We start from the raw sequence: 144,179 nt of genomic DNA, 5'->3' as shown, positions 1-144,179 counted from the left end.
TGCATAGGGAGCACATGCAACTTAGCAATTTGTGCATTTCTTATCCATCCTGGCTTTGTTGTGCTCAGTGCAAGTTGGTAGGTTTAGACCTAATTTTCTCATTCATTCAACTAAGCTAGACCTATATTTGTGTGATCATGATCACCATAAATGAATTAATAAATAATAATATTGTCTTGTTTTAATGAGCTAGCTAGTTATGTTTTTTTTTTTTTTTTTTACTAATCAAACTGCATTAATTTATTTCTGTTTACATTATTAAGAGAATCCATCTTTAATTTTTTTTTTCTTTTATTATAAAAAAAATAAACTTAAAGAGAAAGTCTTCCCACGTAGCATTGCTTGCTGGCAGAAGAACAAGCCCATTAGATATGTCCTTCACCGCATTCCACTCCATGGCACTGACAGCCAATTTTCTCCGAGGAACAAATTTTGCAAAACGCATAGTTAAACCCTTTGTTGAGCTTTTTCCATTAAATTTTTATTAAATTTATTTAACTGACCAACAAAGGTATTGGTTAAGGTGATAAGTAATATCAACCCCCATAAGAGTGAGAATACAAGTTTGATTTCGGAAAGTGCATTTTGCTGAAAAAGTAAAAATCCATACGCTCTACGATCCAAAAGACTACTTAATTGACATTTAGGGATATATATATATATATATATTTGTTTAGAAGCAGACTGTGGTCTTACCCATGGAACAAATCAATTAAAATAAAAATTTTTAGAAAATTAGTTCCGTTTTATCCTTTTTTTTTACTAAATGAAAAAAAAATCTTTATTTCAAAAAAAAATATATTTTTTATTATTTTAGTTCATGAATGGACTCATAGACCGTATCTAGATAAATTAATTTCATTCAACACATCATCGACTGTGAATCGGAACAAATTAAATAATTAAGATGGATAGAAATTAGTACCATAAAATTTGCTTAAAAATCAAAGATGTTATAAAACAAACTTCAGCAAATACATTTTGTAGTTTTCTTAAGTTAAAAGAGAGTAGAAATGTCTAATACCTCCTTAATTATTTTATATTTTCTTGTCTCAAAATATAAGTCGTTTTTATTTGTTATTTTGTCCCAAAATATATAAATCGTTTTGTGTATTTTAAAAAATAATAAAAGATATTTTTTCAATGTTGCCCTTGTTTACACCAACTACAATAAATACTTCAGAAGCAACTATTGAGTTTAAAATAAAAGATAATTTGGTCAAATTACCTTTAAGTTTGTTATAATCTATGAGAATTAATTATTTCTTCAATCTTTGTGCAAAAACCTTAAATTACTTATATTTTGAGATAGATGGAGTAATTGAAAGTCTTAATCAATCTAATTACTCCTTCCATTCCATCTTAATAGCAACATTCGATCTTTTCATAAAGATAAAGAAAATGATTGGAATATATTGATTTTCTAAAAATATGTGATAGAATATTTAAATTGCCCTTCTTAAAATTAAAAATCCCTATTAATTTTCCTATAAAACACCTAATATGAGGTAAAATTGGAAAAATAATTAATACATCCTCATAATTCTAAACGAGCACTTAAAGTGAAATAAGATAAAATGTTCATATGTTGCTATAAAGTGAAACGGATGGAATAGTAATTATGATGAGCGCCACTTGTCATTATACAGATGGATTGGTCGAAGTATAACTTCTACCAATTTTAGTAAAATTACTTATTCCATTAATTTCCAATGAAGCATAAGAGACTCTCTCCGTCCCAAAATATAAACTGTTTTAAAGTGATAATTTTTTTTGAAAATATAAGTGGTATTGAATATTTTAAGAGTAATAAACGATTTTTTTTCAATTTTATCCTTATTTACAATAACCTGAGAAAAGAATAATGTTGTGAAATAAAAGGTAATTTGGTAGAATTACCTTTATTTTTGTTATAATTTAAATAAATTAATTCCTTCTTTAATTTCTATATAAAAATTTTAAACCATTTATATTTCAACAAAGAGAATAGAAAAATTGAGTTGAATCCCGTCAAATGAGCTGTATATAAATAAATTTTTATAGCTTTTATAATAAAAAATAAATATGAATTAATGTATATAGGCAAGTGTTACCTACGATGGGGACCATTTTACCAATTCACTCGGTGTTCTACAATTCCTCTTTTAGCTTTCACAGTCCCTAGCAGCTCGAAGAAGATTACCGTAAATGTGAAAAATACAGACCCCTAAAAAATGCTTATGGATATAAAATGGAAACCTATATTTATATATATGTCCCCTTCACATTTATGATTTTTACTAAAAGATCGATTATTATTTTAGGAGAATATTCCAACCCCGCGTTGTTGGTATTCGCGTAAAATTTTTTCAATAATAATGATTTGAAATTTTAAAATTTTAACCTCATAAGTAAAATTCATATGAAAATCGATCCATTTTCATTAATCAAACCATATCTTGTTATTTATATTTCTCTAATTGAGTATTTATTTGATAATAAACAATCATATTCATCAATTCTCTTGTTTTAAACGAACGAATGAATGGTAAAGTGATCTCATATATATAACAAAAGGAAAAAGAGAGATAAGGTGTTGTTCTAACATATGAATATATATATATATATATATATATATATATATATATATATAACGAATGAAAAGTACTAATTAATTAATGTACTAATTATCAAAAAATTAACATTGATTTATTTCTGATCGTGACCCTCCATTAACCCAATTATTAGATTTATATTCAAAGACTAAGCTGGATTTGAATCAATTGACATTCCCAAATTTATTTATTTTGTAATTTTTATAGATTTTAGGCTGCCATGTGGAGGAGATGGTTTCATTTTAGAATTCAAATATTTAAAAAAAAAAAAAGAAGAAGAATTGCTGCTAATTTTTATTCCTTAAAGAATGCCTAATGGCTTTGATCCCTCCATTTGGCTTCCATCGTCTGATTTTACTACTTGCTCACTTTCATATCTCCCATGACCAAAATGTGCACATTTCATATTTATAAAGAAAAATCTTTCTACACAGGATTTTAGTGTTCGATTACATTTAAATTATTAATATAAAAATATTGTTCGATAAAATATTAGTAAAATGGAAAGATGTTTGATATCAGGTTTCACCTGATAGTTTATGGAGCTATATACTTGTAATTAATGCTAATTTTACGAATTCAATTAATGAAGCACGATTATTGAATTTCATCATATATCATTAATCTCTATGAACGGCAAAATGCCTCGAAATCATGAAGATCTTAACTAATCCCATTTTTTAAACATTTTTATTAATTTCCTTTCAAAAAACATTTTTATCAATTTATTATAAATATATAAATATATAAAAATTATTATATATGCACATCGTATATTAATATACTTTATATTTTATACTTATAAATTTTTATAATCAGGTTCGGTCAAAACATGAATGGATATTTGGAAAAAATAAGAAATTAAAACGAGAATTATTAAAAATAAAATAAAACTTAATAAGCGCATAATAGATAATTTAAAAATTAATTATATAAAATGTAAAACAAATTAATAGACTATATTTGAAATAGATAAAAAAAGAAAAGATGAATTATCTATAAAACAGAGGTAGTTCCTCATCGGATTACCGGACAAGGATCGGGCAAGATTTATGGGAGGGGGGCTCCAAATCTTACAAGGTTGAAATCCTAGCTAACAAAGATAGAGAGAATATAGTACAAAATTTGTATTAATAAAAATGATAATTAATGAATTAAATAACAAATTCATGTGGAAATAATCTAATGTTCTTCCAAAAGAAAAATCTTCTCCAGTTTAGTAGAAGATTTGACAGAATCTATCAAAAATCTCAGCCATAATTATTTTAGATCTTGTCAATTGTTGGTTTTAGATTTTGCTTAGTATCAATGTTTACTAATCAAGAACACATGCCAACTCCAAAAAATAAAATAATATTTCTATTTCATTTTTAAAAAATTTCTAAAGAAAATAACAGGAAATTAGAATTTTTTTTTTTTTCCTAAATGGGGGCTAAATGGTCTGTTTGGGTTACAGAATTGCATGTTGGGGCCTTAGTTAGCACTCACTAAACACCAAAAAGAGAGAAAAAGGGTTTAAACTTTATACAGAAAGGTCTCTTTTGGATACATATGTAAGTTTTACTTTGCACCAAATGACCAAATAATGTTGTCTGCGCAAAAATTAAAATCTCATCTTTGTAACAAGAAGTTTTTTTAATCTTTCATTTTTTTTTTCTTAACATTCCATTTGGACAAAGTACTGATCTATTTCTTTATATAAATATTTTCTCATAAATGGAATATCTGACCGTCTAAAATTGGTATGAGCAATGCAAAATTAACTTACCAATTAAAAGTTTATTTTTAATTAAAAATTGCTTATTATATATACCCACATTGCATAACAATCCAAACAATAACAATAGCACCAAACAACTTTGTTGGATATTAAATATTAACATACAACATTCACAAAACTAAACCCTTCACTGTATATGTATCTCTTCAAAATTACAAATTTTTTTTCTTTTCTTGCTTCTTGGTCCTATGCTATATATTCTTTTGTCAATAGGGTCAAAAGAAAATAAAAAAATAAAAAAAGAAGTGATTCAAATTGTTCTGATAGACAGTGCCCAAACCAAAATGTGTCCTATGCTGCAAAACTGGTTGATGTTTGTTTTTTTTTCTTTTTTTAAATTTTTTTATGAAAATTGTTAATTAAAAAAGAGAAAGAGAGAGAGAGAGAGAGAGAGAGAAAATGATAGCTGGAAAAAGCTGGATGGATGGATGGATGGATGGAAGACCTACTCCTCCAAGAACCGGTTCACAATCTTCATGCTTGGCTCCAACACATCTCTCTCCCAAACTTCAATCCATCTCTTCTTCTTCTTCTTTCTTTTCTTTTTTTTCTTGTTATCAAATGACGGCGGCGCCACCTCCATCGCCACCCTGAACGCTTCCGTTGCATCTACTCTTTGTAGGTCCCACCCTGCTCCTTTTAATTTCATGATTTTCCCTAGCTGCCTCTTCGCTAGTTGACACGTGTTCTCCTTTATCTCCCTCACCGCTTCCTCGTATGCGCCTCTCCGTACTGAATCCCATGCCCCTCCTCCTCCTGTTCCTGGTGGATACTTTTTAAAATACTGGTCAAACTCCGGTACTCCGATTGCTTTTCCTATACCGGGTTGACTCGCCGAGTTTCCGGACCGGTAAAACTCCGATAATTCCTCAAACATACCCGAGTCGAGCATTTCGTCTACTCGTTCGCATAAGTAATCGCATAGAACTGGTAATGACACATCCACCCATAGAAAACAACAGTTGTACCTTAGCTGGGTCGAAACCGCGTTATTTAGTGACTCGTCGAAAACATCAATCCCCGGATTAAACCGGTCGACAACAAGAGCATGAATAAAAGAGTTGGACCCACCCACTATGAGAGGCAGCCTTTGTCTCGAAACAATATCCGATATAGCCAACCCAGCCGTTAAACGGAACTTAGAAGGACTTACCTCGCCGTCTTCCGGGTCAAAAACGCCAAGCAAATGGTGATCAACGCCGAGCCGCTCGTGAATCGAGATTTTGTTGGTTGTTACATCAAGCCCTTTGTAGACTTGCATTTTATCAGAGTTTATGATTTCGGAATATTGAAACCGGGTGGCAAGATCAATAGAAAGTTTTGATTTACCACACCCAGTTGCTCCCATAACAACGACGATCTTGTCTTTGTGGCGACGACTGGGCCTTTCCGATGAGTCCATGCGGACTACCCGGTTCGGTCGCCGGAAAACCGGTTTAACAATCAGTGAAGGTCTGTGCAGAGGTGCGATTTTGTGGCAAATGTAATGGGAGTGGAACTGAATATTAGAGAAAGGTAAAGTCATAGGCAAAGAAAGAAGAAGAGAGAGGAATAGGAAATAGGTGGGTACGTACGTATTTGGGTATTTGCTGAGCGGCACAGACATATACGGAATCAATGTGAAGACACTTTATGTGTGCGAGAGAGATGGAGAGAGGGGCAGTACCTGCTCTGTTTATGTGTGTGTAGGTGTGAATAAAAGCTGCAATAAGAGGAATGATCCATGAAAAGCAAAGCATATACGAGCGAGCCGAAGGTAGAAGATAGAAGATGGCCAGGCCAACAACTGAGGGAAAACTCTAATCAGATCATTATATATCTCCCTCTCTCTGTCCTCTACATGAGAATAAGATTAAGATTTTCATTTTTTAAAATTTATTTAACAAATATGGTGGGTTTTGTTTTATATAATATATGTTAGTAATTAAAACAATAAAGTTTATAACTAAATAATTTGATTAAACTTTAATGTGAAGTTAGAATCTTATTTTATATTTTTAAGCAAAATCATAGAGTAAAATTTAATTTAAAAATTTTTATTATTAAATAAAATTTTTAAAAACAATAGTGATATGTTATATATGAATATAGGTACCAAATATTGAGTCGATCCAATTAAATTAGTTGGAAGCACGGCGACGAGGTGCCTGTGGGCCGTACGCGGTGAATTTCAAAAAATTTTGGCTCCTGCTACCTATTGCTAGAAATCCCTTATCTTGGTCTTACCAAGGTTAATATATTTAGGGCTTTGCTTTACTTCTTTTCATGACTAATTTGTTTTTGGAAAATGAAGGAATGGATTAAAAAAATAGAAAAATGAAAATTCTATTCAAAGTTAAAAATTTAAAAATTGACTAATCAAATTGAATTCTTGATCTCTCCCACCCACAAAGAATATAGTCTATTTTGAATTTGAAGATGGAGAACAGAGAATGTATATGTGTTTAAGATTTTTAAACCACTTTGATTGAAGGTCATTGAGAATAGACTGGAGTTAAAGTTTAATAAATATTATATAAAATAGTTTAAATTAATAACTTCTATTGAAAAAAATTTTTGTGTTACAAAGTACTTTAAGATATTATTTATGGTATTTTACTCTTTTAAATTAGATATGGTTAAAAAAGTTCAAATAATAATAATTACTTCTATGTTAGTAATATTGGAGTGATTTTCAATTGATTCTGTATAAGATAAATTTAATAAATATATTTTTAACTTTATAAAAAGAAAAAAGATGAGTATTGACTATAATATTCTTCACCAATTTGACGAGTAAGGATTATCTCGTTTCATGTAGCTCATATTTTTCTAGCGAATTGGACTTCTCAAATAAATAAAAAAAAAAGAAAAAGAAAAATGCAAGAGTGTTGAATAAAATCATGTTCAATTATTTTATATAATTTTTTCATATTTCACCACATTATCTAAGATTTCTTGCAACTGAATTGTGTTGGAACTATTACTTAATAAATTTCTCATAAATCCATATATTAAAGTTTATATTTTGAATTTTGTTTGATTTGATTTGATTTGACAATCTTAACTATAACCATAATCAAATTAATATTGAGAGTTTTAAAATTTTCAAATCAAATCAAATCATTAACTTTTAAAATTTGCTATTGTTTAAATCGATTTGATTTGATATAAACGGTTTGAAATTCTTCATGAAGACTCCTAATAATAGACCTCACGGATTCAATATTCACAAAAAAACATTTTGAAAAAAAAAAAAAACAATTTCAATATTCACAAAAAAGCATTTTGAAAAGAAAAAAAAAACAATTTATCAACAAATCAAAATCGATTTAAACCAGCAAACCTGGCGAAACCCATCTGGTTTCGGTCAAACCAAGTAATTAATATTTGGCTTACATCCAAACTAAGCAATTGTTCAATATTTGCATATTATCCCTGTCAATACTCGTCATCCATGGTAGTGTTATAGATGCAAAATATAAGGAAAATTAATGTATTTTTAAAAAATATATAGATAAATTAGTATATTTAGTAAACTATAAGGACAAAATAGTGATTTTCCTATGATAATACTCTAGGCATTATACCTATTGGGTGTTATAATATTAGGTATAATTATAATACTAATAGGAATAGTACTAATTATATTATTAGGTAAAAAATTATAATTACAAAGACTCCAATAATTTTTTATAATATTATTTTTAACTAAAATATTAGATATGATTATACTAGTAGCTGTAATTAGAAAGTCTATAACTATGTTAGGGCAGTAAACGAGTCAAGCTCGATTTGTTAAATTATACCAAAGTTCGAAAAAATAGGCTTAAATTATGGTAATTTGACTTTTATCAAGCTTAAGCTCGGTTTGTTTATAGTTCATATTTACTTTTTTTTTTAGCTCATTTATTAAATTTTATTGTATAAATTTGAATGTATATTTTTGCAGTAGAACCTCGAGTAGCTCATCAACATCTAGTTTATTTATAGCTTTAATTATACAATATTAAAATATTAATGATAATTAGAATATTTATAAAATAATACTAGTTAGTTATTATAAGTATAATATAGATATTTCAATTATTTATGTTTAACTATAATTTTTATCTATAGTTAATTCATATAGAATATTTATATCCAAACATATATATTTCATAAATCTAAAATCTAAATCGTTTATTATGTACATAAAAATTCTTATCCTACGATAAGTCGTTATATAATTATAATCTAAATTATTTATATATGAGATAGTATTAAATATTTTTAAATATCTTTTATCAACTATCTAAAAATTTGCTGCTTTTACATGCAGTTTCACTCTATTTGATCTTTTTATCAATTTTATACTAATTTGGATGTTTTCCAGCAATAGGACCCTCAATTGTTATTGACAATAGAATTGCCAAAAAAAAAAAGTTGTGATTATTTAAAAAAAAAAAATCATTAACAATAAAATAAAAGATTAACTGTCATTTGAATCAAACCATATTCCTCCAATAGATGGCACATTTATAGATTTGAAAATATAATATCTGAAACATGTGTAATTAAAATAATCAATAAATTATTATTTTTTTATTAGGGCTTCGTTTGTTTCTAAAAAATAACTTGTAGAAAAATATTTTACAGGAAAATAAATTACTTTCCGACGTTTGGCTTTACATAAAATATTCTTGGAAAATATTTTTTAACATTTGATATAACATTAAAAAATTTAACTTTCCATCATATAAATAATGCACTTACACCTATTATATTATTCATAATCAATCTATATTAAAGATAAATTTAATAATTAGATTTTATATTTAAAATGTATTCTCATAGTATAAATACTATAATGATGAAATTTAGTCTAATAATGTGATTTAATTTTTTTAATTAAATTATTTAACATTACAGTGCATATCATGTTAAGATAATTTAACATATATATATATATATAGCTACTTCAAAATATATTACTAAAATTTATTCCTTCCGTCCCATTTTATTTGTTTGTTATTCCTTTTTAGGATGTCTCAAAATATTTGCAAGGTTTCTAAATTTATACATTTAAATAATTTTTTTTTCATAACAACCTTTATAATTGTTCATTAAATGAAGAACTTTTTTATTAATATCTTAATATCTTCATGAGTTAAGAGTAAAAAAAGAACAAATAATTTTTGATGTTTAAATTTATAATATTCGTATTTTGTCAAACTATGCAAACAAAATGGGACGGAAGGAGTATATTTTAAATGATATGAGCTTTCACATATTTTAACAAATATATTGTTAAAATAATCATGTTGCAAAAAGTATCATGTAAAATATATTTTAAATGATATGGACCTATCAATAAATTATTTTAAATATTTCTTCCAAAAAAAAAAAGCCACTTGTCACATTTTTAAAATTTTTAAATGAGTTATACAAGTAATGAATAACTAGACCTCTCTACTTTATTATATTTCATAAGTAGTGAAAATAGTACTTAAACTCACTAGCTCTAAGCTCATACACTAATCTTTAAACCGGTAATAATCGGGTCGAGCACTCGAAAATATCCATCCTAGAGGCAGTTGTTAAAATAATAAAATTAAACAGAGAACAAAAGTTTGAGGAATAAAAAAGATAAACACGTTAAAAATAAAAAGAGTGGAATACAACAAGGTCTCGGTTCATATGGTTTGCTGTTATAATGCCCCCTCCGACCTAGAACAAGCTATATATATAATGGTTTAGAAACAAAACATATGACATGAGAAAGAAAGAGTGGTTCCACCGGGCACCGGCAGATGAGTCAAGAGCCGACCGACGCTTGACCCAATTTCTAAGCCACTTGGTTGGGTGAGTTACTTATTGTTAGTGGCTGCAGTGTGACAGTAGGCGTGATGGAGTCTCCCACATGCATGCATGGTCTTCGGTACCGCGATAGCTTAAGGTGGAGTTTCCCACTTCAATGCTTAACTTTCTTTTAGTTTTATTATTATTATAAATTGTGCGTTACAACAAGGTTTCATTTCTTTAGTGTGCATGTTTCGTCTCTTCTCTTTTTTCCCTTTTATGCAGCATTTCTTCTATTTTTTTTTCTGTCTTCTCCACCCTCCATACATTGCCCTTCTTTACTTACTATTGTTCTCCAATAGTTTTTTATTTTTTTCCTCTAATAATAATATCATTGGTGATCATATATTAAAGTATAGAACTTGTCTTGTTGGGGACGAACATATTCAGTGGAGGAAGGTTAAATTGCTCCCCTCCTCTCAGAAGGATAAAAAACAAAAGTTTATATTTCCATAATTCGAACCCCAGTTTCTCCACTTTTTTTCGAAGCAGTTCAACAACTTTGACCCCCCCCCCCCCTTCACTTTTATGCCATATGGTTTGTCCCCTTTCTATTTACATTGTGATTTCGTCTCTGGATCCGATCTATAGGCCAATTCATGGACGACACAATTGACAATAGAGATTTTTTAAAACTTGTTCAAACTGTATTCTTTTATTTCCCAATGAATGAGAAAAATAGAGACGGTTTTGTTATTCTTCCATGAGTATCATGCAAAATATTCCATAACATGAAAAACACTAAAAATGTGTATCATGGCTAACAAGAAAAAAACAAAAAAAAAAAAAAAAAAAAAAAAAAAAAGCAGTCCATAGCATGAAAAACACTAAAAATGATTAGAATTTAATTAATAGAATGTATTAGAGTCATATTTAAAAACTATAAATTGATTAGTATTTAATTAATAGAATGTGTTAGAGTCATATTTAAACACTATAACTATATTAGAGTTTAAATTAGAGAGAAATTCATAAAAAATGCAAATAATTTTTATTATTTAACTATCAAATATTAATAATTAATAATAGACATGCAACAATAACAAAGTCAAAAAGCAAGTAGCAAATACAAAAGTCATCTATAATTAGTTCTACAACCATACAAGCCCATGACAAAATATAAATCTAGAATAAAAGCGAAATCTTGTATTTGATTTGCTCGTGCAACCATTTAATCCTTTGGCCTCCTTTAAAACAACTCTTTTTTCATTAATATATCTTGTTAGTTTCCTTTATCCTCAAAATAGAATCCAATTAATATATATAACATTTTAGTTGAATTAGATTAGGTTTTAAAAGATAAGGTTTTAGTTGGATTAGATTAGATTTTAAAAGTTATCAATTATCATTACTATATATTTAAATATTAAATTTAAAAAATAATTATATTAGCCAATTAAAACACAAAAAATAAGAAAAAAACTCAAAATTTTTTTAAAAAAGAAAAATGGGATGCTGGACAAAGAGAACATCTTAAAACTCTCTCTTTGTTTCAGCTTTCATATATATATATATATATATATATTTAAAATAATACTTTTTAATTTTAAAACCTAAAAGAAATTATAACTGTGATTTCCATAAACTTGTGAGACGAAATTCCAATGCAGTGGCGGGCCAAGATTTAAACTCAGAGGGAGCGAAAATATATACAGTGAGACATAAAACTAAAATCATAAAAAAAAAATCTAAAAAAAAATAAATAACATGCTTTAATCTTTTAACCGTTGCTTATTCTTAAATGCATTTCTAAGGAAATAGAATTTAAAATTTCCTGAACGAATCATTTATAATTGTTTTTATGAAGAAAACAACTCTAGTAATATTTTTACAAATTGAGGTTACTACAGTTAAAAGTCAAATCATTGAATTAAACGAGACTTTTAATTTTGTCTTAAATCCTAAATATTATTTATGAGTAATAAAAAAATTCGAGCAATATATGATTAGTTCAAACAATAATTAAAATTAAAGGAATTCAAATGGTAAGAATAGATTTTGATTTATTTAAATAACAGATAATGAATCAAATTTTATTTGCATAACAACGGTAAATGGAAAGTATTTGGACATAAATTTATTAATCATCATACTTTAAAATAAAAATATATTGTTACCAAGATTAAACTTTAAAAAAAAATATTAAATATGCTTTTACCAAGACTTGAGCCTTGGTTACAAAAAAAAACAATCAAGAGATTTTCCATCAAACTACATTATACATTAAACAAATTTTCAAATATGTATAAGATAACGTTTTTGAGTCGGAGCTATGGCTCTTGCTGGCCATCCCTAATTCCGCCACTGTTTCAATGTATGTATCAAATAAAGAGAATATCCGGAACAATAAAGCTAAATCACAATAGTTCAAGAGATTTGATAATAAATTGCGGTTCAATTATCCCTTCTTCAATTTCCAATGGCTTATTCAACCATGATAGCAGTAGCACCTTTTCTTTGAAAGTTCATACTTCCTTTCAATCACGAAGAAAACACCAATGGGAAACCCTCAGTATATAGGAAAGAAAAAAAGATGCAGAGCCCATTTTTGACGAGGAACAAGTCTGTTTACTATCGTTGATACTACACCACCATAGACTTGATCACCGACCATACGGGAATTTTCTTAATAATTAATCATAAATGATCTCTTTTTTGAATTCTATCATTATCAACCTGAGAACTATATCCAAATCAATCATATCCATCCGTCCATCAGTCAATCATCATCAAAGTAGGGTTAGATTATCAAAAAGAAACACTAGTTAAAATTGTACATCAACAAAGTTCCAGCTTCTTTAGAAAGTTATATCTCGATCTGGTCCCATCAATTACATTTTTGATGGTTTCCCCTCTTATCTTTTCTAATAATATAATTTTTAAGTAATTAGGGTGGGTCAAAGCTCTTTAAGACTTTAATGGTAATTAGCACAGTGCAATAGCAAAATATTTACAGAGTTAATTACCATAACTAAGACTATGAGTAAATCAGTTTTTGTATCTCTAAATACGAGTGATAATTAGTTGAGTTCACCGTGAACTGAGTAAAATATATATGATCTGAACATCTTGTAGAAATATGAAAAAAAAAAAACTCTCTAAGATACTGTTTTATTGTTCGATCCTCCAACCGCGACATAAAATTTAGTACATATAACCACAAAATGAAACATTTTTAAATAATTTATTCTTCTATATCATTCGATCCTCCAACCGCAGCATTAATTATATGTTGAGTATTTGTTAGTTTCTATTAGTTTTCATGTATTATAGTTAGGGTTTCAAATCGATTAAAAGCATTTTTGTCCGTACACGAATAATGGCATGCAAGCATAATATTTCTAATTAGGATAGAGATGTGCTTTTTATCATGTAGAAAATTTTGTGGAAAGGACATCTAAACGCCCATGGTTGTGAAATTCTATTCAAAGTGTTGAAAAGTGGGCAATTAGAGTTGAAAATTATTCATAATCATCATCATTGAGCTCCTTTCAACGGATTTTGTGTTCCCATTTATCAATCACGACATCTTTATTATTTCAAATTACACTTCCTATTTCATGGGGATTGCCACCAATTGTGTTAAAAATTTGTAATAAACTATCTAGGTTATAAAAAAAAAAGACTTGCATGCATTCAGTGTGCAATTATACGATAAAATTTTCAAAAACATTTAAAATTTATTATAAATAATTACTTTTAAAGTTGTATTGTAAAAGATATACACTATGTGTGTGTGTATATATATATATATGTGTGTGTGTGTGTGTGTGTGTGTGTGTCTGTGTGTGTGTGAATTGTGAGGAATAGAAAGTTTGATTTGCTTAACGCAAAATCTTATCTTAAAATGATTACCTTGAAAAATGATTTGGGTGGATTTGATAGTTAGTGGGCCACAAAACTGAGTCACAAAATCTGTTCTTTTCCCAAAAAGGCACAAACTCAAGACTACTAGGCATCTTGATCTTGCTTGCGCGTGCTTTTGCACATACAGCGCAGCCAGTAATCAAAATTACCATTTCCTTCTTTTTTCCATTTTTTTATATATTTGTGTCATTATAGCTTATATTTACTCTGATTTGATATAAAGCGTTGTTGATTAGATATATAGTAAGTACTTATCCTGTAGTTAATTAATTAATTGGTTCTAGACCCACCAAGGATTATACGTTGATTCATATATATTCAAATTTGAATATATATATATATATATATTATATATATATATATATAGTTTTTGTAGTTATATATTGTAAATTGTTTTTGTAGTTATATATTGTAAATTGAAGGCATGTAATATCTACTGTCGGGTTGGTATTTTCACTTTCTATAAACGTGCAAAAAACGAGAAGTTTTAATTAGAATCTTTTTGATTATAAGAGTTTTAATTAATTCGATAAATATTATTTAAAAAGGATCATCTTACCATATAGTCCATAATATTATTTTGACTAATTTATCATTTTGCTTATATATTCAAAATTAATTTCTATATATTAAGAAGAAAACTCTTTAATTAAGTTTATGATCAGCAATTTTTTTCAAAGGTATTTATGTTTTTTTTTTCTATCTTTTTGAGAATGAATCTAATCAATAAAGTTTGATACAGATTACTACAAAGAGTAAAGCTCTCCTCTTTATAAATTACTATCTCTGTTTCATAGTACTTATTACATTTGAAATTTCACGTTTCTTAAGAAAATCATTAAATTTGTCTAAGTTACAATAAATTATTGAGTAAAATGACTATATTATTCTTAATTTAATAATATTTCTCTAAGGAAACCATTAAATTGAAATAATAATTATTGGTCATATACAAAGAGTAAATCTGAAAACTAAATATTTATTACTCCTTGAAACTACAGATGTGACAAATATTTTGGAACAAACTATTTTCTCAAATGTAACAATTATTATGAAACAGAGGTAGTATCTTTTTTATGAATTGTCTTCCTCTACCAACTTAACAAGGTTCAGATTTTTATGTGTAATTGAATCGGCTTAAATCAATGTAAAGTATTTGAATTTGATTGGACTAAAAAATTAAAATATTAAACTCAAATTAAATTTGATTAAGCTTTACTTTTTCTCAATTAATCACGAAAATATTTTTACCGAAGGAAAAATGAATATAAAAATTACCATCACCTTCACCTACTTGGAAATAATATACATCAAGGGTGGCCCGGAATCGGAATCGAACCGAAAATAAACGGTTCCCGTTACAGTTTGGAATCGAATGGTTCCGATTCCTCAACGGTGGCGAGTTCTCGGACTGTTTTCTGACCGGTTTCGACCTGTTTTGGACAGTTCCGGCCGGTTTCGGACGGTTTGACTGAAACTAGAATCGTCGATTCCGATCGAAACTGGAATCGCCGGTTCACGATTCCAAAACTTGTGGAATCGAAACCGAACCGGTTCGGATGATTTCGGTTCCGGTTGTCACCGGTTCGGAATCAATAGTTCTGATTCTGAAAACCGGATTTTGGCCACCCTTAATATACATAAATACATTAAGCACACCTTCAATTTTTATTAGTGTTGCTATTAGAATAAGGATTAAGAAACTATTAACAACGTGTTGGTTGAACTGATAAGTAATAACGTGTTGGTTGAACTGAGAATACAATTTTGATCATTAAGAAGTCTTCTTATTAGGAAGGATAAAAAAATTTATATTTTACGGCCAAAGAGAGACTTTGATCCAAACTATCGTCAGACCTAAAAACTTTTATGTTATCCTACCGAAAAAACAGACAGAAAAAGGTTACAAGTCAACTACTTGACACCATCTCTTCGTAGAAGGATATTTAAGATGGGTAACTGGTTAGTAGAGTCTGTTAGGTCTTAATCTTCCATGTCCTTTCTCATAGATGACATCAATCTGTCATTTAAATTATTTTCATTACAACTTGCAGGTTGATTAATTTCATAAATATATGACGTTGACGCTCCTTAATTATTATAATTATACTAAGTAATTATGTCTACATAATACACACCAACTATCCTTTAATTAAATTCAAATACTTCGTTCTCAACGCTGGCTCGATTCGTACGTATGTGATAGAAGTGACTCAAAAAAAAAAGATTGAGAGATGTTTATATGTGACTCGTGTGGGGGTGACCTATAGATTTGCTTTTTATATATAATTAATCAAGAAATTTGTTATTAATAGTGTTATTATCATGTAATTATATGTAATCTTGAAGTTAAGTTTGATGTTTGATTACATCAAATCAATTTTTTTTTCATCACTACTCAATTAGCTATATAGCTCTCGGCATAGATGGGTTCAATTAATTAATTATTTTTGGATCTTAATTGTAATCTATTAATGAGTAATGATAGATCATAAACTAATGCAAGTTCATTGTATTAGTAGACTTTTTTTCATCACTTGTAGACAAATATATAATCACAGGTTTTTGGGTGTATTTTCCTGATTGACAATGTGTATTGTGCACTTATTTAGATATACAATAATATTTCATTTATTCTATAATTTTATCTTGATTTAACACGCACACGGATTAAAAAAAATTAATATTATTATATTACTACCTCTGTTTCATAATATTTTTCACAATCGAAAGTTCATGTCCCTTTAGAAAACCATTAAATTTGTCTAAATTATAATAAATGATGAAGTGAATTGATTATATTACCCTTAATTGACTATATCATGTGTAACACATTTGCGTTGAACTAGATTGCAATTGACCAGAGTTCAGTCAAGTTTGAGATTGGTATTATTGCACTTAATTAATATTGAAGTTACACTTTTTATTTAAGATTAGTTCATTAATTCTCTTTTCTTAAAAAAAAATGAAATTGTGGATGCTCGATTGTATTGAATGATAAAAATTAAGTAATTTTTAGAATCATTTTTATTTAAGAATTTCATATTTATGTAATAAGGAAAGCTCAAATGGTAAATCATGTTCATATGCAGCAGACGATTTCTGTAAAATCGTAGAAAAATGCCTGAAAAAGAAGATTTTGGTTTTAAATTTGCAAGGAAAATGTGTTTATACCTCTCGTGAGAAAGTGGGTCCAGCAATCGAAATAGATTGTACTTTGAAACTTAAGCATTGAAATTAACTTTATATAAGTTGTCAATTATCATCATTGACGGGGAAAAATAATTCAACCAACAACCCAAAGCTTTTTTTTTTTTCTTTTGAGATCATAAAAAAATTCTCAGGCTCACTTGCCGTCATCTAATATCAGAATATATTAATTTAAAATAATAACATTGGATAAAGTTTCATAAATATTTTTTTTTTTGGATTAAAAATGATTTCAATAATCTTAGTCAAATAAATACCCCTCCTTTAGCTAATTATTCCAAAGTAAAATGATTATTTCAATTCATTAATTGGATAGACTTTTTATATTGCTTAATTTTATTAAAAATTTGTAAAGAAAATCAAATCACAAGAATTTAAACTCTAGATTATTTTTTTATTTTAATCATCAGGTATCTACAATCCATTAGGTCGACTAATCTGAATTCACCTCGGACAGATTCACAAAGTGGGAGAAAATGCTCATCTTATTTATTTATTTATTTATTAGGTTACTAACTCATCTTACAAATTTGTATCTTAAGAGGACTTCCATATTAAATATGACCATATAGTCTTAGTCTATGTACTATACCTTCACAGTCTTAATAATGACTAGCCAGGGAAAAAAATAGTGATTGAAGTAGCATTTAAAGGCAAATGATACCTTGCCCTACTGGTAAGATTGATGCCTAACAGTTACATGTTGGATCTCTTTTAATTGACCCATTATAGTTTGTCATTTATGAAAATGTATTTAACAAATTATAGTTGTGTAAATCTTTTAAATCAAAGACTGACAATTCCGTCTAATATAGAGTAACAGCGAGGAACATTCCGTGTTAATCAAAATTGAACCAAATCGACTTATACTGGTTGTCATATAAAAAATCATTTCATTTTTTATTTTAGTTTGGTTATTATATAACTAATTAAATTTACGTTTATGCTCAAAATAATTAATTTAGTTTTAAATAATCGAATCCAAATCGAGTCAAATTAATTTAATTTGATTTGAATCAAATTTTATACCATTCGATTTCAGATTCAATTACTATAGAAATTAATGATCACTCTATTCTATTTAAATAGAAAAGTTTCTATTTTTAGTGTTCTGTTAAGATATGAAAAATTACCCTATTCAATAATTTTGGGAACAATCTAATTTGAAAAGACTATTTTGCCTTTATTTAGCTTTCAAAAAAGTTTTAATAATAGGAGAATAATAAGGTAGTGACAGACAAAGATTTAGAAGTGCATTTAATGAGATTATTTTACCAAAAACTATCTCTTAATAAATAAACGTGAGCGTTTTCATAAAATAAACACTAAAATGAATGAGATAACAATTGCGAACGTAGTATAATCAATTTATTTTTGGAACACAAGAAGCTCGTAGTTAGAAAAAAAGATTGAGCACTATTTTGTATATAAATAAAATAGAGAGAGTATGAATTTATATCGATTAAAATCGAATTAATTCAATTTAATTAATTGAATTGTTACCCTTCATGTAACGTAAAGAAGGGTCTACCTTGCATGATTGCATATTTCAGACTTAATTTGACATTTAACATCCTATTAGAAAATTGGACACAGGCGGGCCTCGATTTTGACAACCTCATCGAAACTCTTTTTCTTCTTTTGCTTATTTTTAGGCCAAACCAAGAAAAATAAATGCAAATCAATGATGGGATTTGGAAACATGAAAAAGTTCCCTAGCTACCCATTCAGTCGGTAATACCATTTCTTTCTACATAAACGATTTTCAAAAGGAAAGAAAATGTTATTTGAATTTCAATTTAGCAAATATTATTAATTAATACTTACTAACTAAAAATTAAATAAAATTGACTCATTTTGATATAATTTGAATAATTATTTTAAAAATTAGATTACCGATAGTTTGAATATAAAACTGCTTTGTTTTCGATTTTTGATTCAGTTGTTATATATAACAAATTGAATTTATTTTTAAACTCAAAATAGCTAATTTACTTTAAAATAATAAGAGTTCAAACCGTATCAAATCGATTTAATTCAGTTTTAATTAGTTACTATGCATTCAGATATATTCAGATACAAATCAAGCTAATTCATTTTTATTTGATTTGATTAACTAAATGCTTACATCTAGACCTGTTTGGTATAAATCCGAATTATTTATACATCCATTTTGTGTGAATCGAAATTTATTGAGCAGTAAAAAGTGGATACCGAATATTTCAGTGACTCATATCATAGGACTATCCCATCAATTTTGAAAATTTAACTATTGATAAAAGGGTAAACTACATTTTAGTTTATGAAATTTTATTCCATTAATGAAGCGGTCCTTTTTGTTTAAAAAAAAAATATGAATTGAGTGATTTTCTTATATTTATTTCTGTTAACAAAAAATATTAATAAAAAAATTCGGATATTATTTCATTCTTCATTTTAATTAGTTTGAAAAATATGAATAATATTTTATTTTAAATAGATAAGTTTTTTATTTAAATTAAAAAATTTTATATTTAAAATATGCAAAAAATTTTACTTCTAAACTAAAATTAAGTTTAATTTGACTCAAACATAACAAATTATTAATTTAAGCAATCTTGTTTCTAATTATAGATATTTAAAAAAGTAAGTAATTAATTCAAGATTTTTCCCATTGTAATTTTGTCTTTAAATCTTTGAATAATATATATTTAAAACAGAGGGATACTAAAACAAATGTAAGGAACTAATTATTTATTTTTCAAAAAAATCAAAAAGAGGAACAAAATTATTAATTAATCACTTTAAATTTCAGGTACTAAATAGTAATATATCCTTCATAAAATTCACTATTGGTAGTTATGCTGAACTTTGGATTTCTTTGAAGTCAGAGTTCCACAGCTCTCTCCTTCAAACCTGACGAAAATGAAGTTGAAGATACCAAAATATTCAAACTACAAAACGCTAGGCAGTACCGAGCATTATTCTAGCAACTTATTAGTTCCTTTCGAATACCCAAATAGAATTTGACCAGTGCCCAAGAAAATTCAAAGTCGGCCATGGAAATTTCAAGAAAAACTTGCAGGATGGTTGATGGGTAGCCGTGAAAGAAAGAATGTAGTGTAGGAGCTAGGGGAATTTTCGCTAGAAATAGGATGATGATAGGTACGTGCAATTAATATTCTTAGAATTTAGAAATGGGTTCGGCTGGAAATTAGGAAACCATACTGGATAGTGACTCTGCGACTGAATAGTCATCTTCGCGTCGATATCAATCAAGAAGAAAGAGAGCCAGAGGAGGTGGTTACTTAGTCCTTTCTCTCTTTCTTTCTTACGTTTTTGCTCTTTATATACGTCTTGCTGTTTTTAGCCACTCCTACTCCTTCAGTCTGTCGGCATTTTTGTACAGTCACTTCGTCTTCTGTCTTTTATCATAATGGGGTATTCAGATAGCTGTCTGAAGATTGAGGTTCGATGGTTGACGTTCAATCACTAATTCAAAGCATTCATAAATTTAATGAGAGAGGCATTTCATAATTCAATAATAGATGGCTAAAATGTTTATAGTTGACATTTCTCACTGTTAGTGTTTGATTTTCTAAGTATTAGTTTCCAGTCAAATTTTGGCAACTCATGATTCGCGACAATTAAATTGCCATACAATATAGAAATAATTGATGAAATTTAAATATTTCCATAAGATTAAGGGTCTACCTTGCCGACTATATATTAAAAGATCTTTATAAAAGTTATAATTTACCCCTTGTGAAAAACTATATTTCACTCTCCTAAGAGTTTAAAAATTTTAATTTTTCCCTTAAATTTATTTTTTAATGTTGTTTTACAATTGAAACAAATCTGCATAGATACACGATGAAAAAAAATCAATTTTTTTCATTCACAACGGACGTTGCTTAAGGGATCCAGCTTCTCATCCTATTGGATCAACTGGCAGTTGGTTATAATATATATATATATATATATATATATATATATATATATATATATTTAATAATTCAAGTTCAACCTTTATTTTTATCTATTTGAATTTTATTTTAACATTAATAAGCAAATTAATATTTTGTGGGAGAAGGGTTCTACTATAGTTTTATCATGATCCATTCATTTTTCTTTTTCTTTTTTTTTTTTTAAATGGAAAAAAAAGGGTGGCTAGAGTACATCAAGATACAAGTTGACTAAAAATGTTTAACAACTACCAGTAGAGCATGAGTTTCCTAGTTGATAACATTTCATAAGAAAGCTCATACGAAAGACACATGAAATGGATTAACTTGGAAATTAATTAATTAACATATATAATAACAAAATTAGTCCAATAATAGAACTTGCTTAGATTACACTCCCCTTGGCTTAATTACAACTCGACATCCCATTATAATTAGGGATCATCTTTTAAAGTCACTACACACGTCATCATAAAATATTTTAAGCTTAATTAATATAAATATTTAAAATTGGATTAGATAATTAAGAACCCATGTAGAGACAAAAATGAACATAATACGTACATAACATGTAGTATTAATTTATAGAGTTTGATGATGGAGAAAGTTATAATTATTATTTATATAAATTAGCAACAATCTAGATTTTTCAGTTCTAGGGAGCTGTTATAAAAAAATGGACCCGCAAACATACAAATGAAAATGGGCTTAACTAATTAATTAATTATAGTTTTGTTTTATCCAATTATTAAATAGGTTCCAGAGTTGATGTCAGTAAAATGGGACCAACATTATCAAATTTATATGCTTAAGAAGGTTACAAAAATATGATTATGTCTGCTAATACAAATAAATAAAACATGTAAAAAATACTTCCAAGTTGTACGTGCACATGACAGGCGTGCTACGGAGAGAGACAGATTAGAGTTTTTAATTAATTTTTTCCGGACTTAAGTATATTTTTAATTGTGTTTTCCCTCAATAAGAGTACATGTTTAATTTTTACTTGTAAGTAGCCAATTTCAGTGGTTTTAGATTTTGGGCCTTTATCATTGACTGAAGCCTATGGGGCTGTTATCTATTTTAAAATAGTATTGGACAAACTAGTACTGAAGCCCAATCGTTGGCTCTAACTACGTAAGGACGCAAGATGAGTATTTTAGAGCGTACATCTTACTTTAATCCGTTTAAAGGTATGATACAAGTAATTATAAATAAATTTAAAATAGATACCGATAATGAAATTTTCACCTTTGAAAAATAGGGATAGGGTATATTTAGTTCTTTGGATACTCATTATCCATTATACTAAACGGATTCATAAGTATTCATACCCTATTTATTGTTAGTAAAAAATGTATTTTTAAATAAGTTTAGATTTTGACGGTTTAAAATTTGTAATTCATATCCATTTAAGGGTTATTTTAAATGAGTTTATCACGAATACAACTAATAAAATTTTAAATGGGTTTAGATATAAGTACTTAAATAAATAATTAAGCGGATTTAAGATGGGTATCATAATAAAATTATAAACGGACATGGGTACATGTAATTCAAATTTCGCAAAAGGAACATTAGAAGATTTAAAATTTGATTGGAAACAATACAAGTGGAATTAATTGCTGAACTAAATTTTGGATATATAAGACTTCTTACATCTATATAAATATTTAATTTCTAAGGCTTAAATGCTTATGGCAATATATTAGAATATTAACTAATAACGTGACATTTTATTTTTTTCATTATAATTATTTTTTTCATTTAATACAAATTATTTTTTTATGAAATAATAGAGTTACAAACTAATAAACTTAATGGATGATTTCATTATAATTAATATTTTTTACATTTAATAAATATTGAGTTTTTTTATAAAATAGTTTTATCTATAAAAAAACAAGTGGAGCTACAATAGAGTCATAATTAATAAAATGAATTAAATAATTTAATTATATTAACAAATAGAATTAAAATATTAATTTCAATTCACTAAAACTTTATTTCATTAAAATTAAATATTCGTATACCTCATCTAATTTGAATATATGAGAATTGTAGCGAGAAAAATAATTAATTAACTATATCGATTGAATTAAAATAATTTACTTACAATGATTAACTGTGCAAATTAATACTTCAGTTCATTACTTGAGAATTTCAAAAAAAAAAAAAAAAAAAGCTTATACTAATAATTTTTATTTTTTAATTAAAAATAAATAAGTAAATTATTTAAACTAAAGCAACATAAATATAAGTTATAATAATTTTCTTGAAAATTACATTAAATTTAATTTAAAAAATATAAAAAATTATATAGTCCGCGCATCGCGTAGGTACAAACTAGTTTTATCTAAGATATGAAGATAGAGTGGTAAATATGTTGATATTATTTCTTGCTCTTTCTAGGTTGATAGTATTTCTTCAACTGGAGTATTAGATAAGAATTTTGTACTTTCCACCGAGTCTAAATTAATTAGCCGAGTAAATTATAGCTCAATGTGCATAAGGAAAGATTTCTGAAATTCACCTGTTTGCATGGAAGGGTCTAACCAGATCAATCATCATCCTATACTAAATCAGATTGGTTTTATATATTTTGTAACTGATAAATAGGAAAGATATGGCCATGGAAAGAATTGTTACCTGACCACTTGCGACTGAGATTTTTGAGTATATGAGATAGATTGGTGTGGAGCTAACAAGAAATGCCAAATGTTGTACCAGAGTTGCACATGCACATTGATAGAGTAAGGAAATAACCAAACAGAAGATCAAAGAATTCTAGAATGGATATGAGAAGGAGAAATTTATATTTCAATTCAGAACCAAGGATTACAGATTACAATCTTTAGATATTGAAAATAAAGAAGAAGAGAAATAGAAACTAGAACAAAAGGGAATTCTTGAATCCTAAGAATCAAGCTAAGAGCCTTCAGTAGCTCTCCATCAATACAAATGAAAAGGAATATTTTTTTCAGATGCCCTCCTCCTTGCCCTCTATTGTACTATATTCACGATCACCCCCTTAGTTGTAACTGAATTTGGACAGGCGTCCCAATCATTGGCATGACTGATGTGTCTCTTTTAATTCCCAAGGCAGCAATCCTTATGTTGATCTTGGGCCCTTCTTTGGACCTTCTGGAATATACCCTTAACGGCTCAGGCTGAGGTCCATCAATACCACCTGCTTGAGAATGTGCCTTGTCCTCAAGGCTGAATTAAGGAAACTGGCCCGTAATGTCGCTCACATCCATCCATGTGGCCTCTTCAATGGGTCGCCCTTTCCATTTAACGAGGACCTATCTAATAGCTGTATTATCTCTGGTGATGGTTTTGGACTGCACAATCTGCTCTAATTCAACCATGGGTTCTTCATCAATGGGTAAATTCACAGGAAGATCCATTATAGGCTTGTGCTCTCCTACAACCCTTTTCAGTTGTGACACATGGAGTACAGGGTGTATTCTAGATGTATCCGGCAGCAGGAGTTTATAGGTGACTTTCCCAATTCAACCTACAAATTCGAATGGCCCGTAGTAGCGTCCAGCAAGCTTGGCATGAGGCCGGTTTTGAACTAACTTCTGACGATATTGATGGAGTTTCGGAAAAACTCTATCTCCAACTTGATATTCAACATCTTTGCGGTGTTGATTAGCATATTTCACCATCATTTGCTGGGCGGGAAGAGGTTGATTTTTAACTTGCGAAGGATCTCATCTCTACTAAGCAAGTGAGTGGCTACTTCTTCCATTTTGGTTTCCCCGGGAAGAAATTGCTGCAATGTTGGAGGTGGTCTGCCATAGATTACTTCAAAAGGTGTGGTGCCAGCTGAGCTTTGAAAGCTTGTGTTGTATGAATACTCGGCCCAACTCACCCATTTGCTCTAAGTATGTGGCTGTTTAGAACAAAAACACCTCAGGCTACGGTTCAATACTTCCGTCTGACCATCGGTTTGCGGATGATATGCTAAACTGAACTTAAGTTTGGTTCCTTGTAGTCAAAATAGTTCACCCCAAAAGTTGCTAAGAAACAAGGGATCTCGATCACTAACTATGGAATGTGGCAGGCCATGCAGTATGATGATTTCATTGGTGAAGATGGTAGCCACCTTCTTGGCCGTGAAAGGATGCCGGAGTGAATGAAGTCTGCATACTTGGATAGTTGGTCCACTACCACCATGAGACAATCAAACCCATTGGACTTAGGCAATCCAGTTATGAAATCCAAGGAGATGTCTTCCCATATAAGATTTGGAATTGGAAGGGGTTGGAGGAGACTGGCTGAACTTTGAGCTTCATGCTTTTGCTATTGGCAAGTGAGACATTCAGCCACTTGTTTTTGAACGGTACGCATCAACCCCCTCCAATAGAAATTGGATGCAATGCGCCTGTATGTTCTATATGCTCCAGAATGACCATCGATTAGAGTAGAATGAAACTCAGAGATCGGCTTAAGAACTCACCGTGAAGTGGTTGGTAGAACCAGACGGCCTTTGAAGAACAACCGATCATGAACCAAACTGTATTGCCTTGGAGGATTTGTCCCTTGCATGGTTGTAAGGATCTCTGTGATGTACGGGTCAGCCACAATTTCCTTGTGGATTTCCTCCCAATCAACCCATTATGGAATGGAAAGTGAATGGAGTTAGACCTCCTCTTGACTATGAGATAAGGCATCAACTGCTCCATTCTGTTTGCTTGGTTTATATTCAATCGAGAAATCATTACCAGTAAGCTTGGAAATCCAATATTGTTGGGCTGGTGTAGTAATGGACTGATTGAGGAGGTGGCGAAGGCTTTGGTGATCTGTTCGAACCAAGAAATGCCTCCCTATGAGGTAGGGCCTCCAATGCCAGATGGCAAGTACCAGAGCCATTAGTTCACTGTCATAGGCTGATCATTTAGAGGAACAATCTGAGGTAACTTTACTGAAGTGGGCGATTGGCCTTGAGTTTTGCATTAACACAGCCCCTACGCCGCTTCCCGAAGCATCTAACTCTACAACAAATTGTTGGGAAAAATCGGGCATTGCCAAAATTAGGGAAGATGTGACAGCTAGCTTGAGGAAATCAAAAGATTGTTGGGCTGCCTCTGTCCATAAGAATTTATCTAAGACCTCCTTCTTGAGCAAAGCTATTAATGGTTGGGCGATTTGACTGTAATGTCGGATGAATTTTCAATAGTACCCTGTTAAACCAAGAAACCCCCAGACTGCTTTCACTGACTTTGGGATGGGCCAACGAAGAATACTGGATATCTTTGCAGGGTCCATAGCGACAATAGTACTTGAGATGATATGCCCAAGGTATTCTATTGAAGTTTGCCCAAATGAACATTTCTTCTGGTTGAGATGGAGTTGGTTTCAGTGCTTGCAAAACAGTTGAGAGTGCTATAAATGAGAGTCCCAGTCATTGCTGTAGATCAGAATGTCGTAAAAAAAAAACCTAGCACAAACCACTGCAAGTATGGATGAAAAATGTCATTCACAATCGCCTGAAAGGTCACTGGTGCATTTGTAAGACCAAAAGGCATGACCATGAACTCGTAATGTCCTAAATACGTCCGAAAGGCTGTTTTGTGGATATCAGGAACCGCAACCCGAATATGATGAAACCTAGTTTTAAATCCAATTTGGTGAAGATATAAGCCCCATGAATTTCATCCAAGAGTTCCTGAATCATTGGAATTGGATATTTGTTGGGTATTTTACCCTGTTGAGCTCACGATAGTCCACGCAAAAATGCCAACTCCCATCCTTTTTGCGAACCAATAATACTGGGCTAGAAAAGGGGCTGCTACTGTGCCTAATAATACTTGCCACTACCATCTCAGCCACTAACCTCTCAATTTCATCCTTCTGTACATGACCGTAACGGTAGGGTTTGACACATATAGGGCCTTGACCTGGTTTAAGAGGAATTTGGTGGTCTAAGGTGCGCTCTAGGGAAGGTTCTGGATAGCTTTGGAGTATTGTTGCAAAAGTTCTTGCAGTGTTGTAGGTATGGGATTTGCAGTGGCTTGTAATTGTGGTCGTGTTGGTTCCAATTGCCATAGCAGGACAGAATAAAGGATTTCTGTGGTTTTGTGGAGGGAGTATGGAGAAGCAAGCGTTTGGCACAAGGAAGGGTTACTGGAGAGGGTGATGGATTGATTTTGGTGGTGGAATGTCATGGTCATGGTTGCCCAATTGTGCCGAATATCCCCAAGTGTTTCAAGCTAAGCAATACCAAGAATAAAATCCACACCATTAAGGGGAAAGACATAGAAATCATCTTTGAGGGTTATGGTACTCACTTGAAGCTCAAGACCTATATAGACCCCAGTAGCAGCAATTCGGTACCCATCGCCTAACTTGACATAGTAAACTCAAGTTGGAGATACCTTCAAGTTCAATTGTTGGGCGAGCTCTGCTGAGACAAAATTATGGCTAGCTCTGCTATCAATCATTAGTATTACTGAATGTCTCGTAATTTCTCCTTGTAACTTCATTGTCTCGAGTCTTGTGATACCTCCAATTGAACACATAGGAAGTTCGATATTGGAGAAGTGAATCTTGTCCCACTCCACAGGGCTTAACAATGCTAAATTTTCTGATGATTCAATGTTCTCGTCATTGATAGGAAGAGTATCGTCATCTCCCACAATTAGGGCTCTTAGGGATTTATTTGGGCATTCATGAAGGCGGGGGGGTTGTAAGGGTTTTTACATTTGAAACAAAAGCCTTTAGCTCATAGCTCCTGGTACTCTTGATGGGAGTCTGTCTTGTGCCACGGCTACGGTGGTTTTGGGTGGTTGTGGCTGGTTTGTAGGGTGGTGTTGGAAGGGGGAGTGGAACGTTGATGGAATGAGGAGAACGGGTTTGTGATATGGAGCTGGTGGAGGTATTTTTGGGCTGGGGGCTGGTGATATGGGTTGTGGGTTTGTAAGAGGATGGACTTGTAATCTTTGGGCCAATGCCAAATTGGGTAAGTGGATGGGGTTGGGTGTTGAAGCTTGTAGAAGTCTTAGGCAGTGGAGATGATTGTATTTCTCTTTCAATTTCTCGCGAGACCTTCGTTGCATTGTATAGATCGACGGTATCATTGAAGCGGAGGCGGAGTCGGATGTCGTTACGTAACCCGTTCAGAAAATAGCCCAAATACAGGCAATCGGAGAGGGCTGGGACTTGTATGGCTCGAGCTATAAATTCATCAAGGAAATCAGCAACAGACCCATTTTGTTTACTGCTGCCAAATGTTCATAAAGATTGTTTGCGATGTCGCCACCATATTAATGGGTTAACTCCGATTTCAACATCTCCCAAGTGAGTTGAGGGTTGCATTGGCGAATCCAGAGAAACCAATGAAGGGGTGCGTCGACCATGGCGACTAGGGCTTCGAAGACACGTTGGTCCGGTTGGATATGGCGAATCTCAAAAAATTGTTCCACTCGTGCAAACCATGCTACGAGGTCTGTTCCACTGAACTGGGGAATGTCTGAGTTTTACTGGGTGAAAATCTGGTGGTAAGGTTGTGAATGAGTAGCTAGGTTAATGGTTTGTGGGTTATTGATGGTTATGGGTGGGGTAGTGATAGTGAGGTGTTGAGAGTATAGTGGGTTGGGTGTAGAGGATGAAGAAGGTGTGCACAGTTTTGGGTTTGTGGAGTCACCATATTGAGGAGTGATATTTCGTGAAGATAGGTTATGGAGTAGGGTTTCAATGGTGGTAAATTTCTGGTCAAATGAGGAGAGATGTTGTTCTAATGTGTTGAAGGTTTGGGATTGCGCTGTTTGTAAGGTTTGGAGGGATTTGTCGATGGAGTTAATACGGTTTTCTAAGGTTGAAACATTCATCTCTATCTGTTCTAAACGGCTATTAGATCGTGTGGTAGTTATTGGAATCCAGCGGCAGGTCGGACCAAATTGATAGAGTGAGGAAACAACCAAACAGAAGATCAAAGAATTCTAGAATGGATATGAGAAGAAGAAATCTGTATTTCAATTCAGAACGAAGTGTTACAGATTACAATCTTCAGATATTGAAAATGAAGAAGAAGAGAAATAGAAACTAGAACAAAAGGGAATTCTTGAATTCTAAGAATCAAGCCAAGAGCCTTCAGTAGCTCTCCATCAATACAAATGAAAAGGAATATTTTTTTCAGATGTCCTTCTCCTTGCCCTCTGCTGTATTATATTCACGATCACCCCCTTGGTTGTAACTGAATTTGGACAGGTGTCCCAATCATTGGTGTGGCTGATGTGTCTTCCTTAATTCCCAAGGCAGCAATCCCCATGTTGATCTCAGGCCCTTCTTTGGACCTTCTGGAATATACCCTTAACGGCTTAGACTGAGGTCCAGAATGTGGTCGATCACACATTCTGAACCAGCCATTCATTGCTAGCATCTTTGTAGTTTGTAGGAACACCAAAGTCTGAACCTTCTCCAACAAAAAAAATTACTTGCAAGTTCTGAAAGATTCACATTTCCCATTAGAATTGAAATTAAGTAAAGAATATAATTAGCCATCTAGGGATGACTTGTTTGCAATGGACCTGCATCAAACTCATATTAATCACTAAGTTTGAGCGAACTCGAGGTTCATAACAGCAGCATTAGGGGGTTAATGTGCAATTGACTCCCTTTTATTGTGATAAATGTTAACCATACAGATTTCAGATTGCATAAACAAAAACTGCCTCAGAATATTCTCAAAATACAGAGACATTGAACATATAAAATGGCTAAATGATTTAATGAGCAAACATTCAGCCTCTTAGCCATAATTCACTATTCAATTATCTTCAACAGAATATATAATCTAATGAGCATATTAAATAAATGTTGCACAAAAATAAAATGAAAGAAAAGATTGGCATACCTAGACAGTAATCTCTGCCTAATAAGGCCTGTTAGTCCCCCATATAATCAAGTAAAACACAGTAAATAAGATTATAAAAACTATTCAAAGCAATCAAGGCCTGAAACCGCTTAGTAAATGCTTTATCTTCCATGATTATGTTACATTCAGACTACCCTTTCTCATTCCACCCTTTCAACATTTCTTTTGTCCTCACCGAAGAGGACCCAAATGCACTTGAAAACCTACTAGCAGATGAGTTTCCTCAATGGTGTCGGAAATGGGTTGTAAAGGTGACTCCATTGGACTTGGTTGAATTGAAGAGGACTTGTCCCGATCATGTGAATCCTTCGAAGGGCTTTGCATATAATACACAGGGTGCTTTGGAGATCTTGAAGTTGATGATGGGGCTAAGCTTGTAAAATCAGATTCAGATTTTGTGGGCATTGTAAAGAATAGCTATTAATCCCCCAAAAATAAAGGTGCAAATTTGAAGCCTTAAGCTTCCATTCTGCTTCAGATTCAGATTTGTAGATAGCATTGTAAGGAATTGAAATTAACCCTCAGAAATAAAGGTGCAAACTTGAAGCCTTAAGCTTCCGTTCTGCTACGCAAAAACACAGACATTTGCTGATCAAAATTAATAACTAATTGATAGCCAACAATCTTTTTAGAGGCAAATGACAATATTGGCTTAAACCCAATAAAATTCAATATTAGAAACACATTAAAGTGAAGGAAAAGTAGAAGTTTATGGTCACCTGAAATTTTTGCTTAAAGAAAGGAAGACAAAGACACAGAAGTCTCAATAAAGTGTCCAACCAGAAAATAGAAAAACAGTAAGCAAATTATGAAAAACCAAGAAAGAAATTCGAGCCACCCAGAACCAAGAAATTATTATATACTCTAAGCTCAACAGAAAATCCAAAAAGAGTTCTTGAAAACAAAAAAGCCTCATTACATTAACAGCAAGCATATTAACTGTCTCAAATAATCAAAATATAGCAACAAAAGCCACAAATTCAGTTCTCTTAGTTTATGAACCAAGCAAGTGTCACTGAGACTAGTACTTTTCCTTATCAACATCATCAATTTGCTTGAAGGTCACAACGCGAAGGAAGTAAAACACCATCAATTATGCAAAGGGAAGCAGTTGTTTATTTCTCTTTCTTTGGGGGAAAAAAAACAAAAGCATTAACAAACAGAGAGAAACAAAGAGAGGTGAAGAGAATCTTTAATCCAACAACTCTGAGCATAGAGATTCAAACAGAGAGAAACATCAAGGGCTTTTCTTGCCAACTATGGGCAACATAATTACATTCCCATTTAGCAAATACAAATTGAACTAACAATGAAGAAAACTCTTGATGCAGGTTGAGTCTCATCCCTTGCTGCTTGAATAACAAGATGAGAATCGCTTTCCAAAAAAATATCTGCTAACAGCCCCATTTATATGCAAAGACAATGCCTCTCTTGGACTAATTGCTTCAAGACAAAGGATCAGTGACATGAGAAATTGGGTGAACCAGCAAAGCCACAACTTTCCCACAAAAGTCACGATCTACAGCTGCTATTCAGCCCCTATGCTCTCTCTTTTTTAACAACCGTATCAAAATTAACTTACACATACATTTATACAAATGGCAGAGTTTGACAATTTGAATATAATCCATGTATCTTTCAAACCAAAAGACCTGTCATACTAATATCATTTTATTTAAAAGTATTTTCCCTTTTATTCAAAGGATAATGATTTTAAATTTGACTTTTTTTGAACTATAAGATAAACATCAGACAATTGGCTTATTAATTTAATGCAGGATGTATTTTCATAAAATATAAATAAAGTATAAAATGCATGATATATTTTATATTTACATAAAATATAAAGAAATCGTTTAAGTCCACAAACATAAAAAGCTAGTAGTGTAATACATTAGGTGAAAATAACTCACAAATGCATAACATCCAGCTAAAATGTGGAGGGATGAATTCCATATAAATACAAGTTAAGGTACAAATCTCTCAAATGCAAAAGAGCTTTCGCTTGTTGAAAAGAAACATGAGTTTTCTTCTAATTAAATATGTTCCTAGCCAGGCTGTCGACCTCAATTTGTGAAGAAAATTACAAGTCAGGAGAGCTAAGCCTTCGAAAAATTTGACATTTTCTGGATTCAAATCTGACGAATGAACAGTTTACAGGTCATTATTTCATATTTCATACTTCATATCATCTCAGTTAAACTTTTATTAGCAAGAAAACTAGTCAAGCATCTCTAATAACTACATTGGAGGGACAGCAAAATGCAAGCATCCAGGTGAAGATTCTAATAAGACCATTTTTATGGTCTCTGATTTCGTTCCAATGAGAGTAACTATCACAATATAAACATATTCCAATGAAAAATTTGACATTTTCCAAACTCAAGTCTGAACATGAACTGGTCTACTTCCCAATATTATTTTATATTCATATCATCTCAGTTAAACTTTATCAGCAAGAAAACAGTTAAAGCAGTTTTGCTAACTATGTTAGATGGAGAGAAATTGCAAGCGTCCAGGTAAAGATTCTAATACAACCATCTCTCTGGTCTCCAATGGCATTTCAATGAGAATAATATAGAAATATTTAAATCAAAGTAATTTACATCATCAAAACATGTCAAGAGCCTTGATTCTAGGTTCTTAGTTGGCAGCCCAAGCATGGAGCATATAAAGAATTTTGTTTTTGTTAGTTCAGAAACAATATTACATAAAAAAATTATCTAAAAGTCTAAAGGCAAAGTTTATAAAATTCTAAGGACTTGAAGCATATGAAGACATTTTTTTAAGCATATCCTTAGATCCCAATTAATCTCAGATTAAGGCTCCTTTGCTTTTGTTTGCCTATGCTTGTTTATTTATTCCTAGCTATTTATCTATTCAATTTTACTTATATATATTTTTGATCCTTTGCTTATTTCATTATATTATGGACTCAAGCAGATAAAATGACAAATGATTCATATAGCCGACTCCAACTAGTTTGGAATTAAGGGTAGTAATTTTAGTTGTTGCATCCTCATAGACAAATTTAATTGGAAAATTTAACATGTTCCGAACGCGGTACCTCCTTTGAAATTTTCTCATATTGAACATGTTTTATGTGTCTTCAGTAAAAAAGAGAATGATTATGCTGCAAAGTAAGAACACTCCATCAATATATTATCCTGCAATAAGTTTAAGATAATAGATATGTTTAATTTAATGTGCTATCTTAATATGATTAAAATAATTTATTTAATGCCCTAAGCATATTCCAGGAAATGCATGGAAGTTGCATGGTCAGTAGAAATCAGCAAGGAAGATTACCAATACAGATCTTAAATAAGCTATAAGCTGTCCCATTCATTTTTTACCTCCATTTCACATCTTGTTTTTTTTGTTATTTGATAAACTATCAATCAAGTTACAGGGGTGAAATGAAAACTTGACAGTACGTACAGTACCTAGCGATGACACTTCTGTTCACAGTGATGCAAGGTGCTGTTCGTAACTTGCTAAGCCAAATAGAGTAAGGAATACCATTTTAGATGCATGGATGTGAATGGTTTGACCTTGACTTGAAAAGGGAGGTGCATTCACCGTGGTTCACAAAAGCTCACTACCTGACAACAACAACAATAATTCAAAAAAAAAATTAAGGAAAACAGAATATCAAAGAAATGAAATGAGCTATAGAAGATTTAGAATTCTAAAAAATTACTAGTATTTTATACAAGATAAAAATAACTATTTATAATAAATCTTCCAAGCATTTCTAAATAAGTTTTTAATTAATTTTTTATAACATGCATATTCGCATTTTAAATACCACCGAGGTTCACATGCACATGCATGCGTAGGCTAGTGCGCCATCCACACAATACAGACATAAAAGTACAGATTGAAGAGTTTTTTGCAGAATTGGTTTTTTACATATCTCTGAAGGTCATTTTGCAGTTCTGGTTTATTACATTAGTTGCTGCTGTATGCATAATGCTCTGTAAGGTATTAGAGGTTATTTTGATGTATAAAATCTGCAGAGGTTATTTCTCATGCATGGGTTGTTATCTAAAGCCTTTTAAGTTGCTGCCAGAATTGAGTGGATGTACTTTATGCTCACTGCTACTCCCTTTCTGCAGTTTGCACCCATCTTTAACTCTTCTTTTTTATTAATAAAATCATCCTTCAAAAAAACATATGGAAGAGGAAACGTTTGAAAAGAACAAAAACAGACAATTAAATATTTGTAGAATAATCAATTTTTCAACCAAAGATTAGGAGGAAAACGATAGTGCATAAAATGTCATTTGAAAACATCATAGATGAATTCTGAACATTTCTAGTAACTAGATACACAGTATCCCCATGCATTTGGTTCTAGATTTGAAATCTCAAATCCCAAACAGTCCATTCCATTCTTGACCCTTTTCTTTCATGAATTTTCAACAAGAAAAAAAGAAAAGACAACTTACAGTCAGGTTTGATGAAGGTGTCTCATAGGTAGCAGCTTCATCACGTTTCCAACACCTTTGACAGTATATACCTTCTATCTTCATCTTTTATTCCCAAGCTCCATAAGATCTGGTACATATCCGGATGATCTTAACAATTTTGTCAAGCCCTTTAAGGTTTCATATATTAACTCACTCTCAGGCAACCTCTCATCTAGAGAATAAAACTCAAAAACACCGTCATTGATCTCAATTAAGCTACAACCTGGTAATTTTTTGAACCCAGTATCCCTCATTGCAACTTTTAATCGTGCAACATCTTTCCATCTTCCAAGATCGCCATATATGTTTGAAAGCATCACATAGTTTGCAGGGTTCTTTGGCTCAAATTTAACGAGTTTTTCAAGTGCCAATTCAGCCAATTCAACATTTTTATAAACCCTACATGCCCCGAGCAAAGAAGCCCAAATAACAGCATCTGGTTCCATGGGCATCTTTTTGACAAAATCCATAGCCTGAGGTAAAAGGCCAGCTCTTGCAAGCAGATCAACCATACAACCATAATGCTCTATTTGAGGTGGAATTGAATAGTCATCAACCATTGATTGGAAATATGAAAAGCCATCCTCAATCAAACCCATGTGTGTGCAAGCACACAGAACACCTAAGAAGGTGATTCCGTCTGGCTTTTGTCCAGAATTTTTCATTTGAGAAAACAAACTTAAAGCATCAGCTCCACGCCCATGCACTGCTAACCCACCAACCATGGTGTTCCAGCTAATCAAATCTTTCTTAACCATGCTTTTAAAAACATCGATTGCATTTTCTACAACACCACATTTTGCATACATGTCCATCAAAGCATTCCCGACATATACATTTCCCTTATATCCATGACCCCAAGCATACACATGCACCCAATTGCCCAAATCAAGAGCACCCAATCTTGAACAGGCCGATAACACAGTCACAAACGTTGCATCATTAGGAATCACATTACCATCAATTAACATCCTCTTAAAAGAAATTAATACTTCAAAAAAATGCCCATTACGTGCATAACCTCCAATCAATCCGTTCCATGAAAAGATATTCCTTTCAGGCATCTCCTCAAACAGTCTCTGACAAGCGTCCACATCACCCTTGTTGGCGTAACCATTCAAAATTGTGTTCCAAGACATAATATCTTTATTTGGCATCTTATTGAAAAGCTCATGTGCTTTTTCCATATCCCCTATCTCAATGTAACCTGAAACCACAGTATTCCATAGCACAATATCACGTTCAGGGGCCAAATCAAAAAGGCGACGTGCAGTTTCTATATCATTGCAGAATATAAAACCACGAACCATTGAAGTCCAAGCAACCACATTTCTCTCCAGCATCTCACCAAACACTCTATAAGCCGCTCCTATCGCTCCTCCTCCAGAATACAAATCAATCAATGTAGTACCCACAAATGAGTTGGCTCTAAATCCACTCTTTGTCACAAAACAATGCAATTCTTCACCTTCTATCAATGCATTAATCTTTACACAAGATTTAAGAACCATTGGAAATGTGAAGCAGTTAGGCATTATATCCATACTCTTCATTTGACTAAACAAGACAATAACTTTCCTGTGAAATTCGTTTTGGGCATAGCCTTTAAACATTGCATTCCAGTTGGAGACATTTGGGTGAGGAATTTGATCGAACACTTTTTGGGCATATTGCATTTCCTTGAGCAATGCGCATGCAGTGATAAACTTTGGCATGATGTAGTCATTGTATTCAAAACCTTGAGTAATGATCTGGTAATGGATTTGCTGAAGATGATTGGTGGTCTTACATGACTGTAAGAGTGAGATAAACTTATCTTCAAGAATTCTATGAGGGAGCTTTGTAGCAAAACTAGGAGCAAATTTCGCCACCTTTTAGCACAAAATGTTGTTTAGGAAAGATGAGCGTGCAGCGTTTCACATGTCTAGGTGAAAATCCAAATTGCAAAGGTAGCTAAATTTACTGCTGGCGCATGTAGTCGGTAGACTTGATGAAAAAAAGAGGCAATGGAAATTGGGATATTTTGAAATAGAAGTTGTTTTACAAATGAAAATTTGAAAATGTAAGACGTGGTTCAAAATGTCCGAAACAGAAAAATGGGTGGCCTTGTAAAGAAAAAGGATCTGATGATTCAGTGTAAAATAAAAATAGGAATCAGTGTAACCAAAAAAACTAGAAAACAAAATTAATCCGCCGAGCGCCGGAGCATACAGTCCAATCCGGAATGTTAATAACGAGCAATTAACGTTCTGACAACTGATTTGTTTTAGTAAGCCCTTAATTCCTTGCGTAATTTAGAAATTGAAGTTGCACCGTGAATGAATAGTTATTAAAGCCAGCCTGGAAACTTATTCGGCTAAACTTAATTAGTTTAATTTGTACTGAATTATAAAAATATTAATTATTAATTTTGATTAGATAATTTAAAATAATAATAATAATAATTTTATTAAATAATTATAAATACCAATGATTTGATTCAAATTCGCATCCATCGATTCGTTTTGATTTAGTTCTTTAAATAACTTATAAACAAAATTGTTTCAATTCTAAGTTTTTTTTTTTTTAATTAACTGAATATTCAGTAATTAGCTATTCAATTAATTGGACATAAACTGTTTAATTAACTGAATTAATAGAATTCATGAAAAACATAATAAAAATATAATTGTTCAAAAAATTTAATTAATTTCTACAAATATTAGAGTGTTTGACATTGAATAAAAAGTTTCTTCAACCTTTAAAATTTATTATCAAAGTTATATTAAGAAACAATACAATTACAAAAAGATAGAATTTTTACTCTATCAAAATGCTAAAAATTGATTAAATGTTGTTGCTGGATTTGACTATTCTTCATCTTTTACTTTCTTAAAAAAAGATGAAAAAAGGGAAAAAAAATTGAACGTGTTATGTTGGGATGGGCTACCGTGCTTAGTATCCAGGCTCGACACCGGCCAAGTACTGTAGCACGCGAGGCGTGAGAGGCATGGCCCACGTTGCCACCTAATACAGAAGCCGCCGGATGTAGATCTATCAAATTCAAAGGATTTGGTGTTGACTAGAGGTCGGTGATTCATGTTAGAAGAAGTTAGTGGAAATTTAGAATCCAACAACACACTTCAAATGCCAATCTCTAGAATCTTACAAAAAAAAACCATGCGTGAAAAATCAAAGAAACTACGTATTTTATAACGTAAACATTAAAAAAAAAAAAAAACAAAATTTGCAATAGGACCATTGACAACGTACTCCATTACCTAACACGTGACCGCCCACAATTGAACTGGTAATTCAATTTGATTGTTACATGCATCATCACTTTAATAGGTAATACCACAATGAATTAGATTAATGCTTTGACGGGCTATGTAAATATCTATTACTTATTTTAATAGATAACACCACGGTTCAATTCTTGATGTTGTAACAATTAATTTTAATTTATATTACTTATTTTTAATGGGTTTTATTGCCTCTAACAGACTTTATAATGATTTGTGTTGTCTTTGATAGATTTGAATTATTGTAACTGTTGCTATGCAGATTCATTCTATATAATAACGAATGGCAAAAAAAATTTAAATTTAATTTATTTCTTATTATTCAACTTATTCCCAAATTGCAGAACCCACTAAATTTGTTATTGGACAACGATCCATCAGCTACCAATTTCTTCACCTTGCCAAGTGCTGACTCTTTTTTGTTTGTTTTCTTTTTAGTCCCTTTCCCATGGACTCTTCTCTCAAACTTGGATTCCATTCCTCGAGTTTTTCTCTAACTAGTCGGAAATTGCATTCTCCGATCAACCATCCACTAAAACAGCAACTACCCATTATTGATTCATCTAATATAAACCTAAAGTCCAAAACTATTTTAGCAGTATCCAGTAATCGCCACCTAACTGCTATGGCTAAGTTAAAGAAGAAGCCCATTGATGGTGTCAGTGAAGAACTGAATTTGATTGCTTCCCAGGATTTGGACCACGCGCCTGCTCGCCGTGGGGTTCGAGCGGCTTTTGCTGAAGTGCAACAGCAGCTTGATCATCCCCTTTTTAAGGTAATGGTCATGATCTGTTGGATATGATTGACTTTATTATTATTATTATTATTATTATGGAATTTGTGTGCTTTGTTTCTTGTGTTAGTCACTGATTTTGTGTTGTTTTTTGGGTTTTGAAATTTTTATGTAGTTGGCTCCTGCTGGGATTAGTACGCAGGAGGTAAGTTTTGATTTCTCTATATTTTCTTGGTATAATGAGAACGGAAAGGAAATTAAAAGAATTACTGAAACTTCCATTTTGTCTCAATTCAAGTCAGTTGACTTTTTCTTTTTAAGTACTTTTTAAAAATGTGTTTTTTAGGCTAATGAAGCTAATATCCAAAACTGTAATTGCATTCTGTAGTGGTATGGAAGGAATTCCAAAGGACTAGAAATATTTTTCAAAAAATGGATGCCACCGCCAGATGTTCAAATTAAAGGTGCTGTGTTCTTCTGCCATGGATATGGAGATACTTGCACCTTCTTTTTTGAAGGTATGTCATTTTGTCTGATCCAATTCTGTTTGGAAACAGAATTATAATCAACACAATGTCCTTGAAATAATGAGAGTTAAACAATCTCAGGTATAGCAAAGCGACTTGCTGTATGTGGATATATTATTTATGCTTTGGACCATCCTGGTTTTGGTCTGTCTGAAGGTTTGCATGGTTACATCCCAAGCTTTGATGACTTAGTTGACAATGTTATTGAACAATATACAAAAATTAAAGGTTTGTCTTGATTTGGCAATTCTTACTGTAGATGCTATTCTTTCTCATTGCAATTTGAAAAGCATGTAGAATTCCATTTCTGTGTTTGCTTTCTCTTATTATTCCCAGGTAGTCCTGAATTGAGAGGATTGCCTTGCTTCTTGTTTGGGCAGTCTATGGGTGGAGCTGTTGCTCTCAAAGTTCATCTAAAGGAACCCAATGCATGGGATGGCATAATCCTTGTAGCTCCTATGTGTAGAGTAAGCACATCCTTGCTCCTTTATCAGAAATTATTTAAGGCCTTATTTGGTGTTAATGAATTCCTCAAAATTTTGTGGAATTCATTTGAAATTTCATATTTTATATGAATGAAAATTTTCTCCCATGATTTAATTTTATTGAATTTAATATAACTAAACCAAATTCTATTATATTTATAAATGTTAACTTATGGGAATCCTTTATTTTAAATGAGCTTGTTGACACATTCATTTGCATTCCTACATGTGATCAAATATGTGCTTTATTTTAAAAGCTGCATTCCACTGAAGAACAAAATTGCAACTTCTTCTACTGTGCAAAATGCACAATCTACTAAACCTATTACCCAGCTGATGTAGTGTTTTGTTACCTCAGCAACTTTGAAAAACACATTACATCAACAGAGATTTGTTCTTCCAGTGAATTATCAGCTTAGATCAGTCTGTATAACAGTTTTGCTGCGATAGAATTTGTTAGCTATGCATGGAGCTCATGTAAAGCTCCTCACGTCTATTATGCTTCAAGACTAAATTGACACATTGATTGGTATTGCCTGTTTATTCTTGACCTAATTTCATTATTTGCTGTAAGTTTTCATTTGTTTTTTTCTCTAATCTGCAGAAATGCATACTCATTAACATGCTTAAAATTTTTTGCTAACCTTAATTTGTTGCCCAGATTGCAGACGATGTGAAGCCACCACTACTAGTTTTGAACGCGTTAACCCTTTTGGCCCGAGTCTTGCCAAAAGCAAAACTTGTTCCGCAGAAAGATCTATCAGAGGTGTTCATCAGAGACCTGAAGACAAGAAAAATGGTTTGTTATCCATTTTATTTCTGCTGAAAATACTTTTTGTGATATTATAGTTTAGACCAATTCCTTGCATCATAGCATGTGAAGAAATAGTCCTATATTAATGCATCAGTGTGTACTGTTTGGTCTTAAATAGATAGAACCATTAGAAACCCGAGTTCAGTCAAGGAATTTTCTTCAGCTAGTTCTTTTGTGCTCTTTTTTCTTTTTTTCTTTTTTTAGTATTATTCGTTTTAATTTATGCACAACTTCAACCCTGTAATAAGTAAGATTCTCCTTGAACTATTGTTGCATGTTTTTGCTTTACAGTGATTATAGCTTAAAGACTTGTATGTCTCTGTTTCTACCAATGTAAAATTGTTGTCTGACTGGAATTTATGAAGAAAAGTACATGTTGGCTGGGCTGGAATTTTGAAAAATTTGACATTGTCCAAATCCAGGCACAGCCCATGAACAGACCTTTGGTTATAATTGGAGCAGCCATATATCAAATTTAACAAGTGCGCTCATGCACACAAAATGAACACAGAGATATATGACGGAAATTTTTTGTTGATCTGATACATGTTTCTACATGTGAAAATTTTAGTTTTCCATTTTATATATTTACAGACAACAACTTTGCTTCTTTCTGGTTTAGGCCGACTACAATGTAATTTCTTACAATGATAAAACGAGACTGAGAACTGCTGTGGAACTCTTGAAGGCTACAGAGGATATTGAGGCACAACTTGAAAAGGTAAGATTTCATAATGCATTTTTTATCTATCATATCGCCTTACAAGCTAAAATTCCACCATTATTACATTACCTAAATCAAGGAACGGTTCATGCTATGTCAACCAAGTTAGCTGATGCCAGAGACGTTGCAGGTTTCGTCTCCATTATTGGTTCTTCATGGTGCTGCTGATAAGGTGACTGATCCTTTGGTGAGCCAATTTCTCTACGAAAGGGCCTCTAGTAAAGATAAAACCTTGAAGCTTTATGAAGAAGGTTATCACTGCATTCTTGAAGGGGAACCTGGTGACAGAATTTATGCTATCTTTGATGATATTACTTCATGGCTTGATTTACGGAGCTCGAATAAGTAACAGTTGTAATCAGGATCAGCCTTTTCACCTGTCGTCATTTCTATCTTCTACTTCCACCCTTCTGAGCTAGTTGCCATTCGCTCGAATAAGTAACGGTTGTAATCAGGATCAGCCTTTTCACCTGTTGTGATTTCTATCTTCTACACCCACCCTTTTGAGCTAGTTGCCATTCTATTTAGTTGATGATGCAATTTTTTCATCACCTTCAAATCATGACTGAAATTCAATAAATAGATTCCAATTAAACGTCTCTATTGTATGATATTGGACTATGTAGATGATAAATTCGTTTTGCTATTTTAGTACTTCTTATGAACAACAAAGAGTTTTAGTTCAATCCTATCGGAGTGTATTTAGAGTAAGTATTAAGTTGGCAATTGAAGGATTTAGGCTCCATTTGTTTGCGGGATATAGTTTATCTGGAAAATATCTTTTGAATTTTCTGAAGTTTGGATGGCTGGAAAAATCAGTTAATGGAATATATTTCCCTGGTTAAAATAAAAATCACTAAGTAGTCACTATCATCTATTACGCCCGTACAATGGAAACTAATGTAATACAATTAAATGTATTTTTAAAATAATATTATATGCAATTTGTTTACGTTTCCGCGGGCAGTATGTGATGCCTTTGATAGAAAGGTTCGTGATTTTATATGGGGGAAGCGCAATGGTCGGTCAATTATTCACCTTGTAAACTGGGGCACTTTGACTCGGGAAGGAGCTTGGAGGTTTGGGTGTGCATACTTGCCGTGAGATCAATGATGTTTTTCTTGCCAAACTGGGGTGGCGTATTCTCAATGGTTCTATTGGGCTTTGGTGTTCTATTCTTCGTGGGAAATACATGCGTAATAGAAATGGGTTAGATGCTTTGCAGTCGAGATCTTCAACTTCTGTTGTGTGGCGTGGTATCGTGCATCGTCTCCCTCTTCTGTCTAAAGGTCTCAGGCGGGTGGTATGTACTGGTTTTTATACTTTGTTTTGGAAGGATGTTTGGTTAACGGATAGGCCTCTGCTAGATTACTGCCATACAGTTGTGTCGGCCTCTTTACGGGATGTCTGTGTTGCTTCTTTTTGGGTCAACGACAGCTGGGATTGGGCGGTGATTCAGTTGTATCTCCATCCGGTTATATGTCATCTGCTGGAGTCTGTCTTTCTGAGCTCTTGTTCTCAGGACTTGGATGAGTTTTGTTCGTCGGAGACCTCTAGTGGCCTATTTTCTGTTGCGTCGGCTCATAATTTGCCTAAAAGTGAGCAATTCCTCGGATCGAACTTGGCTTTGGATTCATAGGATCCAGGTTCTGCAAAAGATTCGTCTCTTTTTATGGCTGCTTCACCATCAGAAGTTAATGACCAATCAGGAGAGAGGTATACGTGGTTTTACCATTTCTCTTTCTTGCCCGGTTTGTAATGCTCCTCTTGAGTCGTTAGAGCATTTGTTTCCCGATTGTTTTTATGCTAGACAGATATGGGAGATGGTCCTAACGACTTCTTCTCTGGTGGAGTTCTGCACCTGGCTGATTTCTGAGTGTTTGCTTCGTAGCAGTGTGCTTAAGACTCGTAGGCTGGAAGCTTTTGACTCTCAAGTAGTGTTGTGTTACGTGTTGTGGAACATTTGGGGTTGGCGGAATGCTTTTGTTTTCAGAAATATTTGGTTTGATGTGGTTTCTCGTAGGCATAGTCTCTTCTCTCAGTTGAGGGTCAACAAGGAGGCATGGCAATCTCACAATGGCTAGGGGCGCCGGTCTACTCAGGTTATGTCATGTTTCTTGGTCTCCTCCTTGTTATGGCTGGGCCAAGTTGAATGTTGATGGTGCGACTAAAGGTAATCTGGGTCCTAGTGGTTGTGGGGATGTCCTACGAGATTTCAAAGGTGGTTGGTTGTCTGGTTTTGCTGTCCGGCTTGGACATTGCTCTTCTATGACTGCTGAGTCCTCTGGTTTACTGCACGGGTTAAGCATGGCTTGGGACTTTGGTTGTCGACAGCTTGAGGTTGAATTAGATTCTGCAGTTGTTTTACAGATTGTTAATTTTGCTCCCTCTTCTTCTCGGCGGTTTGTGAGTTTCCTTAAAGCCATTCGTTTGCTGCTGTCTAGGGAGTGGTATGTCCGCCTTCTTCACTGTTATAGGGAGGCAAACCAGGTAGCTGACCGTTTAGCTAATCTCGTTGATTCTCTTAAAAGAATTTTTCATGATCCTCCTGCTCAAGTGTTGGAGCTGCTGCAATGGGATAGGCCGGGGTGTTTCTTGGCCTCACCTTGTAGCTGGTTGAGGTGTTTTGTTTTTGCCTTTTGTTTGTTCCTGGGGTTCATCCCTTCCTTCAGTATCCAAAAAAAAAATATATATATATATATATATTAGAAATATATTTAATTATTATATTCTATTACAGCTCAGAGCTGAATCATAGTGTCTTCATTCAAAGATAGATAAAATAGATAGAGAAATCTATTAAGACATAAGAAGGGCTGAATCAGCCATAATAATAAAGTTTATAGAGGAAGAGATCTCCTTTATCTCGAGGAGTATTTTTATCTACTAAAGTTTAAGTTAATTTAAAATTTTAAGTAAAAAAATTATAATGCTGTTATTGAAAATTGACATATAAAACTATAATTATAAATGAATATAAAAATTTATATTATTGTTTTAATCTAAAAATTTATGAGAATATAAAACTATAATTATAAATGAATACATTAATTATGACGTTTAGTAATTTTTATTTAATTTGATAAAAAAAATATTATCACTAAACAATGATATGGTATCTTATTTCTCAAATTTTTTTTAGCATAATAATAATAATAATAATCTCAAAATTAATAAACGTTAAATAGCAGTTAAGTCAAACCTTTATGATAAAAGTTAGTTAATTAAGTGTATAAAAAATAAAAGGGAAATGATTGATAAACAATTCGTTCCAAGGCACGACAATTGTTTATTGCAAAATATTTGAAAAATGGGCCCAGGTTGATTGGAGGTTATAAGAAGTACAAATGCTTGTGCAAATGGGCAAAAATGTAAAAGTAAAGTTTATGACAAGCAAAGTAACTCAGACTCTACCTTTGTAATTAGCTATAGATAGAAACATCATTGAACGGGGAAACTCGATTTGTTTGTTTTTTCAGAGGTAAATTTTTTCAAAGGTAAATAATATCAGACAATTTCATATTAAAAATTTTTTTTAATATAAACTATTCAGAACGAGATTAGGAAAATTTGAAAATGAAAAAGATATTTTATTTGTGATTTTACCTTAAAAAGCAAACTAAAATTAAACTTTCATTGATTAAAATTAAACTTTTTATATACTAATTATTTTTAATTATTTTTATTATATTCTTTTTTTTTTTTCAAATTGGAGAGATTAAAAATTTCATTCCTTCTAGACTTTTTTCACCATAACCAAAGAATGGAAATTTTGCTTTCTCTTAATATTCCCCTTAATTTGGTCAATTTCGTTTGAAACATTGCAATTTGAAAAAAAATCATGGATTGCTGCGACATGGGATGAAAACATTAAATATATTAATATTGTTTTCCTATGATAATTGCATCTCATTTTTTCTAAGTAGCAAGTAGAGATGATGAATTTGGATATTGATAAAAAGATTTGAAATAGGATTGTAATTTTACTACCAGAATTGATTTTGATTTAAGAACTTTGATACATGCTATGCAATTTACCTATTTAAGGTCTCAAATTTTAATTTTTATATAATAGAAATTTAAACTAACAACCTTTAAAAATACTAAAATTATTTTTTTAATTAAGCTACTCTAATAAATTTATTAATATTGATAGGTACAAAGTGATACTCAATTATTTTTAGGGCTAAAGTTGTATGAGTGATAAATTAAATGAAACTTCATATTTGTATAAATAGTTTTAAGTAAATAACTAAATTTGTATTATAATTACCGACAATATTTGAGGTAGAACTCATAAATTTAAATTAAATTTCTTTTTTTGAATGAAAAATTTGAGATGATTTTCAAGAATAGGTTGGAATCCTACAAACTTATACACACCTTTAATTATTGCTCAAAAAATATTTTTAATATATATTTTATGAATAAATAGAATTATAATATTTGAAAATTTATTTAAATAATTTATAAACTTGGAATCATCGTGCTTTTATTTTTCACTTAATTTTCACTACAATAAAATTATAAACAATAAAAAGAATATTTTATACTAAAATAATAAAATTACTTGATATGCTTAACATATATTTTATTGTAATTAATATAAATTATATAATTACTTTTTTATCATTATGATTTATCAAAAACTTCGTTATTATTTAAATAAATTTGTAACATGTTAAGCAGCATCCACTGTGCAACTTAAATCTCTCATGTTATGGTACTTTCTTTCTTTTTAAGTTAGCTTAGGAAGTAGCAAAACAAACTTGACGTCACTAGCAATAACTATGGGAATTGTCTGCTTTACCCCTAGCCAATTACACCTACAACCCTTTTCATTTTAACGCGCCTGATTCACTTAAGATAACCATGGCCCGCAAATATTTGTAAAATAGACTCCGTGCTTGGACCGATTCGTTCCATGTATCACTTCGCAAAATAAAAAACAGACAGACTAATGGAGGGTATCTAACAGACTTGTTTACAGCGACGATCGACCTTACAAATAGTTATTGGAATCATAACCAGAGACTGCATTCTCTCAGTTTAAGCATCAATGTCGCTTTTAAATCAACTTTTTAACAGAGGCGTCTTTGGTGCGAAATGGTATTTTCTTTTCTCTCTTTCTTTCCTCTTTCAATTTTCCCTATTGTTTTCTTTCTTTATCTATGCTTTTGTTGATAATTATTTGATTTTTCATTTCATAAATGTTTATTAAACTTTTATTTATTTAAACGGAAGTATTTGATTTATTATCACTAATTTATGTATATGGATTGCAGAAGATGAACTTTTATATCTGATTTAGTAAAAGTGAATTTTTCGACAACTTTTCTGAGTGTAATTGTGGATCCTCTGCTCAAATTGTCATCTTTTGGTGCTTGAAAATTGAATGAATGAATTGCGGGTTGCTCTAGTTCTCTTGAATTTTTTATGTAGTGAATTTTGTTTTCGATAATTGGCTTCTGCAGCAAAACATGCTTGACATTGTCAATCTCACGCATCAAATTGCTACAAAACAAAAGAGATTTGCAGCTCAAACATATGCGCAAGGAAATAGCACAATTTTTGCAGGCTGGCCAAGAAGGAATCGCTCGAATTCGGGTACCCTTTCAGTTTTGATAATTGCTAATGGTCTGCTTAATCAGAATTTTTGTTTCATTTTCTGTCTTTGGAACTACTTTTTATTTATTTATTTATTTTTTCTTTCTTCTGTGCATTTTTCTCTTCTTTTTTAGGTGGAGCATGTGATACGCGAACAAAATCTGTGGGCTGCTTATGAGATATTGGAGCTGTTTTGTGAGTTTGTTCTTGCTCGTGTTCCAATTCTTGAAAGTCAGAAGTAAGTCTATTGATCATATGGATTTGTTCCTTTATTGGAGTCTTTGTAGATAACTTTTATGGTACTCTTTCGCTTTTCTTGACAAAAGAAGCAGCATAGAATTAGTGCATCATATTTATTTTATACAGATATGCAGTTCAATTTCATACCTTTGAATAGTTTACATGTGAAAAATGCTGCTTCTGCCAATTTAAAGGCATTTGATATTGCGGTCTTACCAGCATTAATGGCTCCTGCTGTCTTATTAAAACTTTAAGAGACTGTTTTTGTGTAGAGCAAAAACAAATAAGTAATTTGTATATAGCAAGAACACATAAGTAATCTGCACAAATTGTACGTGTGCTTATGTGGCAATTACAAGTTAGAAATAACAAGATTAATGAAACTGTCACCTATGAAATCAGCACCCTGAGCAAAATTTATGCTGCAAAACTTGTTGAGTGTCCTTTCCTATTAGTTAGTTAACTATAAATTTTGGTGTCTTGAGAGTACAATCTTGTGGACTTCTTATTCTGTATTGATATAGTTATATGCCATAGGAGATAATTGCTTATGCAGTCTTCCAACATTTCTAACTAATTTTATCCACAGGCTTGAGGTTAGATTATTTGATTTTAAGCAATTAAAATATACTATCAGTTTGCAAATTTTTAGTTTTTGAAAATGTTGGTTGATAGAATTATATTTTGTTCGAGTTTTTGTTGAACTCTTTAGATTAGTTTGTGGTACGTCATCAGTGTAAAATGACAAGGTAATTGCTTCCTAGAGATTTCTTGATCTATTGATTTGTGACAGACTAGAGTTCTCTTAGGTGGGAGTTAAAACTATACCACAAAATCTTTATTCTTCTATTCAAACAAAAGGCTAAAATCATCTTCTGCCACTTTTGTTTTGTGGTTCAATATTGTTTGTTGTTGTTTCCAATTAGTTTGTGTCTTTGATTGTTCCTATTTTGGTGTTCAAAGAAATGATTGACGCAATGGCTACTATATATGATCTCTAAATATGTATATGTGCACTTATCTGTGTGCCTGTGGATGTGAATGCATGCATAGAATATTTCTTTTTGCTATTGATTTTCACATGCAGAAGAGACAAACTTATGCCCTTCCCTCTCTCCTTCTCTCTCTCTATCTATCTCCATCTATCTATCTATATCCTCTTATGGGGATGGGAGTTTGAATCTTGGCTGCCTGAACTTTGGGCCAGTATCTGACTACTAGCTTTTGGCTCAGCAAAAATTTTCTTTCTCAATTTGAAGACAGGTGTGCTAAGACCATTTTGAATATCCAAACCTTAATTTGTAACGATGAAAATCTTAATCAGGATAGGAGCTTACATAGGCCTCAGCTGCTTCTTCTAGTTTTAAATCTGTGTTCCTTTTCTTTCTAGGAAGCTGCCATTTTCATATTATTTGTTTGATTTTTGGAGCATATCAATTTGTTTTAGCTTGGTTGTGTTGGGCTAGCCTTTACTGCTTCTAGTCTATAATTTTATCTAGGAGTGAGCATTTGGCCAATTCGTGCAATTTGGATAACATTTTTAACCGAATTTTTTTTGAATGTAAGCAAACTTAACTGATAATTTTTTAACATAACTTAACCGAATCATTTTGGCCGAATCATTTTCAATTACTAACTGAGTTGAAGTTAAAGAAAATTGAAACCTAATTAACTGAATGGATTTAATCGAAATAAGTGATTAACAAACTTTAACAAAGTAAAAATTAACCGAAATTTTTAAAAATTAAAAGAAAAAGGACAAAATTATTAATGTTTTTAATTTTTATTATCTACTTAATTAAAATGATGTAGTCTTGAGAGTCGGTTGATTTGATTAATTCGGTTTGATTAATTTTTGACCGAACCTTTAACTGATTACAAAAAAAATGGATTTTCTTTAACCGAACCATTAACCAAACATTTATTCATTGATTCGAATTGCCGAACCGAATGCTTACCCTCTAATTTTATCAAGCCTTTAATTTCTGTCCAAGGTCTGGAAGCTGTTTGTACTCTTAAAAAAAAAAAAAAAAAAAAAAATGTAGAAACTATAACATCATATTCATACACATTGCTGTTGGAGCTCCTCTCTTGTAATCTGGCTCTCTTTGGAGATTGTGTGGGGAAATTCTTAAGCTAATATAATGATAGCAGGATGCTGGGTGTAATTTTGGAGGAGTTCTGAAAGTGAAATAAGTTTCTCTTTTTCTTCAAAATTTCAAACTAAGCCTACTACATAGGTTTGAAATTCTTAAACTCAGAATGTTTCCATTGACTTTACTTGTTATCTATCAATTAGCATCCAGATAACCAAAAATGTTGCTTGTGGTACCATTCACAATATTGATATGCACTATAGCTACATTACAAATGAAGAACAAAATCTTTTCTTGTCTTATTTAACGTAGGCCAACTGCTGCATCAACCAGCTGTCCCTTTTGTATGAAATTTTGTTATTTGGGATTGGGGATCACATTCTTCGGAGAATTTCATTTCCTTACCTGCTGTCCTTTCACTTATAGTGAGCTTTGAGAAAAAATAAGGGTTTAGAGAAGATGCTCTTTTGGGCTGGCTGACTCAACCTCAGGGGAGAAATGATCTAGTTAGAGCTTCATCTCTGTTTCCACCTCTCTGATCTTGGAAGAGAATGGACAAAAGAAAAGCTCGAGATTGTTGGGTATGGCCATTAGAAATAAGGCAGTTGAATAAGACAATAGGTTATTGAAATGGACGTTACAACTTAGCTGAAGGAGTTCATGCCACAATGCTTCTTAATTTCCAAAGTGCTTTCTTATCAAGCGAAAGTGGGGAAGCATCTTAATAAAACATTGAGGCCCTAACTTTAAAGTATTTTACATGTGCGAAGAAGTTAGAATCTATAATCTATATATGATATGGACATATGTAGGCGCATATTAGCAGCACTATTGTTTGTTTCTCATTTCCTAAACATCTCTTGATAATCCATTATTCGATACTATAAAATTATTGATTCACGATAGTTTATAAATCTACAAGGAACCAGCATTATAATTTTTATTTTATCTTCATTAATGTTTATGATTGATAATTTTTCTATGTGATTCGAATAGTTTTCTTTTTTTTTTTTTTTTTTTTCTTTTTCTTTGAACTTTTTCAACCATCGTTTAATATAACAGAGAATGTCCAGCTGAATTACGAGAGGCTGTTGCAAGCATAATTTTTGCTGCTCCAAGATGTTCAGAAGTGCCAGATTTATTGCAGATCCAGAATTTGTTATCTGCAAAATATGGGAAGGAATTTGTCATGGCAGCTTCTGAGCTTCGTCCCGACTCTAGTGTCAACCGTGCAGTTAATTGGCTTTAGTTTATTGAGTTTTCTGCAAGTGTGATATTCATACAGAAGCAAGCATAGAACCTAGAATGTACTGCTGTCACTTACATGTAGTGTTATTTCTGTTTGTGCAGATTATTGAAAAGCTTTCAATTAGTGCTCCGTCAGCAGAGGCAAGGATTAAGGTTTTGAAGGAAATTGCACAAGAATATAGCTTGGACTGGGATTCTTCTAGCACAGAAGCCGAGCTTGGTAAAAAGCATGAAGATCTTCTGGTAAAATTGCCAATCTGTTTGTGTTTAAGTTGCGCTTAGCTCATACTCATTATTCAGAAATTGTTATTTGGTTTATAATCCACACGCTTAATATTATGCTGTTCATAGACAGTAACTGTTTAGTTGCTGAAAGATATATATTATGAATCCTGCTTCCTGAGCTTCTTGCAATTAAAATTTGTGGGGCATGCCGACTAACATTTAGGGAAACTCACTTCTGGAAGCAAAACTTTCCATGTCCTTGCAATACTAATCAAATGAACAACGATTAATTTATGAAAAATTTGCAATCACCACGGTTCTCTTTTGATATTGTTGAAGTGAATCTAAAAATACATTTAGAAATTTTATGCTGCTACATAGTATACTTCAATTCACGGTAGTTATTGCAACTTTTTTTCCAGTTTTACTTGTTTACAGTAGTCAAATGCTGCAGAAACATAGGTCTCATAAAGATATTTTGTGCATCAACTCAAAAAAGTCAACTAACGTCTGATTAGGATAATATTTCTGGTAATTAGCCTGGATGGGCAGCCATGATGCCAGGCAAGGTGTTTTATTGTGAACTGAAGGTCTCAATCAAATCTCAAAAATAGCTGGGAAGGGCTTATACCTGACCATCATATAGCCTACAATGTGAGAAGGCTCGAGTATCAGGCAGTTATTATGACTACTGAGGTTTTCTAATTCTTTCTACTATGCAAATATGAAATATGATTTATAATTATGTGTTTACCAGTTATTGCCTCGTAAATGTCCTAGGTGGAATATTGATCATGTCAGATGCTTGATCAGCTTCCAACTATCATTATTCTAGTGGCCAATTTGTTTCAACTGTCAGCTACATTAGTCCTTGACTAATAAAATTAACGTCTGCCATTGTTAGCTTGCAGAATTATTAATTTCGCCTTGGAGCTTGGTAAATTGTAGACATTCATTAATGTCACTTCTAGTTGGATGATACTATTGTTCATTGAATTATTGAGATGTGAATTATTATTATTTTTATCTAGGGTGGATCAAAGCAAGTTGTGGCTGAAGCTGCACTTTCTCAAGCTCCCATGAAACGAAGCTCTCCTAAAACTCCACCTACCAATGGGACAAGTCCTATTATAAATACAGAGAGCAGACAAGGATCTCAATATCTTCAGGCTCCTAGCCCAATGATTAATACACCGTCAGTGGATACTAGTGAAACTAAATCATCAATCAAGAACGACACTACAATACCATCTCCGGATGCTAAAAGGGGGACAACATCAGGGTCTTCTGATGTCTTGGAGATTGCTCGAGCTGCCATTGCCTCTGCAGAGCGTGCAACCGCAGTTGCCCGGGCTGCTGCTGAACTAGTAAATGTTAACTTTGGTTCGCTGAAGCTAGAAGAAGGGAAATCATCATAATGCTTGAATTATTCTTGTGATGCAACTCAAGATCACAGAAGGAATTAATCATTTGGAAAAATTGGAACTAAAAGGAAGAAATGTACATTACATGAAATACTGTTGAATCAAATTGTAAAATTATCAAAGAGGATATTATATGTTTTATGTACTTTTGCAAGCTCTTACCCAAAAGGCCGAGAAGTCCCAGCATTGTGTATATTCTCGTAGGTTGTGGCCATAAATATTTTCTCTTGGTTAAGGGTTGAAAATATGGAATGCTTGCTTACACCTGGTGTTGGCTGCTACCACCAAGCCAATACCAATAATGAATTGTCATTTGGAAAAACTGTTGATGTTTGTTTCTCCACAGTAAATTAGCGGTTCTACCTTATATGTGGAATGGCATTTATTATTTAGCTGATCCTCTTGCAATATATAGTTGCTGCAATGAACCGGTGCAAAATGAAACATAGGCTTCATTTTTATGGAGCCAGGTTTTCTTTTTGGTGGTTACATGGCTCTTGTTTGGTTCAGCATTGAGGTTCTGTTCGGCAAAATTAACTGATAATTATTTATTATTTTAATAGAGTTTTTTTATAAAATGTTAAAAAGCTAAACAATGGATTAACTGGATTAACATTAAAATGAGTTAATATTAAAGTGAGTTAATTTTTTATAAAATGTTACATTCACTTTTAAAAAGTTAGTTCATAAATGCTATATTAATGAATATTATGAAAAATAGCATTTAAGCAAAACACTAAAAGGTAATATAACCTTAGGATTTGTTCGGCAATACTAACAGTTGTAGTAGAGTTTTAGCTGTTCTAGTAACTTTTAGTTGTTAGATACTAGTTGTTACCTGTTAGGTGTTTATGTAGTGGTTTAAATGTTTGATTAGCTGTCAAAATTAAAACAATAAAAAAGGACATTAGAATGTTGACTTAAAATTTTAAATTATAGCCATAGAACTTAAATGGACTAATTATATATATATAAAACAGAGTGTTTTTTTTCCTAAATTATTATCATATTTTTTTTATTTTTTATTTGAATTTTTTTCTATAATAAAAGATTATTTCTTATAAAATTAAAATGAAAAGATGATAATTTTTTTAATGTTGTTTAATTTTGACAACATACTCTTATCCTTGTTTTAAGAAAATAGAAATAAATAATTAAAATGACATATATTCCTTTGAGATTTGAGAAAGAAATTTTAAATAAATAACAAGAATACCAAATTCAAATGAGTGTTATTGCAAGTAGAATTATAATCTTAAGAATAAGGAAAAACAAAATAAATTGATAAGAGTGTCAAAAAATAAAATTTAAAACGCTAAACATTAAGAGATTTAATGTTTGATGAAACACTCTTTAACCTCTTACAGCTGTTGCAAATATTAAGTTAGCGAGTAATTTATTTGATAGATACAGTGTTTTGACTCTAGTCAAAACATTGATGGTTCCCTGAAACGTTGAAACGTTGGCGTTGAATAAGCTCTTAGTACCGCAGGTACCTGTTGGGTTTGATGGTTGATGATTGAAATTTGTTTCAACATTTTTGACTTATGACTTTTCACTAAACAGTGAACTCGACAATTAATTTAGGATTACCCCGAATTAGTAATATGAATATTATTTTGGAATATAGTTTTTGTTTTTTGGAAATACCCTTTTACTTTTCTCATCGGTCATTTAATTTTTTTTTAGAAATCCAGTCATTTAATTTACTAAAATTAATTGTTAAAAGTTAATTTTAGCATATTCACAGCCCATTTTTATAATTAAAAACACAAATTGATTCTCAATTTTTTTTTTAAAAAAAAGGAAAAAACTTGGTTTTTATCAGAATGTTAGCCAAAGACTTGATTTCCTAATAAACCAACGCCACCATGGATCACATTCATCTCCCATCTTCTGTTGAAAAAAAAAAAGAAGACAAAATAAATAAAACAAAAGAGAGAAAGAAAGAGTCAGAGACACAAATTTAATGTGTGATATATAGAGACCAAAATAATTTTGTTGGTACTCCCAAACAACCCGACCTACGACCAATCTATAGGCATTGCAGGCTTAACCCTAAGCTCCCATATTCACACTTCTATATATAAAATAAATGACCAAAAGTACGAAAATATTTACATACACAAGTGTATAAATCCTTTTACATAGCCAAAGAAGAGAGGCAAAGACAAATTTGTATTACTTACTTGAATATGCAAAATTTAAAAAATATCACAGTTTTCAAAACACACAGATATTTATCCCTTTCATGCAACTCCCAACCCACGTCTGTTTCACAAAAGACATAAACTCCTCCATCTCCATGCATCAAACTCATCCTATCAGAACACAAAAACAAATCTGTAATCAAATCAACAACCATACGTACAGATTTTGTATATGGATTTTACAGAGACGGAGAGAGAAAGGACGATATGATGGTTTTCTTTCTTTTTTTTTTTCTTTCGTTTTTTAATTTTGAATGAGAATAATTAAAGAAAGAAGAACCTGCATGGACAATGGTATCCCATAAGAGGGCATCAATGCTTAATCAAAGGCGTGATCTGCACCTAAGAACCACCTTGATTTTCTGCAAGTGATGGGTCGTTTTCATCTTGATTTTCGTTTAACCATGGACTTGTTTCCATTGGTTGCTTCAGTTCAGGATATATATATATATATATATATATATATATAAATCTCTCCTTTTTGTGCATCGCAATTTGCAATTCAAATTTTTTGTTTTTTCCCTTTTAATTTTTTTATTTCCACTAATTAAGAAGCTAAATGATTAGAGAGTTACAATGAGATAATTCAAGATATAAATTGAGTTTTATTCCAATTAATAAGAGCCGAGCTTCCCTTAATTAGACAATTTCGCTAGATAGCATTTCTAAATTGGCCTAATTTCTTGATAAAATTAAAAAATAAAAAATAAAAAATATTGAAGTGACATATCTTTTAAAGTATCAAAACTACAAACTTATAAGAATAGATAATTAAGTCATATATTAAATTTTTATAATGTGTGTTTGACTGCTTTTTACACACCGCAACCCTCCTTCAGATATTTGAAATAATTTTTTTTATCAGCAATATATATTTGTTTTATTAATTTATAGTCAGAAAATTTAGTATTTTTAAGTTTCTAATGATTTATATAACCCAACTATTTTGGAAAAAAGAAAGGCTTGATTGTTGTTTTATTAAGGCTATGAATAATTAGTTTAACGTACAAAATCTTGATGGATGACTCAGAATAATTTTTAAATATATATATATAATATTACTTTTTATCTCAATTAATTAATTTGATTCTACTCAAACATATATATATATATATATTTATTTATTTATTTATTTATTTATGTGCTGTGACTCAGTTGGTAATGCAAGTTGAGTATATGCGAAGAGCTCTTAGGTTTATTTTCTATTAAATGTATCTATAGCGATGGATAAGGAACCTTAACTGTAACGAAATTCTGAACCAGATTAAATGATCTCTGATAATGGAATTCAAATACCGATGGTTTACAAAAACACTTTCATATATTTTTTCGTGTTCCACTCCTCATCATGCCCTAAAAGAGGATCAGGAAAATGTAAATAACATCCAGAGATTCACTTATGACTGAAGTAGTGGCTGGTGACTGTTCCTTTGAATATTGTTTAATGAGCAATGATTACCAAAGCATTGCGGTCAATGGCAGAGATAATAGGGACTAGACAATTTTTTGGATCTCTTTGTTAATGATGCTCTATTTAATTTTTTTTTTTCAATTTTATTTATAGGCACCGGGGTTTCATGGAACCCACGGTTCAAAATTTTTAAAATATTGAAATTGAATCGGCCTTTAAACCGCTGATTTCAATTTGGTTTTGATTCTGGCGCAATTTTGATGAATTGACCGTTCCAAACACGGTTTCTTATGATATGTGTATTATTTTTTTAAAAAAATAAAAATTTGATTCTAAGACGTTTTTTTTATGAAAAAATTAATGTGAATTTTAAAAAAATATTGATGAATTTATTTTAAATAACTTTTAGAATACTCGTACTCATATAAACAATAAAATTAATTAATTTTATAAAATAATGAAATAAATTATCGGTTCCGAACCGGTTCAGGTTCAGATTTAATATTCAAATGAATCTTAACCCCTTGAACCGTCGATTCCGGTTCAAGTTCAGATTTAATATTCAAATGAATCTTAACCCCTTGAACCAGCGGTTCTGGTTCAAAATTTTGAATTGACTTTTCTAGTGTGGTTCCAATTTGTCTATAGTATGGTTTAGTCAGTTCAAACTGAACCGGTAGTGATGTCTATTTTTGGTGGTCGGATATTCTCTCAACTTAACTAATGCAAACACTTGAAGACTTCTTATCACAATTTAAAATGAATGCAGAGTTATCTTAAGTTAATTTGGAAGAAGGGGTTTAATTAGTCAATATGTAAGATTTGAAGAGTCTACCAGCTTGGATATAATCTTCCGTTATATTAAAATTTTCTTGACTCTATTAATTAATAAAATAAAATTTTATTATACTATAAAAAAATATAAAATTTGGCTAATCTTTCTTCCCTTGAGCTAGCTTTTTTGGTATCAACATCTACCTTATTTCAATATCGGGTAAACTGCACATGGATTTAGGTGCAAACTTTATTTCAGATGTTTATGCCTAGTCTGAGGGGTGTTATCCTCATCCTTATGGGATGAAGTGTTTAGTCAATATATGAGACTTGAATTATTCTTCTATTTTTGAGTTAATTTTTAGAGCGTGAACTAGGCTTTGTTGATTTTACTAACACGAAGTCCGATTGAGTTTAATTATTTAATGAAAAAAAAGTCCAAATTTTAATAATTTTTTAATAAAACTTTCAGTCTTTATTAAATAGTATAGAAATAAGAAATTGAAATTTTCTATGTGGAAATTAATTTTTTAATTAAAAAATTATTTTTTTTCACTTAATATAATTTGGTTTAATGGTCGAAACACACTACATTTCACCCTATTGATCATAAAATTATCCATAATTTGTGAAAGATTTTTAACATAATTGCTTTGTGAATCAAAATACATTAATTAGTCTTTCATTAACCATTAAACAGAGAGTTACAGGATACACTTAGTAGTATAAAACAAAAAAACGATCTTTCTTTTCAAATAGGAACAAAGTAAGCTTTATGCAACTTTGTCTTTTCCAGAACTTGCGACACTTACTAATGGAGGAACATGTCACGTATTGCTAGGTTTCTATTGATAGAAGTCATCACTTGAATTTGAAGATATAAAATCTACCGTAAAAAAAAAAAAAAAAAATCAATAATTCATTCATTATTTCAAATTGCTAAAAAACAAAGTAAACCACATACAAAAAATTCCTCAACGATGAGGAATAATTAAGATTCTTTAAAGAAGAAAAATTACAACAGAAAAAAATGCTTAATATCTATTATCAAAGACGAATCTAAGAGATTAACCAAGGATCTTTTTCCAAATGAACATATACATAGAAATTATTGAAAAAAAAATAATGAAAGGAGCCATCAAAGACCAAATAAGATGGTTGGCAGTAATTCGAACAACAAAATTTAGAAGTACAAATTGAAATGTCAATGGGACACACAATTAGTTAGCCACGGGTGAGCAATTGGTCGGTTCAATTTAAAAAGAATTAGATGAAGGTGGAAAATAAAAAGTTGAAAATTTTCAAAAGTAAAATCAAATTGAAATTGATATCTGAACCAAATCAACTCGAACTGAACCAGTCGTTTTGATCATTTTTGCTATATCGATTCGATGTCAAACCTAATCAATTAATTTCTATAAAATCAAATCAAATTAAATAGTAATTTCAATTTAAATCGAATAAACGACCATCTGAACTCCTCTTAAGTAGAATAATCGAATCAAACCGAAATGGATATTTTCCGGTTGTTGTTGCTGTGATCAAGACATGTGAAACCCAAAGTCTGAAAAAAATTCCACTATTGAAACTAACAAAGATATAAGGAGAGAACGAGAGAGAGATTGCGTTTCATTAAAAATATAACACAGAGGAGTTGGTCCTCTCTTTGTCACAGTTGTTTCCATCTTTGATGAGTTGTAACTGTATATATAGATAGATATAAATAGGCATGACAAAGGTTCTTTTTAAATTAGAATTGAACTGGTCAAAATTATATTGACACGAAACCGTGTTCAAGGGTTTTTATTTTTAAATTATGACCAAATCCGTGTACTTAAAGGTTCGGTTTTGATTCTTTATTTTTTGAAACCGAAATCGATGGCTTTGGTTTAAAACCAGCAGTTTCAATTTTTTTATTTTAGTATAATTTTTAAATTAAAGTTACGAATTTTTATTAAATTGGTTTCATTTTTATATTCAAGATACAAATCTAAAAAAAAAATTAAAAACTTGATATGAATTATCTAATTTTGGTTTTAAATTGGAACAAAATTGAAACCGGCGATTTCAAAACCATCTTAGAAACCGCTTAACAATAATTCAATTTCAGTTTTACCTTTTATAACCAGAACCGGCAATTTCGAAATCGAAACCGACAGTTCTAGAACCGTGGTCATGCCTAGATATAAGTATATTGTTGTAGATAAGAAAAAAAATTTAAAAATCTAAAGTTTCAATATATATATATATATATATATATATATATATATATATATATATATATATATATATATATATATATAATTTTGAAAAAGAGAATAAAAATAAGAAATATGTAAAAAAAGTGAAACTAGAATGTTGATATTGTGTAAAAAGATTCTTTTGGCTTCAACATTACATATAGGTGAGAAAAAAAAAATTTGTATTTTGCAACCTCTCCTAATTTTGAATTTCTTTTCCAGCTCCTCCTAACACTGAACATTGGTGTCGCTATTGGTTGTTATTATATATAGTTATATGCATATTTGAAGTAAAGTGTTTCTTTGAAGTAATAAACTGAATTGATGAAAGAAAGACACACACATAAATAAAAAGTATTGAAAAAAAAAAGCCGAAATTCACATTTTTTTTATCGTTAAACCTTTTTGAAATGATGATTAAACTCTTCTTAATAAATAAAAAATATATATTTTATCTTTCAAATAAATACAGCTCCTAATTGAGAGAATAACTAAATACACATGTAGGAATGGGCGAAGAGTCTAACTGTGATTAAATTCAGAGCCGAATTAGGTGGTTCCTAATAATAGAGTACGGATACCGATAATTTATACCAAATAATTTTATTTGTTACCCAATAAAATTTAATTTGCAACAAAACTTATTTTCTAGTCATCAAACCCAGTTGTGACGAAATATTATTTTGTCGTAATAAGAAATTATGTTATTAGCTTAATTGAAGTTGTTCATACTATAAATAAACAAGACTTTTTCGCGAGAAATTTATTGCAACAACTACAATTAAACATTAGTCTCAAACTAGTTGAGTTTAGGTGTTCAATTTTTTTATTAAACCTACTCTATTCAGTTAATATCAAGAAATAAGCAAACATAAAAAAGGATTTTGGAAAAGAAAAAAAAAATTTGATAAAAGTTTTGAACTAAGACATACAATAATAAAAAGAAAAGTTTTAAGTCTAGATTATTGGAGTTGGATATATGAGCCGTTTGTCTACACTTTATTTTGTTCATAACTAGATCCTCGTTACTCAACAAACCCTAGATTTTTCGTGACCACTTGCCTCTATCTAGTTTTAGGTCTACCTGTTCCCCGTTTAGTACTCTCTGCCACCAAAGTAAATCTCACTTATGAACTTCTTTCCGGTTTTCAAACCACTTTCCTCTATGTGGTTGTAGGTCACAAGTAACTCATTAATTTGCAACGAGAATTATATTGTGACGAAGTGATTACATTGCTACTGAAAACCCAAATTCCTCTAGTGTCTATTTAATTTATTTAAAGAGCTATATACGTATAGCGGTAGCTGTTCAGAGATGTAAGGAGGCTCTTTAGAAATTTTGTATTGTGTTTCGCTTTTCATATAAACGATAAAAATAGAGTTCAACTTAACAAAATATGTGCATACAATACATAAAGCTAAGAGATAATTAGTTCCTGTAAAAAGCTGCTAAATTTGATATAATAATAATAAAATAATTAATCAGATGCTGTAAGAAGAAGACAAATTGATTTAATTAATTAAATAACGTTAATTAATTTTTTGAAAAAGGGGTAGTGTTATAATTTGATTTGATGAGATATAGTAAAAGCTAACATAAGAAAGCAGCTTTAAACATTCCAAAACAATTGTTGTTTTGCATGAAACAAGCTGAGTCTATGCTCTTATGGAGCCGTCTACTTTACTTTTGCTGCCTCAAAATATTACTAGTAATTGCCTTTGCTTCTGTTAATTAATTGCACTCTGTCTCTCTCTCTGTAACTTTTTTAGTGTAGTTCTTCTGCTGGCGCTTCCTCTCTCTCTCTCTCTCTCTCTCTCTCTCTCTCTCTCTCTCTATATATATATATATATATATATATATATATGTGAATAAACATAGCACAATCTCTTCCTCTATCTCTCTCTGGTGTTTGATCCCGAGATATTTTCGAGAAAGGTACAGGACTGTAGGTTGACAAAGATCCTCTGCATATATATACATCTGAGCTGATTGTGTTTATATACGCTTGTGTGAGAGAGATAATTAAATAATTAAACTCACACTTATATTTTTCAATTCATCCCTCTTTTTGTTACGACTCATTGAACTGATCAGTGTGCTTCGGTCTTTTTTTTTTTTTTTTTGATGGAAAAGAAGGGTATTGATCTTTGGTCGCTGATCTTTTTCAATTGCCAAGAAATATCCTTTAATTAATCTACTCTTTCTTGGAATTCAATGGTTAATTGTAAAACATACACGGTGTAAACCTGTGAGAGATTATGGGTTCTAATGCTAATTCGAGTCCAATTAATGAGAATTAAATTGATTTAACATTTTCTTTATTGATCATAGTTAAAGTCTCATCAAAGTCGTTACTTTAATTAGAGTCTAATTAGTGGAGAAGTAAAAAAAAAATGATTGATTTAATCATTTTCTTGGTCCATATATATATAAAAAATGTAAATATATATATAAAAAAAAAATGTACTTGAATTTTAGGTGGTTCATCACCTGACCAGACTTGACCTATATATATGTTTATGTCTACTAAAGAGAAGCCAAACCTGGCTAAGGGTCTCTTGTTTAGTTATTTCCAAATGGGAAAAATTATTAAAATTAAAAAGGTACAAGAAAAATGTTAAAATTGTATTTTTTTTCTGGGTCCAGCTGGGTAGCCATTTTAGGTTAAGCAATTGCAGCATGGGGCCATTATGTAGCTTCAATGGTTGACATTTTAGTATCACAATTGCAAGCAATTGGATGGCCAGTTGCAGTAGTCCAGTCCAGCATAACCTATTGCTTGACTAGACTCTGTACAGATATGTACATTAGGGCTAGGGTTAGGGTTTTTCACTTTCATTTGCCTCTTATTTAAAGAATCTGTCTCTTCCATAGCTTCAATTGTGTTCGATGAAGGCCTTGAAGCTCTCTCTCTCTCTCTCTCTCTCTCTGCCTATTAGATTGCAGATAATGGGAAAAATTATTCACAAATCCTACAATATCATTCTTCAATCTCTCATAAATTTTGCACTTTTGAGCACCTGAAACTCATCATCATCTTATTGAATAATTATGTCTTGATATTTTGCCAAATAAAATAATTAAGAATTTTTTTGAAAAAAACTGAAGGCTTTCCAGACTTCAATTAAATTTTTCTCAGTAGCCTTTAATTTATCTCATAGAGCTTCTTCAGCATAGCTTTAGAACTGTCTGAAAACATGAATAGTCCAAGACAGAAAGAAACAAAAGCTTATTAATTGAAAGTAGGAAAGAAAAACATAAATAAAATAAAGCATTCAAAAAATTACTAAATGTATAGATTTGTTCATTTTAAGAGATAAAAATAACTGAATGGTTAATTATTTTCTTTGGCATTTTTTTTCTGGGAATTGGTTCATTAATTATGATATGTATAATTGGGACTTCAAGGCAAAAAGTATTTGCAAACAATAGATTATTAATCAATAGAGCCTAATTGTAGATAAACATTGCAAGGCTAATCCAACCCTAGGTAGATCAATTTCCAGAACACTTTGAATGAAGTTCTTGAATGTAGATAAACAAAGTTTGACGCCCTTCAAACGATTGATTGAAGTGGGTTTTGCAAGAATTTTGTATACTTGGAATAAAAATTGAGAACCCAATAAAACACATAAGAAGTTATAGAAAAGGAGAGATCATGGAAGACATAAAGAGTGGATGATGACGCAAATAGAATTGCATTTAAGGCAATTAAATATAATGTTAAAAGAACAGGAAGAGGATCATCACATCAGACGAACAAGTTACAATGCTAGCTAGCTATAAGGGAAAGAGATCCACTGATCAACTCTTACTTTTCTTGACAAATTATTACATATTTCAGTTTTTGATTGTTTCAATACATATAGCATCATTAATAAACTTTCATTCAGCCAAAAAGTGTTTATGTATGGAATTCCCAACCACTTGTCTCTAGGTCATTGCCCACATTGTACAAGCATGGCCTAACTATAAATGTTTCAAGAAACTAAAAGATCCCAAATTTGGTTTCTTTTTATTTGGTACTTGTAAGAGTAATGTATTTAAAAATAAGTTTTTGCTGTTATATATAAAACAAGTTTTTATAATATAATTATAAAATTTAATAACTGATTAATTATGTATTAAGATCAAGCTTATAGTCTCTTCATCCCAAAGAATAAAAAAGAGAAAAACGAGTGTACAAAATGACTGATTAATATGAATTGAAGGCAGACCAGGACAAGAAAAGATGTTAAAAATAATAGAATAGAAAAAATAAAAATACAAGTGACATGCAAAATGAAGTCGAAAAGCAAAAGAGAGAAGAGGGAGGGGGGGGGGGGGGTGTGTTAGGAACTTTCAGTTGAAATCTAACTCCTTGTCCCACCCAAAAGCTCTAGTCCCATTCGAAACACAGTTTGGATAGTACAATTACACCAACACAAACCCCGACCCCTTAAATCCCACCCTATTGCTCCAGGCCAAACTAGATGAGAGTGTTAATGAGCTCAGAAAGCTGCCCCAATCCCTGTACATAAACCCAAATAAAAACCCATTGCACGACCCCATTTGTCAGTTTTGTTATGTCCCTCTCTTTCTCTCTGATTGCCGTGTCAAACCAGATAAAAATATACTTGTTTCTTTCTTTCATAATAACACTATCAATCCCACCATTAATTTTATTTTTTCTAATATTATATATATGGAAAGAAAAAACATTAATCCTTTTAATTAAAACCCATCTTGAAACCGATTGATCGATGTTGTTGGATCCATTCTCTGCTGCTGCGTTCCTGCATAGCTGCTCAGTGACCCGTCTCTACCACTTCCCTGATCCGATCCACGGCTCGAACCACCACCTAAACCAAACCCACTGCCATGTCCCACCGGCGCACCAATGCAAGTGTAATTTGAATCTTGACTACCCATATTATTATAGTTATGTGGAGGAAATGTTTGTGATGGTGAGCTGTTGTTAAGTACATGACCAATGTAGTAATCGTTAATGGGTTGTTGTTGTTGATGATGATGATGATGAGGGTATTGTGAAGGATAAGGAGGTAGACGTGAAGGTGATGTGTATAAATACGGTTGATGAGTTGGTGGTGGTTGTGGTGGTGCTGGCGGCGGTGGTAAAAGTGCTGATGATGAAGATCCAGAGAATAGTCTTCCTGTTGGATAAACTGATCTGTACGGATCGCCAATGTTGCTCGATGGATGGTAGCTTCCTGCCGCCATTGAGAGGCAACTGCTAGACCAACATTTTATATTATATATTATAAAATATAATCAAACAAGAACAAGAACAGTAGCATAATATGTGCTCTTGTGCAAATGCAATAACAAGAGCATTTTACCTTCAGTTTTTATTGATCAAGATTCAAGAATACCCAAGATTCAAGATTTTCAAGATTCAAGATTCAAGATTTAATAAAACAGAAATATCAAGAATTTATGATTTTAGTCCAAACGAGGAATTTATGTTTCTTTTGTTTATGTGCATACGTACCCTAAGTGACCACCTTGGGCAGCTAGGTTATCGCTATTGAAGACCAGCTGGCGAGCTCGGTTCAGAGTTTCTGTCTCTCTTTCTGAGCAGCCAAACGACATAAATCAAATCAAAGTAACTAATTTTCTTTAAGAAAAAAAATAAGCATTTAAAAATAAAAACTCAATCCCCCAAAAAAAGAACCAAGAATTTCAACAAAACACCCACTAACTTGGTTTTCCTCGAGACTGATATGATATGACCACGCAAGCTATAGGTACTATCGTTTCATGCTAAATCAATTGTAAAAGAAATAGGTTTTTTAATAAGAAAGAAGAAGAAGAGATAAGAGTTGCCTTGTCTGTGTCGGTTCATGTGGCCTCCAAGAGCTTGAGATTTGCAGAACTTGAGGGAACAAAACCTACACTCATAGACCTTACCGCACTCATCTTTCCCATCCTTAGCGCCGCTTTTCTTTTTCCTATAGCCTGTAACAAAAGCAACTAATTTGAGAAACTTCGATGAGACCATGCTTACCTGCAAAACCCGAACCCTAGTTACCCAAATCGTGCATAAACATCGACCATTTTCTTCTTCTTCTTTTTTTTTTTTTCTTTTCTCCTCCTCCATTTCTTCTGCCTCTACTTTTCCATTTCAACCTTCACTCTCCCAATTCCCAAATTAAAATAACAATAATAATTTTTGAAAGAAAAAATAAATTGCACTTGTTTCAATAGTAGGCAAGTATTTTTCCTTTTACACACAGCCTAGATTTTGGAAAATCTTGTTTATTTTCTTTTTCTGTGAGTGTGTTTTTTAATTTCTTGATCATATTTAATCTTCCCCTTTTCTTTTATTAGAAACATCAAAGAAAAAAAATGCACATACCAGAGGAAGAGCTGTCGTCAAAGACTTGTTTACCATCTCTGCTGGTATAATCATCAGGCAAATTGTTGAGGTCTAATGGGTTCCTTTCAGGTCTCCTGGAAAATAAAAAAGAAAGAAAGGGAAGTCATAAAGAAAGAAAATAATAATAATAATAATAATAATAATAAGAGAGAAGGAAGTGAGAAATGGGGTTGTGGGGGTGACCTACATGGTACCGACAGAGAAAGACAGTATAAGAAAGAAAGAAAAAAAAAAAATATGAGGTAAACAATCTTTCAGATAGGAAGATAATAACTAAAGCTTTAGAAAATTATAAGACTTCAGTTTGAGACTGCAATATAGAGGCTAGTTGAGTGAAGATAGAGAAAAAGAGCCTTTGAAAGTTCTCTATCAGTTAATCTGCCAACCCTTCTGGACTTATCTCTCTCTCTCTCTCTCTCTCTCTCTCTCTCTAATTGAAGGGACAATATGGTCTCGTGACTTTAAAAAGGGTTAGAAAAGAGAGAAGGGGGTAGAGAGAGAGAGAGAGAGAGAGAGAGAGAGAGAGGAGGGGGCTTAAGGGCGCAGGTGGGTTTTGTTTGTGTCATTTTGGTTAGATTTAAGGGAAAGGAAAGGGGAAGAAGGGAAGGAATGAGAGATATTGAGAGGGACGTTGCCTCATAAGAGGGGGCTAACTCTATCACCTACAACCTGCTAGCTATCATGTTCAATGATATGATGAAATACATAAAATAGTTTGTAAGCTTCAATCTTCTGAAATCATTTCTTTTTTAATTTTCTTATGACTATCGTCGCAGTCTTTTTTGAATCTGAGACTAATTTAATTTAGAGTTCCCGATTCCTCTATGTAAGTATAAGTTTTTAAGTTCAAACATTTTTGCATATCTCTAATTAAGCATTAAATAAAAAGAGCAATACTTCGCCCTACAAATATGCTGCTAAAATAATTGCTACAAGTTTATTTAAGTTTCTTTTTTTTTTTTCTTTCAATTTTTGTTATGGTCCCCAATGCATAGATGCTGAAGGGGTTCCTGAAGCAGCATCATTGTACCACGGACTTGCCATGGACCATGGAAGTGTTACCATCAACATCTAATTGTTAGGTTTTTGTGAGATCTAACTCGGGATATAATAGTCTCAACCCCACATAATTTGTTGTTTTATTGTTTGGAACATCCTAGTTGCTTCTTCGTAGTCATTATCAATCAATCTGAATCCTGAAACAAGGTTTACAAAAATGGCATTTCTTCTTCTGAAATTCTATTTAATAACATTGGATTCAACTTAATTCTAACTTACCTTTTAAACTTGCATTCAGAAGTGTAGTTCAGGGTTAACGCATTCTTCCACTTTGTAATTAGTGCAAGCCCATTTCTTGAAAATTAATGGGTTCTCAGCAGAATATAAAGAAGGTGATTGGGTTTTCCAGTGGCAAATTAATAGCAGGTGGTTCATTTGGACCACGCTATCTTCTGGCATTGACTTGGTGGTATTGATTATGATTAGCATAACATATTTGTATGGCCAGGCCAAGCAAGCAGGCAAAGGCCATGTGTGCCCAAACATCTGAAATTTTTCTTACAACTATTTGGATTGTTGCTTTAAGTGGTCCATCCCCACTATATGTCCAGTAGTAATCTACGAACATCGATGGAAATTTTATTTAACCATTTTCGGTCAAATCTTCTACCTTGCTGTGTTATTAAACCCGGTTTTGTATGGTTCAATGATTCAATTAGTGGGTCATAAAATATTAAATAATTATAATATAATTAAAAATATTAAAAAATCGGTTTGAATCAATTAGGTCTAGGTCTACATGAGTCAACTGGTTTAATTACGAGTCAATCAGTTTAATTCAATTCTCTTCCTTAAATGGTTCAAAAGCAAAATCGACCTAATTTTGATACCGATTTCCGGATTGATCCACCGAATCGTGTGGGATTTAATAGCTATAATACATCCACATCTATCATTAACTTTCACTTTAGGTTCATTTTATGAGATAAAAAAATAAATTTGATTTAGAAGGAAATTTTTTAAAAAAAAAAATAAACAAGAAAAATCAAGACAAAAAATAAATTCTGTTTCTCATCGTTATTAAGTTGACAGAAATACTACTATCATTCATGTACTATACAATAAAGGAGTAATTCTCAACTTTCAATAATTTTTACTAAATTAGAATAATTAAGTTCATATCATTTAAGATATTTGAAATTGAAATCTCTCAATCAATATATTTAAAAAAAAAAAAGAGAAAAATAATAAGTCAACAGCTCGCAAAAATTAGAAAGAAAGTACGAAAATATAAATGGGGAAAAGCACAATCATTAGTTAAATTGATTAGCAAAATGGTAAAAAATAAGCAATAAAAAAATGAAAGATTATTTGGTACTTTGATTGCTATAAATAATACTGCAAAAATACATAAAATCAGACTAAAATAAAAAATGCAACACTCTCAATTTCATTGCTTGTATTAATTATGATAAGCAATGATGCTCCCTTTCTTATCTTACCCTACTGTTTAATTTTATAATTGCTACTATGAATTATAGTTTGATTTTTCTTTTTTCTTTATTCTTTTTAACCAGTTTTAAGCAAACTTTTATAATTCACCCGAAAAAACTAGATTAATAATATAATATAATTGATATAATTAATATCACGCCCGACTCCAACCACCAGAAGAATTATCCACTTTGAATCAAATCAATTCCATCTTATACTGGATTGGCAAGACCCGCATGATTTTATTCCCATGTGAAATGAAAACTTCCTAGAAAATCACCCATCCTAAGATTTTCATTAAGCGAGCACCCTTAATCTTGGAGTTTTTCCAACTCTCGAAGCCATTTCACCAAAAGACGCCTTTGATGATTAGTTTCTTCATTTTCGATATATGATCTGATTCATTCTTGTGTCCCACATTCCACTATTCATAGCTAGTCTGCTATCCCAGAAGCTAACCAGAAGCTTTCCTCTACTCATCGTTTTGCCAAATCGGGATGTCACAATTAAAAAACCAAATCAATATAATTTAATCAAATATCAATTACCACTGATCATGTAAGACTTAATGTGGAAGCCTGATAGCTTGGGTTAAGTCTATTGAGCTTTTGAGGTTTTCTTTGCGGTTTTAAAATTTTAATAAATTGTTTTGCTTATATAAAAGAAAATATTACTGAGGTCCTCCAAGTAATTCTTCCAGATGCAGGAAAATTACTTAATTAGCTTCTTGAAAAGTTATTAGAGATGATTTTTTTTATTAGCATAATAAATTTATTTTATTAATTTAAATTAAAAAAAATTATATCTGAATTATAAGACTTTCCACTTACACCCATCCAAACTTGAATGATTGATGATGGCAATGCTCTCTATTTAAATTTTAGTTAAATAAATCAAGGACAATATAATGGCTTACTCAAGAACAATATAATATTATTAGGAAACTCCCATACATCAAAACTCAACAAACTCGACCTACGGGTGGTAGCTCAGTTAACAATATAGGCTGTGCATGTAGAAAGAGCTCTTGAGTTCGATCCTCACTAAATGCATCTGCAGAAAGGGGCGATGAGCCTTAACTGTGATTAAGCTCCAATCCGGATTAGACGGTTCCTAGTAACGCGTATGGATACTGGTGATTTATACCAAAAAAAACCAATAAACTCACATATCTCGTACGTAATACATATGAAATATAAATATAACAAATTGATAAACCTAATAAAATTACTAAATGCACATGAATCATAATTATAATAAAGTGGTAAACCTAAAATGATTTTAAATTAATTAAGCATTTTTAATTCAGTAGAGGTATCACGACTTGTAAGTTTAACAATTCTTTCAAAAGATCAAATTTATTAATTTGTCTCGGGACTTTAATTTCAAGTTATGTGCTTTTAATTACTCGTAAATAATTGCAGAATTAACAATTATACTGAGCAAATTATGAATTTTGGAAATTTGCAAATTATGAATTTAGGAATTATAGGTTATTTTAGGTAATAGTTTTTTCCATTTTTTAGAATGAATATGAAAAATTTAATAGAAAAATCTTAATGGAATCATATTTCTCAATGGAATAGACCAACCAAACTAAAGATTTCTTAAAATTAATAATTTCTTATTTTATATTTTAGTTACTTAAAATAGTGTATATTTCATCATTAAATTTAACATACTATCTTTTTTTTATTAATCTCAATGTTACCTCCTCATTTATACTTTTATATAAATTATTATAAATAATTTTTCATAATGAAATAAATATCAAAGTTAAATTTATAGTAATATAAATTAATTATCAAAAAAAAAAAAGAGGGCTTTGGTTGGCCTAGAATAAGATGGCATAATGCACCACATATTTTCTGTTTATTTATTTATTTACTAGGCGGTCCTCTGTGCTTCGCACGACTGTATAATAATTATATTTTTCATTTGAAATGTAAAATATATATATTGAGTAAATTATAGAAATTCATTTTTTAAGAAAAAACATGTCTAGAATTATTATTATTATATATAAAGTCTTGTAGGTATTTAAAAATAATTTAAATACTTAATTTTTATTTTTGTAAAAATTTATCTAATTGGAAGTATATAATTAAAAAACTTATTAAAACATAATAGTTAATTCACTATTGCATAAAACATATTTAAATTCTTTAAACTTACACACTCTTAAATCCCTTCAAAACTAAACAAAATAAGACTAAGCTAAGAAAAATATAAAATAAAAATAAAAATAATGAAAAAAGAAAATCAAGTGAACAACTCAAACAAAATAATGAAATGTCATAATGTTTTCTTTCAAATGATAATAAACGAAAGAAAAAGTAAAGAATTAAGTTGAGCTTTCAATAATAGAAATAAATTTCAAAATTTTATAAAAAAAGAAAAATAGAATAGTGAACAAAAAGAAAATCTTGAACTTAGTGTTTATACATGATGATATATAAATATTTAAATTTTCGTTCAACAAAAGAAAAAAAAATAAAAATCATCTTATCTTATCGTTTTTAAACTATATTTTATAATATGTATTTTTGAAACATAAGAATTTTTTTTAATATTTTTCAAATTATTAAAATTTTAAACATGCCATATTCGATTTGAAGTTTAGACTACATAAAATTAAAAATTTTTATATTTGTAAATTATGAAATTTAAAGATTTAGACATTGTATTGTTTTTCTATCATATATTTGATTTCTACCAGAAAAAATAAATAACATATTTGATTTGAATTTAAAAACTAATAAAAATCTTTATTTATTTATATATATATATATATATATATATATATATATATATATATATATATTATAAAAATCTAAAAAATGTAATTGAAATATTTAAATTTTTTATGTTGTTTGAATGAATTTAAAACTCACAAAAATAAAAAAATAATTCATTATTGAAAAGTAAACGACATGAGAGAAAAAGCGAATAAAGAAAAGAGATACTCAAAAATTCACAAAAAAAACAAAAAAAAAAAAAAAAAAGATAAAACCAAATACTCAAATTCTATACCATCTCACCTTTTAGAGGAAGTGTTACGTCAGTATCGGAGAAAACTCATGTGTATATATATATATATATAATATGATTTATTTTGAAGAATAATGCATCATATGTTAAATTTCAAATATTTTTTATCACTTTCAAATCAAGACTATAACCACGTATGAAACTTGTAGGCAAGAAAATATAAATTGTTCTTTATTTATTTATTTATTTATTTAGATAGTTGGTATGATTATATACTTTGAATTTATTTATAAATGGGCTTGAAACATATAAAATTTGGAAAATATAACTGGATTTAGGCTGATTTTTTTTTTTTTTTTTTTTTTTTGGTTTTTTGATACAATAGGAAGAGAAAAATACTAACTATTGCACCATCTTGATTAATTGTCCCATAAGAATAATGAATTAACCACCGAACAATATGATCATGAAGGAACAAATTTGCCTACCAAGAATCAGCACAAAAGTTAGCTTTACGAAGCATGCGGCAGATTTGAACATTCCGATGAAATCGTCTTAATCTGCTAAATCAAAGAGCGAACAATGCTAGGAGGTTTTATGTCCCCCTTCATCATCTTCACTGCTACCAAGGTATTACATTCGCTAACAAGATTGTTAACCTTTTAGCCCTGGCTTGTTGGATGTTGATTTTGGAGGGAGAAATAAAGAAAGAAACATTGTCTTTGAAGAGGAACCAAGTAAGGATGATTCGGTTCTCATTCCTTTTGTTGTTTCTGATAGCGTACAGACTCCAGTTGCTCCTGTCACTATTCAAGATCCAATTCAAGACAATGCTATTCTTCCTCAAGAACAAATTCAACAACCTCAAGAATTAGAGTCTGTTCAAATGCCTTTGAGGAGATCTACTAGGGAGAGAAGAAGTGCTATTCCAGATGATTATATAGTGTTTCTTCAGGAACATGAGGATACTGTAGACATGATAGATGATGATCCAGTTAGTTTCTATCATGCCATGCAGAGTTCTGACTCTCATAAGTGGATTGAGGCAATGAACGAAGAGTATAAGTCTATGCAAGACAATCAAGTTTGGGATCTTGTTCAATTACCTGAAGGAAAGAAACCCATTGGTTGCAAATGGATATTTAAAACCAAAAGGGATTCTCAAGGTAATGTGGAGAGATATAAAGCACGTCTTGTAGCAAAAGGCTTTACTCAAAAGGAAGGGATTGACTATAAAGAAACCTTCTCTCCAGTTTCTTCGAAGGATTCTTTTAGGACAATCATGGCCTTAGTTACAAATCTTGATCTTGAGCTACTGAGACGCGTTTTGGGCTAGGAGGTGGTTCCCTGGCCCAGGAACAAAACCGTGCGGGCCTGGGGCCCAAAGCGGACAATATCTCGGTAGGCCTGGGATGTTACAGACTTGAAGTGTGGCTCGGAGCCAGGGGCTCGTTGAACGAGTGCACTCACCTTAGGCGAATCCCACATCGGCTAAGCACAAGGTGGAAGTGATGTACACAAGTGGTATCAGAGCCTTGTGCATAATTGCTAGATTTTAGATTGATTTTCGTATGTTTTCTTTTTATTTGTTTACCCTACTATTTACGAATTGAGGGTTTTGTTTAATAAAAAAAAAAAAAAAAAAAAAAAAAAAAACAAAACAAAACAAAACAGTATAGGTTTCTTTGAAGAGAGTCGGCGGAAAGGAGTTTCCGTCTCTTGTTGGTTTTAGGGTTAGGGATGAAAAATTACGGTTTGGTCCCTGGAAAATTTCGTATTAGGTCCCTAAATTTCTGTAACTTCAGATTAGGTCCATAATTTTCTGTAACTTCAGATTAGGCCCCTAAATTTTTTGTAACTTCAGATCAGGCCCCTAAATTTTCTGTAACTTCAGATTAGGCCCCTAAGTTTTTGTAACTTCAGATTAGATCCCTAAGTTTCTGTAACTTCAGATTAGGCCCCCTAATTTTCTGTTTTTTAGTATTAGGCCCCTAATTTTCTGTTTTCTTTCGTTTAGACCCAAACTTTATTTATTCAAATTTATTTAGTCCAATTTTATAACTTAGTCTCTAATTTAGTGACTTAAAGACTAGATTATAATTTTTTTTTTTTTTTGGACTAAATAATTTTAGATTATTAAATATTTAGACAATCAATTCATTTAATTGCAATTGTTTTGTTTTAATTACAATTAAATGATTTAATTTGTCGACTTGAGATTAAATTTTGGAGTGATTAAGTCCCTATTGTGTTTGATATTTGTTAAAATAAATTGATTTGATCAATAAGTCACCAAAGTGACCTCTATTGCTTGAATTGATTTATTTTAGAATATTAGACAGGTGTATTAGAATTCGTTGCGGATAGTTAATCGGCCCAAAGGAAGGTTGCTATCTGGCTGAGTTTTGAATACATGTTGGCAATAAGTATGTGATAATTGTTTGATTATTTTCATGACAATGATATATCGGCCCAAAGGAAGATTTATTATTTGTCAGGACTATGTTATCAATATTTGATTGCTGCGTTGAGATACTAATTACAAGTTAATGTTTTACATCCAAAGATGAGAATATTAATGTTGTGTCTGTATCTTATTTCCATTTTTTGATCTCTACTTATGTGAATTGTTTCATTTGTGGATTGTGAGCTTATACTTATCTATTTGTTTATTTTCTCCGATGTCAGCTAACATGTCATTTAATCCTGATTGTGTCCCTAAACTTGAGGGATCAAATTTTGAGTCTTGGAAATCAGACATTATGATCTTTCTGGGCTGTATGGATTTGGATCTTGCATTCAGGATGGACGAACCTGCTCCTCTTACTGATATGAGCACTGATGTTCAAAGGTTTCAGTATGAGAAGTGGGAGCGTTCTAATCGCTTAGGTCTGATGATCATGCAGAAAGGAGTCCCAGAACATGTTCGAGACTCTGTCTCAGCTGAAAAGAACAATGCCCAAAACTATCTTGCCGAGCTGGAGAGGGCTTATGTCAAGAATGACAAAGCCAAAGTGGGAACACTTTTAGGAAAATTAACCTCCATGAAGTTTGCTGGCAATGGTGGTGTTCGGGAGCATATTCTTAGCATGTCTCAGATTGCAAAGAGACTGAAGGCGCTGGGTATGGCTTTACCAGATGACCTTTTAGTCCATATGGTTATGAATTCTCTTCCTTCTCAGTATGGACAAATTAGGACTTCCTATAATTGTCAGCCGAATAAATGGACTCTTAACGAGCTCATTTCTCATTGTGTTGATGAGGAGGAAAAGATGAATTCTAACAAAAGAGAGAGTGCTCATTTTGTTTCTTCAGCTGGGAAGGGCAAGAACAAGAAAAGAAAGAGGCCTTTTGCAAAGACTGTTGAAAAGGCTATTGAGAAACCTGCTGCTGCTACTGCTGTAGATCCAGTACAAAAGAAGCCTTATGTGCCAAAATGCTTCTTTTGTGGAAAGACGGATCACTTGAGAAAGGACTGTCCTAAATTTGCTATTTGGCTTGCAAAGAGGGGTAAGTACCTTGTTTTAGTCTGTTGTGAAGTTAATTTAACTTCAGCTCCTAAAAACACTTATTGGATGGATTCTGGTGCTACCGCTCATATAAGTGTTTCATTGCAGGGCTGCCTCAACTACAGAAAGCCAACTGACGGTGAAAGATACGTCTATGTGGGAAATGGCGATCTGGTTGAAGTAGAGGCAATTGGACATTTTAGATTATGTTTAAGTACTGGCTATTTTTTGGATCTTATAGATACTTTTGTTATTCCCTCTTTTAGAAGGAATTTGATTTCTGTTTCCTTTTTGGACAAATCTGGTTTTCATTGTTCTTTTGGAGACAGTGTATTCACTTTATCTATGAATTCAAAAGTTTTGGGTACTGGTTGCTTGAATGAATGTGATAATCTATATATGTTAGACATTGATACTAGTTATCATGAATCCCTGCATGTTACTACAAGAGGTACCAAAAGAAAGTTGAATATTGATAACTCAGCTGTACTTTGGCATAGACGTTTGGGTCATTTATCCAAATCGAGAATTGAGCGTCTTGTTTCTGATGGTATCTTAGATACACTTGATTACACAGGTTTGGATTCTTGTATTGAGTGTATTAAAGGAAAACAGACTAAACAAAAGAGACTAGGTGCCATTCGGTCATCCAATGTTTTAGAACTGATTCATACAGATATTTGCGGTCCATTCCATATTGCAGCTAGAAATGGCCAAAGATATTTTATATCATTCATTGATGACTATTCTCATTATGGTTACTTATATCTCATTCATGAAAAATCTGAGTCTTTGGACGTGTTCAAATCTTATAAAGTCGAAGTTGAAAATCAACTAGGAAAGAAGATTAAATCTGTTCGATCTGACCGTGGTGGTGAATATTATGGTAAATATGACGGTTCAGGCGAACAACGTCCAGGACCTTTTGCGCTCTTCCTACAGGAATGTGGAATTGTCCCTCAATATACAATGCCTGGTACTCCCAGCATGAATGGTGTATCTGAGAGACGTAATAGGACTCTTATGGATATGGTAAGGAGTATGATTAGTCATTCTACTTTACCAGAGTCTCTGTGGGGTGAAGCGTTAAAGACAGCAGCTTATCTTCTCAATAGGATTCCATCTAAAGCAGTTGCTAAAACACCTTATGAACTTTGGACTGGACGTAAGCCTAGTCTAAAGCATCTTCATGTTTGGGGATGTCCAGCTGAAGCAAGGCCTTACAAGCCGAATGAAACAAAACTGGACTCCAAAACTATCAGCAGCTACTTTGTTGGATATTCTGAGCGGTCTAGGGGTTACAAGTTTTATAATCCTACTTCCAGAACTTTTTTTGAAACGAGAATTGCAACATTTTTTGAGGATGTTGATTTTGGAGGGAGAAATAAAGAAAGAAACATTGTCTTTGAAGAGGAACCAAGTAAGGATGATTCGGTTCTCATTCCTTTTGTTGTTTCTGATAGCGTACAGACTCCAGTTGCTCCTGTCACTATTCAAGATCCAATTCAAGACAATGCTATTCTTCCTCAAGAACAAATTCAACAACCTCAAGAATTAGAGTCTGTTCAAATGCCTTTGAGGAGATCTACTAGGGAGAGAAGAAGTGCTATTCCAGATGATTATATAGTGTTTCTTCAGGAACATGAGGATACTGTAGACATGATAGATGATGATCCAGTTAGTTTCTATCATGCCATGCAGAGTTCTGACTCTCATAAGTGGATTGAGGCAATGAACGAAGAGTATAAGTCTATGCAAGACAATCAAGTTTGGGATCTTGTTCAATTACCTGAAGGAAAGAAACCCATTGGTTGCAAATGGATATTTAAAACCAAAAGGGATTCTCAAGGTAATGTGGAGAGATATAAAGCACGTCTTGTAGCAAAAGGCTTTACTCAAAAGGAAGGGATTGACTATAAAGAAACCTTCTCTCCAGTTTCTTCGAAGGATTCTTTTAGGACAATCATGGCCTTAGTTGCAAATCTTGATCTTGAGCTTCATCAAATGGATGTTAAGACTGCCTTTCTCAATGGCGACATTGATGAAACAATATATATGGTGCAACCAGAAAGTTTTATAATTGGAGATCCAAAACATCTGGTATGCAAATTAAAGAAATCCATTTATGGACTCAAGCAAGCTTCTCGTCAATGGTACTTTAAATTCAACCAAGTAATTGTCTCGTTTGGCTTTGAGGCAAATACTGTTGAAAATTGTGTGTACCATAAGTTCAGTGGGAGTAGGTTTATCTTTTTGGTCTTATATGTGGATGACATACTTCTTGCTACTAATTGTAAAGTCTTGCTACATGAAACCAAAGTTTTTCTTTCAAAGCATTTTGAGATGAAAGATTTAGGTGAAGCTTCTTTTGTTTTAGGGATTCAGATACATCGAGACCATTCTCGAGGTATTCTTGGATTATCACAAAAGAGCTATATTGATAAAGTGCTCAAGAGATTTAGTATGCAGAATTCTAGACCATTGGATATCCCTATTGCAAAAGGTGATAAATTTAGTAATCAACAATGTCCAAAGAGTGAACTTGAAATTCAGGAAATGCAAAAGGTTCCTTATGCGTCAGCTGTAGGAAGTCTTATGTATGTTCAAGTTTGTACTCGTCCAACATTTCTTTTATAGTTGGCATGTTAGGTAGATATCTCAGCAATCCAGGAATGGATCATTGGAAAGCAGCCAAAAGAGTCATGAGATATCTTCAGAGGACTAAGGGACATATGCTCATATATAGGAGATCAGATCAGCTTGAGATCATTGGGTATACTGATTCTGATTTCGCTGGATGCCAAGATAGTAGAAAATCCACATCTGGCTACGTTTTTCTATTGGCTGGCGGTGCTATTTCTTGGAAGAGTGTGAAACAAACTCTAGTGGCAACCTCCACCATGGAAGCTGAATTTGTAGCATCTTATGAGGCATCCAATCAAGCTATTTGGCTGAGAAACCTTGTCACTGGGCTGCGTGTAGTAGGTGGAATAGAAAGACCACTGAAGTTGTATTGTGACAGCAAGTCAGCCGTTTTATTCTCCAACAACAACAGGAGCTCTTCTCGATCAAAACACATTGAGATTAAGTTCTTGGCTGTGAAGGAGAGGGTACAGAGTGGACAGATATCCTTAGAGCATATTGGAACAAACTCTATGATTGCGGATCCGCTTACAAAGGCAGTGATACCGAAAGTTTTCCATGAGCACACCGCTCATATGGGTATCGTTTTGTTTGAGACTGTCTAGTTTTAGTGGGAGTTTGCTCTTTATGCATACATTATGTTTTTGAATGCTCTATTTTATTTTGGATATGTTTTATTATGAAATTTTGTTGAGTACTCATTTTGGTTGATGGTTACACTCTGTATTATTATTATTGTTTTGCTTGATCTCACTTTTGTTGGTGACCAGTTGGAAACAGACATGATGATCACATTACATGTAGTTTTCATGCTACACTTCTATAATGAATCTATGTCATTTAGGGGTATTGGTAATGTAGTTGATGATGAACTTAGTCATGAGATTTATGGCGAATGTTTCTTCAGCTCTTTATCAATATAACTAATGGACGATATTGTTTTTGGATACCTTGTATGACTGCGTTTGTTGAGCTCATTTTGGTGTATGTATTTTATTTAACATATGTTCGCCCAAGTGGGAGATTGTTGGATTTAATTTTCTATTGTGGGCTTAATATGTAAAATTAAATATGTACAGCAGTCCAATTGTAAAGTCAATTTCAAATGTGGTCTTGATTGTGAATAATTGACTATTGAGGTATCAACTAATTATAGATATTAAGTGTAGAGACCATTATATAATTCCTATTTCGTTAAAGGACCGAAATAGGAATTGTACTAACCCTACAGGTATATAAAGGTCGTGGTCCCCAGAGGAGTGATATACGATTCAGTTTTACGTTCCTTTCGTACTGCTTCCGCAAAATCGATTCTTCAATTCTCTGGAAGGCTGCAAACCTAATTCTACACATCAAGATCGACGAACAACGATGTCAGGTACGCAACCTTTTCTTATTCAATCTATTTTGTTGAATCTAGTGGTGTGCATGATCTAGGTTATTGTGAAATTATTTGAGATTAATTCATAACATGGCTAACTTGAGATCTTTCAGAATAGCCCAAAGCTCAGCTCAGAAGTGCAACCAAAACCCAGAGTAAAACCTCCCTTCCAAAGGCCATGATGATCACAGAAAGGCCACCGCCGTAACGAGAATGCTTACTTATCACATGTAGCAGAGTTTTCTTTCCTTGTTTTGTAGGAACTACATAAGTAAAAGCAGTTGTATTGGGTTTGTGCCCTGTGAAATGGGAGAAGTAAAAACCTTCTCAATATATTATTCACCAAGCGAAAAAAAGAATCCCAATAAATTGGCATGTCCAATTTAACTATTTCAAAATCAAAATTACAATATTCTTAAGTTTAAATATTAATTAACTCGTCTGAAATTGCGGGCTATGGTCTACCTTGTAGAAGAAAAAGATGATGATGGTGAAGAGATGAATGATTTCCAAATAGGAGCAAAGGAGAGAAGAGAAGAAGTCAAAGAGATGGCTAATTTGCTAGCCGTCAGAATTCTCAAACTATATTTCTCAAGTGGAAGAGATCATCATAAAAATTTGAAAAAAGCCCAGTTAGAAAAAACAATTTAGTGTTTAACCGAAAACAATTTGCTCTTTAAGAAAAAAAAAGAAAACCGGTCGTAGAGATTACTAAAATAAAAATAGGAAAGACGTATTTACAAATATACTAAATCAATCGCATATATTATTTTGGTTCAATCGAAAATATTTTTAACTATATATTGAGAAAACAAAATGAAATTATAACTGTTTTTTTAAGACGCTTTTTCTTTATTGATTTGGTATATAAGACCATCCACACACAAGTATTACAGGCAAACCTGATTTACCAAAACACATTAGAAATAACCAAAGCTATTAACCAATATCTCACAAAAAAATGAAATTTATGTGAAAAATTCTAAATTAATAATATATAAATAAGAAAATAATTATTTTTCTTTCTCGTATTGAAATTTTTCAAAAGAACAGCTAAGGTTGGAACTTTATAATTTTCAAAACTATGAAACTGACAATCAATCCATCGATCACTTAACTGTTTGGTCAAACAGGAAATAAACCTTAATTCGTAGTAAAAGTATTATATTCTTTTCCAAAAATATATATATATATATATTTAATAAAATAAAAAATATAATTAGAAGTTGAAATCATTCCTGGACATATGAAATTTTTTCTATTTGTGGTTTGACGTACATAATTAAGTACATAGATTTAATAACCTGTCTCCCTTGTCCAATCAAGGAAAACGGCACTAGAAAACGCCAAAGATGCTTTTGTTGAGGAGTTTTTTTGTTTTTTTTTCTCTCTTTTTACCCTTCCAAAGGAGAGATCCATCCGCACCCAGCAGCCAGCTCACATTCAGCATTATGGTGACAAATTGGTAAATGACAACTGCCTATGTTTCTTTTTGCTCTCCACGTAATCAGAATCTAGTAATTTTTGTAACTACTTTAGTTCATCCAATAATAGCAGTCAGATTCACTCAAAAATATATAAAATTTAAGTTACCCTCACTTGAGTGTTCATCAAATGCAATATAATCAATTATATCATTCTTGCACAAACTTAACTGTTTTAGTAGTTTTTAAGCGTTTTAAATAGCTCTTAGTAGTTTTTAAGCGTTTTAAATAGCTCTTTGAGTAACTTCTCATAAAATGTTAAAGGCTTTACACGCCTAACCTTTTATAAAATATCTAAAATACCATTAACAGATTCAATGCATAGGTGCAAATATTTACTTTACTTTACAGACTAATAGAAGAATCATCTGACTCGTCCAAATTGTGTTACAGTGAAAATTGTGTCAATCCAAGTTGGTCATTTAGTATGACTTTTTGACATTTTAGTCTTCTTTTACTTTGCGAATGAGCTATTTTTATTGTTTGAACTTCGTGACCTTTAGATCACAAATAAAATAGCTTTAGATGTGAGATAATATAATCAAATACATCTTTATTCATACTAATTTTTTTTCCTGAATCAAAATATATAAAACTTTAACATCATATACTATAAAGCCGAAACTGTAATGGTGGGATGGAGAATCCATTTTCCCATGAAACCATATATAGAAATGATAATTGAACCCAAAATTTAAGGATTGATCGCAAGAGTATAGTATAGTGTAGAGGTCAGAATTTAATCTGAAAAAGAATATATATATACACATAAGGGTTGTAATGTAATGTAAGGGACAAGCTGACCATTCTTTCTGGGATTGAAAACTTGTCTAGTGATTTTGTGCAGTTTTTATTTCCATAAGGAGAATATAAAACAGATGCTCCATTATTCAAATGTCTTTATCCTTTTGGACCTAGTTAGGTTCTCTTTCTCTGTCAAAAGGACTTAACTGTACATATATATTTATATATACTTTTTCATTTTTATTTGTAAAATATTTTTTAGATTACAACTTGTCATTTTAATTATAAGTCATAAGCCAATTTGTCCTCAACTGCTATAGCTTCATGTATGTAATTTTGTCACGTGCATGGTTCATCCATCCATTACCTCTTCAAAAATAGGTCAAACTTCTACTTATCATTAACTCTCCATATCTCTTTTCCACATTAAATGTGTTTTTGGAATTTTTCTTATTCCTAGTACTTGATTGGACATTTCATTGCTTTCCAAAAGGGGATTTTTTTTTTTTTCTAAGAAAAAATTCTCTTTAATTTTTCCTATGCACGTCTTGAACATGCTCTCCATCGTTTTCTAAAATTATTTTTTTAATTATTGTAATATCGTGTTACATAACTTATTTGTTTGGATTTATCAAAATTTTCGAAAAATACAAGAGCATTAATTTAAATTCTCAAAAAAATGTTGCTAAAGAAAAGAAACATTAGGATCATTAAATTACTGATTATAATTTGCTAGAAAAAAACACATTATTTAATAAAATTGGAAACATTGTTTAATATTTTAACTCATTTGGCCACTTGCACAGGGGAAAGGAAAAAGATATTTTTAACTTACGATCCATCACATATACAAGAAAATGGTACTGGGCCTTAACCAACTCATTATGCTAAAAAGAAATAGGTAGCTGAAAATCTTCAAGGTCCAAGTTTGGGCCATTGATACTTTTAGGGCTCTCTTTGGCCCAACTGACCATAGAAATTTTTCTTGGTTTTCTCCCTCTATTGGATCTACCTCGAATAGTACAACGAGGCCCACCATATGTTTTTATTCAGGTGACACGATGTCGTTTCTACAGCCAGTGACAGATACTCTATCCATATCCATTTTGCTTGCTCGATAATTGTTTTGTAGTAGTGTGGACAGTGTAGGCACAGCTCTAATCATCTTGCCCATGGCTGCAATTCTCTCCCTCTCTTCAAGTTCTCTGCTCAAAACGACACCCAGCCATCATCACCTATCTTCCTCTTTCAAGGGAAATTTGGCAACTTTGAAGTTAAAGACGTGCAATTTCACTCCTCTTAAACTGCATAGCAATACCAAACCAAAAGGAAGACCACAGCTAGTAGTCGTCAATCAAGCTACTGCTTCTGTTGCATCTCCAATATCAAATGCGAGATTCAGACTGGACAATTTAGGCCCACAACCGGGTTCGAGAAAGAGGGGAAAGAGAAAGGGAAGAGGTATCTCTGCTGGACAAGGTAACAGTTGTGGGTTCGGTATGAAAGGACAGAAATCGCGTTCTGGTCCTGGTGTTAGAAAAGGGTTTGAAGGTGGTCAGACGCCCCTTTATCGTCGTGTCCCGAAATTGCGAGGAATTGCTGGAGGTAATCGGCTCTTTTTGGGTATTTAATTATTATATCGTTTTTATTTAATGCCTTTTTTGTGTTTGATAAAACGCCAATTTGATAATTAGAAAATGAACTGGACTCCATAATTCGCCCCATTTAGTATTTTCTTGCATTTATCATGTATGCATTAAGTTTTAAGGAGATGTGTTAGTATATAATAAAAAGGTGAAACTTGACTAATTTAGCATTGGCTGTGAAGTGGCTGCTATAGCAAGGGAAAAGGAGTTATGAACAATTGCATTTATCGTGTATGAACAATTATTTGAAATTAGAAAAGAATATGTGCTGTAGTTTTCGTCTTCAGTTTTAGTGACTAGTGTTAATCCTACTATAGAATATAAAATTTCTGCTACATTTTTGCTTTTGGGGCCGAGTGTGCTTACCTCAAAATGCCATGTAAGAAGCACGTTAACAGATGACAGAATTTGATTAGCAGCAGATTGAAATTTTACTTGTCCGTATTAACTGAATCCTTATTGAATACATTAAGCCCAAGGGAGCATCTTATGTACTCTGCATATGTATATTGATCGTAATCTTGAAGTGTGTTATGAATAATGCTCAGTTATAACGTCTGCACTTTTCTTTCCTGAGTAATATACTTTAAGTATACTTAGAATTTCAATAAGAGTGTTGTACATGTTTTACAAAGAAGGGGATCTGACTCTTGCTAAGGACTCCTTTCATTCTTACTCTCAATCATCTTAGTAGCTAATTAAAATTAAAACATTTGCAGATGCAAGTATATCATATGGGAAGGTAGGAGGTGATAGTGGATCCATCTCCATAATTGGTTTAGAGAACCTGTTCTTGTAGTTTCTTTAGATGTTTCATTTTGAATTTTCATTTCAGTTGTGTAATTAGCTGTCATTAATAACAGCCTTACTCAACAAAGGTTTAATCTTCCTAGTTGGATGTCATGTTTTAGACTTCAAAGAGGGGTAGCATGAAAGCATGTCTTTGGACATCATTGGAATTTTATTGATGACTGGCAAGACTCTGTGATTGATAGTGTTATGCTAAATCATAAGTTGATTTCCTTTCCACCCAGATTGATTCGGTTGTAATCTTTTATTTATGGCTCCTCTTTGGATTTGATGATAACACATGTTTCTTGATCTTGATAGTTGATATCATTGAAATTGACATAAAGATTGAACTAGATATGAATTTACTTAAGAGTGACATTGGAATGATTGGAATTTCAAAATTTTTCCCTGACATCGGATGTCTATGTTTCTACTTTCTATTTTGTTTTGACATGGAAAGAATCTGGTCATAAAATGAATGGGAATTATGGATAAGCATGCAGAGGTCTTCCTTGTGCATACTCTTAGATTTGTACTGACATGCTGCTATTACTTTTCTTTATGAAGGTATGCACGCCGGTTTACCTAAATATGTTCCTGTTAACTTAAAAGACATAGAAGCAGCAGGGTTTCAAGAGGGGGAAGAGGTGTCATTGGAGACATTGAAAGAGAGGGGCTTGATCAACCCATCCGGAAGAGAAAGGAGACTTCCTTTGAAGGTATGCTTGTTCTCTATTTGTGAATGAAAGCTTCAGAAGTTATATATGAATTTTCGCATCTAATTGCTTATTTTCATATTTGACATCGCCATTTCCTCATTTGAACAAAATATCTCTTTCACAGGAAGGCTTAAGATCTTTAAACCTTGTTCAATAGTTATATATGGAGCTGCATGTTTATGATGTCTAATTATTTTGTCCTATCTGTATAAGCCATAGGATTCGTGTCTGATGTTCTTTACTATTCTATCAATATGTAATATCTGAAAAGGAAGCATTTGAACTATCAATTTCACTAATATATTCTCTGTCCATTGGGAATAGCAAAATTGTTATTAAGGTTCTAGATGGACTTACAATGTCAAATTTCACAGCTAATTCTCCCCTTCAACTTTTCATAAAATAAAAGCCCTCCAATCAATGGGATAAAAATTCCTCATATTATCGTGTTTAACCAAAGTAGAACAAAGGCCCTTCATTCACCGACCTCGAGTTTCAGCGAGTTTTAGTGAATGTACTCTTATCAGCATTTTAAGAAAAGGTTTTAGGCCATTCTCTCTACTTGAGCAATTGGTAATTGTATATTTGTAAGTACAGTGATACCCAGACCGGATGACTTCTAGCCCAAGTCCTACTGCCACTCTGGAGACAATTGAATTAGCTAAGCATCAAGGCTGTAAAAAGATTGTATTTCTCATTGTTTCCACTCTTCAAATACTATTCTGAAATTCTAAATGCAAATAACCCCACAAAAAGGTGGTTATGTACAAATCTTAGTTGCAATGGATTTTGCCTGGACTCCTTTCTGTAGATTTAGAAAAGACAACTACATGATGGTCAAAATTGCATGTGAGAAGTATTAAAATTTTGTGTTTCAGATGTTATTTTTGGTTCTGCTCTTCATTGTCTTCTGAATTTAGATTCTAGGCGATGGAGAGTTAAGCGTGAAGCTGAATTTTAAGGCTCGTGCCTTTTCAACGTCAGCCAAGGAGAAGCTTGAGGCTGCTGGTTGCTCGCTTACTGTATTACCTGGCCGTAAGAAGTGGGTGAAACCATCAGTTGCTAAGAACCTTGCTCGAGCAGAGGAATACTTTGCAAAGAAAAAAGCAGCTGCCGAGTCTGAGCCCGTCTCTGCTTGAACCATTTGTCATTAAAGTTTTATGCTTTTAAGGAGGCATAGAATAGCACGTGAAGATATCCAGCAGGGTGATTCTTTTTTTTTCCCCCCTTTTTGGGTTAGATTTCTTAGGTGTCCCAGTCTGTAATATCTTCCATTTGTATCTGCTTTCCATTAAAAGCCCTTCTGTAATTTGATTTTGATTTTAAATTTCATAGTACCTCTCTTCCCTAACCAATTTTTCTCTAATCATGATGATTTCAATAATGAAAGAAAAGGAGCTATGAGAATGAAGGGAATAGGGAAAAGCAGGAAAATTTTGAAAGACATGGCCTTTAGAGCAAATCTCTTCATCATAAGTGGAGCCATGGGGAAAAGCCAAACAACTTTACATATGCCTCCCACTTTCAATTTGGCAATTGGGAATTTCGGATGGTCCAAAATTTTTGGCATCACAAAATAGGAATCTCAAAAATTAGATGATTTTACATTAGTCAATATTACTTGATGATCAATTCAAAGTTGTGGTCACATCAAACTTTGCTTATTTTATTCTGCCATTGATTCTTTCGATTAGGACACGAAATTGCATATGCATATATTAGACCCAAAAAATTTTGATTCATGACGCAATAACTTTAGATTTGATCAAATGGGTCACGCCTCTATGGGTTTAGTGGGAGCATTTTGGAATTTGTTCCCTCTTTTGACAAAGAATCAATCCATTGAAGTCTCGTTATTTAGAGATAAAGTAAAAAAAGCATAGTGGGTCACACCAACCTAAATAGTTGTTCTTCTTTCTGTCTTTCACAAAATTGCAAGACCTAACTTTAGCAGCCTCAGCTAACTTTATTTATTGGGGTTATGAAAGACACATACACTCAATACAAAGTTAATCAACTTGATTTTTTATTTTTTTGTAATTTTATATATCAGCATTTGAAAAAGACCCTTAACTTGAAAATACCATGATACTTATGCTTCATAGCCATATAATCTTGGAAGTAGATATTGATTATGTTAATCACGACACGTGGCCGAAGAAAATTAGGTCAAATGTTAAATGGTCAGTGCCGGAAACAGCATCAACCTAAGAGGTCAATGGCGTTTTCTATTTGTCTCTTTTCTTAAAAATTTAGGGACTTAATAGCAATTATGGTTATTCCAGCCTAGGCTGGAATTGGACTTGTAATGGAAAGATGTGAGAAAGTGGGAAAATCCAATACAAGTTAAAATTACATGAAAGTGATTATATTAGTTGTGTTTCCATCTAATTCACCAAAGAAATGACCAATATTTTTGAACCAGTCAAATGTAGAACTAACTTCTTCCGTGTTGAGAAGAATTGTGATTAGGATTCGATCTTCGACGCCTCTTCTTTTTTTTTTTAGAAACAGGATTGTAATTTCTTGTCAAACTGTATACTTTTTGAAAACGAACTTGTGTTCTTATCTTTATAGGTATTGATACCATTTACCATCTTAATGAATAGGTTAGTAATTTTATCAATTAGAGTTTAATGTACATTAATGGTTATTCTAGGTATGACCATGGTTCTAGAACTGCCGGTTTCGATTAAAGGTGAAATCAAAATTGAACTGTATTTAGACCGTTTATAAAACGGTTTTGGAACTGCTAGGTTAGGTTTCCTTCCGATTTAGAATTGAAATTAGATAATTTATTTCAAGTTGTTTAAATTTTTTTTTTTTTTAGATTTGTAGCTTGAATAAATAATAATAATAAATATTACTATTGAAAACACTAAACCAATTAATAAAAAAATTAAACTTTATAATAAAATAAAAAAAACAAACTGAAATTTTCTTTTAAAATATTTTTTCACGGTTTCAAATTGAAACCACCGGTTTCGGTTTCAAAAAATAAAGAATTGAAAATCAAATCTTTAAATATACTGTCTTTCTTATGGTTTAAAATCAAAAACCGTTGACCACGGTTTAATACTGAGTTTGACCGATTCAGTTATGATTCAGATCCAGTTTTAAATCCAACCATGTTGATGCCTGAGCTATTCTACTGCTATAATGCAAGAGCATATTCAAAATTTGTTGATCCGACCTAGGTAAATTAAAGTAGATGACAAACCATTTATAGAACATATCATCAAAACGAAGTTTAATTAACCTGTTAATGGTTAATTAGGAAAGGAAATAATTGGCTGCTTATTTCCTACCTATATATTTATTTTTCTGACTCGCCAATCACCTACTATATTGTGTTGACGCGAAGCAAAGCAAAATAAGTCGGTCAAGCACATGAAATTCGGAAAACAATTAAAATAAAATATTAAATTCTTTTTTGGTTAGGAAATTGATTTAACTTGGTCTTAACGATTTAAGAAATCAAAAGAAAAATAAAAATTTTTCTAATTATTATAAAATTATTAATTGTACTACATTGTCTTTAAGATTCTAGTAAACCATGAGATTTTCTTGTAGTTGATTTGAATAATTCAACCCAATCTATGACTATTTACGTTATGGTCAATTCAAATTTTACCCTTATTTTTAATATCTCCACTAAAGAAGCATTAATTATTTAGAAAGGTTTTTTTTTTTTTTTTGAGAATAATTAATTATTCAGAAAGTTGAGAATAATTTAGTTAATTAAAATTATTTTTTAAATATGTTTAAATATTATCTAATTATAAGTATGGTGATTATAACGAAATATCAAAATCTCAACCAAATATATTCTTTAGAGCAATAAACTTTTGCATTAGCATTAAATTTATGTATAGGAGAACAAACAAGGCTTTAAAAAGAGTTGGACAAATAGTAAAGCATTGGAGACAAACATTTATTAAAAAAAAAATAAAAAAATAAAAAACAATCTTGACGGAGATTTTGTTGAGCAAAAATGGTTGGTCCAAAATCCGAATCAATTGGCAGTTCGATATAGCAGCGGGACGTGGTACAATAAAGAAGAGAGCATCAAATCAAATCAAAGGACAGAATGGGCTTTTAATAATTATAATAATAATAATTAGTATTATTATTATAATAAGGGAAATGCTCCACTTGATGTGATGAAACGTGGCCAATTTGTACTTTCATTACTGAAATGGTAATCTTGACACCTTAAAACATGGCTTCTTTGTTTCTTGGAACGATGCCCTCCACGTGATTATTAATTTAAATTTTTATAATTTTATGAAAAATAAAATATCATTTTTATATGGTTGGGATATAATTATCAGAACTGTTTGAATGGTAATAACGACCCATAAGCGGAACAGAAACCGAAAGAAAAATAGCATCCTAGTCAACTCCACCTCCACAGTTTCCCCTCAATCTTTATCATATTATTTTACTTATTTTTCTTTATTATTATCTATTTTTTATATAAAAAATAAAATTAAAAAATTATCTAAATCATCTAAATCACTTAGATCCGCATGAATTTGAGTTAAAATTAATTAGAATTAAAATCGCTCCCATTGATAAATTTGAACGGATTTTAATTTGAAATATATCTATTTAATATTACATGATCAAGTAACTGTAACACAAAATAAGTTTAATAATATTTAAAATGATATTTGAAAGTTCCAGTTAATCGTTTAATATTATTTGCAACCATATATCAAAGTTCATTTTCATAGAATCTTACCTTCAATTAATGATTATAGCATACAATTCCAATTGAAAAGTGATAGAGATAAAACTAAAAAAAAATACTCAAGAAATTAGTGTATTGCTCTTAATTTGGAAATCAGATAATCTATCCATATTCTCATATAATTATTTATAATACCACTCAAAATATAACTGACTGTTTATATTTATGGTAAGAATCTGAATTGACTGAGTAAGAATCTTAATAATTAATGGTTTTTAAATGATTTCGTTGACTGAACGTTATTTTATTTAAACGTATTTAGACGATGCTTGGCTTTTAGTTAACCGCTCAGTTCAGTTACTTCAATTTATTCGGCCATCTTAATCTGCTTGGTGCATATCAATAATCTATTCCTATCACAAAGTAAAAACGCAAGTCTACTAGAGGACTGAGGGTATAATTTCTTAATTTCTAACTTCTAGATTTAAAAAAAAAAAAAAAAAAAAAAATTGTGAGAGAGAGAACCGTATTAACTATCTATTTACATTAGGTGTGGTGGGACTTACCATACCGTCAAAATTGTTATTTGTTCCAATGAAACTTTGTTGACAACGACATCGTTCAATACCGAGCAGTGCCTAAGGCTCTGAGCCATAAAAAAGCAAGTAATAGAGCATTTTGTGATGGTAATTTTATGTCTTTAAGTACTAGTGTTAAACTGTCACTTTCCGTTTTTAAATTTATCAAAATTTTCTTCCACTTCTTTTTTTTTTTTTTTCTTTTCTTAAAATTTATTTTAGGGTTTTAAGTATTCATACAATAAATACTACCCGTTTTAGAGAAACGATAGATTTTTCTTTTTTTAGAAGGAAAAGAATAACTTTTATTAAGGCATAGAAGCTAAATCAGCTAAAACGAAAATACTGATAATAGGAGGCACCTCAACTGTGGAAGCATCGACATTTAATTTGACTGGAGCATCATCTGGAAGAACCCATCGGCTGGTGTTGTGTCGCCCTCCATCCAAGTGTGCGAGTTTGCCGTTTGATAGTCATGGAGACACAGCAGAGCCATATTAATGATCTGTTCCTCTGAAAATTTGAGTTGCTGGAACTTACACATATTTATAGTTTTCCATATGGCCGATGAGATCATAAAAAAAAAAAAGTTGTAATCACATACAGTAATTGTATGAAAGATTTTGAAATTAAATAGAAGAAATCATAGATTTTTTAAAAAATTTCAAAATCTTTCATACAATCATTTGAAAAAATTCATGAAATTATTCGCCAAGCACTATTTAGGAAATTTAACTATAAAATTTAGAGTTTAATTTCTATACTAGAAGATAGAATCTTAATTTTCTGGACTTCACATCTTTTTAGAATTTTAAAGCAAATTATTTTTGCAAGTATTTATTTATTTGGTGACACCAGTATGTAATATACACGACTGACAACGTTAGAATCAAGATTTCATACTTCATAGTTGTAGAACAATCAAAACAAATAAATTGCAGCGAAAATTCGATTTTGGCGAGATTAAAACCCCTATACAAATGATCTATATGATAGTAAATATAAATGGCTAAATCACCATTTTGGCAAGTCACTCCAAGAACACAGTTTCACTCAAAATTCTTACGATTCCACGAAAAGGGAGAGAATAAATATAAAGAAAAGTAACCAACTTCCAAAAATAATAAAATTAAAAAGAAATTCCTAAATTCTTAATGAAAAGGAAAATACTTGAGGCCAAGTATGATTTTAAAATTGGAAGTGTAAAACTTCTTGATAGGTGTCATTTAGTAATGTTTTTTTTTTTTTCATAGGTGAATAAGTTGTACTTCAAATGCTAGGTAAGGCATATATAAGATTAATGGATAATCTCTAATAGGTTAGAATTACAAATAAAGCGAGACAATTTCAAATTTCGAAATAAAATCAGTATTGCATTTAGAATATGATATAAAGATACAATTAAAATAAGATATAAAAATATTCAAAGAGACAAACATAAAGGACGAGTAATCCTCTAATCCTTATTCATTAATAATTTTCATATAATGTTTCGTGTTTTAACTAAGGTTAAAACACTGGCTCTGTTATTTATATTATTTGATCTTTATACTAATATTTATAATTTGTGCGAGTGGATTATAAAACATTATTTTTATATTTTATGAAATGTAGTTAAATAACTGATAGCTAATAGAACATTGTCAATAACTATCAAAATAATTAATTTTACTAAACAAGACTTAAATCCAAAATTTTTTAAAATTGTAAAATTATATTTTGGCTTTTTTTTAAGTTGTGAGCGTAGAGTTTAGGAATATCATTACAGGAAAAAAAATGAAAAAAATAAATCTTAATAAAAAAGATTTAGTAGATTCTTCTAATAAAGAAAAGAAAATATTTTAAAATCTAAAGTAGAGATATTTTTGCTGAAATTGATCCTATTCCTATGCTTCCATGCTTCATGTGCAGTGCCTGAGCTTTTCAAAATAAATAAATAAGTTAAAAAAAATCTTCCTTTAATAAAAAATCAAGGCTAAAACCGGTGTCATGCCGACCACATCCCCAAACGTTAACCAGATCTTAGTTTCCACGTTTCGGTAACAGGTAGCTCTGTTCACATCTTTTCTGTGTAAAAGATATTTAATTTATATATTCATTCTTAAATATTTTTTTTAAAATTAAAGGATGCATAAATCGATGTGATTTCGCGGGTGGCACCGCCTGCGTGACAAAATAAAATATTATTAAAAATTAATTAAATGCAAAGAGAGAAATATTAATATAAAATTAAAAAAAAAAAAGAAATAGACAGGGACAGAGAGAAAGAAAGCAGTTGTTGGTGGTCCCGTTCTGTGGAGCTCTTCCTCTTTGCTTCTCTCTCTCACTGTTTATTAGTATTTTATTATTTAAATAATTAAATATTTTCCTTCTGTCTTTCTGGCTGTGCTGTTGCCCAATACCCAAACGACTTTTCTCTCTCTAATTTTTCCACCTTTTCTTTTCCTTGGTTCCTCTCTCTCTTCTTTAAATTTCCTCTATCTATATGTCTACAAAACCAAACGGGACCGTCTCTGTCCCTTCTTCGTTCTCCTAACTTCCGCTTCTGCTCCTTTCTTCTCCGTCTCTGCTTATAGTAATAATAAAAATAATATATAGCTAACTAGAATTGAAGCGAGAGAACTGTACAGTTGAGCATATAAGGTATATTAGCTCTCCCTTTCTTCTTCTTCATCTCTTTTTATAATTTTCTTTTTAAGTTTCTGGTTCTTCAATTCGTTTTAGATCTATCCTCGCTAGCTATTTTGGGAAGAATTTTTAGCAGATCGCGGTTTTTTTGGTCATAGTAAACCGAAATTTCTGCTTTTTTTTTTTCTTTAAAAAAATAAGGAAAAACACGTTTGCTTTGGAAAAATAAATTTTTTTTTCCAAAAAAAATTGGAGCTAAGATGTCAAACATGTCAAGCTGGCAAATAATTAACTTGGAGCTCTTTTTCTTTTTTTGTTTTTGGTAAATTTATTAAGTCTCTTTTGACTGGATCTTGATGTTTAACTGTTCACACGCGTTAGATCTGTTATAATGACCTCCAAAGCTAAATTTTTTATGCTTTTTTACAGGTTTTCTAAAGAAAATTAAAAAAAAAAAAAGAAAAATGAATCAGTGTGCGATCCAACCAACTGCTTTCTCCACCCGCGAAGAGATTCGGAGCTCCGTTATGGTTCCCATCTCGGAACGAAGAGATACGGTTGTTTGTCCCAAACCGAGACGTCTCGGTCCTTTCAACGCCACCGCTCACGAGCACCCGGTTCGGTCTCTCAGATGGCATCTCAGGTAATTTTCTTTTCTATCTTTTTTAAAATTCTAGACCTTATTTTTTTGTTTTAGAATTGAATTTTTTTTTACCTCTCCAAACTCATAAAATTCATTGGAATTTCAGCCACCAAGCAGAACTCGGTGATTCAAAGGCCGGAGCTGATCTTTTGGATATCATCCTCACTAAGGTATTTTTGTCCCGTTCTATATATAATTTGTTTACTTATTTGTTTTGTTAGGTCATTTGATATATAATTTTAAAAAAAGTTAATCGATTTAAATTATTGTGGCGATGGAAAATTCTGCGTGTGGTCCCTATAACAATGGCGATTTTTCAATAGGAAGCAAAAAAAAAAAAAAAAAAAGCAGCACTTAGGGTACCATACATGAACTCGTGGTTCATTAATCTCGTGTACTTTCATTGTCATGAGTTCTCCTACGCGTCAAAATTATTTCTGGAATAAGTTTGATAAAGATCTGTTTGATAAAGATATGTTTTATCTGATTATGCATAAACTGGTTTTATCTTCTAAAAGATTTATTTGATGGGTAAGTTAACTGTGTTACAATAATACAACACAAGGATTAAGTTTTAGGCCTGAGCAAGTTTGGTTCATTTTTTATAGATCGGTTTTGTTCTATTCTGCCTGTTTTTGTTAATTAACTTCGTTACTGGGTAAATATTTGCAGGGTGGTTATGGTGTAGAACAATCATGTACACAAGTAGCCTCGTCGCCCCCCTTTTTTTGTGGGTCACCGCCGAGCAGAGTAGCTAACCCATTGATTCAAGATGCTCGATTTGGGGATGAGAAACTTTCCCCTGTCTCGCCGCTTATGCCCATGCCAATTCAGCCTCCATCAGGTTCATCACCATCTCCATCTTCCTCTTCAAGGAAAGGAGGGTGTGTTAGGGCAAATTTTGGAAACAAACCTGCGGTGAGAATCGAGGGGTTTGATTGCCTTGACAGGGATCGCAGGAATTGTAGCATCCCTGCTTTGGCTTAGGAACCCTGTTTTCAACTATACAAGAAAAGTACATAATTAAAGAGGAGCTAAACAAACAGTCAACTTTGGTAGTGAGAGGAATTTTGAAATTCTCATGAGATTGAAAAGTCAAAAAATGGGGGATCTTTTGTTAGTGTAAATATGTTTAAAGGTTCTCTTGTATCTAATGATGTTTCTGTCTTTGTAAGTCAAATCAGTGTTTGTTAACAAAAATAATGGAGAGGGTTAATAGTAGAATTTTGTGATTAGGGAAATATCAAGAGGAGAATATGGATTAGGTTTTGAGAAGGGAAGACAAAGCAATCAATCTCTTCCCCTCACTCCATCCTCTGTTCTTATTGTAAGTAATGAGAGTGTCAGGTGATGAGAATGTGAAAATTTTTTCATGTTTTGTCCTTTTTTTGAGTCCTGAAATTCAAATGAGCGGCTTATGAAGGGAAAATTTGTACAATTGTCGATTGAGTCTTTGAAGTAGGGTGTCATTTACAATGTAAATAAACTCTTTTTTTTTTCTCTTTTAAATGGAATGATTCTGTTTTCTTTTTCGTCCATATATCATGATCTGTCTTCACTTTTTGAATTAGAACCTGAAAAAGCAAATGATATCTGAGTCATTTGATGATGTTACTGTTATTCGCTTGTGAATCACGCAAATCTTAAAAAGAAAATGGGCCCTGTTCAAGCAGAATTTGTTGTCAATGGTTCTCTGCTTCTGTATCTTTGATGATGAACGCAAAGATCTTTGCTTTGTCAAACAGCATCTGAATGGCATGAAAAAAAGATTTAAAGCAGTGCGCATGATAATCTCTCTTTCTTTCTTCACATGATTGCATTTTTCTTTTCAGCAAGTTTTCTGCTACAATTGTCTTTTGCCATGGGAGCTGTAGTTTAGGCCTCTTAAAGTGTTTTAGTTTGGGTAACACTTTTTATGGTTTGGTAGACTTTAACTGCAATTGGTATTTTGTTCAGGTTATTTAGATAATTTTCAAATCATCTGGTCCGTTCAGTTTTAGGTTTGATTTAGTTTTAATGGAGTAGGGAGTATCAGAAACAAGTAAATAGCAGCAAATTAACAAAGAAGATGATTTGGTAACCCAAAACTCAAATTGAGAAGGCGCATGAAAAGGTTGACCCTCAGCATTTTCAACTTGATGATCAAACATACAAGTTGGATTTTGGACGTATATGATGACTTGGGCAAATACTGTAGATGTGGATTCCCTTGGAGGGGGAATCTTAATTAGCCGCCTAAGCATTACCGATTCGGCGTCTTTTGTGCCGGAGGATATTTACTATGTTAATAGTCTGACAAGCGAGTAACAGATGTTTGGTATCATTTCTATTTTTTATTTTTTATTTTCTATTTTTTGGTAGTTTGTGGTCAGTAACTAGGGGTGTCATTGGACCAGCTTACCGCTTACGTATTTCTTGTCCAAACGATATTAAGCGCGTCTCTTTTCTAGTCTTAAGTTTTAAAATCTTTGTTTTTTAGTGATTGTTTGAATTGGCGGAATGTTCACAAAATAAATTTTGCAAAATTTTCATGAATTTCAAATTTAGTTAGAAAAAGAAAATCAATGAATTTGAAAGGATTTTCGGGATGAAATTATTTGGATTAAATTCATCATTAATTACAAAAGGAACGAAAGTGAAAAAGATACTGACTACAAAGTACTCCTTCCGTTTCGAAAGGCTTGTTACATTTGAACATTTTACGTGTTTTAAAAAAATCACTCAATTTATCTAAGTTGTAATAAATCATTGAGTGATTGATTATACCATTAGTAATGTTCAAAAACCAAATTTAAATTTTCATTAATTGTAGTTGGTCAAGTGTAAGATGAAGCACATGTGGTATGTATGTAAGTGAATATGGATAATGTGAGCTTGTACTGATTCACTTTCGAGCTGTCGAATAACGATTACTCCATCTATTAAGAAAGGGCACAAGAGACATGTTTATTGTAAAGTTTTAAAGAGGGTACCGAAATCAACGCAAGTATGCAACCAAAGAATACCTAAGTACGTGAGCAATATACAAATAGTAAAAATAAAAAAATAATTTATTATTTGTTAACAATTATGACAAGTATTTGAAAATAGCAATTTCTCAAATATAATATTCTCTCCGTCTTAAAATATAAATTATTTTTGAGCGATTATTTTATCTCAAAATAGAAGTCATTTTGAGTATTTTAAGGAGTAATAAATGATATTTTTTCAATATTATCTTAATTTACTTTAGATACAATAAATACTTTTACAATTAAATATTAGTTTTGAGATAATTTGGATAAATTAATTACTTTCTTAATCATTGTGCAGAAACTTTAAACGACTTATATTTTGAAACAGATGAAGTAAATATTTAAGAATAAAACTCTATGAAAAAATGAAATTAAGGTCACGATTACTCGTTTAGTTTTATAGATCCAGATGAAGGAATTTGATGAATTCAAAGCAATTTAATCCAAATTTCATTTTCTAAATTTCATCAATTCAAATCACTTTGAGATGTTGAAACAATAAAAAATTAGTCTTATTTTTAATAATCTATTTTTGTATTGGATAATGGTTGTTGATTCAAATTGATATAGGATGATTGAGTATAAAATGTCTAGTTTATCTTCATATAGCCATGCAAAATGTCATTATGTGCACACTAAAATTGATAGATTTTAGACAGATCTAAAATTTAAATTTCAAATACGTATCTCTTTTCATTAATTAACCTTAGACAAAATAGTAAGTGGTTTACATTCCGCAATGCACATTAAATATAAAATTTTGTTAAATGAACCGATGATTTAATAGCACAATCTACTACTCATATAACTTAAATGATTTAGATAAAAATAATGGTGTCATGTTCCTTTCATAATAAATTTTTATATATTTTAATTTTGTATGACAAATAATACAAATGTGTTATTTCAATTAGGATTCATGAATAGCTATATCGAATGTTATATATTAGTTGTTTGAGTCAAAGTTGACGAGAGTTCTTTGTTGGATAGTAGAAGACTAAGTTTCTTGCCTATGAATACATGGCTTGGTCTTGGGATCAATTTATATGTTTGTCATTTTTATAAAATGCAGAGAAAATTCTTTATAATCTTTTCTACTATTGGCTCAAGACAATGACATGATATTGAATTGGTCTAGGAGGTTTTGGAAAAACATTTAATGCATTAACGACGGCCATTAACATTAATCTTTTTTTCTTATAGCATTAATAATGATGACTTTACTTTTTTTTCAAAACTTATTCACTTTTCCTCCAATTTATCCCTTCAAAATTACTCAAGGATATAAATGTCTTTTTAGATGGTATGATCCAGGATCATTGTAAGGCATTTAGCACACCCGTTTCTATTTTAACACATCAAACAACAAAATAAAGAAGTTAAACAATAAATATATCTCTCAATTTTGAAAAAAAAAAAACCCAAAAATAAGGAACAAATTTTATCGGTGGGTAATTATCTTTCTAATTTTCTAATATGTTGTAGACATTATTTTTTATTCTATTTTAATTTTATTATTAAAAAAAAATATTATGCATTCTGGTGAAAAAAAAAAAAATGTCAATAAATGTGGCTGGTATTATTCCCTCAATTAAGCCTCGAGCCTTTGAGGTGATAAAACGGAGCTATTAGACGATGACGCCAACGGTAACATTAGAATTTAATAGCTGCTGCAACTTGCACCCAATCAAGTTAATTTATGGATAACGTTTTTCTTTATGGCCTTTTTCTCTCTTGTGTAATGTTTTATTCGTCTTAGTTTGAATATAATGAACTAGTTACTGTCTTTATAAATATAAGCGTTTTAAGATAATTTTTTTTCTATAATATAAATTACTTTGAGAATAGTATGTACTAATTAAATATTTCATTTTTTTGATTTTATTTGCTTATTATTTTTTTTAATATTTCAAAATATTTACAAGATTTATAAATTTATATATGTGAACAATTATTTTTTTTCTACGATAGTATTTACGATCGCTCGTTAAACGAGAGGTTTTTATTAATATTTTAATGAGTTAAGGGTAAAAAAAAAAGTGAAATAACTTTTGTTGACTAAATTCTTAATATGCTTGTTTTGTCAAACCATGTAAATAAAATAGGACGAAATGAGTATATTTTTAAAATTTTTTTATTATTTATATTAATTTTGATAATTATTTCTATGATTTTAAAGTTTAATTTAATTAGATTAACATTTTTTATGATTAAGAAAAATTAATTAACATTTGTGAAAGTAAGAAGCAATTTATTTTTTTTAGTTATATTTTATTTTAAAAATCTATATTATATATTATCTTCATTGAAAATTTATTTATTTTTGATACTAAGCTAATATACTGTTCTTTAGAGAAAATTCTTTCTTTTGAATAGTATTTATTTAAAAAAAAACTGTTCTACAAGATGTAAAAATACTAACCAGACATACATCATTAACTTGAAAATTTATTTATAATTATACTTTTTAGGGAAAATTAATAATATACTTATAGTATGTATTTTATTCATAATTTAAATTAAAAAATGACTTTTCATATTTTTTCCCTCTCTTTAGGAAATCTATAATCAAATCTCACTATTTTCCTATGTTCTCGAAATTGTAAGAACCAAGAACGAAATAACAAGCAAACCTAACAATCTACAATCTCCAGATATATTATAACGGTGCGTCGAAAGTGCGAAGCCGCACTATGCTTGTGGCGGTCCACTAATGTTTTCAATTTGCGTTTCAAATCCCAACGTGACTTTTTACGTCTCTAACCGTTGGGCATCTAGGAGCGTGTAACTTTATCCTTGCAGCTGCAGGCAAATTGAAAATATCTAGTTTACAACCGCAATATATAGATACGGTACACTAACCGTCTAACAAGTTAACAAGTAAAAGATTTGTTTAAATAGTCATCTATCCTATCGCCTTATGCACGAAATTATGTGATTTTGTTTTTTTAATCGATTTCAAATTGATAACTTTTCAAAATATTATAACTTATAATTATATTAATTTAATTTAAACAATTTACTCATTTATTTTAATTAAATGATGAAACGTGTAATTTTATGTTTTTTTTTAATTCTCAAGTAATAAACTGAAATGTTTATTAGTATAATAAATTATTATAATATATTATAATTAAATTATTGTAATTCATTTTATCTAATTATTTATTTTTCTTTTAGAATACAATTGAAATTTTTATTTAATTATTAATTTTTTTATAATTAAACAAGCTATAAAAGTATTTAATTATATTTGTAAATAAATTTTAAAAAATTGAAGTTATATTCTAAATATATTGATTAATTATATAATTGTAGTTCGTAACTCCATTATTTAATAAAAATTACAATAATTATTACAATATAAAAAACTAATTAGTAAAAAAATATAAAATACCACATCAGATTTTATATTTTAATATGTGGTCATAGCAACATTAATATTTTAAGAATTATATATTTATATAGATAATATTATTAATTTTATTGATCATTAGAAAGAATTGAAAAATTACATTCTATTTATAATCACTGATATCTGAAATCCCACTAGGTAGTAAGATCATCAATTCATGTATGTTATATGCAGCAATGTCATCTAAATCAAATAAAATATCAGTTGCTACTAAGAAGAGCTACAATTTTTTTATCAAAATAATGTTTAAACATAAAAATCCAATATTACCTCTATTAGTTTTATTATTAAAAAAAATTAATAATTTTTTAACAACAAACTTTATTAGGTCTAAAATTAAGTTCTATAATTCATCTATTTGAGTATTTATTTGTCATAATTGAATTTTTGATATTATTAATAAATTATATTTAAAAAAAGAAACCAACAACTTTAAGTTTTAGCAAATTAAAATGAGAAAAAAGACCAATACTTTAAATTCTTTGAATTTTCAAAAGAAAAAGATTAAATTACATTGAAATGAAGATATAGAGTGGTTTGAAACAAGTGAATTTTACAAAATTTTATGGAATTCATTTGAAAATCCAAAATATGCATTTGGAATGAAAAAAAAATATAAATTTGAATTATACGAATTGAATTCTATGGAATTGGATATTTCTAACTTAAATTCTACTAAAATTGATGAAATTTGCAAATAAATTCCACAAAATTCACCATTGAAATATTTATTAGCAAAATTATCCTCCACTATAAACTCAACTATTTTTATTTCTTTTTTTTTCCGCTTTGTTTATTTTCTTTAGAAAATTTCAAACTATAACAATGTTATTTTTTTAATCCAATATTGACGTTATTTTATATTTTTATTTTTTTTCCATTTCTTTTTTTTTTTTTTTTTGGAAAGTTCCAAATCAGTAATGAAGTTTTTTTTTAAGTCCAGTAATAACATTAGTTATCATTACTTTGAAACTATAAAAATTGAGTATCAATAGTTGTTTTCAAATGCAATTAAAAACAATAGTAACGTTCTTAATATTTTTTTTAGTTTTCAAATTAATTACTTAAATCAATGAAATTTTTTATATCAATTAAAAATAATAATTATGATGAATGTTACTACTTATGTAAGTAATTAATTAATTAGTGTATTTATTTATATGAAATTTATTATTTATATTTTAATAAAAAATGACAAGTTATTATATTGTACATAATAAATATAATTGGTGTTTGTTATTTATTTTTGTTAAATTATTATGTCAAGGGTTTTATAAAAAATAAAGACAAATGAATTTTCATTTAAGAATTTATTGCAAACATAATTTTATAGAATTCAATTGAATTCCTTATTTTAAATCATAACATATCAAACATGACAAATTTATTTGCAAATGAATTCTACGACCATGATTCATTTATTCCAAACGAGCCAAAAAATTAAGTGTCATAATTTTAATTTTTTTTTACCATATTATCTGTCATTTCAAAAAATTTAAGAAAATTATACTTTGCAATTTTATCCACATCTATTGATACAATGAGCAAGAAATCTGTAATAAAAGGGTAATCTAAAGAAAATAAGGAAGAATCAGATTTATGTCAAATAATTTCTCTACGGCCTCTCTATATGTCATGCAAATCTAATTAAAAGCATAGAAAAAAAAAAAAAGTCTTGCGAATATTTTAACGCTCTAATTAGTGATGGAGCCAGAAATTTTCTTTTTAATTTTATAAGTAAAGACAAACAAATAAATGTGTTTCAAGATTGGGTAGCTAATTAGTAGCCATATTTATTCATATCAATTTAATAGCTATTGGCACACCAAGATATAGTTTAACGGTAAGTGTATATATAATCTGATAATAAATTCAAAATTGAATTCTTCTTCCCCGATACTCAAAAAATAAATAATTTTATAATAATTATGACTGTTAGTAAATCCTGCTCCTTCTAATTCTAATTTGAGCTAAGTGAATATGATTTGTCAATGGCATTCTAATTTGAGGTTAGTGAATATGATTTGTCAATGTCATTGTCTCTTTGGGTAACCAAGTTCCGGCATTGCTACGGCAAAGCAAACCAAGTTGTAAATAGACCAGCTAATTTTTTTGATAATATAACCACCGCTGTTCAAAAGTGGATATAACTACCGCTATTCGAAAGTTCATTGATTTATGACTATATTCGATTTGAATAATGTACTGCAGGATCTATATAGGGAGTGATTCTCTCAATGTCATTGCACTGCAGGATCCATATAAAAGGCGACTCTTCCGGCGTGATTTTTGATTAAGTGAAAAGAGTATCGATTGCTTCATTCTAATCAACGCTGATAATAGGCTAGCTAATTTAATAATAGGTAGTCTTTTTAATTTATAGATTTTCCCTTCAGTTCTATATTTAAATAATAATAATAATAATAATAATAACAACGACAACTCGGAAGAGTGACCTAAAAAGTAGGTCGTAATCCTGTTCTCATAAATAAGCAAGTGGGTTTGCATAGCCATGGGCTGAGCTGGATTTAAACTGGACCACATGAGGGATCAAAGTTGGCCACTTGGCCTACCTCTTATTCCTCTCTAAAGTCACCTCTTAGAACATACCAGTGGTCTTGCTTAGACATGCTATATGGAAATCTTCAATGTACCAAATTACAATAATCGCAAATATATAAATATAGGAAAATTCAATTTACTTGTTGTATCTTTTACTATTAATCACTCAAAATTCAATGAATAAAGACACATATAGGAAACTACACGAGTCTAATTACCTCTGTATCGATTGGAGGTTCCATAAGTTCAGCTTTTGTCAATATGCAGGTCTTCCAAAACAGCAAGAAGGTCGGCAATGGCATGTGACCTTTTTTCTTTTTCTTAATAAAATATGAAGCTCACAACTTGCTCATATCTCATCACCATCAACAGCCATGCAACTCCATATTCCAAAACAACTAAACTACTACTTCTTCTTCACGTAGCCAGTCAAATCTTTTCTTGCTAACTGTGCTTACCTTCTTCTTCAAGTACGACGTACCCAACTCTTTCATTTCTCCTTATATATCTTGAATAAAAGCATATTGCTTTCAAGAATTTAAACATGAAGAGGCAAAGGAATGTGGAACCTCAAACTAGAGCTTCAAAAGCTATGGCGAAGAAGAAAGGCAAGAGGGTTGTTGAGGAGCTGGAAGAGGAAAGGAAGAATGGGGCCTGCGGAGGTGGAGAACCGAGTACAGGAGTGGTGGAGAGTTGTCTGAATTGGGAGGAGTTGGCGTGGTTAAGGCGGGGTGTTGTGGATGAGCAAATGTCGTGGGGGTCAATTTGGTTGCCGTTTTGGGATGTGGAGTACATGGGTGAGGCTTGCAGTGAAATGTTTAGTGATGTGGTTTGGGATTATGATATTTGGAACTTGAAGAGCATTCAGCAGGTACCGAATCCATAACAGGCTTTGTTTGATACAGTAGGATTAATCCATAATTGTTCTACTTCTTTTATTAATTAGGCTCTTAAATTCTTTTAGTTAATAAGATTTGACTTGATTTAGAACTTGCAATCTTTTAGCTCTGATGAGAGACTGATTTTTGTACTGGGGCTACTATTAATAAAAAAAGAAACTGCAACAGCCAAATTCACAAACACATGGTGTGCAATTAACCGAAACCTGTAAAATTTAATTCCATTTCAAATCAATTCCAGAAGAGAGAAAAACTTGACAAAATGGGAATTGTGAAACAAAAATCTGAAAAAGAAATGAATGCCCACGAATTAAAAAAGCCTCAGAATTTTAAACATTCGCAGGCTTTTAGGCAATGAAACTGATGCACTGCACTTGGCGCTTGTTGTCAAATCCAATAATTCTAATGAATGAATTTGGGTAAGCTGTTTTAGCTTCTTCTAGCTCCTTAAGAACTTGGGCTGAATCTGTGCAACCAAACATGGGGAGCTTCCACATTGTCCAGTAGCGTCCGTCGTAGTAACCAGGGGATCTGTGGTTCTCACGGTAAACAAATCCGTGCTGCATTTTCACATATATATATATATTATCAGTATCTCAATTACCATCTGCACTTTTACATATCTATTGCTAATAAGTTCATAGTCAGAAGAAAAGTACCTCCAACTCAAATTCCAAGCAAGGAACCCTATCCATGCGAAGAAGGTAATGAACCTCCTTGGCTAATTGATCTTGGGAGAGAGGTGGCAGGTATGAGAGAGTCTCAAAGAACTTCTTTCCAACTGGAGGCCACACCTGCATGCACTGAACTCTTCCACCTTTGCTGGATATAGAGGTTATGTCAGTATTGTTTTTGCGGGTTACTGAGAATGCTGAAGTAGACTTGAGGCCTGTGAATGGTGCAACCATTGTAGCCTGAGCCGGTGAGGCACGGCTAACTGAGGCACAGCCGAAGATGTTACAATTGAAGCCATTGCCTTGCCTGCCTCTTTCTACTTGCTTTTCCCTATATAACTAAGCTTTTGTGATCAGTTGAAGACGCCTTCCAATAGCTGCATTGTTCAGTATTTATAAAGGTGCATGTTTAGCTCTTCATATTGGAAGTTTCTGTATTTACCCATTAACCCATTATCCAATCTAGTGGTCTAAATCCTCTTGTGATGAAAGTGTTGGCAATTTCAGGCCTTTAAAGTTTTGAATGGCTTAATACGTAAATCAATCCTTAAACTTTTTGACAAATGTTAGTGTTCTTTTTCTTTTATGAGTATTATAAGAGAAATGGAGACTAAATCCTCTATTAAAGCACAGATAATGTGGCATTTGTTTCTTAATTTGCTGAAATCTATCAATCTTTGGACATGTTAAATTCATAGATATCATTATCAAACAACTGCTATTCAAATTGAAGAATAAATTAATTGATAACAGAGATGATAAAATTTGATCATATAATTAGCTAGGGGGTGAGCATGAACATGAACATTACAAGTTAATAGCCACACATAGCCAAATCTAGTAGAATCCACTAGTTGTGCCGCTTGGTGAGTGCCCGTCGTATCTTATCTCAGGCGAGGAATGAGGACCAAGACATCAATTTTCTGTGGTTCTTTAGTCTCTCATTTCTCTCTTGTTAGGTTCTTCACAATTGATGAATGCCATACATTTAATATAATTGTGTTAAAGAACGTAAATCAAGTTTGTCTTAATTCTTGAGTTGATTGCTTGCGTTCTATGGAATGAGTAGATTCATAGAATGCTTATCGGCTGATTGCTTAGAATTACGTGATGATCAATAATTTCCTCCGTTGTTTTATCAATACAAGGGAACTGTTTTTGTACCATGAAATATTAAGCATTCGATGTTCTTTATTTCATATTGCTAAACTAAAAATTAACTCAGAGAATTTGGAAGATCTTTAACAGAAGGAATAATTAGTGAGATGGAAAAGTAACACAGACTATATAATTAAAATTTGAAAATTAATGTCCTAATTAGTATAATAACTAAATATAATTTAGAGACTAATGCGATCAGCTATCCATTATAATACAATATTTAATTATTGATGATTTTATGATTTTATTAAAACTTTCATTTAATAATTAATATACTTTAACAAAATGGATGGCCTTTTCCTATGATGTAAAGTCTTTATTTTTAAGACGTGATCTTTGGTTTCTTGATGAGCCAAGAATGTATATTTGATGAAAATGACAGGATTGTCATCAAGCATCAGTGGTCTAGTGGTAAAATAGTACCCTGCCACGTTACAGACCCGGTTTCGCTTGGCAGGTTTCTGTTGGGCTATGATGAAGCTAGTGCTCACTGTGATTGATGGGGTCTATCGCAGCCGTCAGATCTTCAGCAGCAGCTGAAACCAGAGCACGTTTGAGCTCTTCTTTTTACTAAAAAATTTTTCCTACATCATTGAGGAGCCATTCTTAATTATAATTTTATTTAGATCTTCCTCTTCAAAGTCCCTAACTCAATATTTATTTGCAGCCTCATTGCTTAGACAAATGATTGAATTGAGGAAACATTTTTTGCATCCAATGGTTGTTATTTAAGAAAATTTTAATTTGTGGACAAAAGTATATAATAAAAAAAATACTCTAATTATTGCTATATTTATTGAGTGATAATCAAATAGAAAATGCATTTTTGATGTCATATACCTTGTGCTATAATACAATTTTGCAGTGCGACAGTAATTAATTCAACAGAAGCTCTTATTTTTGTATGTCATTGAATATACTTACTTTTCTGGGGAAAAAAAATTGAAATTTTGAATTTTGGGAAATATGCAATCCAAAAGTTCAATCTCCCATGAAATTATATGCATGCATTAATTATTAGATTGAGTTTCAATTCATGTTAATTTCATAAAGCTTCCATTTCAACACTCTATAAACCAATTATTGTTTAAGGAAAATTCTGTCCAATACTGACTTTATAGTAATCGATGTCTAATCTAATGTGCAATGTGATTCTTTTGGAAGCACATATAGGCTTTTATTATATACCACAAATTTCTTGAATAGGTCCATATTATAACATTGTGTAGATTGTAGATTAATGGAACAAATTCCTCAATTTCACACAAAAAAAAATTACTACTTTTGTTCCGTAATACTTATCACGTTTGAAAAAATAGTTTATTTCAAAATATTTGTCATATTTGTGGTTTCAAGGAGAAATAAATATTTTTTTCATGTTTACCATTTGTACATGATCAATAATTATTACTTCAATTTAATGATTTTCTTAGAGAATTAGTATTAAATCAAGAGTAATAGAGTCAATTTATTCAATAACTTATTGTAACTTGAACAAATTTAATGGTTTTCTTTAGAAACGTGAAATTCTAAATGTGACAAATATTATGGAGCAAATATAGCAATTGTTATTTAAAATGTTAGATAAGGATTTCAAATTAAAATGGAAATTGGAGGACTAATGTCTTTCTTATATCCAATTAGGTACATTGTCAAACCCTAATGCCTAACTTGATAACTGGAGCAATTAATTAATACCTTATAATGGACAATCATCTTTTTGTGTTTCAAAGTCTAAAATGATTTTGACAATTAGATATATTCAATTCAGGGATAGGCCTTTCCTAAAAAATTAGGAGGTCAAACTATATTTTTGATTAACGAGAGTTCAAACTAAAATATTTTTTTTTTCCAATCTGTTTTTATATTCGGGAGGCCGGGCACTTTGAGATCTATGTGCGTTCATCACTAATCCAATGTCATGCCATGGTATGTGGTGATGGAGTAGCAGAAAAAGCAGAGTTATTAACCAAACCAAGAGTGAAATCGTGTGATTGAAATTCATTTTGGGCATGCATTGTCTCCCTATCTTGATCTTCCATATCACTTTCATTACATGACTTGAAGGGAAAAAAAAAAAGCGTTAGCTAGTGAACTTCTCAGAGATTTAATCAAACTTACTTAATTCTACCACACAACACAATTTCATGTTCTGATTTTTGTTTCCTTTGTAGCATTGTGACCCACAAGCTTCATAACTTGTTAGTCCCAAAATCAAATCTACACTAGCCAAGCAAAAATTTCTTGGCTAAAAAGCCTTTGCAACTTTTTTTTTCCCCATGGATAGAGCTGTTGAGTTGGAAAGTTTCATCAGTTAACTATCAAATCTATCATAATTAAATTAATTAATTCGGAAAATGTATATGCAAGTTACGGTTAAACCTCCATGTTTGCCTTTCCTCCATTTTTTTACGGTGCTTCAAATTCCGTGACAGCCAAATTTTCATTTGTATATTAGTTCAGTTGTTTTACTTTGATTTATGGAATGGAATTAAAATGTAAAAATGAAAATCTTTTTATTTTTTTTTATACATTGGAGGTTAAATGGATCCGGAAAACATCCGAGTTGCAGGTAGTTCTTTGAATAACATTTTTACTAAATTAAATTAGTGATGAATTACCTAAAATGCTTTTTAAAGGACAATACAAGTTTCTCCTTGAATGCTAGTTAGAATTTCAAGTTGAATTTTGTTGCACATAATTGCAATCTACCAAACAACTTTAAATCACAATTTTCAAATGTTTGCTAATTCTACCTCTTTCTCCTATTGAAGAAGTGTGTTTATTTTTTATATTTAACATTTTATTTGTTTTTTGGGAGAAAGAAAGACTTTTGTTTAGTTGTGGGAAAAAAGAAAGGCTTTGACCAACTATTTGCTTATAGGCTTGTGTTGTGGTTGGGCAAAGGCCCAATAACTGTTCGGCCGAAGCCTAAAACTTTTTGACCGGCCTTTTAGTGGCATTAAAGCTGAATTTATGGAAATTCAGGCCATGTAAAATTTCAGGTGCTTGTCTAATCTCCAATGAGGTAGATGTGAGGATCCAGTGAGGGTGTCTATATTTTCTTATCATACTTCATCCTCTCTAACGAGGAATTCTAACCAGTCATGTGCCTGAGAAAATTTTTAGAAGAGCAAAACATAATTGATTTTTTTTTTTTTTTTTTTTTTTTTGTGCTAGATCACAAATGTGTCTAGCCTATTAGACCGGATCTAATCCTCATCGTGTTGCTATAGACTCTTAAAGGAGAAGCGCGTAGAAATTTTTTTCATTTTATTTAAAACATCTAAATACTTTCCACTCACTTAGATGAATTGATTCTTAAAACAACTAATATATTTTATTTTTTTCTAAAATAATTATTATATCCATTTTTAATCATTTAATATTTATAGTACGGTGATTAAAGAAATAATTACTTCAACTAATTGTAATAAAATACTTCTTAATACATCCAACATTTAGCGTTTAACAATAATTAATTTATGTTTAATGGTTAAATATACAAATATGTTATCTAATACTAATATGATTTTTAAAATTAATACATCAAAATGTTTGAAAATTAATTTATATAAATCGGTTAAATATACAAATATGTTTTGCACCAATAAAAATTAATAATATAAAAAATTATTTTATTTAGAAAAAAAGAGTATTTAATGGCTAATATGATAATACAGGTTAATACTTGAGTTCTCACTTGTATAAAATTCTGTATTTATATAGAATTTTTTAATATCTAAAAGACTTTTATAAAACTCATGCATATTGTGTTACATCAATTCAAACCACCTTATATTGCATATCCACCATCACACCCTATCTAGCGTCGCATACAATCCTTTCCCCAATAACATAACCCTTCTTCCAACCCCGCGTCTCTTCTAACAGTCTCGCTTAAACTTATCATCCCCATAATCCATATCGTGAAACCACGCTCAATCTCTATTGCACCGTATGTCTACTTTAAAGGGCACGTGAACATTAGACACTATAACTCGCGTGGGTCTAAAAAACTTCTTTCACTTCTTTTCACAAGCAACACTCCGCTGCGACGCTGCGTACAAAGCAAGTCCCACTGTTCGTACTCCTTTTTACCACTTCCCACTAAGCAGCAGCGAAGAGACTATCAGAGCTAAACAGCTTCTCTCTCTAGTGGACGCTTTCTCTCTCTAGCAGACTAAAGAAGAAATTTCAGATGGGAGAAGGTAAAGGCTCAACGCTGGTTCACCTTCTGGTGGTGGTTCTGTGCCTTGTTGCCTTTGGATTCGCCATTGCTGCCGAGAGACGAAGAAGCATTGTATGCCTTTCTCTGTCTTTTGCCTTTTCACTTCATAATTGCTGTTCAGCTGTGTCTGCAGTTTGCATTTATCTTAGTACTCATTCTTCGCGCTTTGATCTCTGTTCCTTGCATTAGATGCTTTGAGTTGTGGAGATCTGTGTATTTATTTGTTAATTCGTCACTTCTTGTACACTTTTGATTGGGGTCTTTACTTAGGATTGAGGTTAGTATTTGTTAGTTCAATCTTTGGATACTTAGTTTAAGTAAAGGTTCGGCGTTGGTTTTGTTGATAGATTTGAAAACTTATAATAAGAAAAAGTTTGACTTCAGAATTTTGATTGCTTCTGATGGATTACTCATAAGAGGGAGTGAATAGGGAGTCCACAGTTACGTGGCTAAAAGAAGAGCAAGTTCAGAGGAGCAAGTTCAGATGGATTAATAGCATGATAATTATACGTTGAGGATATTATGTAAAATTAGTTGAATAAGCTCTAATGTCCTAGTGCCTCTAGCCTCTAGGGCATTAAGTAAACTGTGAAAGTTAGAAGCACAATAGTTATTTGCTTTAGTAATTTAATGAACCTTGATTCTTTATTTAATTTTTGAGAATGGGCCTTAACTCATTGTAATTTCCTTATTTGATTGCTATATTGAAGCATGGCAGTTTGCAACCTTTGCATTTTTTTCAGATCCTTAAGTTAGTTTAGTGATGGTAACAAGGTCATAGTTTAGTGATGGTAACAAGGCCACAACCTTGGGGACACAATTTGAAATTTTAATTTACATAATGCTACGATTGGAAAAACTATGGTGGCAATGGATTGAATAGTGATGGCCAACAATGATCAGTAGCTAAAGAATTTATGCCTTGGTGATTTTCTTGTGAGCTCTTGTTTTCTGTGATTTATAAAATTCAAATCCATCCCAAACACAATGAATGCAGAAAATACTTTCATGGGGAAATTTGACTCCAAGAAAAAAATATAACTTTTTCTACCATAACTGATGGCTGAATGGCAATTCAATAAGTGATTTATTTAGGATCATATGATGAAAATTATGGTGCAAATTAAAGTGCTGCAAACTAATTGGACTTTGCCATTGAGTTGTTTTCACGAACCACTGAACCTAAAAAGCTCAAGCTTGTAGGTAAGGGCTCGGGAATTGTTTTATATACATTTGACAGTTATAGTATGAGGTCCTGAGGATGTGTAGAATCATGCGAAAAGAATTAGCTGGAAAGGGTTTATATAAGTAATATCGTTGGCTAGGTTGTGGACACTATGATGAGACTCTTAGGTACACTCTTATCTATGACCCAGGCTACTTGGAACTCACAAGCATCATTAGGTAAATTACACATTTCAGAACACAGTGGTTAATGCTGCAGACTTTCACTTTTTTTATCATCACCAGCTCATTCTTGTTGATAGAGCTGCAAATCAAGCAGCTGACTTCTTACCTAAAGCATGTTTTAGGAATATTCTGTCGATGGATTGGATTTGTAATCCTCCTATTCCTTTATCTGAAATATTGTATTTGGATGCCAATAGGCTTTTATCAATGAAATTATATTTCATTCTGTTCAAAAAAAAAAAAAAAAAAAAAAAGGACTTTCACTTATCATCATTTCATTAGTTGGTGGCTGGAGTTGCTGCTTGACATGCAAGGGCAACATATGATTAGGCATTTCTTGGGATTGCAAAAGATTTCTTCTTATAGTGGTTATAAGTTCACAATTTGGTGAAAGAACATGATACAATCAAGGTCGCATGCATGCATGCGTAATTGGATATCTGCAACTGAGATATTATATCTGTAGGTTGGGCCTTTTTATTTATTTTAATTCCCAGAAATGCTCTAACTTCTAATAAAAATGAAGTAGAGAAAATAGAGTTTCGTTCCTTCATGTGGATTTCTTATGCTGCAAAAACATATCCTAATGCAACAAAAATTTTGAAATTTTTTAAAATAAAAAGATTTAAGGTGATTTAAATTTTCTTATCACTGCATGAAATGCATAGTCTTTCTTAATTTGGTAATTTGAAGCAAAATCACACAGTTCTCTGTGTAATAATTGTGTCTAATATATCTATTGGTGGCAAATAGAGATCCCAGTTTTTACGTGTGGCCACTGCATATAATTGATAGAAAAAAGGAAATTTATGGTTTCCATGGACTTGTCTTTGCCCCAGCAGCAAACATGCATGATCTACTCTTGCTGCAACATAATCAGTAATTTCATACTGAATTAGACACCTGTAATAACTCATGATTCATATTTTCTTTTTCATGTCTCATTTAGATCCTTTTATATTCTTTATGACAGGGCCGCGTTGAGAAAGATCCTGTAAATGCTAATGTTACTTATTGTGTCTACAACTCTGATGTGGCAACTGGTTATGGAGTGGGTGCTTTCTTATTTCTTCTCTCGAGTGAATCACTGCTAATGGGTGTAACAAAGTGCATGTGTTTTGGAAGACCATTAGCTCCAGGTGGAAATCGAGCATGGTCTATAATATATTTTGTCTCATCATGGTGAGAATTATTTTCTGCAATATTCTCAAACAATCATGATAAAGTTATCCTATATGATGAGATTGACACATCAGGAAACCGCATGAACTATTAACGATCAACTCAAATATCAATCTCTTTCCGAGGATATGCTCTTTGCTCTTCACATGCCTTTGATTTCTTCATTCATTCTCATATCCTAGCACTCTCCCATTCACTCTCTCTATTGCAATATGTGCATGGGCATTTGTTTTACATCCCAAATTTATATGTGCTTTCCCTTATAATTATGGTTGTCCTTTCTGGAATCCACACTTCTGTAGATTGTAAAATCAATATTATGTTGTGAATGACAATGTGCCCACAATCATACATTGGACTTGAACTGGCAAAAGGTCAAAATTTGAGACCTTTTCTATCTTCTCTGTATGCAGGTTGACTTTTCTGGTTGCAGAAGCATGTCTACTTGCAGGTGCAACAAAAAATGCATACCACACCAAGTACAGGGGAATGATATATGCTCAAAATTTCTCATGTGAAACATTGCGTAAGGGTGTTTTTGTTGCTGGAGCTGTGTTTGTAGTTGCAACAATGATTCTTAATGTATACTACTACATGTATTTCTCCAAGGCTACTGCCCCTCAGGCAGCCAGCAAGGCAAATCGTACTAGTTCGAATGTCGGGATGGCTGGGTATGCATAGAATTATCTAATGGGGCCAGATAACTTAAAGTTTTGCTTCTTGATATTTTGAGCCTCGGGTGGTGATTGTATTATGAAGTTGTTATATATAGTGCTTTTATGATTTTTATGAATGCTTTTATCTTTGATAGCAAAATGAATACAAATTGTTCCCTATTTCAAGCAGGATGAAACTAAGAATTTGTTTGGCAATAAGATTGAAACTGTTTTATGGAAAAGCGTTATTTTGAACGTTGAAAGCAATTTTTAGCTATCTCAAAGAAAAAACTTCCAATTATCTTTAATAGATGTTTTCAAAATTACAATATTTTTCCTCAATAACAGCTCAAGCGACAACACCACAAACAAACCTTCAGCAAGCAAAATACAAAGCCTGCTAAAAGCTCAGAATCCTCGACGAGTAAACAAGATTGTAGCCAATTATAAAAGAATCAGTCTCCGGTTCTGCTAATGAATGAAGACAGAGGTGCAAAGTAGAGAATTTAGAGGTGGTCTGGAAATCGAGTTTCTTTCACTTTAGGAAGATAGTAGATGCCAAGGAGGCTCACATGACAAGCTAGTTATGGGTGCAAATTGTTGGGATTGGGCCTACCATGTTGGATTACCTGTTCTTGAAGTAAAATTTGTTTTCTTCTCCCCAGGAATGGCAATAAATTTCAAGAACCAGGCTGTCATTAGCGTACCATTTTTTCTTGAAAAATAACAAAAACCACAAACCAGCAGCAAATCACATTCTGATATTCCTGAAAGCCATTTCTTTTTTATAAATAGTTTTCTTGAGTGGGAATAAAAAAATAATTCATTTGACAATAAAATGTCAGAAAGAGATATATTCATTCATATTATTGAGCCATCAAATAGAAATGAGTTTTGATTGAAGTTGAATTTAATAAAAACAAAATAAAATAGAGAGTATCAGAAAATTTCAGATGATCTTCACGTGCTCCTGCATAGGCAACATCTTTGACAAGACTACAACAATGGCCACACCGATCTTTGTTTCTGAATCAAGAGTAGAGTGCCATTCAGTTCTTCTTACATATATTGGACCATACTCAAACTTGGCTGTTTACCTACATATCCAAAATATGGAAGCTTTAATGTCTAATAGTCTAACCGCATGATTCAAGCTGACCCACCTCCATCGTCCGATTCAGATTGACAAGTCTTCTCTCAACGTGGTAACATAAATTTTGATAAATGATTTGAATCGAACAATCAATCAACCATACTAGATTATTCATATGCATCGCAAGATATGTGTATACATCTATTTCCGACAAAAACGTCAGAGATTTTGGTACAATAGACTTGAATTCTAAATTTTTTATTTCCCACGTCCTCTAAAAGACGAAAGATAAAGAGATGTTCACTCCGATTCAACACAACCCAGATCAAGATTCATTTATAAATAGACTGGGTGCAAATATCTAATCGACTCGAACTTGATTCAATTAATTTTTTCTCTTTTTTTATATATAATGTAGGCTATTTTAGTTATTTTATGTATATTAACTCAATATGGATCCGAAACCGAATTCAACTCAATCTAACGCATCACGGGTACTCGATGAATATTATTTTTCATTGATAGGTAGATATAAATATCGCAAAATCTAACGCAAAATCCATCCATGATGATCAATCAAAATCACATCTGATTGATTAAAATATATTAAGTTCGTTACGTATACGTTTCTTAGAAAATTAGAGCACGAAGATTAGGAATTATCATGAAGCTTTCTGCTTTAGAAATACTGAAATTAATAAAATTTTACCATAATCCCATATTTGTTCTTCCCTTTTCCGCATACACTCTCTAACAAAAATTTAAAAGAGAGCTCCTGTTGTGTCGTAATTTGACCCATAGGTTATAGAGGCGATGAGGTTTTGCAGGAAATTCTCAAATAAGTACAATATATACATAACAAAGGAATTATTTGTTTGTTCAGAAGAATCACATTTGTTGACCTTACATTTTTAATTTACTCATTAAAGAGAGTGGATGAAGAAAAAGGCAAGAAGAAAGAGGCCAAAATGGCAATGAGTAACGCCAACCAGAAAATGGCAAATGCAATGAAGGACAGGCTTAAGGGATTAAAGCCCTTTACGCAGATGAAAAAACAGGACACCCACAACCCATACAAATTCCAATTATAAGCTTAAAGTTCCCGCCTGCAAGAAAATCAGATTACCTTTTTTTTTATTTTCATTTATTTATTTAGGACTTGGAATTTTATTTTTATTTTCTTTTTCAGACTAAAACAAAACCTACTTTTTTTAATGCTCTGTTTTTCTCTCTGTATAGTTCAAATGAAGACGAAAGTGGTTTTAGCATCAGAGTTCAAACTCTGATGAAAACAAATATTGTTCCCATATTGCCCTTGGTGATTTGTTAAAAATTACTGAATTGGACAAATAGGTATCTCTGAACCCCACATGTTCATGATTGATTTTTTTACCGTAGCGAACTTTAGATTTACAGAATTTTGTCCATTTATTGCACGGAAATAATCTTATCTCTAATTCTTAAGTGCATGGTGAAAATTGTAAAACATGATTAATTAGGATTTTATCATGTTTAACATATTAAGGGTTACAGAAAATTAGGTAATCAATGAATTAAGTTTGTGTAAACTGGCAGTACGAATTTTGCAGGGAAAACATCTGTCTGGACTCTCTTCTGATTCTCATAGACACACTTTAGGGTTCCACAGGAAAATCATTCATAGGCTTCCAATGGCGAAAGTACTTTTGCTCTGGTTTTCCTTTTCTTGTTTTTTGGTCTCACATAATAATATACCTACTTTATTAGGTTTGAATTTGACTTTACTGCTTTGACCAATTCACTAAATTGGACCTTAAATAATAATAATAATAATAATAATAATAATAATAATAATAATAATGCTTCTCTTTTTCTTTTTCTTTTTTTTTTAAAGGGTAATAATAATAGTAAATCTAATTGCATGTGGTTCTTGCTGTGCTCATTGACATGTCATATTGTACAATATATGATAGATTGGTGTAGATTTCATGTTTGGATTAAAATAGAATTTTCTTTTCCTCTATTTTTTTTATTTTCCTCTTGGAAAATAAATTATTCCCCTTTTGGTACTATAATTATTTAGTATCTACGTGCCTTGGTATCGGCCTCCTCGCCCATATTATATTATAGATAAATGATTCTAAATGGTAAAACATGAGGTGTTAAAATTTTTAAAATTTTTTTATTGTTTTAATTATAATTTTAAAATTATAATTATCAAATATAAATATATTGTATTTGGTCATTTATACTGATGGAATGTGCATCTTATTGCTTGATTAACAAAATCTATGAATATTAATTCATAATTGATAGTTAATCATTAAATAAATAAATATCTTGTTTCTTGCTAAATCATTTGGCTCAAAATAAAGAAACCAAGTGGATCATCAGAATCGATAAATTCTCAAGTTCAAAGGCATGTGTTAAAAATTTTACAGTTCACAGCCATGAATATCTAATATAATTGGTTAAGGTCAAGGGAAAGATATTTTTTTTAATAATTAAAATGAAAGACATATATATAATGAATAAAAATCTGTAGGTTTTGAAACAAATCTATCATAGGTCGTCCTTTTTCATAATTCAAATAAAAATAAAAAATAAAATAAAATCAAAGAACTTACTCTTCTTAACCAGAGGATGAAGATCGAACGGACAACATTAAACTGAGACATGATTTCCCTTGTCACATACGTTAAACACGACCAATGTCTCCAACACTGCCGCGAGATTCTCGGCCTTCAGCCTCGGCCTAAGCCCATGTTTCCCTTCTAACTCTTTTTTTTTTTTTTTTTAAGTAGTATTATTTTAGTCAAGCAAGCAAGAAAGAGGAGAGTAAAAAGCACACTCATTTTTGGCGCGTGCTATTAATGATAATTTTCTCAACATAAAACTTGAAACTTTGTCCATTTCACATTTTCTTTATCTTTCTTTTTCCCTGGCACCAAAATTTGAGGTAAATGCCATTTCTAGCTAATTTTTCACACATACAATCATGTCAAGACTCTAAAAAGTTGATGATCCTCTTAGGGATACCCCCACACAAATTAAAAATTTCCAAAATAAAATTTATAATAATTATTCAATTTGATATTTTATTATTTAAACTTAAATCTAGTTTAAATGGTTCCAACTATGGTTAGTAAATCTGGGATGAAATTCTAATATAATGAAATCAAATGTATACTTATCGTGTAAATTTATATCCCAACATTGTATTCATCTTACTACTTTATCTACCCACAAATATATATCGTTTTAGAAAAATTTTTCTATACACAAATACATATTATTTCAGACTATTAAAAAGTAATTAATGATACTTTTTTCAATTTTATTTTTATTTATATTAAATACAATAATTATATTTATAATTTTTAAAAGGATAATTTAGTCAAATTAATGAATATTTTATTATAATAATTATCACTGTGTAATTACTCTGAACGACTTATTTTAATTGCCAGAGCATTCATGACTAGATTGAGGACAAAACTCTCTCATTTTCATTTTAATTTAAGCCCCACAAAAACATGTGGAAGAAATATAATCAAACAATATTAACTAATAGCTAAGGATGGTGAAGCAATGGCCCATTGGACGATTAATTTAGAAATTTACTGTGATTACCCACATGGAAAAAGATTTCAAACTCAATGGTGGTGATCAGGGGTCTCCACTCATTAAATCAGATTAGATTGAATTAAAATAATAATAATAATAATAATGTGAAGCAGATTGCTACTACTGGCAATTGCTATAAAAGCCTAAAAAAGGATTTAGCCAATAAATAATTAATATTATGAAGCAGAAACAAAGACAAATTAAATAATGAAAATGCATGTCTGATTGATTGCTATTGCAAAGAAAAGATCACTGCTATACGTACAGTGCTAGCAACTAATGATATTTTCAATTACATTATAAACAAAATTAATAATAGCCTCTGCCATTTTTCTCTCTCACGTGGGCCACACGTACCTCTCTCTCTCTCTCTCTCCCCCCCCCCCATTACCCAAATTAGCCGTCACTTCACTTATAGCGTCTGCAGCTAAACCTCATATACTACTCTACAGATAGATAGATAGAGAGAGAGAGAGAGAGAGAGTTGTTTTTGGACCAAAGAATCCAAATATCTCATTCTTGGGAGAAAAAAGAGTCTTCAATTCGAGTTTTGAAGATAGGGTGTGGAGTGGTTTTGATTGCATTCATTTTTTATGTGGCTTATAAAACGATATGTCGTTTGCCAGCTTAAGGAGAATCGTCTGCTCTTCTTCTCTGGTGGTGGTGGTTTTGGTTATTTTCGTGTTGCAGATTTGGGTTTTCAGCGATTGCAATTGCAAGGCAGGAGCAATAAGGATATTTCCAGATGATAATGGCATCATGTCAACGTCGAAAGAGAGAAATATTACTTCAAATAGCTATAAGGCAAGCAAAGATGATCTTTTTCACAAGTTCAAGTTCTTTAATGGAAGACAACCTTCTTCATCTTCTAGTTTTAGCAGAACTGAAAAAGGATTTGAAGAGAACAAAAGAAGAGTACCCAGTTGCCCAGATCCTCTCCACAACTAAGTATATTTACTCAATTTCCATTTTTTAGTTTTTCTTTTAATTTTTTTTTATTTTTGTTGGAGTTGAATCTTGTCCAAAATACCCAGGTTTTTCTCATCATTTGGTGCTAGTATTTTGATTGATTTTTGTAATTCTGGAGGGGAAAAATGGGGGTATTTTGGTATTTTCGATTTTTGTATGAAGAAATATGAAAAATCCACCACGATCATGATGTGTATAAAAGAGAAGCAGAGAAATTTTGTTTTATAGTAAATTTACAATAGGAAGAGAGAGACGTTTCATTTTGTTGAATTGAATCCCTTTTACGTACAACTTTCTGTTTCCCCTTTTCTCTTCAGAGGAAAAAGTAGAAAAGAAAGAAGAAAGAACTGATATGATATGCAAAGAAATGTAATTACAGGGATCCATGTCCTTCTTCTCTTCAATAATACAAAAAGATTCTGTCTTGCCTCTTTTTATTTTTTGTTCTTCTTTATATCAATTAATTGTACAGTATATTTTTTTTGTGTAACAGTGTTAAAGGAAATATGGAAGCTACATTATTATTATTTAATCCTTGTAATTTGATAAATTTAATAAAATAAAAGGATTATTCGATTGATTTTTGAAAATATAAGTCTAAAATTACAAATTTTATTATACCTTAGGGTTAAGTAATAATTAACCTTTATTTTTTCAGTGTACAATGAGTCATAACTTTAAGGTGTCATGACGTGGCAGTTTATTCTTTCATGATTTGGTAAATTTCTTGTAGGATTAGAGTTTTGCTTTTAATTATGTTAAATCACTTTCATTATCTTAATTTCCTCAACCACTGTAATTTTACTGTACAAATCACATGCTCTCTTGTACTACGTAATTAATTTATCAGATTAAGATCAACTGACCTATTGATTAGAATTGGATTTATAAAATCCCATCACATGCAGTTTTGAGTAGATCTTATAAAGCTGATTTTGATGGAAAGATCAAATCCGTCCAATGTATTTACTTTTGCATGTGGCAGGCGTTGACTCCTGGCAATGTAACAGTTGAATGAGTTGATTATTTAGAAGTTACACTTCATTTCAAATTTCAATTATTTTTCTGGTAAACCGCCGTGTTTGGACTTTATTACTGAGATTCGTCAAGGGGTTTAGTCACAGTTAAAACTCTTTCTCTCTTCTTACTCTTTCTCTCTTCTTGCAAATTTGTTTAGTTAAAATCAAATCCGAAAGTTTTTTCAACATGTACAGCATGCGATACCAATTGAGATACCACCTGTAGGTTCAAATTTCGATTATTAATTGTACCTGAAAACCGGCTGAGGATAGGGCTAGTGACGAAAAGAGGAGTTAAAGTTAGAGGAGGCTAAACAAAATTTCCAAAGTTAACAGAGAAAATTTGAAAAAATTTACTATTTTAAAGGGTAAAATAAAAAAATTTCTATATTTTATAAAATAATTCCTTAAAAAAAATATTTTGTTAGGGGGGGCCAGATTGAGCTGGTCCATTTTGATTCAACTTGGTTTTTTACATATTTGATTTTATTATTATCGTGTTAATAGAAAAGTTCAAATCTTTTAATTTGGTTCGGTTTACATTAAATCTGAAAAATAGTGTAATGAATTTAGTTAATTCAATTCAATCAATTACCTAAATTAAGTCATAACCTAGTAGTAAGTGTATATACAGCCTAGTAATATATCTAAATTCGAATCTCACTTTCGAATATTTAAAAATAAAATAAAATTCAGTCAAATCTATGTGTTATGCTGGGTAAAGTAATTTAATTTGGACTAACAAGCAGAAGAATTAGCATAATTAAATTTATCTCCAAGCGAATTTTGTTGCCATCGTAAAAAAAAAAAAAATATCAACTTTAGTCCTTTTTTTTAAGGAATAGCTAAAGTAATTTTATAAAAAAAAAGGGAGATTTGCAAACGTAAGAATCATTTATATACATATATTTTATTCATAGAATCATGTATATTTTAACATCACAAAGATTTCATACATATAACAGATAAAAAAAGTAGCAGCAGTTAAAAGGTAGACGGACTTTTGTGTTTGTAAATTTGTATAATTTAGAAACTGGAAATGCATAGTATTTTATTTTGTTTTTGCTATTTCCTGTTAACTTTTTGTCCATTCTGGGAAATAAAAAGCATGTACAGACAAGTTATTATGGATCGCAGACAGTGGCAAAGCTAAAAGCAGGAAAGAAAAATATTATTATTTGCAAAAAAAAAAAAGGTAATAATAAACTTAAGAGGGGTAATTAAAATGTTTTTTAAAATAAAATAATAAAAAAATGCATGGTTTTGCACTATGCGTGAAGAAACAAAGAGAGGGTCTGGTCTCGTTTTCTGGTAATTTAGGGGAGCCATTGAGAAAGAAAGTGCAGAGAAACCAATGTGAGAAAGCGCCACGTATTATGCGGCGCAAGAAGTTAAAAAAGCTGCAAGTGATTTTGTAGCCGTGCTTTTTGTCTGCTTGCAATTTGGATTTGGAATCAAATCGACGTTTTCTTCTCTTTCTCATCAAGACAATTTAGCTCACCAATGCCATTTATTGCCTCTAAATTACTTATGTTCCCTACCTTATGCTAATATCACCTCCAACCATTAGAGATACTATATTACGTTTAGACCGTGTTTCCACAACAATTTAGAGAGGAAAGAAAATAGAGGAAAACTATAGAAGAAGTCTTTTTCTCTTAACGTTTGGATTTTTGAGAGAAAAATAAGGAAGCAAAAATAATTCTATAAATATTACTATTTATGTAAATAATACTTATCTCATTTGAAATTTCACTTTTTTTTTAAGAAAATTATTAAATTTATTTAAGTTATAATAAATTATTGAGTAAATTGGGGGTAAAGTTGTAATTTTAATAATTTTTGTCTAACTTTCCTTTTAAGTTGGAAAGAAAATGTGTGGCTTCCATAATTTTTTTTGTTCCTCCAATACCTTTTTTTATTCCCAAATAAGTGAAGGAAAAAAAAAAAACAATGGACACTAGTTTCCTTCTCAATTTTCTTTCCATCTATATTTTCCACCAATTCAAACATAACATAGTATTTTAATTTTAATTTTTTTTTTGTTATTTTGATAACTAAACGAAAAATACTATAACTTAAATATCCAAATTTTTTTAGAATTAAGTATCCAAATAGTCCCTACTATTACTTCTTCGTTGGCATCCGATTTGATCTAACGAGATGCCATGTGATCATGACACATGAATTTCGTGTAGCAATGCCAATTAAAATTCCCTCCTTATCCTTCATTTATTTAAGCCCCAGTTTCTGATAAAAATCAAAAGGATTAAATATTTTCGAGTCCTTAAATTATGACTAAATTAATATTTAAATCTCTCAATATTTGAGTAATTATTTTAAAAGACCTAAATAATTATGTGATTACACTGTGAGGTCCTTTCATTCAAATTTCTACCTCTTTTTTGTTTATACGGGCTAAAAAGCAAATATTAAATGGGGGTTAAATATTTTTGAATTCTTAAATCATGATCAAATTAATTCTTAGGTCTCTCAACGTTTTGAGTAATTATTTGCTTTTCAGCGATATGAAAGAAAAAAATTTAGGAATTTGGATGGAAGGACCTCACCATGTAACAACAACATTGTTTAGGTCTTTTAAAATAATTACTTAAACGTTGATGGATTTAAGTATTAATTTGCTCATAATTTAAGGATCCGAAAATATTCACCCAAATCAAAATTCACTTTCATAAAAACCAAAGCCAAAATCCGAACCTTTTGTAATCTTAAATCTTTTATTCATTTGTTTACATTGTTCCTAGGAATTTATAATAAGAAATTTTTTTCTCTTTTTCTCATCAACCAAACAAAGTACGAAAAACATTAAACACAAAGACAAACAAAACCCACGAAGCGAACTCACTTATTATGCCAAAAAAATGAAAAGAATTATATATTGTAAGAAGTAAATTTTGATTAGCATTATCACGTAGAATCAACGTGTCTTGATGATCTGGCATTCTATTAGGGGAAATAGGATGCCAGCAAAGTAATATAAGGTTCAATTTATTCTTATTCAAATTTTCAATTGTCCATCTCAGCAAGAAATGTTTAATTATAAATTTTGAAGAGTTAAGACACTCGAACTCGACTAATAGTGTTTTGTATTTAATGCTAAAACAGAAAAAATAAAAAATTCAAATAAAATTAACCCGATTCAACTTTTTATATTTTCAAACCTATGGAATTGAATTGAATTGAATCAGATGGTTGGGGTTGTGTGCAATCCTAGCATCAAGTGGACCAACGTGCCTTACATGGAAGGTACAATTTGGGTACATGTTTATCTATGTTATGAAGAGTGCACATGGGGCTGATGGGCCAACCTAAAGCCCTTACTCGACTTGTCAAATAAAAATTATTGATGGTTTTGTGTTGGACCTGAGTGTGTTAAATAATTGATGGGCCAACCACAAGCCTTATTAACTGTAGGATTCCTCATAATTGGTTTTAATTGTTAACATGTCATGTGCCAGAAATAATCTGCTTTAATGAATTTATTATTTTATTATCGAGGAAGGATGGGAAGCTAACTATACACTCCCAATTGGAAATTCATGAAAGTAATTCCTTCAACCCACCACCTTTTTTTTTTTTTTTTTAACAATATATTTGGTGAATCGCAGTAAAATGTAATGTAATAGTGAACGGTGTATTATATTCCCTTTTGTTCTAAATATAAATAATTTTTTAGTGATTATTTTATTTTAAAATATAAATCGTTTTAAGTATTTTAAAAATTAATAAATAAAATATTTTTGATATTATCATTATTTATATTTAATATAATAACATCTTTCACAAGTAATTTTGAGATAAAAGTAATTTGATCCAACGTCTTTCATCTTATTATAACCTCGTGCCAAAAACTTTATGCGGCTTATCTTTTGGGACATGGGAATATAACATTACATTCCAATATGATTTTTTAAACTGAAATTCACATGTACTCAATTCAAAAAACCCCATGCAGGTGCTAAAATATTATAGGGCCCAATACCAAAGCCTGGTGGTGGCCCAAGAAGGGACATATCCAATTGCAAGTCCATGTTCATTTAAGCAAATAATTTTTGCTTGTATATTAATAAAATCTTTTCAAAGAAAGAACATTTGATAATTATATAAACGTTTCTTGCAACTAGTCAATTCTGTGTCCTATCAATCAAGCAACTATAAATCCTGATCTGTTCTGCTTGTAATCAGGCTTCAATTTATTGTTGATAATTTCTTTCATGCATTTTTACCTGTCGTTTTGTTGCAAGATATAAACCCAAGAAAGCAAACTTAAAACATTGGATGCCACTACCAGACCTAATTAAAGAAGAAAAATGAAGCACGATAACCGTGAAGCCCTCACCACTCATTACACACCAGATATAGAGGTTGTCTTTTCCAAGTTTTTCACTTCACTTTTGTCTTCATTTGTGGAATTTAAAGCAGTATACCTGAATTTGAGTCATACGACATATCAATCTTAACACCTAAGAGTCGTACGTTGCACGGATGGACATGCAACAACAAAAAAGCATCTTGTACACAGTTGCCTATTCTTGACTGTAACTAACCACTTCCCATTTTCTTCTTTTCTTCGTTTTCCACTTGCTTTGAATTGCGATAGGCTCATACCTCAAGCTTTCAAGTCTCCCATTTCCTCGCATTTTGCAGAACAGAACCGCAAGCTATCATATTTCAAGTTCCAAGACCACCTTTCTTTCTTTCCACTAGCTCGACAAACGGTCAGAGTCAACAAAACGTTCAATTCAAGTCAACAAAGCTAATTGTTATTAACTTATTATTAAACGCTAATTAAGATCTCCCAAAACCATGTAAGTACATTGCCTAGACATATATATATAGGAACACGTGCATGTAATGCTAGTAATATTATATAACCAAACACTTGAGAATTGTTTCCTGGAAGGAAATTTAATATGGCTGTACCTAAAAAAAAGAACTATGATCGTACGAGGTATCTTGGAAATAATGTGTTTAATCACTCTTTCAAATAATACAATAATGGTCGAGGAATCTACACAATACCACAATTTGCTCTCCATTTTTATTCCAACTTGCAGGAGATTAAAAATAAATAAATATTAACCTGACAAGTTAATCCAGTTGATAAAGACGAGCATTCAGTAAAAAAATATTTTGAGCCTAATATTTCTATTTTTAAGTTTATCGTATGCTAAAATGAGAGAATACATCCTTAACATTATTCGAAAAGAAATTTAATTTCTATATTTATAATTAATTGATATGAAAATATTCCTAATAGCATGTATCCAAGAAAAAAAAAAAAGTGAATACATTAAAAGGCAATTTAAAATTGTTGGACGAAATAGGAGATTTTAATTAAAGAACCACAAATTGACAAGATTTGATAAAGATTAATTAACCTGAAGCAAGCAATCTATAAACAAATTCAACAAGTAATTGAACTGTAAAAAATATCAGATTATACATAATTAAAATTAAGAGAATGCCTAAAATGGATTAGTATGTATGCCTATTGAGTGACGTAAAAGTGAAGGTAGATATATAAATATATAAATCTCTAATTAGTATGCATTAGTAAGATTAATCTTTCTAGATTTAGCAGAAAAAGAGCATGTGGAATTCCACAATTCCACTATTTAATTATGTAAATTTGAAGTCCAAGAAATGTAAAATTGGTTAAAGAACGAGTCATCAATGATCAAAGTCCAAGTTTGTTGAAGTCATTCCATTACCTTAAGAAGATTAGTCAATGTGTACGCATTATTTACTCTGCATCTCTTTGAATAAGAGCATATGATATACAGCTTTGAGCGTTTTCCTTTTTAGAAAAAAAAAATAATGTAATTTTAGAATAGTTTGAGATACAAACTATTAGCCAAATATAGTAATAAATAAATATTGGGACGCGAATAATTATCCCCCAGCCTTAGGTATTCATCATTGCTTGTTTTTATTACTAATGTGAATGAATGGTTGGTCTTCCATAATACAAATTTCTTTGAATTCATAAAAAATGAGGATCCACTATGTGTTGATATAATAAATATATATAATATCTAAAGCAAAAAAGCTGAGATTATTAAACTATCATACATGTTCAGTTGATATATCCATTATGTGTTGACATTTTTTTAATTATTTTTTATTTTTATTTCTTTTAATTCCAACATTAATTTAGTTAAAATTTAATATAATTAATATTATTTAATGAATCTAATCTTTTGATTTCTGTTTATTTAAAGTTATGAATTCAGTTTTTTTAATAATCAATTAAATTAATGGTATTATTTTTTTATTTTCTATTTTATTTTATTTTAATTTAAACATGATCAATTGAGTTGAAATTAATATTATGAGTTCATTTTTTTTAACAAGTAACTAAATTAATAATATTATTTATATTATTCTAAATAAGAAACTTTTCTGTTCCTTCAGTACCATAAATTTAATGTTTTAATAAATTAAATTAATATTATTATTAATATTATTTCAAATAACAAAACTTTCAATTTCTTTTTTTTTTAATAATTGATAGAGTTAATAATATTTTTTAATGTATTATTAATATTATTTCAAAATAATAAAAATTTCAAAATTTTTTTAATATTTCCTAAATTTTAAAAGAAAAATGAAGGTTTGAATTGTAAAAATTTAATTTTATATAATTAAATATAATTAAACCAAATTCTATCAAAATAAGTAGAATTTTAAAATAAATTCTACGAAATTATAACAAAACTACCCATTTCTTCCTAGCCTTCTATTTTTTTTTCCTCTACCCTTTCTAATATTGCTTTGAAATAATTTATTTGTTTTAATAAAAATAAATAAATTATTATATTTTATAAAATAAACATAAACGGTATTGTATTATTTAGTTTCATAACATTATTATTAATGGTATTTCGGAAAATAAAACCAAATGATTTTGTAATTGTAAATTTATTTCAAATGTAATTCTATAAAATTGAATTGAATTAAATTGTATTTTTAGATTACACATATCAAAGATGAAACATTCATTTGCAAATGAATTTTATTTTGTTTATAAAATAATTTCACATTTTAAATTTATTTATATAAAAATTGGATTATAAATAATTTAAAAATAAAAAACAAATTGATTATTTTATGATCTATCTATTTGAGTAACAAATTGACTGAATAACCATAATTAGCGCCAGCTCAAAGGCAATTGAATGAAAATGCCCAAAAATCTATAATGTAATCAGGAAAGAAGGCATAGAATCCATGAATAAATACCAAACCAATTACCAAATTACAAAGAGACATATATACATTTGCCTTTCAAAACCACTGGCGTTCACTTTCCACTGTGCAGCCCACAGAGACACTGTGCATACAAAAGCGGTTTCACTTAACATTTTCTATTTTCTAACTTTTTGCCCTTTTCTTTTCTAAATTTTCAAAAAGAGCCCTTCTAGTTGTACGGACTCCTGAAAACCAGGATTATTATTATTTTTATTTTAAACTGAGCAGTGAGCATAATCATTTATTTAGTTTCGTTTTGATTGTATGAGACGTGGCGATTCGGTTGATGTTTTTTGGTCTAAACTCGTGCCTTCCACGCGTTTCTTTTCTTGGACTCCCACCTTTCATCTCCTGCTCCTTCCCTATTTGCTATCCTGCTTGTTCCGGAATTGCGTTCCGTGTCCTTCAGGTTCAGGCACACTTTTGCAGTTAAAAGATGTTGGAAAAGACCACCTAACAGCCTGATCAATAAAAAAAAAAAAAAGTGAAAAATTTATTTACGTCGGGTCTATTATCCCATTATACACTAAACCAATAAAATTAATCGTTTTTATTAAAATAATAGTATTACTGACTATACATTTAGAAAAAAAATTATAACATTTTATAAAAAATTATTAGTTTCATTGGTTTGATCCATAAATAGGACCATAAACTTGATCTAGGTATTTTTTTTTTCAAAAATAGACAATTTTTGATTAAACTTAATCTCGAGAAAGATGAGAAGTTAAATATGTAATTACTATTATTAAAATAAGCGGTTCAAATGTAAATGCTAATTTTACTTATCAGTACTCCAAAATTTAAAAATTAAATAAGAAAAACTTATAGAAGTAGCATGTTTATGCATATATAATTGTTGGAATTGGAAATATATAATCCAATATATAATTACTATAATAGGGCTAATATTTAGCCAGAAGTAAGTTAAAATAAAGAAAATTACTTGTCTATACTTGCTATTTATGCCTATCCATGTATCAAGTTAATAATGAATTGTTATTTTAACAAATTGGCGCCATCTATTAATATTTTGTCCACTTTTCCAGTAAAAATACAATAGCAGCATGTAACATATAAAACCCATAAAATAGCAAAGAAATACGCATTAGCTACTATGTTCTTGTGCAAGTAATCCTTATTTAATAACCTGAAATTATTATTTCCTCTCTCCATTTTTATTTATGGTTTTTCATAAATTATTTTCATTAATTTATGAAAATAATGAGGATCCACTATGTGTTGATATAATAAATATATATAATATCTAAAGCAAAAAAGCTGAGATTATTAAACTATCATACATGTTGATAGTTTAATAACCTGAAATTATTATTTCCTCTCTCCATTTTTATTTTCATTAATTTGATCCATAGGTGAAGCCATGTATCCAATTTAAGTAAATTTGTTCCTGATAGATATGGATTTTTTTTTTCTTTTTTGGTTCAAGAGGAAAGGCGAAGTTCATGAAAACAATAAGTAAAGACCATTGTATGCCATATCATAGGCCTCGTGCATTATGCACGAACATAAACCAAAAGGTGGGACATTTAAAGCGTGAGAGTTTAGCGAATAATAGCCTGTCAAAATCAGCCAAGTAAGCTGCACAGAAATTTACTGCGCGGTAAATATGGTTTGTAGTGCAACTATGCTGCCTCTTACTCCATTTCCAGCATAGATGTTATGGACAAATATGTTTGAATGTTTTTTTTTCCTTTTTTCTTTCTTTTTTTTTTTTTTTTTTTTTTTTGAGGAAAGTATCTTTGAATGCTTTTTGTTAACTTGTAAATTGGAGAAAGCCAACAAGATATATGAGATCCAATAACAAAAATAAATTTACTATAATATATATGTTTTTTAAATGAAATATCCCAATTTGATTTTTCAAACTTAACGTGAAGAGTAAAACATTTCGAATTCGAATTATCTTTTACCAATTTAATGAATTAAAGAGTTATTATACAAATCAAAGTGTTATTTTGGTTCGCTCCACCTTTAAATCGAATAAAAAAAACATTTTTTTTTTCTTTTAAATTTTGACTCATGTTAAATCGTGTTGGAGAACATCTAAAAAAAAGGAAAATGGGAGAGAGTAGAGGACAAAGTGGTAGGATTGTAATAAAGTTGTGCATGTAGGTTAAAATAGTATGAAAGCATAAAGCCAAAAGAATCCATGGCTTTTTCCAAAGAGAAAATACTCACAACTCCAACTTCTACCTAACCAAAGATAAAAAGTTGGAACAAAACCCCTGGTTTTCTGCTCTCTCTCACACTCCCTTTCTAAACCGCTGCGCTCACCTTCCCTTTCCTTCTTTCTCCCTTATATACTCTCTTCTGTTCTCCACTTCTCTCTCTTTCTCCATCTCCGTACACCCTGTCCTTAATTTCTCTCTATCACATCACTCACCAACATGAGGATGAGCTGCAATGGCTGCAGGGTCTTACGCAAAGGTTGCAGCGATGACTGCACTATCAGACCTTGCCTTCAATGGATCAAATCCCCTGATTCTCAAGCCAATGCTACTCTTTTCTTAGCCAAGTTCTATGGCCGTGCCGGCCTCATCAACCTTATCGATGCCGGTCCTCAGCACCTCCGTCCCGGTAATTTTCAGGATTTGAAACCCCTTACTAATCTCTTGCATTTCAATACTTAATCGATATTATAACGTGCTAATCTTTGGTGTTGCATGCAGCTGTATTTAGGTCACTGCTATATGAGGCTTGTGGAAGGATAGTGAATCCCGTGTATGGTTCAGTTGGGTTGCTCTGGTCTGGAAATTGGGCTCAGTGTCAAGCAGCCGTTGATGCAGTTCTTAGAGGAACACCGATAATGCAAATGCCTTCCGCTCCTGATGCACCGCCACCACACTTGATTGATCCTTTCAAAACCTACGATATTCGTCATGTGTCCAAGGACTCTAGCTCTGTTGAACTCAACAAGGTTAAGAACAGAACCCGATTCAAACGGCCAATTAATAAGCCAACTTCTCCTTCTGAGTCAATTGGTCGAGTTAACCTCGGTGACTTGAGTTTCGAACAGTTTCGTGAACCCTGGTCGAGCCAGATGGCGAATGGGGATAGTAGCAAAGATGATGAAAGCATGTTCTCCATTGAAACAGTAGAGGATGTGAACCGGGATCGTGAACCGAACCAGAACCTGAATAATAGCGGAAGCGATGACGGAGATGAGGTTGCTGGATTAGAGCTGACTCTTGGTTTGGTTCCAGTGCAGTAATGCAAAATCTTGGTTCTTCTTGGGTATAGGCATAGCTGAGTAATTTTTTGTTTTTCTTTTTTAGGTAAAAGAAAAGGAAAATGAAGAGGAAGCTTTTCTTTTCCCTTTTTCTTTTTTCAATTATCCCTTGAATAGCTTAAGTTGTTGTAAGAGTTGGGTTTTGGTGTATACAATACAGCAATGCAAAAGAATCAAAAGACATATACATAATGTATATGCATATAATTTTAAATTTTAATTACATAATTTATGTTGGAGACCGATAATTTTCTCAAATAGAATTCGAGAAACCTTAACAACAACATTTTCATTTTCTTTAATGCTATTTGCAAGAATATATGTGATAGAGAGAATAAAGGAGCTAACAAATCAGGGCACAGAATGAATAAGCAAAATGAATTTATTTTTGGCGTTAATAATTGGATTTCATCCATTGAATAAGGGAAATACATAGTAAATGGTTATGATGAATGGGGTAGGTGTGGTTGATAGTTTGGTGTTGGAGATGACAGTGAGGTCGGTCCACGTAAAAGGATGGATCTGTAAGAATTGAGACAGCTGCTGTTCATGCATGGTGTGTTGGGGTCTGTGAGTTTCCAAGTTTCATTGCATGTATTGGTTCTTTTCCTCCGTGTGGACTTCACGCTTCTACTTTCCTGGTTGGCTGATTAGGTCCTATATGGTTCATTTTACGAAGGCTTTGAATTTCACCACTTATTACTATGCATTTTAAGAATTTTCAATCATTTTAATGCTATGATTTATGGCAAAGACTTACCTAGACTTAGGGGGAATAGTACTGGGTCTGGTAGAATAATCGAATCAAACCAATTAATTTTAATTTGATTTGGCTAACATTTTATCATTTGGTTTGAATAGTGATAACTAAACGACTTTCAATTTTCGTTTTGATCACTTAGATAGCTAACCAAATTGATATTTAGTCTACACTCAAAATAAATTATTCAATTTTAAATAATCGAATCAGACTCAAACCAATCTGATTCAGTTCAATACCAAGTCATTTCCACACTCTCTAATTTAGGTTCGGTCATCTTGAAATCTGTTTGGTTAGATTGATCGAATCAATTTGATTCTGTTACATCAAATGCTCAACTTTACTTGCATTCAGCGTATTGGTCTACCAATACGCCGAACTACACATAATATTTTAGTTCAAACGAAGCAATTTTCAATCATACATTGAAAAAAATAAAATAAAACACTAATATTTTCTTAAAAACACTAATATTCTATCTATTTATTAAGAACCATTAACATATTGTTATCATTTACTAATGCCTATTAACGACTTATTCTACTGTAGATAGATGCTAACTGGCTTCACTTCCGAGTCGTCTTCAAAACTAGTTAGGTCAGAATGAGTTTAGAAATGTAAAATATTCAATAGCTAATGCTATATATGGTTCATACCACAAATCCTTTCCCCATTTTTATCCTTAATTTATACTTTCGTCGTTTTTTTTTTTTTTGAAAAGAATACTTTCGTCGTTTTATCATGTCGTTTATGCTTCTTCATTTTTGTTTGTGCTGTTGGGCTCAATGGGCTTTTGCTACAAGAACGTAAGTTGTAATCACTTGATCCAAAACAAAACTGAAGCTCAATACAGAAGTGGAGAACCGAGGAATGTTTTTGGGTTGAAGAGCATATTATAATGTGTAAAGGAGGACCAATTTTTCATGATATTTACTTGGAGTTTCATTTTCTTAGACATGGACAGATTTTGCTTCTCCTAAATAATATAATGATTCAAAATTGATAAAAAAAATAATAATAATAAAACCCATATACCCAAACACACAAAGACATATATACCTATGGTCCCAACTAATTACTTTCATGTTTGGATGTCTTGATAATGACCATTTTTCCTGGAATATAAGTTTTGGTAAAGCTTCAGTAAAGATAGAGATTAATCTATAGAGAAAATATTTATGGAGAGGCGTTGTCAAGAATTTTGAAATAAAATTAATTTCATATAAAAAAATGTCGCAATACTCATTGAAAAATTATATATATATAATGTTTAATAGTGGAGAAAGGCCAAATTTGAAATTTAATATTATGGGGCCGCTCTCAGTACTGAATCGCTATCAGATTCTTCCTATGCCCACCAATCATATCATTGGCAGTTGAATTTTGATTCTGTTTTTCTTAATTATTTACCTTTCTTAAAAATATTCATTTTACAATACAATAAGAAATACTTGTAGAAAATTGAAATCATCTTTAAAAATTGATAATTTTTCAAATACAACCATAAAAGAAAATTTCTATAATATTAAGTTTTATTTTACAGAAATTTATTACGCCTGAATATCAAATATTAATGAAGGAATAGACTATATTACCAGACTATCTTAACGCAAAATCTGAGCTCAAAAATTCTGAAAGCTTCAGCTAATAGAGGAGGATTACACTCAACTGTTCGAGGTACAAATAGCCTACACAATCAGCTAAAATCAACGAGCATGATTTAATTCATGTCCTTGGAAAAATCAACCAGATCGAAGGAAATCCTTGCAAAAATTAAATTATATTGCATTTAACAAACTAGGCTTTTCTTCTTCTATTCAACGTACAATTATTTCCATTCAAAAAAAAAGTACAATTATTTTTCTTGCACTCACAGGCAGCAATTCGACAAGCACCATTCAGTTCCAGTCATTTTATCTCAAACTTAATGGAAATTTGCACTTAGCCCGCTTCAATTTTATTTTTTTATTTTTACATTTACACGAGATATTTAGATTCGTGTCCATTTTAACCGTCTATAAATCTGACTAATCTCCGCTCGCGCTTTGAGATAAAGGGCTGGCTCAATAAAGTTTGCATTATGGAGGATCGAACCTATGATCTAACTTATGATGATCAATCCCGCAAATGCTTTTATCTGGTTTCAATTGTAAATTTTCAAAAATATTTCCTATAAATAAATAAAAAATTTATATATCTTTATAATTAATTTATTATATAAAGTTTCTATTTAATTTTCTTATATAGGATTAAAGTATTATAAATATATATATTTAATATATAACTTACTTATAATAAGAACATAAAATAAGCCTTACAGCTCAGGATTTTTATTTATTCATTAGATACTGCACAGCCACCGGCCCCCAAAGGCCTAACTAATAATACATAATTCCTTCTTCTTCCTCTTTTTTTTTTTTTTTTTTTTTTTTTTTTTTTTTTTTTTTGGGAGATAAAAAAAATAGTAAATTCAACCTTGTAATTAATTAGCAATTACTTGGAATGCAAAGGAAAAACAGGAGCTGCAAAATTTGCCCTTTTAACAAACCTTCCTTTCATTCTTGGCCTTTTCTCTGCATTCAATTTCCTCACCTCATATCTTATTTTCTTTGAAAACAATCTTGTTCTTCTCTTCTCTCTATACCTCGACACTCTCGCTTCTCGCCCTCCGTCAGTCATTGCCGGCTGTATCCCTATACCGCCGTTATGATCTCCGTAAGAATGGTGAAGTACTTCTGCCCCATAAATTCCCTGCAAAATATCATTTTTAATTCAGCAAATAACGAACAAGTCAAGCGCCTGAATGATAATGCAGAATGAACTATTTAATTAAGAATAATAACAAATAATCATTGAATTGGAGAGCATGTAACAACTGTTACTAATTACGTACCATGCAGTCCAGCCAACAGTCGTCCGGATTGATATCCGGCTGGTTTCCGGTAATCCAAGGAGAGCCTTGACTTGCCCAAGCAGTAATAACTGCCTCATAATCTAACCTCAATAGTATCTTTCTTTTTTTTTTTTTATTAAGTTTTTCATCATCATCACCTTCTAATTCTCCATTCTTCTTCAATTCCACTTTCTCATCATCGTCTCCACAAGTTGTTGAATCATAGTCAAAGCTAAACTCAAAAGGCGGTTCTCTTGCCATATCAATTTCAGTATGAACCTGGCATTCCCTTACATCATCATCATCTTCTTCTTCTTCTTCCTTTTCTTCTTCAACCTTCACCTTTCCTAAAGAATACTCTTCTTCTTTACAATCCATAAGTCCTAATTCCTCCATACCAAACGACTCATTTTCAAGACCTCTACCAAGCAGACTCTCCACATCAGCAGAAAACTCTGCAAGGTCCATATCGGACGGCATAATCCCGCAACCATGTAAGCTTTGACCAACATCACAACCTAAAGAAGGAGTTTTCGATTCGACTCCATTAACATCACCAACTGTTCGATCAGCAATTATTGTTTCTGCTTCATTGGATACAGTTGGCGCGCATAACTCTGCGACAAATGGGTCAAAGATTGGAACCCTATAAAGTAACTGTTCCTCGTCATTTTCTTCATTAGATGTTTCATCTGAACCTAATTCAGGCACAAATGGAATATGATTTCTTATTTTCTCTTCATTCTTTGAAATGAAATTCACCGACTTTCCATGACGTGGTGTTCTTGCCTTTCTGGTGAACCCTTGATGCCAAGAAGGAACACAACTAGTACTCTCTTTGGAAAATAGATTCAAAGATTTTAAAGAAGCAGTTTTTAAACGAACCCTTTCATGTCGACGGGCTAATGAATTAGCAGAATGAACGGAAGAATCACAAGCTTGGCAAAGAAATGCATCATCAGCTGCACAATACCATCTTGCCCGTTTTCTAATACAACTATCACAAGCTCTTGCCGTTTTGCCACCAACGGCGTTGGCCACATTTTTGTGTGAAATCATAAGGGTTCTTAATAAAAACTTGAAACAAGAACCAAATCAAACAAAAGTTGAAGAAAGAAAGGAAATGAAAAGAAAATTATTGGGCTGCAATGATATGAATAGCAGCAGCAGTAGCAGAAGTGAAGTAGGAGTAGTTGTATCCAGTAGGGTGTGACCCACAAAGCGCGCTTTTTACAGTATATATTGGGTTTTCTTCTCCTTCCCCCTTCAGTTAGTTTAGAAGCACTTTTGGGTTTTGAGAGTTTTCCTCAGAGAAAGCGATTTGTGCACTTTAGGACCACAACAGGGCCTTATCTTTTTTTTAATTGGTTGAGTTTGGAAGGATAATCCTAATCTTTGGTTTCTTATTGGTTTGCTCTGTTATCATGGGATTTCTTGTGGGGTCAAGAGTGGGATGCTAATTGCTAAGGATGAGAATTATGGGTCTTTTTGAACCCATTTATTAATTGCTCTCTTTATCCAACTTTCCCCTGCCCTAAAATTTGAGGGAGACCCTTTTGTTGGTTTGTCTCCTTTGCCCCTTTTTACCGCTTTTAAGTTGAGACTTTTCTGTCGCGGTCCCTTTATCTATCTCCTTCTAAAAATTTTAGGTCTTTCTCCAATGATCCTACTATAGTGTATCTTAGAGGAGTATTGCCATTCGAAATACAACGGTATTGTAGGGGCAATTTAGTTCTATGTGATATACCAAATTCAAATCATTATCTCATGAAAGGCAAATTATTATTCATGTTGAAATTTAGAAGGAAAAATTAAATGCATATTCATTGTGATGCAATTTCAATTAAAATCTAAATAAGTTAGGTCAATTATGAGCATGGTCTAATGATAAGTATAAAAAAGTGAAATAAAAATTGAAAAATATATATAACAGGATTTCGGATAATCTCTTAAACATAATAAAATTAAGATTTAAGATTTAGGGTTTAGATTTTAGAGTCTTAATTATAATGGGTTAGGATTTAAATTTTAAAGTCTTAGTGTTTAATATTTAGGTTTTTCTAATTTAGAATTTTAGGGTTTAAGATTAAGACTTTAGAAGTTAGTGTTTTATAGGATCTATGATTTATATTTTAAGGTTTATGGTATATTATTTTAAGGTTTATGGTATATTATTTTAAATCTTTAAGGTCTAGGATTTAAGGTTCAGGGTCTAAAGTTTAATATTCGCTATATAAACTTATGTAATAAAAATTTATTTTTGAATTATGAAATAAATTAGTAACTCATTATAATGGGAAGTTAGCAATTCACGATAGCCATGCTGAAAGGATATGTACCTCTCTCCCCAATTACCTTATAGACATTGAAATGAAGTTTGAATAATTCCTAAACTACTTCTTGATGCATTAAGAAGCTTCACGAATGGATTGACTATTGAGAAGGTAATAGATCTATACATGTTGAATCAATTGAAAGAGACCAGTCGGAGTTTTAGGTTGCTGTATGTGGAAGAAGTAGCAAAAATTGACAAACCATTGAAAAATCAAATTAAGATAACAACATCAATATTACGCCCTGATTCAATTTGATTATAAAGAGATACGGATTAGATAATTGGATAACGATGATTTGGAAGTCTCATCAATGCCTCTAAAATCAAGCCAAGAGAAGAAAATTGTAAGGAGCTTTCAATGACAAACCTGTACATGCATATGCATATTCCTTCCCTGAAAATGACTGTTGCTTGTCTCTCTTCGTCTTTATCTCAACTCACGCATGTAAATTCAAAAAACTTACTGCGAGTGAATGATAACGTTTAGCTATTCGGTAAAGGTAGTTGATCTAGTTGTTGTTTGTCAGTTATTTTATTAACATTTTATTGAATATTAAAGAGTAATTTTATCTGCTCTTTTAAATTTTAATAAGTATTAGTATAAATACTCGGCACTATAAATAATAAAAACATATATTAAAAGTTGTTGCCCAACATTCAAAAGTTAAAAGTTTTAATCTTATTTACAATAATTTGGAATTTAACTACATTCCTGTTTAGTAAATTCACCATGTTGGTGCAGTGAAAAATAAACTATCTATATATGTTATTAGTAAAAATCTCCATTTCTAATCTTGTCACAAAATCGAACTCTTTTTAATAGTACATAAAATGGATGTGATAAACACCGTTAGATCGGTAGAAATGAACTTTATTCTCATGTAAACATTTCTTGCAAGGTTAGAGATTCGAAACCTGAAGTTGTTATTGCTGAATGGACTTTACTTTAATATTACTAATTCCAGCATAGTTTAATCTCATTGCATAAGCTGTGGTGCAATAAAAAAAATGTGAAACCGTCTATATCCGTCGCATTATCATTAAAATATAATTGGTAATTTTTTTTTTCTAATGAAATAGTATTATAAAAGTTGAAATATTTAGTTTTTTATCCATAAAATTAAGTGAGAAGACACAGCATATTAAGTATTGCTGGGCACAAGCCCCTGAAACAAAGCCAAAATTACAATTGTCTTATGGCTTCCAAATCCAATATTATTTTTTTATTATATAATTTGATATATTTTGTCCTAAGTTCCTGTTCCTGTTCCTATACATGTGTTGTTTATTTGACATATTATGGTCAAATAATTGTAGGCTAAATTTATATGAAAATATCAACAATTGCTTCATCTTTTGTCTCTGCACATTTTCCCAAAAAAAAAAGTAAAATAATCAAATTAAATTATGATATGTACTATTGGATTAATGCAAAATTTAAAGAATTGTATCTGATATATAATTTTCAAAGGGGGATATCCAAAATTCCCTGCTTGATAACCAGCGAAAGGTGTGAGATTAATAATATTGAATAGATGGAAGCCATGAAGAGCAACTATATTTCATTATAATGAAAAAACAAAATGGAAACGGTGTAGCTATTCTTGAGGGGATTGGACTCGAGGCTCTACCTATCCAGAAACTGCTAAGTCTCTTTGTTTTAAAACTTTTGAAATGGCTCGAATTGTAGAAGGTGTTGTTCTACAGCAGCCTCCTATTAGGCTAGCTCCTAAATCGTGCCATTTTGCCGCAAACAACTCGAATTTGTCATCATCAAAACAAGTTGATGGCTGTCAATCCACAGTACAGAATTAATAAAATTTCATCACAAGCTGTATCAGAACAGAAAAGATAGAATTTGTTTAAGTTAATCATTCAGAACGAAATTAATCACAGAACTCACCAGCCATCTTTTAGCTCTGCCATCCCATGTCTCACCGCTATTGGGATAAACAGCTATCCACTTCTCAGTCAACTGCAGGTGCAGACGCAAACTTACATAAGAATATAACAGAAAAAATAAATTGAGCTTGTTATTAACATTTAGTCAATTGTTTGAAGTTTAGTCATCCACCTCTTTAAATTTGCATATGAGACTTTCAATGAAATGGGGAGGTGCACAATTGATTCCGACTGCATTTATTCTGTTACTCTTATTTATTACATCAAGGCACTCCCGGAAAGTCTCCCCGGACGGGGCATTCTCACCATCCACAGAGCTGAAGCAAATCCAAGATGGAATCTTGACATTTTCTTCTTCAAGTAACTCAACACAGGCCTGTAAAATGTTATTCAGATACCATCATCAAGTGGCAACAGAGAGAAAAGTTGTTCTGATTGTTTAGGAGATCAAAAGGTTAGAATTTCACAAAAAGAATTTTATGCATATGGCCAATAATTTTCATTTTCATGAACGATATATTTTACCAAACGAGCAAGTCATGCGATGAGAATCTTTTCCATTTTGCTAGGGTGTCATTTTAGCCAGAAAGACAAAATAATTTTTTTTTTTTCAAAATAATGGGATTTATTGATGCCAGTCATTTAATGTAACAAGTATCCAGGAGATAGGCTTGCCGACTATTTTTAGTAGATAAATCAACTTAGACAAAGAAAGAAATGAAGGTTCTGATCCAAAGGGATTGAACCAAAGATATCAAAATGAGAAATTGAAGAGTTCTCAGCAGGTATAGAGGTGAGCAAAATCCTGTTTGAACAAAATTACTGAATTGGACTGATGAATTTTGGTTAATTTGTTTTCTTTTCCCCTTTTCTTCACACCTAAGAACTTATATAACTGAAATTTAATAATTAGTCGTTCATATATATATATATATATATATATATATATATATATATATTTGTCTTTTTCAATCTACAATGCAAGCTTAAATACAAGTTGGCTGTTTGCAGGGCCAAAAAAAATAAAATGCCAATTGAAAATCCCAAAATAAGATATTCTGTCAAAAGCAAATTATTCTATTCCAGTGCAGTCAATATGGCTCTTATAATACTCCGGTTTCATCGTTAGAGATAGAAATAGTCATTTAGTAGGTGAGCTAAAATCTATAGAATTGAACATGAAAAAGTTCCCTAACAACTATAAACCAATATTAATGCTCCAAAAAGCGTTTCATTTCATGGCTAGATGATAACATGACACAAGCAAAACCAATACTAACTGCAGAAAAAATGTATCTAGATAAGGGAGGTGGAAAGGCAGAAACTACAAATTCTTTGGCCTATCGCCCACAATGAGACAACTTCTCGAACAAAGTTAAGGAAATGGAAATGGAAATGCAGATAGCTTTCTGCATAGATTTATAGATAATCATGATCTATCTCTAACTTAGTGTCTGCCATCAACTGCTTTTTATGTTAATATTCTGTTATCTTATATTCTAAGGTCTAAAGATGTATAATGCACACATGAACAAACAATTACATAAAGGGAAAAAAAAGCATAATACTAAGCTCAAGAACTTCTTTTGATAAAGACCATGAATTTCCATAATGAGTGGTTTTAAGTACTTGTTATAGTCCACTTGGAGTTTGATGAATAAACGACATTATGTAATAATAAGTTGTGTAACAAATATCCTACCACTTTACAAACCAACACCTTAGAAATGATACAAAAATCTTTATGCAACAAGAAACAGAGATTGCCGAGGATTAACCCCCTTTACATAAAGGATGACCAATAAAAAGGATTAATTGGTAGCTTTCAAATCATATGTTGTTTTACAAGTTCAGTTCCTTTGTGCTTACTGTACCTACAGAAAATCACTGAAACTTTACGCATTCTGTTCTGTTTAGGACCAAATGCTTCATTTATTCATTTGTTTAGTGTAAGAACCAAACTATCACAAAAGTAAAATCATTTTTTAGCCCACTCTGTTCTTGAACAACCTCCTCTTGCTCACACCTATGATCCTACTACCTAATTATCACACACAATTCATATACAATCTTATCATACAAAAGCAGAAATGGGAAAAGAACAAACCTGTGCTTCAAGTTTATTGGGTATTGTCTCAAAGGCCAATAAATCTGGACCTGCTTCCATGAGAACTTGCAATCTGCGTCGATGAAAATCCTTGAGCTTTTCCAGATTCACATCTGGCCCATAATATCCACTGGAAGCAAACAACAAAAACACAATTGAAGCGTGATAAACATAGCCGTAACATTGTAGAAATTGAACTAGGAAAACTATAACGGCTAAAGCTTTAACAATGTAATGATTCTTGAGAGATGATACCTATACTCCGAGCCATCAGCAAGATACGCTCCATAGCTTCCAATGGAGGCTGCAACCAAAGCGCGGTTATATCCATTTATAGGATTATTTTTCACAGCATCCCAAAACTTATCACGTGCTTCAACAGCCAATTTAACACTCTTCTTTAGTAACAACTCTCCTTCTTCAATTGACAGTCCCATGGACACAAATCCTGGAATAGTAGCCTAAAAAATAGAATAAAACTAAAATCAAAATCAAAATCAACATTCTCTAGTAAATATATAGTGCATTATATCAAATAATTTGATTCTGTTCCACATCCATTTATCTAAAGCCCCAACAATCACCATTAAATACTAAATCATAAAACAACATTCAAATTATTGGCTCTTCAATATTCCATCGATTTTTATGGTCCAAGAAACCAAATTTATGACTCATAAAATACATTATGTTTGTTCTCGCTGTGTGACAAAATTTCTCACACTGTGCATTGAGGGTTTAGGTTTTAGCAGAAAAACTGCACGCTTATGTCATGAATAGAAACATGACATAAATTGACTAAAGAGTCGAACTTTTATACATACAAGAGAAAGAAAGAAAGAAAAGAAAATCAGAAACCTGGTAAGAAGAAGTGATCAAAATGTCAGCACCAGCCTCCAAATATTCCAAGTGAACCTACAAAATCAAAAATTGAAAATCCCATAAAAACAGAGCTATTACTGCATTGTTATATATTAAGCAGAAATTAAAAAAAAAAAACCCTTTTGATGAGGTCAGGGTCTTTGATCAGACAAAGAGCGCTCCAAAGAGGGTCGTTAATGGCAGCGCCGTGTGTTTCGAGCTGGGTTGCGAATCCACCGTCGATCACCGCACAGCCTCCTGCCTTGCAGACCAGATCCTCCAGCAACGTCTTCCTCTTCTCCACTCCCATCTCTCCGTATCAGATTTGCAAAGAGATGAAGTACGTAATGTTAGTTGAGGATGTAATGGCGCCGGACCAAAAAAACATACAGGTTCAAGTTTGAACAACCTCTTGTTTTATATTTGGATTTCAAAGAGTGTCTTCTTTTTTTACTAATTTTTTATTATCTGGAGGGGAGTTGTTCGGTTGGTTGGTAGGGTCATGGGCCAGCTTACCTAACTGAAGACTTCTCCTAGGCTCACAGATTATTTTACAAATATGGAATTATGGGAAAGAGCATATTAAGAATACATGTACATGTACACATATGAATCTGGACGCAATATCGTCAAAATTAGGGTTAAATATGGAACAGCACATGTCTTACGTAAGAGTATTTTTTGGACATAATGGTGACCAACAAACTCGCTTATGCCACCTTTCTAATTCTGCTTTTAAATCAAATCAATGAAAAAACCAGTGACTTGAAAATATACATGCTTGAAATGAATAAAATCAAAAGCCCTAGCTGACCACTTCAACAGGGAAAGCAAGTTTGGTGAGTACGGAGAAGAAAATAAATATTTCTATTTACTAAAATTGGGTTGGTTTGTAGCTCAAAATGGTTAGTGGGAGGAATAACGAAGTGCGTTAGTTATAATCACGGTTTTAAAATTGTCGGTTTCGGTTATAAAAAAGATTGAATCAAAATTGAATTGCTTTTAGATGATTTTTAAGATGGTTTTAAAATCGTTGGTTTCAGTTTTTTTTCGTTTTGAATTAAAATTAAATAATATGTTTTAAAATATTTTTTTATGATTTGGAGCTTGAATAAATAAAAATAATAAATATTGCTATTGAAAAAAACTAAATCTATTTAATAAAAATACTTAAAAATTGCTTTAAAAAACTATAATAAAATAAAAAAATAAGTTGAGAGTTTTTTTAAGAACATGTTTTTCACGGTTTCAAATTGGAATCGTCGGTTTTAAACTAAAACCGTCAGTTTTAATTTCAAAAAATGAAAAATCAAAATCAAACCTTATGGTCATGATTTAGTGTCGATTTTAACTGATTCAATTTTGGTTCAATTCAAATTTGAAACTGAACCATGACAATCCCTGAGTTGCGTGCTGTTTGGATTAAAAAAGTGGGCGGGGAAAGAAAAGTTTCAATCCTCAAATTAACGATGTGAAAGTATTTTGGCAAGTTACAAAAGAAACAATATTATATGAATCAAAAATAATAGTTCCGAAACAATCCCACAGGTTGGAATTCTCTCGGTGTTTGACATACTTTTAATAAAGATCTTCTGAATAAACCAAACAGGGTGTCGGTGGTGCCAATTGTTAATTGCAGTTTATTAAGTAATAAAGAGTCCGGAGTTGAACAAGGATAACATTTAATACTACGAAATTAATATTCTCAGTTAGAAAGTGTATGGCAGACCATAACTACTCCTGCAAGTCAGCTCTTTCCACAATTCTTTGAAGTTTGAATGTAGTATAGAAAAAGAAAGAGTCATGATTCATGAATTAGGTTTTGGTGATCTTATTCCTACATACTTGACTCCGTCTTTTCTATTCCACCAACCACCCGTTGTCTAACCTAGGTGGTGTGTAAAACATTCAAATTAAATCAAACACAGAACCACCCCATTTCAGTTCGGTTCGGTCAATTTGCTAAAATAATTTAGTTTTACAAATTTAGTTATTTTGAACTGAAATTATCAGTGGTTCAACTCGATTTTACAAAAATTAATCAATTAGACTTAAAATTGATTTGAAATGGTACCAAACAATCAAAATCGATGAACCAAATGATTTGACTCAAGTTGATTCGATTTAAATGTAAATTTCAATTTGGTTCTGATAAAAAATTTTGGTTTAAACCGAATCCACCGTTGTTTGCCTAGTCTAACCCACCAGACAAAGGTCTAAAAAAAAAAACTGCCCTAGTCATTGTCTTTCGTTTTGCTTTATTTTTAAAATTGAGCATCATGTTGATCAAAATTAATTTTTTTTAATAGTTGTTATATGTTTTAAGCAGTTGTCAGCTATTTTACTATGTTTTATCAAACATTAAAAAATAGTAGCATTTCATAATTTGTTGTCTTAAATTCTAAATACTAGTATAAGTTATATTATTGAACACTATATTAAAAGTTATTGCCTAGCAGGCGGATTTATATTATTTACAATCTGACTAATGATTAAATCTTAATGTTCTTTTATTTCTATTTAATAATATTATAGATCTTAGCGCTTGCAGATTTACAGTATTTATTTTGTTCATTAGGAATTTCTGAGAATTAAATGGTTCCGAGGCCAGTATAAAAGGCAATCTCCTAATAAAGATTTAAATTCTCAATGAAGGAAAGAAATTTCAATTTGTTATCAAGTCATTTATGGATCAGTTTAGAATACATGAATGGATTATTTCAGGTGTATGTAGTAATGACAGTAATTATTTATTCATAATATTTTATGTAAATAAAATTTGATCACTGATAATTGTGACGTAAAGGAAAATAGTAGGGTGGAGAATGAGGTGCAACTGTGTTTCTAACATGTTTCCTTGCAGCTTATAAGGAGGAAGACAACATGCATGTCCCCATGCACAAATACATGTTCCATTAGACTAAGTTTAATTTTACTCGTGCCGCATCATATCTATAAAGGAAAGCATTTTCAGCAAAAAATTTCTCCATCTATAAAGATAGAATACTTGATTTCTTGTTTATAAAATTTGAGTCCTTCTTTAGTAAGAAAGGCAAAATTTTTAATATCTAAATCAATAGAAACAAAAAATTATATGTTAGGGAAATAATTACTAAGTTCTTAATTTTCTTTTTGACTGAACCATGACTTCATCATTGGCCATCGATTAACACATTATTTAAATTTAGTTCTCATGTATTTCTATACTTAAATTAAGGGTGGTGAAATCAAAATTCGCAAAATCTGTAAAGTGAGATGCAGCTAATTAAAGGGGTATTGGTATATCTTAGACTCTTTTTTTTTTTTAATATGCTTATTTTCAATATTTTCTTAATGATCTGGAATCTCAAGATCTTAATAGTATGTTATTTTTTGTAGGATATTTCAAATCCACATAAAAGCATTTATAATTTTGACTTCATGTTCCAATTTTTTTAAGTTATGGCTGTCGAGTACTCTGCGCGGCATCCAAGCAACGCTTGAGCTCTACAGTTTACTAGCAGCTTTCTTACAAGTTAAAACAGTATATTAAGCAATTAGGATTTCAGTTAGGCCAGATTTTTAAAAGAAAATTACATTTGGGCATCGACAAGCCTAGTTCTGTAAGTGATTTCCTACTTCAATTGATTACCTTGCTGGTAGAGTCCGCCTAACTTGAAAATATAGTCCACTTGTACTTGTCTCTAACTTTTAATTGATGTTTTAAATAATTCTATCTAGTACTTGTAGTGCATTTCTTTTTTAGCTTAACAATATTAATATTATACTTCTATAGTTCTATTTCAATATAATTTTATCTAAAAACTTAGAAATTCATTTTCATGTAAAATTTAAGATTATGTCAGAGTACAACAAAGACCCTTGTGATGTAAATGGGATTAAATAACAACTCCAACTAGGTACAGCCGGTTCATTGAACCATCAATTCTAATTTACGAAATTGACGGTTCAAAATTTTTAAAATATTGAACTTGAACCAGTCTTGAACCGTCGATTTTGGTCCAGTTTCGGTTCCAATCGGTTCCGGTAAACCGACAGTTTCGATCACGGCTTCCGGCGATATTTTTTTTTTTTAAAAAGAAAAAATTGGTTCTAACGATACATCTTTTCTTTTGAAAATATTAATATAAGTTTAAAAAATATTAGTAAATTTTATTTTAAATAAATTTTAGAATACTCATACTCATACTCATGTAAGAATAATATTAATTAATTTTACAAAATAATCAAATAAATTATCACGTTATTTTGTTTAAATGTTATTAATTAAATAAATTATAAGAAAATTTTGAAAAATGCTTCAAAAGAATGTAATCTTAAACTTATTAAACTTATTAAATAAATTAAAAGGGTAAAAAAAATTTAAAAACAATATAAATTTAGACTAAATATTTCTCTCTTTTTTTACTATTTTACTTTTTAGATTTTTAACTTTTAAAGTAAAGTGTATTTTGAAAAAAAAAAAAAATTTAAGTAAAGTATATCACGTAGTAAAATATTATTGAGATTTTTAGAGATGTATAAAATAAGGTTAGTGATTATTATTCTGAAAATAAAAATAGAAAATTTCCAGTTCGAACCGGATCGGAACCGCCGGTTCAGGTTCAGATTTTAACAGTTGCATGAACCTTAACCTGTCCTTGAATTGCCGGTTTCGGTTCAAAATTTTAAACCGGCGGTTCCGATTCTATTTCGATTCATTTACAGTAGGGTTCGACTCCAGTTCAGTTCTGATTCAAAATGAACCGGTGGCCATGCCTAACTCTGCCCACCTGCTTTTACTAAATCGATTAAAACCTAAATACACTTGGCTGTCTCTCTAGTCCTTTGCTTGAAGGACTTTTGGATGTTCGAACTCCTGAACATATTAGAACCGGTCCGAGTACAAACAAAAAAAATCCCATAAATAGCAAATTAACTAATTACTACTAGCAACCCACATGTACTGCAATTCAGCCT

At 31.3% G+C, this 144,179-nt stretch overlaps 14 protein-coding genes, 1 non-coding gene and 1 pseudogene across 20 annotated transcripts; 9 read left to right on the top strand and 7 right to left on the bottom strand.

Moving 5' to 3' along the window:
• Positions 1-4,483: 4,483 nt before the first annotated feature.
• LOC105642038 (adenylate isopentenyltransferase) lies at positions 4,484-6,275 on the bottom strand. Its single transcript, XM_012226712.4, has one exon. The coding sequence runs from the start codon at positions 5,978-5,980 to the stop codon at positions 4,820-4,822; it is 1,161 nt and encodes a 386-aa protein (XP_012082102.2). The 5' UTR covers positions 5,981-6,275; the 3' UTR covers positions 4,484-4,819.
• A 17,332-nt stretch (positions 6,276-23,607) lies between these two features.
• On the bottom strand, positions 23,608-30,504 carry LOC149493028 (uncharacterized; annotated as a pseudogene).
• On the bottom strand, positions 29,974-36,876 carry LOC105642036 (Tetratricopeptide repeat (TPR)-like superfamily protein). Of its 4 annotated transcripts, none has more exons than XM_089715673.1 (3): positions 34,554-36,875; positions 33,546-33,704; positions 29,974-30,661 (listed from the first exon to the last, which is right to left on the bottom strand). In XM_089715673.1, the coding sequence occupies exon 1, from the start codon at positions 36,287-36,289 to the stop codon at positions 34,634-34,636; it is 1,656 nt and encodes a 551-aa protein (XP_089571799.1). In that variant the 5' UTR covers positions 36,290-36,875; the 3' UTR covers positions 29,974-30,661; positions 33,546-33,704; positions 34,554-34,633. The 4 variants fall into 4 exon arrangements, with proteins under 4 accessions (XP_089571799.1, XP_020538119.1, XP_012082101.1 ...); XM_020682460.3 differs by lacking the exon at positions 29,974-30,661 and adding an exon at positions 31,280-32,237; XM_012226711.4 differs by lacking the exon at positions 29,974-30,661 and having other exon boundaries at positions 33,420-33,700; positions 34,554-36,876.
• Positions 36,877-38,107: 1,231 nt separating this feature from the next.
• On the top strand, positions 38,108-41,827 carry LOC105642035 (alpha/beta-Hydrolases superfamily protein). The gene is made up of 8 exons (XM_012226709.4): positions 38,108-38,633; positions 38,767-38,796; positions 38,980-39,109; positions 39,200-39,346; positions 39,455-39,585; positions 40,265-40,402; positions 41,040-41,138; positions 41,272-41,827. Exons 1-8 carry the CDS (start codon positions 38,307-38,309, stop codon positions 41,488-41,490), a joined length of 1,221 nt encoding a protein of 406 aa, XP_012082099.1. The 5' UTR covers positions 38,108-38,306; the 3' UTR covers positions 41,491-41,827.
• Positions 41,828-46,066: 4,239 nt separating this feature from the next.
• Positions 46,067-52,174, top strand: LOC105642034 (Regulator of Vps4 activity in the MVB pathway protein). The gene is made up of 6 exons (XM_012226708.4): positions 46,067-46,250; positions 46,616-46,748; positions 46,883-46,986; positions 50,147-50,318; positions 50,435-50,575; positions 51,589-52,174. The coding sequence occupies exons 1-6, from the start codon at positions 46,201-46,203 to the stop codon at positions 51,973-51,975; spliced, it is 987 nt and encodes a 328-aa protein (XP_012082098.1). The 5' UTR covers positions 46,067-46,200; the 3' UTR covers positions 51,976-52,174.
• A 10,675-nt stretch (positions 52,175-62,849) lies between these two features.
• Positions 62,850-65,546, bottom strand: JAG (C2H2 and C2HC zinc fingers superfamily protein). 2 transcript variants are annotated; one of them, XM_020682429.3, is made up of 5 exons: positions 65,184-65,546; positions 64,976-65,070; positions 64,444-64,575; positions 64,109-64,190; positions 62,850-63,847 (listed from the first exon to the last, which is right to left on the bottom strand). In XM_020682429.3, coding segments are annotated over exons 1-5 (828 nt in total). In that variant the 5' UTR covers positions 65,186-65,546; the 3' UTR covers positions 62,850-63,330. The 2 variants fall into 2 exon arrangements, with proteins under 2 accessions (XP_020538088.1, XP_089582709.1); XM_089726583.1 differs by lacking the exon at positions 65,184-65,546 and having other exon boundaries at positions 64,976-65,177.
• A 15,813-nt stretch (positions 65,547-81,359) lies between these two features.
• Positions 81,360-84,749, top strand: RPL15 (ribosomal protein L15). Its single transcript, XM_012226707.4, has 3 exons — positions 81,360-81,846; positions 83,247-83,398; positions 84,319-84,749. The coding sequence occupies exons 1-3, from the start codon at positions 81,414-81,416 to the stop codon at positions 84,535-84,537; spliced, it is 804 nt and encodes a 267-aa protein (XP_012082097.1). The 5' UTR covers positions 81,360-81,413; the 3' UTR covers positions 84,538-84,749.
• A 6,331-nt stretch (positions 84,750-91,080) lies between these two features.
• LOC105642032 (translocase subunit seca) lies at positions 91,081-93,132 on the top strand. Its single transcript, XM_012226706.4, has 4 exons — positions 91,081-91,315; positions 91,730-91,943; positions 92,050-92,113; positions 92,616-93,132. Exons 2-4 carry the CDS (start codon positions 91,765-91,767, stop codon positions 92,928-92,930), a joined length of 558 nt encoding a protein of 185 aa, XP_012082096.1. The 5' UTR covers positions 91,081-91,315; positions 91,730-91,764; the 3' UTR covers positions 92,931-93,132.
• A 7,860-nt stretch (positions 93,133-100,992) lies between these two features.
• LOC105642031 (uncharacterized) lies at positions 100,993-102,016 on the top strand. Its single transcript, XM_012226705.4, has one exon. It carries the CDS (start codon positions 101,479-101,481, stop codon positions 101,818-101,820), a length of 342 nt encoding a protein of 113 aa, XP_012082095.1. The 5' UTR covers positions 100,993-101,478; the 3' UTR covers positions 101,821-102,016.
• A 146-nt stretch (positions 102,017-102,162) lies between these two features.
• LOC105642030 (ribulose bisphosphate carboxylase small subunit, chloroplastic) lies at positions 102,163-103,216 on the bottom strand. The gene is given in 3 exon segments (XM_012226703.4): positions 102,163-102,393; positions 102,493-102,779; positions 102,782-103,216. Coding segments are annotated over 3 exon segments (543 nt in total). The 5' UTR covers positions 102,807-103,216.
• Positions 103,217-104,134: 918 nt separating this feature from the next.
• LOC119370076 (small nucleolar RNA snoR114) lies at positions 104,135-104,229 on the top strand. The gene has a single exon (XR_005177656.1). It is a non-coding gene; the product is annotated as a small nucleolar RNA snoR114 (small nucleolar RNA).
• A 3,524-nt stretch (positions 104,230-107,753) lies between these two features.
• LOC105642029 (sodium/hydrogen exchanger (DUF1218)) lies at positions 107,754-111,284 on the top strand. The gene is made up of 3 exons (XM_012226702.4): positions 107,754-107,971; positions 110,283-110,491; positions 110,905-111,284. Exons 1-3 carry the CDS (start codon positions 107,870-107,872, stop codon positions 111,170-111,172), a joined length of 579 nt encoding a protein of 192 aa, XP_012082092.1. The 5' UTR covers positions 107,754-107,869; the 3' UTR covers positions 111,173-111,284.
• Positions 111,285-116,458: 5,174 nt separating this feature from the next.
• Positions 116,459-116,794, top strand: CLE27 (CLAVATA3/ESR-RELATED 27). Its single transcript, XM_012226766.1, has one exon. It carries the CDS (start codon positions 116,459-116,461, stop codon positions 116,792-116,794), a length of 336 nt encoding a protein of 111 aa, XP_012082156.1.
• A 10,599-nt stretch (positions 116,795-127,393) lies between these two features.
• On the top strand, positions 127,394-128,601 carry LOC105642028 (LOB domain-containing protein 42). The gene is made up of 2 exons (XM_012226701.4): positions 127,394-127,710; positions 127,803-128,601. Exons 1-2 carry the CDS (start codon positions 127,521-127,523, stop codon positions 128,342-128,344), a joined length of 732 nt encoding a protein of 243 aa, XP_012082091.1. The 5' UTR covers positions 127,394-127,520; the 3' UTR covers positions 128,345-128,601.
• Positions 128,602-131,417: 2,816 nt separating this feature from the next.
• Positions 131,418-133,292, bottom strand: LOC105642026 (zinc finger protein CONSTANS-LIKE 16). Its single transcript, XM_012226700.4, has 2 exons — positions 132,016-133,292; positions 131,418-131,873 (listed from the first exon to the last, which is right to left on the bottom strand). Exons 1-2 carry the CDS (start codon positions 133,072-133,074, stop codon positions 131,616-131,618), a joined length of 1,317 nt encoding a protein of 438 aa, XP_012082090.1. The 5' UTR covers positions 133,075-133,292; the 3' UTR covers positions 131,418-131,615.
• A 2,450-nt stretch (positions 133,293-135,742) lies between these two features.
• HMT-1 (Homocysteine S-methyltransferase family protein) lies at positions 135,743-139,671 on the bottom strand. 2 transcript variants are annotated; one of them, XM_012226698.4, is made up of 7 exons: positions 139,360-139,667; positions 139,218-139,274; positions 138,615-138,820; positions 138,360-138,489; positions 136,425-136,628; positions 136,254-136,325; positions 135,743-136,140 (listed from the first exon to the last, which is right to left on the bottom strand). In XM_012226698.4, exons 1-7 carry the CDS (start codon positions 139,528-139,530, stop codon positions 135,982-135,984), a joined length of 999 nt encoding a protein of 332 aa, XP_012082088.1. In that variant the 5' UTR covers positions 139,531-139,667; the 3' UTR covers positions 135,743-135,981. The 2 variants fall into 2 exon arrangements, with proteins under 2 accessions (XP_012082088.1, XP_089571858.1); XM_089715732.1 differs by lacking the exon at positions 139,218-139,274 and having other exon boundaries at positions 139,360-139,671.
• Between the last annotated feature and the right edge of the window lie 4,508 nt (positions 139,672-144,179).

This window comes from Jatropha curcas, chromosome 10 (assembly GCF_041381405.1).
Source record: "Jatropha curcas cultivar XTBG-Jc1 chromosome 10, XTBG_Jcur_1.0, whole genome shotgun sequence".
In the NCBI taxonomy this organism is placed as follows: Eukaryota; Viridiplantae; Streptophyta; class Magnoliopsida; order Malpighiales; family Euphorbiaceae; genus Jatropha; species Jatropha curcas.
Note: the sequence above shows the minus strand (reverse complement) of the source record. Positions and strands in the feature narration are given on the sequence as shown.

Excerpts from the sequence above, each read along its gene's own strand:
- CLE27 (XM_012226766.1), top strand. The coding sequence starts at position 116,459 with ATGTCGTTTGCCAGCTTAAGGAGAATCGTCTGCTCTTCTTCTCTGGTG.
- HMT-1 (XM_012226698.4), bottom strand. The coding sequence starts at position 139,530 with ATGGGAGTGGAGAAGAGGAAGACGTTGCTGGAGGATCTGGTCTGCAAG. Across the intron at positions 138,821-139,217 it reads TGATCACTTCTTCTTACCAG|GCTACTATTCCAGGATTTGT; the intron begins GTTTCTGATTTT and ends TCTATTTTTTAG. Across the intron at positions 136,326-136,424 it reads TCATATGCAAATTTAAAGAG|TTGACTGAGAAGTGGATAGC; the intron begins GTGGATGACTAA and ends CTGCACCTGCAG.
- LOC105642026 (XM_012226700.4), bottom strand. The coding sequence starts at position 133,074 with ATGATTTCACACAAAAATGTGGCCAACGCCGTTGGTGGCAAAACGGCA. Across the intron at positions 131,874-132,015 it reads ACTGTTGGCTGGACTGCATG|GGAATTTATGGGGCAGAAGT; the intron begins GTACGTAATTAG and ends GATATTTTGCAG.
- LOC105642034 (XM_012226708.4), top strand. The coding sequence starts at position 46,201 with ATGTCGCTTTTAAATCAACTTTTTAACAGAGGCGTCTTTGGTGCGAAA. Across the intron at positions 46,251-46,615 it reads GGCGTCTTTGGTGCGAAATG|CAAAACATGCTTGACATTGT; the intron begins GTATTTTCTTTT and ends TGGCTTCTGCAG. Across the intron at positions 50,319-50,434 it reads ACTCTAGTGTCAACCGTGCA|ATTATTGAAAAGCTTTCAAT; the intron begins GTTAATTGGCTT and ends CTGTTTGTGCAG.
- LOC105642028 (XM_012226701.4), top strand. The coding sequence starts at position 127,521 with ATGAGGATGAGCTGCAATGGCTGCAGGGTCTTACGCAAAGGTTGCAGC. Across the intron at positions 127,711-127,802 it reads TCCTCAGCACCTCCGTCCCG|CTGTATTTAGGTCACTGCTA; the intron begins GTAATTTTCAGG and ends TGTTGCATGCAG.
- LOC105642038 (XM_012226712.4), bottom strand. The coding sequence starts at position 5,980 with ATGTCTGTGCCGCTCAGCAAATACCCAAATACGTACGTACCCACCTAT.
- RPL15 (XM_012226707.4), top strand. The coding sequence starts at position 81,414 with ATGGCTGCAATTCTCTCCCTCTCTTCAAGTTCTCTGCTCAAAACGACA. Across the intron at positions 81,847-83,246 it reads ATTGCGAGGAATTGCTGGAG|GTATGCACGCCGGTTTACCT; the intron begins GTAATCGGCTCT and ends TTCTTTATGAAG. Across the intron at positions 83,399-84,318 it reads AAAGGAGACTTCCTTTGAAG|ATTCTAGGCGATGGAGAGTT; the intron begins GTATGCTTGTTC and ends TTCTGAATTTAG.
- LOC105642035 (XM_012226709.4), top strand. The coding sequence starts at position 38,307 with ATGGACTCTTCTCTCAAACTTGGATTCCATTCCTCGAGTTTTTCTCTA. Across the intron at positions 38,797-38,979 it reads CTGGGATTAGTACGCAGGAG|TGGTATGGAAGGAATTCCAA; the intron begins GTAAGTTTTGAT and ends TGCATTCTGTAG. Across the intron at positions 41,139-41,271 it reads TTGAGGCACAACTTGAAAAG|GTTTCGTCTCCATTATTGGT; the intron begins GTAAGATTTCAT and ends GAGACGTTGCAG.
- LOC105642032 (XM_012226706.4), top strand. The coding sequence starts at position 91,765 with ATGAATCAGTGTGCGATCCAACCAACTGCTTTCTCCACCCGCGAAGAG. Across the intron at positions 91,944-92,049 it reads TCTCTCAGATGGCATCTCAG|CCACCAAGCAGAACTCGGTG; the intron begins GTAATTTTCTTT and ends TTGGAATTTCAG. Across the intron at positions 92,114-92,615 it reads TGGATATCATCCTCACTAAG|GGTGGTTATGGTGTAGAACA; the intron begins GTATTTTTGTCC and ends AAATATTTGCAG.
- LOC105642031 (XM_012226705.4), top strand. The coding sequence starts at position 101,479 with ATGAAGAGGCAAAGGAATGTGGAACCTCAAACTAGAGCTTCAAAAGCT.
- LOC105642036 (XM_012226711.4), bottom strand. The coding sequence starts at position 36,289 with ATGCCAAAGTTTATCACTGCATGCGCATTGCTCAAGGAAATGCAATAT.
- JAG (XM_020682429.3), bottom strand. Across the intron at positions 64,576-64,975 it reads TGACGACAGCTCTTCCTCTG|GCTATAGGAAAAAGAAAAGC; the intron begins GTATGTGCATTT and ends CTTTTGTTACAG. Across the intron at positions 64,191-64,443 it reads CATGAACCGACACAGACAAG|AAAGAGAGACAGAAACTCTG; the intron begins GCAACTCTTATC and ends TTGGCTGCTCAG.
- LOC105642029 (XM_012226702.4), top strand. The coding sequence starts at position 107,870 with ATGGGAGAAGGTAAAGGCTCAACGCTGGTTCACCTTCTGGTGGTGGTT. Across the intron at positions 107,972-110,282 it reads CCGAGAGACGAAGAAGCATT|GGCCGCGTTGAGAAAGATCC; the intron begins GTATGCCTTTCT and ends TCTTTATGACAG. Across the intron at positions 110,492-110,904 it reads ATATATTTTGTCTCATCATG|GTTGACTTTTCTGGTTGCAG; the intron begins GTGAGAATTATT and ends CTCTGTATGCAG.